The following is a 144,179-nucleotide window of genomic DNA, read 5'->3' as shown; positions in this document are numbered from 1 at the left end:
TCAGAGTATCAGTGATTACATACTTCTCTCTAGAATTAGTTTAACAATGCTTTCTGAAGCAATGTCAGAGGCTTTAGGTAACCTGTCAACCTTTAGCATTACAGCTGAAGAATGAGTAGTTAGGAAGACTACTTAGGAATCTTTAGGAAGCTGATGAACTCAAGCATTTATTTTTAAATACTGAAAACAAACACCACCATCACCACCACCAAGTTATTCTCTACCAATTTTTATTGCATGATTCTAAAGAGTAAGGAAAACAGCTGAGGCAAGTTATACTGAGGTACCAAGACTGCTGTAGTACCTAAGTGCAGCCATTCCATAGCCTGGAGCACCACTACAAACTCATGAAAAAATGAAGAATACATTTGCAAAGTCTAAAGGAGACCTCAGTCAGGCAGAATGTAATTACCTAACTAGAATTTAAGTATGGCCGCAGGACCACCTGGGAAGGAAGGTGTTGCTCGCTGTGAGTAGGGTGCTAGGAGGGAAATGTTCTTAGGTTATTTACTACACAGAGTAATCTACAGAGCAGTCATAATTTAAAATGATAGAATGCTAAAGAGAAAAATGTAAAGCATCAGTAATTTTCAACCTAGTAATGAAGCATAATGGAACAGAGCCATAATGCTATATTATGCAATCTGCATTTTAGAGAATGTGTGAATATAACCTCAGTTATTTGCTGTCTATTGGGTGAAATTACACCAACTTAATATTTAAAAAGAAAAAGTACTTTTCAGAAGAAAAGGGAAGGAAGTAGCAACTCCATCCTCTCTGAAATGGAAGTTTCATATAGGGGCTTGGGTTAGTAGGACACAATCCTTTTCTGTATCTATCCGTGGCATTAAATCTGGAGGGTACATTACAGTACATCTCAAAAGAGTTGGTGCACCACATATAAGAGGAAGGTGGAGGTAAATATTAGCCATGGGCTGTTGCACAAAACCCTTTTCATATGAGAAAAAAAACTTAATGCAAACAAGCCAACAAGATCAGACGTGATGTTCTTTGAAGGCTGTGTCTAATAGACATTTAATCTGTACGTCTTTAGGGTTATTGATGCTGTTTCAGTATTTGCAAGATGGGTGTTGCCAGAAAAGCCACAATCTAAAATGAGAAAGGTGAAAAAAGAGCAGAAATAAGGAAAAATCATAAACAGCCTAATACCACAAACAGCACTTCAACTTTTTTTCTCTGAGGATACTGGAGAAGCTGAGGTGAAGTCTGTTAAGAGAATGGAAAAGAGAAAGTATTTCTGTTATTTCTAAATGCCTTAGAGAAATAGGTATTATGTTTGAAAGTAGAGGAGAAAAAAGTAAAAGGCGTTCCGGAATTGGCACTCATTGACTTGCAAATATTTTTGGTACGTACTAGATCATGCTCTAGCCAAATGGATAATGCTTTATTCTTATAGTCTCTGTTCAATTATTCCATTGGTCTTCAAACTTTCTAGTTTTCTATATTAATTAAGGAGCTACGTCAATAAATACAGCCAGGCATTTGTCAGCCCACTACAGCTGTAAGGACATAGTTTGCAGAGATTATTTAAATTTATGTATGCTTAGTATGTATGCTTTGTGTTTCTCCTGGCCCTTGGTGAGAATTCTGCTGTGGTCAAGATTTTAAATTTGGAAGTATACCAAGTGCAGGAACAGGGGAAAGCTGAAAATTGTCTGGGAGAAGATAATGAGACAGGATTTGAAAAAGATAGAGCAAAAAATATCGATGGAAATTAATTGCTAATACCTTTAAAGTATGAAGCCAAAAAGATAAACATTACTGGCAAAGCATGTTTGAGAAGTTGAGAGGCATCATGTTGAGATTAAGTGCATTTTTCATACTTTTATTTTCATGTGATTGATTGACATAGATAATATAGATGGTAGTTTAATTTTCTTGTATGTATAATCACTTCCCATCTTAATTAATCTGTAATTAAAAGAGAGCATTTACTTCCCACATCCAGTTCTGAAAGAGAAAGGAACTGCTCTATGCTGGCAAGCAAATTCATATAACATTCAATATGGTATAATGCTGAGATCTTCAGTATGATGTGGTAAACCACAAAATAACATGAAGACAAATACCTTTTTGGCCTCCTTCCACTGTTTTATTTATTATATCCTTCTTCATTTTTGACTGGTGGAAAGGAAAAAAAATGCATGATTTAAAGTAGTCATGACCACTTTTTAGCAATTTTGTCTTTTGAGACAGTACTTACTACATGAAACATTACAGTAAACGCATAGAGTTGTCCATGCATGATTTTTGAGTTACTCAAAGAAAGCACATCTTTCTAAAGGGAGGTCAGAGTGGGCTGGGAGAGGGATGATTTTATTCATGCAGTGTTTCCTGTAAAGATAAAATGCAGGTTAACAGTGAAATTCAATATACTCTAGTCCAGGATTCCACAGCGGTCTAGCACATTTGCTGTGTGGTTTTTTTTTCGCTCTACCTCCTCTTTCACATCTCCAGGAGTTTACGCCAGGATCTAAAAATTCCTTTCATAACTGTTCTGTCTGCACACTTTGACTAAGTGAACCCATAAAGTTTGTGAGGTTCTGGTTCCTGTCGATACAAAAAATCCAAAATGTTTGGGCAAAAGTGTCCAGTGTGATTTTTCTGAATAAGCACTGAGTAAAAATAGCCATGACTTTGAGTTTTGGCCTCCTGAAGCATTGTTGCAATAGCACTCTCCTAAATCAAAGTCAGTGACAAAAGTTGCAGAACAACAGCCTGTCTTCAGTGTTCAGCTTCTGTTCCTAGTGTTTTGGAAGGAGATGGAGATCAGCTTTCTTTGGTCACTGTTTATTCTTTGAAACAGTGTGACTCCCACTTAGTGGATTAAGTAGAAGCTATGTTCTCTGTAAATTACTGTAACTGTCATAGATGAAATGCTGCTCTGTAGCTGTGCAAGGATACAGTGTCAAAGCAAGGGGTTCTAGTGGTGGGACCAAGGGAAGGTGAGTGGCTGAGAGCCATCAACGATGAGGCTCTGACATTTAGTGCTCAGCTTGTATGGACTGGGGAAGAAGAGAGAAGAACCAAGCACTAATCCAGGCAAGAGAGACCCCATTGTCAGAAACAGGGTGCCTGGCGATAGAACTTTCTGCAGAGAGCTTTTTAACTCTCACCTCTATCAAACTAGATCAAACTGATCTCAGTACAGCCCTGCAGCTGTCCATCCCTGTATGCTTCAAAGAATGGAAGTCCTTTCTGTGCTTAGACTAAAGCAATCCCACTTCAGTAAAATAAGACAATTGTGACAGATTGAGTTCTGGATTGTAACTTTAATCCTTTTGTTGAAATGCAATTTGCTGATAATTTACAGAGCAGCATTAACAGTAAGGTTTTTTCTCAAACTTTAGTAAAATCAGCCCTCCAAAAGGAAGACTATATGTCTTTTAATTCTTGACATAAATCCATTGCATTGCAGGGACACTTAACTAAGTAATTGACATTTTTTATTTTATTTTTTTAAAAAGACTCATGTGTTCTATGTTATGAAACACTGAGAAAGATTTTAAAAATTGCTCTCTAAAATATGCTTTACACACATTCTGCAAGAATCTGCACTCTCAAATCTATAAAGACACGCTGTTTTTAGGCATGCAAGCAAAATTCCTTTGTCAGTCTATAACATTTTAAGCAGAAACCCATTTTAACTACTACATTTATTTCAGAAAAAAACAAAACTTGGGCTGCATGAACCCACATGGAACAGCAAAAACATTAAATTGCCAGCTAGTGAGCTTGAAGCATCAAATTTTGCAGTTCTAGTTTAAAAAAGTAGAAAGAGAATCAGAATGTTTTTTAAAAAAAAAAGAACATCGTTTCTTTGCTCCATAATATCTAAAATGCTTTAACTAATGCCTAAGTTAAACGGAAGGCATTTTTTCTCCTGTCTAAGGGGAATATAAAATATTGAGCTAGACTGAGCTAGGCCTCTTTTTTTCTTAAACTGAAGCTAAAACTGCAGAGCTTCATTCTTTTCCTGGATGAACAGTCCTTTTGTAGCAGATAACTTTGCATGTGCCCGGGGCCACAAAGTAGCACTTTTAGGCACTTTCTACTTTTAACTTTGGAGCCACATCTTTGATTTTGGCTTATGAAATGGATTTACAAACAAGCAACAACAACAAAAGTTGTCCTTGAAAGTCTGCTTCCAGCAGGCAAGAAACTGCATTCTAGAAATACGTTGTCTATGTAGGGGTTTGTACAAGCATGAGGCCGCAGGGCTGGTAACATTCCAGTGCAGGAAGGGCTGAACAGGAGAGGTGCCTGCATGTGAGCATTGGTTCATGTGCTCTGTCTGACTTGGGTAAAAATTGAGATATTTTAAAGATATTGTTTTGATTTTAAACAAATGATTTAATACATTTATACATCCACAAACATCACTTTTTATCTGAATCAAAAAAGTATATGAAATATGATAAAAATTAACTATCATGAAGAATGAAAGGTTGTTTTCATTACTACAGGCTATTTGTTCTTCCTGGAAACTAAATATATGGCAGTAAAGTGATAGTCATCAAAAATTACAAGTTTGATTTTTGGGTCAAATTAAAGGTTACTAGTATCATCTATGGTGTCTTACTTCAGAGGTTGTTCAGGGAAACCAGTATATCCCGTATTAGTTACTTAAATATTAATCTGACCCATGTTAGTTGAAGAATGCCTGTTGCCGGCTACATGTAAAAGAAAAGCTGTCACTTCTTTTTAATTTTGAATCTGCACATAAACCAATTGAAAAGCCCCAAATGTATCCTAAAATCTCTTTTGATCTGGATTGTTTTGGTCTTAGACTCTTTACAAGTTAGGATAGTCACTTACTTAAAAGCTTGATGGCAAAATCAAGTGATTCAAAATACATAAACCTAACTAGGAAACATTTTTATTTACTTTAGGATCAGGATTAAGACTATAATATAATGCTTTTTACTGATGATATGTAGTGGGAAGAGAAGTCCAGAGAAGAATAACACTTTTTCTACAAAATGAAGTAGTAGTTTTAGGAGCTGTTGTACTGGAACAATATATTGGACACAGATAGATCAGCTAGAAAGCAACTTAAGGGATCTTATAACCTCACTTCTTCCTGCTACCGGATAAGTATATAAGTCTCCATATATAAAATCAGGGCGATTCTATACAGGCATAGCAATCCATTCAGAACTGATTGACAAATAGAAGAAACCCTGCCAACCCTGTGTTCTGAGCCAAAATACATTGCTTATTTCTGTATTTATCATGGACCAAACCTTGCACCAAAGCTGAAAAAAATTATTTTAATTTCATATGTTTGTACTAAAAATGTTATGCATAGATTATTTAGGAGAAAAATGATTTTGACTCGTTCTCTCCCTCAAAGATTTGGAGTAATATATGCTGTATCATATTATAAACTGAGCATCTGTTAATACCAGGAAAGAATCTTCCTTAATTGTCAGTTGAATGATGGAGTGGTGGTTGCTGAACTGTTCTTTTGAAAACTCATCGAGTTGCACAGTAATCACAGAGTCTCCAGTTTTATTATCCTTTATACCGCTGAGAAATGCCTACTGTTTTGTTGTTCTCTTTTCATTTTCATCATGTTCCAAACCATAAATGTATCACTGTCTAAAAATGTCTTGGTAGGTAACAGAGAAAGGCAAGTGAAAGGACAAATCTCTTATAAACTGGTAAAACCACATAACTTAAATTTAAATAGAAACCACATTATAAGACCAGAGATAAACAACTTATGGATTGCAGCAGCATTTATAAAATAAAGAACATTATCATTAAGGGCGCCTGGGACTGTAGCACTGATTCATTAGGCAAAATTCCCATTGACTTGCCTTTAGATGTGAGCTGGGTTCTTGTTTGATTGAGGTAAGGGCATTTGTTTGGATTTTCTCTCCTGCATCTAATACCTCTTCTGTTTTTTTCCACTCTTCACAAAAACCCTTGTACAAAACAAAAACTGCTCGGTGTGAGACATGCCTACATAATGATTTTATCTTGCTAATATTGCCATTATTCCCTCAAACAGATCTTTCAATTTTCCCACCTACCATTTGCTTTATATTTACTCAGAAAACAATTTAGTGTATTGTGTGCACTTATGCACACACAGGAAAGTTAGTAGAATGCTAAAGAAAATGCTGACACCATTCTCTGTTTTCTCAGACTTGTAACTTTATCTCCAAAGGACTCCTAAGAGGTTGCTGCAGGATCCCGTCAAAGTGTACCAGAGGTTGTGCAGGTGACCTTTGTCACATGGAAGACAGGAGCTCAGATCATATCCCCATCTATAAACACATGGCTTGAGGTTGTGCAGACTCAATATCTCTGAGAGTTGAATCTTCACCCCCTTTTTGGAGTATTCTCATAGTGTAAGTCAGTGAGGCCATGGAAGCTGCTGGCTGTACATGCTAACCCACACATATACCAGAAGAGATCTGCCTTGAGGCCCACTGTTCCTCTCACATGGAAAAAGCAGAGGCTTGAACACTTGGTTACACATTCAAATGACAGACTCTATTTGAGTATTACAGTACCAGTGCTGCTCAAGCTCCTTCTGTCCAACTCTCCTGTGAAAAGGGAAGCAGATCAGTGGGGTCCATCTGTAATATGCACACATTGCCGACTGAGCTTGGTGTACGTATTCTGATCTCTTACACAAATACTCATTTGCTTCCAAAGAAGTCCAGGCAGGCAGAAATCAAACATTGGAGATGAGTGCAACATTCTGAAAATCACAATGAACTTGTATTATATACCTTTTTTAAAGGTGTGCTACCTCCAATATAACCTTGGCTATTGCAAAGAACCGAATCAAATGCTGAAACAATATCCACTACCAATTCATGTAGGAAAAGATTTCTAAAGTTTTCTTGAGGCCTTTTTTAGAATGTTGTGGTGCTTCAGATGAGACATCAACTTCTTTCAAATGTTATTGTAATTATTTTAAGGAATTTTGAAAACCATTGGTCAAGAAGAATATCAAAAATGCAGTTGCAGAAATAATCTGGTCAGGGACTGAAGTGGTAAGATGTCTAGCCCCTGTTGCTGATGTATGTGCAGAAATAACATGATGACAAGTGATAGGCATCATCATACTTTTGTTTTAATTTGGAAAACCCATGTAAAGAATAAACTGTAGGAGACTGAAAGTAAAATCCTATTAATGTATGAGTCACTGCTGCTTGGATTTGATGACCTCTGGAATTCAATTTCCTATGAACAGAACAGTTGCAAGAAAATGGCAGCGAAGGGCCTCACTGAAGAGCTCTGCTGTCATAGCTCAGCCCTGCTGTAGTTGGTATTTTAGAATACGAGCTATACTTCACCATTGTTTTCTGGGCCACGATCATCTCTCTTCAGCAAACACAGAGACGCAAGACACTCAAGAGATGCTGCATGCTACAGCTTTCCTTGTTCTTTGTATGTGCTGCTTGGAGTTGAGTTCTTTTTGAGACGGTGGCAACTACTACAACCTAATGTGACAGCAGTGGCTTTATGATGGTTCTGTGACTTACTGAGAAATAGTCAGCTTTCAGCCTGTGAACCAAAGTAGAAAGTAACAGTACTTGTCCTCTTCAAGGTGGGACAGAATTCTTGCCTTTACCAAGGTGTATGACAGAAAGTAAAATGAAGTGTAAAGCTCCATTGAAATCAATAACGAAACTCAGTGAAACCAATGTTTCACTGCAGATAATTAACTAGACAGTTTTTCTTTGTCGTTGCCTGGGCACTGCACGTGAACTGTGTTGCCATTTGCCTGTATAGCAAGTGTTCTGGGAATCTTTTCTTAGCTATTTAGAACTGCTGTAAGAGTCTTGGTTCTCTTGCTACATAAATGCAACCTGGTATTAAAAATTCCAAAAAAGCTAATATATAACCTGTGCCTTTTTACCAAGGGTAAGAAAAGATTAATTGAATGAACAAGGAATTGGTAGCAATGGTATACTTCTTGTATTCTGAAAAAATATACAATATATAAAAAAATTGCATCTGAAAAGCCTATCCTTTATGAATATAAGGAGAAAAACTGTTTTAGCATAACTAAAATCCTCAGAGAGAAGAAATCATATGTTACCAACCTTGCGAAATATAAATTTTTGGTCATTTATGTGCTTCATTCCATTAATCCTGCCCTCATAAGGGACTGTAAGGAGGCTGGGATACTTACATTCAAGAATCTACTTCAGGTTTCTATTCAACTGAGGTAAGTACCCAGTGGAAGGAGACACCACCATGAAGAGCTCACCCAGACTGCTGTTGTGTGATAAAAAGAAGGCACGCAGATAAGGAATGAAATTCTGTATAGAAGTTTTCTATAACTTACAGATGCTATTGCTTCCATAGAGAGCTGACCACTTGTGCAAGGAAGAGAACATCTTCACAATGCAAACGTGCTTAACATAAGTGCAAAGCTCTGGAGTAGGGCAGCTTAAAAGATCAAACTGAAAACTGGTGGATATAAAATGCTTCTCAACAGAGACGTAATGACAGGAAAGAAAAATGCAGCTGTATCCAGGAAACACATTTATCAACAGGCTTTGCAAAAGTATTTGGTATTTCTAGTAAACCATCACAAACACTGCAGAAATCCCAGTTTTAGCTGTGTGTGTAGAACAGCTTCTTTGCAAAAACTCAAGTATTTTTAAAGCTATGGGGAGACAGGACTGTAACAGGACAGTGACGGTAGAACTGTGGATGTCTCCAGCTGTATGACTTGACAGCGTGCTGTAAAGCAGCTTGTATGACAGCTCTCTAGACAGAAAATCATCAGCTCTTAAGCAGAGGGTCGTTTCTGGCACAGGTTGGCAGTCCTCAGAGTTAAGAATGGGGTGAAGGCTACTGTCTTCTTTACTGAACTTCCAACCATCCTTTTGAAATTCTCCAACTAGGTAGGCATTTGTTTGGGAACCTCTGTTTTGTCTTCTCCAAAATGTATTCACTGATCCATTGGGCACTGTGCACTTTTCATTTAAACTAACATTAAAGTGTGCATCAGAGCTCTGTTTCCCATAATCTATGGGAAAAATGATGGGGTGGAAACTTTGCTTTTGCTGAGTTTATTCAACACTGCGTAGTGCCTTAGCCATGCACAGCTTTTGTGCATGGATGTAATTATACCCTGTACTCTAGCTATGGGTGTCTATTTGCATTACTGCAGAGTTAGCATATAGTAAAAGGGATGTATGACACTCATGAAAGACTAATGCCTTCATCCAGGTTGGTGGCAGACAGAGCTAGACAGCAGGAATGCACATCTGGCATAGCGGGGACAAGGCTGTGTTGCTGTTCTTTGCTACCATGAATTGGAGTTGGTGAGAATTTTTTTTGAGGTGTAATAAAATGTCTTTGATGACAAAAGCCAGTTCTTCAAGAAAAAACATTTGCTCACAGGAAAGCACTGGTCTAACTGAAACTTCCCATGGGAAACTGCATTTCAGCTCCACCATGGACACAATCATGCAACTACTTGATACTGCCAGGCTAGTTAAGGTGCTGGATCAAGCAGATTAATACTGTCTCTTGACTCTTTCATATTTCAGGTGAAGGTCCTGACCTACAGTCTAGTTGCTTTTGCGGGATGTGTGAGGGTCTTTTACTTAGTTCTTAAGAAAAACAAAACAAAACAAAAAGTTGTTTTAAAAAGTGTTTGTTCTCACAGTATGTGGAAGAAGGCATTCACATGTGTGGGAAGATCCAGCTTCTGACTACCTGTGCAGTCAGTGCACACACTGCCTTCTTAGTTTATCTCCAGCAGTTGCCTGGCTTCTTAGATCCTCCTCAGCAGCAAATAAGTCATATCAGCCTCTGACACCCTTTAGATGAAACAAGGAAAGGTTTTTATTTACACAAAGTAAGAATAACAGCAGAGACAATGGAGAAGGAAAAATCCTGAAAAGAAAACATTTAGATAACCAAACAACCCACAGTCAGCCCGTGCCCACTCTTCTGATTCGTTTTCTTAGCTCTACCCACAAACACATATTTTGTTCCCTGTTACTGCCCCAGAAAGGGTTATCCTCCTGTTCACAATGTCATTTTTTCTATTTCACATGGGAACAAGCATAGCCTCTTCTGCAATTTCCAAGCACATATTATAAACAGAAGTATATTGTAGGGGAAAGTAACCTTGCTAACCTATGCAAATACCAGAGAAGAGTGTGAGGATTATATTAGAATGAGTAAAAAAGGGTTAGTAATATGAAGTAGAAAAAGCAGAAAAAGGGTGTTCCCACTGCTTTTTAAATCTGTCTTTAAATTATTTACTTGTCACTTTGACTGCTCACAATTTAAATTTTTTCATTCATCTTAATATTTAATCACAGTTTTTAATTATATTAGTAACTTGAAGCTACTTCTTAACTCAGCAATAGCTTCATCTTCTATTAATAAATGGCACATATCCTTGGCTTTGACAGTTACTTGCTGCAAGTGTTTTGGCTTTGGTAGAACATGCAGTCCAGGACACCGTTATTGCCTCTTAAATCTCAAATCTTCTCAAGTTATCAGTACAGTGTTTCACCCTGATGATGATAACTTAGCATAAAAATGTTTAATTTTCACTGTGGTTCTTAGTGCTACTGTTGCTAAAAATACAGGAGATCAGAGAACAAATTCTTAAAAAAAATCTTATTCTAAAAGACATTCTTCCAGATTATTTTTCTTCTCCTTAGTCTGGAGAAGGGACGGCCTGGTACCTGACAGCTGTGGGTTGGAAGAATGTTACATCTCAGTGTGTGTGACTGAAAGGGTTTGGGATGAAGGTCTTGGGTTTTTGGAGCTGCACGCCAAATGAACTCCCATGCTGGGGTTACAGCGCTCATGCGGCAGTGGGCTGCATTGGTTTGGAGGCTGCTGGGGAACATGAGCCAACGGGCATGGCTTCGTCTGGGATGCAGAGGCCATCCAGCCCAAATCCACGAAGGAACAGTAAAAGATCTGGGACTTGCTGAGCTATCCACTCTCCCCACAGCTCTCTGAAGTCTATGTGGTTCTGTGAAGACTCGAGAATGTGGCTTATGGGGTCAGGAAAATTGACCATCTCTCCGCTGAGCCTCTGAGACCAATCTCCTGTTTTGGCAGGGAGCATGTCAGGCAAACCTTTTTTATAAATTGACCAGCATCTATTTTACAATGTTAGGTTTTTGTTCTCACCCTCCCTACTGAGAGTTCCAGAAGCTGGTTCTTCTCATTTTTCTTTGTGATTTCCAGCCAGAATTTATTCACAGAATGGTTTTGGTTTTGTGCCAGCATGGTCCGTTAGCTCAAAAAAGTCTTTTTGATTGATCTACACACAGCAATCAGATGTTTGCCAGAGCAAAAGTGAGCTGAGCTCTTCCAGTTTCCTCTGACATAATCCATCTAGAAGTCCTTTCCACTCCTCTTTGGGTTAATTTTTGCGGAGCACCAATGACTAGAGCCAAGAGCACTTTTCCCACTGATGCTTCACTGCGGCCCGTGAGTTGGCATGCAGCACTCTGATAGCACTTGCTGTCCAAACCCCACCTCCTATGTGTTGTTGATACTAGCAAAAACAATCAGTATAAACAAGATGGTGGATTTAACGGGACTTCTAGTAAAGTTAGTTAAAACAGACTAGAAGGACCCATCTTATTATGTGGCATTTCTTTGTATTCATACAGTGATAACACCAGGATCAGGAAACAGAATGCACTGGCCCACATGCGTAGTGCTGTTTGTATGTGGGTGTGAAAGAATCAGTACCCCAAATGTGTGATATTTGGTGGCTTTCTGCTCAGGGACTGCCCACTTTGGGTTCCTTTCGGAAAGTGCTAACTCTCCCCATTCACTTATAGGAGACCTACTGCTTGTAAGATTCTCCTTCCTATGGCCACAAAGCTTATTTTAGACTCAGGTTGAAGCAAGGGTATAAGGATAATTGGACCCTGCATAGTCTTTGGCAGAAGTGTAACATTCCCCGTGCAATGTATTGCTTTGAACTGGAACTGATCAACAGCAAGAGGAAGAAGAAGAGGAGCATCAGCTTCCCTCCCTCACAAGCTCCAGCATTACATATACCTGATATATATTTGCCAGGTTACCCATTACAATTAGAAAGATTCATCACAGTTACAAGATCCAACCTGGGCACTTGCATTAATTACCACCAAGAGCACTTTATGGTATCTGAAGAAGAGACAGAAAAAGAAACACGCAGTGTCAGAAAAGTAGAAGAAAATGTGACGGGAGAAGGACCTGGAACAGCAGCTAAGGACTATACACAACTATTGCATCTGGGGTTCTCAAGAAATGCATCAGGCAGAGGGGTTAAAGGAGAATTTTGTCTCTTCAAAAAGAAAAGTTTCTAAAGAGAAAGGTGGGCAAAAGCTACCTACTCTTTTTTCCAGTAACCTCAGGCCAGAGGCAGTGGATATTATTTAATAACCTAAAATTAAAGAACAGCAGTCTAATTACCAGTTTGCGCTAAAAAAAAAGTTGAGAGAGTCACACTCTTTGAAAGAATGAAATTCTGAGAGGATTAATTGCATGTGAAATACCCAAAAGAGAAATTTATTTAATATTTGTAAAAAACACCGTGCTTTTTTCCCGGTTTATGGGATCCTAATTTTGAGATCAGATTGCAGCAGAGAGACCAAAACTGGGAGAGAAACATCATATGAGATTCTGACTTACATTTAGAAGCAGCTGTGTTCATTTGCCAGGCTGTAGAACACTCTTGGATGAGAATGCAAGTTTTAGAAAGAAAAGAGGTGATGGCACAGTCGATTGGGCTGACGAACAAGTCCTATTAAAAAAAAAGATGGATTGACAAAGTAAAAAAAAAAAACTTCAACAGTTCAGTTCTCATGTGGAGTGAATTTGCAAGAAGTAATGTGACAGTTTACACTTGAAGGAAAAAAAATGGGGAACTAAACAATGCCTGGCCTTTGATAGAGCTACTCTTTTGGCAAGAAACAAAACTATCTGTGGGAAGCTGTACCTAGAAGGAAATGAAGTATAAGTATTCTGCACAGTGAAGAAGATTGTTCTGTGGAAATTGCTCAGATAGAGAGCTATTTCAGGTGACTGAAATGCCCCCTTGAACATGAATGGAATTATTGTTGCTTATAAATTGGATATTGATAGCCAGGTCAATATGAAATCATAAATCAATTTGAATACAAATGAAAAAGCCCAGGCTGTGCAGTGACAAACTCAGTTCCGTAATAGCTGTATATAAACTAAATGTAATTGCAAAGCAGTATCTTTAAAACATAGAATTTTACTTATTATTGAGGGAGACAGAAGCTGGAAATGCGTGTGGTCCTTCATCTCACAGGGAGAATGTATAAGCTAGAAGGCTAGAAGAACTTGGAGGTAGAAAGAAAAATGGATTAAAAAAACCCAAACTAAATTAAGATATAGACAGCAAAGAAGAAATTATAAGGTAAATTTCACAAAGAAAAGAAGAAAATTAAAATAGTCATTACAGTTGTAAGAGAACACTAAGGAAAATGTAGAACAAAGATCAGAAGCTGTTAAACATACCTGCATTATTAAAGAAAGTTTCTATCCATAATCATGATACCCATTATATGTTTTGGAGATTTTAGAAACAAATATCCTTTACAAAGGAGAAAAATGGCCCCATTCTCTCAGCACACATTTACAACTGAGCACATAAAGAGCTAAACCGAAACCTGTTAAAAATTCCTTGTCCACAGGGAACTCCCTGTGTAATGTTGTCAAGCCACTATTTTCTATGTCCCTTTGATAAAAATGGACATAACTCCTCAAAGAATTAATGAAATAAAGAGCACTTCACAATGTTTAACATACATGTATATGCTATTGTAATGAGGCAAATACATACATCTTACCTAGCTAGACTTAGCAGTCTGTACTAGAGAGAAAATTTATGGTAAGGACTGAAGGAATAAGCCACTTTGAATAATTGGCATGCCCTCCGTTCTAAATTAATGGGTGACCGTGTTTAGGCTTGGTTCATACGCTGATTTTGAATATGATGGGTCAGTAGGTTTCTATCATAGTTCCACTTTATCCAAAACCAACCCCTGCACACTTTTTTTCAAGCACACTTTTTTAGTGTTTGCCTTTTGTGCTTTCCTGCAATTAGTATTTTCTGGGAGCTGTGCTCTGCTGAACACCCATGGAAATTTCTTAAGCAGGTAGGCTACTTCTGTGTCATGGTATGTGGGTGTCCTTCCCATTTCCCTGGGCTCAGAAGCAGATGCAGGCTGAATGCCACTGCTGTACTGGGGCAAGACCCAGGCACGCACCATTCCCTTGTCCTCGCACCTCTCAGACCCAGTTCCCATGCCAAGGAAAGCCCAAGCCCAGAGCCTGAGCACGAGCCATGGCACGTTGTAGCTGGGCGTTGGTCTGAATGCTCTGTGGAGCAGGACCCTGAGGTGTGCCAAGGCATGCATGGGAACGTAAATACAGACACAGCCATAGATAATGTGAGAACTCAATGCCTGTAAGTTTTTAGGCTTCCTTTGAAGTCGATGGGAATCTACCTGAATATGCGTAAAAATGGAATAAAAGTGTTCAGTTTTGGCCTGTTAGGACATGGGTGCCAGTAATAAATGCTTTATTGCTGAAATCATAAGCAGCTAAATATTTGGGGATTAAGAATTCTCCACCCAATGGCTTGCTGGTTAAAGCATCCACAGGGAGCCCAGATCTCCTCTCCTGTCTCTTGGGTGGATGCTTCAGCTACTGAGCTGCACCGGGTGGTGCCTTTTAGCTCTTTGTTCTCTCCCTTTCCTTCCTCCCTTCCCCCTTTTTACTCCGTCTTTGTCAAGTACTTTAAAAAGACTACCAGAACAACATCTGGAATATAAACTGCAGACAGATTCTCCCTTGAGAAATTTAAATCCAAGAGCTCAACAGGGTTTAGTACACATCTTTTTCTGTAGCGTTGCCCAGTGGCTAGTTGATAGCAGTTCCTGGAAGTCCGTTGTGAGTTCCTCTTGTAGGTGACTAACTTCCCCCATATGTTATACAGGGAACTCAGGTTCTAACTTTGGTCTGCATCAGCTGTGCTTGAAAGGTGACTAAAGCTAGATGCATCAATGCAAAGCATGGTGACTTTTAAATCACTGTGTTGACTAAGCCCAAAGCTTATAAGAGCCGAGGTGAAATCACAAGAGATAATAACCAAAGCTTGGCTGACTTTATTTACAGTGATGTAATCTAAGGCAGTGGGATTGCTCCAATATACAGAAACTGAGGAGACGTGAATCTGGACTGGAGGAAAGACTAGGTCACTTACCATCGTCCTTCGTTATTGCAGGCAGCTAGACCATGTTATTTCTTTCACAAACTTCCAGCTTGACTTTATAAATTCTGTAGCATTAAATCAACATGAGTCTAAGGAACATAAAGGTACAGACTTTGCTGCTGCACCATGTCGTATATCAGTATGTTTGTAGTAAGGGGCCTTAGGGAACATTTATGGTAAGATAGGGAGCCCCATGCTGCAGGTCAGAAATGCACACATTTGAATGCCAGTAGTTCTATCTTTGTTGCATTATAGGAGTGTTATAAACAAGTTCATTAAGCTCCTAGTCTATATTTCGTTATTAGAAACTGCTTGCAATATACTAATATGATTTTTTAATATTAAAGTAATAATTAGAGCTTGTAGCTAGTGTATAAATGCCACACATGTAGATAATACAGTTGTATATGTATCTAAAATGTGCAAGTGGTATACTGAAGGATGTGTTGCTGTTCATCAGTAATTGTTACAGATGGCTTTAATGTTATTCACTTTAAGAGAAACGTGGCTAGGTGTGACACTTTAAATATAAGTTGTGTTTTTCCATATACAGCTTTCTGTTAAATATTCTACACAGCAGCTATTGTGCGTATGTTCTTCCCTAAGTGGTCATTTTGAATTGCTAGTAGTTCAGCAGTTATTGACAGGTTGCTTTCTTGTCTAAAAATAGAGGAATGTGTGGATCCTTGTACACAGCAGGTATTCAAGTAATAATGAAAGTGACTGATGATAAAAAGCTTTCTTTCTACTCTTCTGTCATCAACAACCTATTGGGATCAAGAGAACACTGGGACAGAAATTAATCTTCCTTGAGTTATTCTAAACAGGCAACTGATGGGAGATTTCTTTGATCTCATTTAGTTGAAATGGATTAATTCTGTTAATGACTCTGAACTGAGTTAGCAGGAATTTTCTGCGTGTTGCAGTATCCTTGATGGTTTGTCTTCTTGCATGCCAAACAAGTAAACTTGGTAATGAATTTGAAGGGAGGTGGTGTCAGTGTAGTGTTTGCTGACTAAGATTGATGATGACTATCAGTGATAAATATCTGTAGAAGTGATCAGATGTAATTTGTTGCTGTACTTGGATTTTCCATTGAAACTGTCATTGCTTAAAATGCATAAACAGTCCTTGGAGCAGGGACTCATGTCTTCCTCTGCCAAGTGAATACATAATCACTAAGCTAGGAATGTTTTCTCTCTTTTTCCCTCTGTCCTTTTCTCACCTCATGAATCCTGAATTGTACAGGAAGAACTGGGATTACATTAGAGTTCTTTAATGCCTGCTGGATTATGAGATTGTCATAAATCTAAGGAGGTCCCTTGAATCTCATACCATCTCTTTATTACCCTGATGCCTGCTGAGTATGTTCTGATTAACACTGATAGTGGGAGACTAATCTCCTACCTGGAGTCTGTTTTTTCCAGTAAGTAGACTGAATCTTACAAGCTAGAGGAGACACTTGGGGTGCTTGACACTGTAAGAACAGGCTGACATACACTGAAGAATTTGCCACATACTGAGGAGATGGCTGCTTAAGGTTTGTCAGCCATCCTGAAATCCGTTTTTTGCTCTAACTAGCTTTCAGTCAAAAATAAAATTAATTTATTATACTAAAATGTTACGATTAAAAAACAAACTAAATCAGTGACTATTTCTGGAGAGAGGTATGAGAAATAAAACAATAAAACATGTTGTAGCTACATCTCACTCTAGTTAGGCTTCAAGGTGATCTGTCTTTCCCATGTAGCTAGTAAGCACTTAAGCCAAAATAATAGCCAAAATAATTGCCACAGCCCTCTGGTGCTAGGATCCAGTTCTCTTGCATCTTGCCTGCCACGAGTTAGTCTTTGCTCTATAAAAATGCCTTTGGAGTCCCCTTCTGTGACAGTGGAGGCTCAGCTGGAAGTCAGCAGCTAACTGACTCTGAAGAAACCCTTTATGCCATAGGAAGGCAAAACATAATGACAAGCTCAGTACTTGCTCTGGGAGCAAACAGGTCATTTACCTATTTTCAGTAAAATTCTTTCTGCTGATGGCAAGGGAGGTTAAACTTTCTAAGCACCCATGTAAGTATATTACTATTTATAATACTTAAGTGTAAACCTTATTTTGCACAAATATCTAAGTGAGAAGAACAAATATGGCTCAGTAATATTTCCTAGAGATCAGACAAAATCACAGGACAGCACACTTGAGTTCAGTAACGCATTAAGATAGGTGATGTCTAAGTGTGGCTTGCTGGAACTAGGTGAGTCCCAGTGATAGGCTCTCTCCAGGAAGGTGAAAGATGTGGATTTAAATTCCTTTATGAAGAAGAAATAATTAGATTCCCTTTTTCCCCTTATCCTGAGAGAATCTTCTAATCATTGCACTATTGCATAAAATCTGGTGGAGGCCTTTCTTTTATTTATGTTTTAAAAGAATGGGGTATCCATCCCTACATTTTACATAATTTGTACCGCTAGCCTTCCAGAAAAGCTTACCAAATAATCTTCCTTACTAAAAGTAAGGAAGGCTTATTTTCTAGATCAATTGGGCATAAGAATGCCATTACTGTTGAGCAGCATGGTGGGAAGTGTATTTGTGTCCAGAAGCAGAAATCTTGCTAAAGAACACCAGTGGTGAAAACTGAGCCACACAGAAATTAAAAGAAATGGTTTTCTTTGGATCACAATTTTGCATATAGGCGCCTCTGTCCAAGTTGGATGCCATGTCTGTCCCCTGCACAATGACATAGAAAAACCCAAAGCAGCTAACCTAGAGGTAACTCCAGAACTGGAGGCAACACAGACATGCCATGGAAGTACTGTGTTTGAGCCAGTTTGCCATGCTGAGAGGTCAGGGTTAACTAGTTTGAGTGTGCTGCTGTGAAGACCATACTGGCCCTACCTTCAGGAGCTGGCAATATTTTTGTGTTATGTTGCACAACCTTATGCATGCAGCAGCTTGCTCCAAATTCCCACACAGCTCCTTGTGCAGGGTTCTGCTGTGATGTACAGGTATATCCCAAATCCTTCACATCTGGATTACACATATTTCTGTAGATCTACTAGCAGGATATAGGACCTACTCGCTATGACCCTGTAAGTTAGGAATAAGGGATATTTTTCCCACAAGTCTACTTTACTAGGTACAATACTGTGATCATAGCTGACTTTCCAAATTATTCTAGGCAATTTTTATGAGTAAGAAAAATCATCTGATCTTCTCTCTAAAATAAAGAAAGAAATTGCCAATGAGTCCCCAAGAATCTGGCACAAATGTTCAGCCTGAGGCTTCCTTACTCACTGCTTTTGTTGTATTTCTTCCATTGATATATTCTTACTGGGTAAAGCCTTAAGTAAATTTTTTGAGTAGTAATCCCCTTAATACCTGAAGTTGTTATGAGAGAGAACGTGAAAAGCTAGGAAAACAATAATTTCAGGAATTGGTTTCTTTATGGCTTTTCTATTAACTTCTCTTGGCAGTCATGCTTCTTAAATTGGTATACTCCTATTTTTAACAAAAAAAAATCACAGAAAGTTTACATAAATTGTTACAGAGGGTCACTTATGCTATATCTGTCTCCAATATAAATAATTTAGAAAAATAATAATTTTTATTGAAAAATACTTTTTACACTCGTGTAATGAATTTTTTACAAACTTACTTTGCCCATTTATGCGATAGGGCAAGTGATCTTTTTGGGCAAGTGATTATAAAAATATTAAGATGTTGAGGATTTTAGAAATAGAACAGCCTTCATGTCCAGGCTGCTAAAATGTCATGGAAATTTCATAATATTAATTTTAGCTGTTTTATGTGAAGGGGTCATATAAACTAACTTTCTCCCCGGTCATAGTCCTAAGGGCATCTGGTTCTATTTGGTGCCTTGGGTATTTACATCTGGTGTATATTTATATTTGCTATGCAAAGAGGAGAATGTGGGCTAATTTTCCCCTATATTTCGTACCTACATTTTCCTTGGAGCTGGAGACCAGCTTTTAATCTTCCCTCTAACAACTGAAAATAAAACAGAAAACTGTACAAAACAGTGGATCAGTTTCCTTGCATGCTTAACATCAGTGGCACAACACAACCGAAAGACCTTTTTCTAGCAAAAATGTAAAGATAGATTAGCAGATACTTTAAAGCTGAAAAGATGAGTATGAACCTGCAGCCTGTTCTCCTGCCAACACAGTCCATAGCTGCCAGCTCAAGATTAAACCACCAAGCCCAGAATTTCAAGGTTTACACTTTAAAGAAAATAGAGGGACGAGGCGTTCAAGGATGGAAGTGCTGAGGAATGCCAATGCACCGTGCATCTGAATGGCAGCAATTTATGCTTCTTGCTGCCCAGGTACCTTATGAAAACTGGGCTCTGTTCAGCCAGCTTTCTGCCTGCATGGTGCTAGTGGCTTCTTTATCTCAGCAGAAAGATTTGGTCACTGGAAAGGGCAGGTGATCCTTTGCAGATAAAGCTATGAAGTTGTGATGTCCTGATTTTCGAAGTCAGACATATGAAATTACCTCTTCACCTATGTTTAGGTGCTTAAGTGTGAATCTTGGAGATAGATACTTTTTTTGCTCAGAGTTTTAAAAGCTGAAACTCTACGCCTCTCTAAATTAGCTAACCATTACTTACAACTACCGTATTTTGATATTAGCATTAGCACACAGCTTAGTTTCACAGTGTGATTTGTGAGCTCTGTGCCTGACATGAAGAGAGGAGAAAATGACAAAATAATTGAGAAGAGATAAAATAAGAGGTCTATCCTTAGAACAAGCTATCGAATTAAAAAAAAATAAAGACTAGCAAATGCTGTCTTTCTATAAAAAATATGTAGCATCTTTTCCAGATGTATCTCCATGTAGCTGAACACACAGACACTGCTGGAAAATGGAGTCTATTGTGCACATTTGAAAATAATTGATAGCTTTCATTGCACTTTCTCTAATGGCTACTGCCATGTAGAGTAAATCTGGTGGTTTTAAGACATAGATGATACTTAATGTTCTCCTTTTTCATCTCCTCATTTGTATTCTCTATTTCTGCTAGCGAGTTCTTTCATTATTGCTGCATGATACTTATTTAGTACTGCCTGGGCTATTTTATCTTCTCTTGCCTTTGGTTTGTTGTCTTTCTTCCAAATTTTATTTGTGGATTACTCTACAAGAAAAGCACTAACGTTATTTTAGGTGATTTCCAGTGACCTCCATCTGTATTTTATTTTATTTACAGATTGTTGTGCCATAGGTCTCTGTCACTATTTCCAGAATCCCCTAAAATGTGGACATAGTACTTTACAAATATAAAAATAAAATCCTCAGCTCCTCAAGACATAGTTTAAAAGTAAGCACCTGCTTACTTACTCAAGGAAAACTCCCTTTAGAGTCTGCATGAACTTTGGCCATTCTCTTGTCAGGCCTGATGTATGCAGTCTTACGTGTATGTTCTTTTTCTTTCAAAATACTCCATGCTTTTTTCCAGTCTGCAAAGACAATAGAGAGATTAGGTTTCCATCTCATAAGTCATCCAGTAGTGACATGAAAATCTATGAAGACAGTTGCATGATTGGTGTTAATGGGTGTGGACAGCCAGATATAAAATCTAGATATTCCCATTGTCAGTCTCCTATTTTGAAGAGATCCCAACTAGCAAAAATTAAAAACAAATTACTAACCAGCAATTTTGTAGAACTTTTTGATGATTACAGAAAAACATTTTGTAATCGTCCCAAAGCACCACTAGCTTTCCCTCAAGGAATCAGTAATTCAAAGTAGTAGTGAGTTTTTCCTGTGCATAAATAATCCATAATAAAGGTGACATATGGCAATTCACATTTATCATTGATGAGAATGGCATTGAAAAGTTAGTTGTAATTGTTGCTTCTGAAGCTGTCCAAGCATAACAGATTTGTGAAAGCAAATATGAAAAAACAGTGACAGAACATGTGACAAATAAATCCCACTAGGTCTGGTAACACGACACAGGCAGGGAGGAAACCCACTGGGAGATTCGCAAGCCAGTAAAGAAAAATACACATTCACAATATTAATTACAACAGCAAATACTTTATGGGTTCTTAAACAACTTCCCACTTGCTGCACGTGGATAAATAGATAAGAATTACTAGTGATGGAAAGAATTAGAACCTAATTAAAACCGACAACTCAGCTGTGTGAAAATAGATGGGCACATGTAAACATTTTTTCTGGTAATTGATGAGGTGAGAAACAATGGCTTTTCTGCTGAACAAATAATTCGTCACACTGTAAGACAGACACTCAGGGTAGGTGTAATAGCTTGCTAGTGAGATAAAACTTATTAATACATATTCTGGTTGCACCACTTATGCTTAACTCATTTAAAAATGTGAATTAAAAGCGATCACATATTTTTAAATAGGACTGCTTTAAGGCTTTACCATTTTCAGAGGCAGATGTGGGCTGAGTATCACTTAGCTGCAAGTGTTTCCTGCCTTCTGACTTCTCTTTGGGCTCCTGTGGTGGGCTGGGAGGGTGCAATCTCAGCATGGTCACTGGGAGCAGCCCTGTGTCCTGACTGCCTGTGAAGCACATGGTCTGTCTTCTCGTTTGCTCAAGGAGGAGCAGGCTGTATGCCATTAGTTTGTCGTTTAGTGTAAATTCCCATCACAGGATATGACTAATGGTTTAATGGCAGAATACAGTAACATGGCATGGCCTTAATGTCATAATTATCCATAAGGAACTGACAGAGATCTTTTAATGTCTCCAAAGAAGTCAAGAGACAAGCCATTTGTTAGTCCCGATGAATAAGTAAAATGAGCCTTAAAATTAACTTACTAAATAAATCCAGTAGTATTTCTGCTGAGCCCCGTTGTAATAAAACTTAGCAGTGGCAAAGGTTTATCCTTGACTTTAACTGGGTGTATGGTTTGGCCCATTCTGAAGAGAGGCAGAGGTTTCCTGCTCTCACGTCATGAGGAAGTGTCGTTTCCTTTAGAGGGGAAGATGCTGTGTCCACAGCAAGGCTTGAAGCCTATAGCAACACATTGTTTGATCAAAGGCATGAGTCCCCTGTGGTGAACTAAATAGGTGTCCACATGAATAGTCTGTTGAAGTCAGTGAGGGAAATGCCCTCACTGGAAGCATTGCCATAACAGTCTCTTGGGAATGTAGAAACCCTTGGCAACTAAATAAGAGTGAAGAAGGCTGGAACCTGTGTCCCCTCCTGTTATGCAGCTGGTTAGAGAAGAAGCATTTACTGCACCCAGAGGTGGGGGCTTAGCAGGAGGCCCTTGATTCAGGCACAAAGCAAGTGCTCTTCATGGCCTTCTGTCGAGGGGATGGCTCCTGCGATTGGAAAGAGGAAAAGGAAGTGTTAGTGACAGATACGGGTACTTTTTATGAATGCTTTTTAAATTGGTCTTTCTAGGGTGATAGTTTTCTGGAATAACTATTTCCTTACAAGTGTGCTCCTGTCCTACCAAAGCTATGTTTAGATCATCTACAGCTGTTATTTGTATGAATATGTGATTGCTATGTTTATCATGTAACTTTGCCTTCCTCTGCATGCTGCATGCCTGTCTCTCTCGGCTGAGCCTACTTTTAACATTTCAAAGAGTTGAGCAGCTTCCAGCAGCCACCGTCTGTGAGTAATGTGGCCGTCCCAAACTCATGCCAATACATTTTTAGACAGCATTTGACAATCCTGTACTTCATGAGTCTTTCTCATGTTAGCATGAAATACACCAACCTGCATATACTTACTCTTACAAACATTTTTTGCTTTTTTTTTTAGTTTGTTCAGATAAATCTTTTTGGCTCAGTAGCAGGCCCATTTGCTTGCAAGGTCAGAGCTCCGTGTTGTAGCCCCTTCTACTACTTAATCTTGGCCATGTTGGTTGGTGGTATGTTTTGTCAGTGATACGCTGCATTTGAGTGTGTTTGTTTAGTAAAGCTCAGGCCTGATGCTTCAAACTGGTTGAATGTCAGTTCCAAATTTGAGGGCAAAACGGTCACACACAATGTTCAAACAATGTGTGGTGTACATTACAATAAAAATACTGGAGGGCACGACTCCACAGAATAAATACTGGTGCTATACAAGGCCTCCAGAAAACAGGAGTTGCTATATACAATGTTTTTTGTTGCACACCATGATAAGAATTACTGGTTTTCTTGCTGGATTTGAAGATGCCTGTTATTAAAGGTACCTACCCTGTGTGGAGCATTTGTATCTGTAGCAGAAGTGAGAAAGCACGGCTCAGGTCCACTTTAAGTAAGCGGTAAACTCCAGCTGAGGATTACGTCTGGGATCACAATAAGTGGAAAATATCAACCAACTGAAAGTAGATACTGGAGATATTTACGAGGTAATTAATGGAAATAATTACTTTCACGGAGACAACTCTTCAGCTATTAAAGTTAAGGCACCAAAGCAGTCATTCCTGAGTAGATCTCAAAATGGTTTCTGTCCGTTGGGTGGAATGCCTGAATTTAAGGCCTGATCCAAATCCTCCTGAAGATATTGGGAACCTTCCCACTGATTTCAAATCGTAGGCAATACGTCTGACCGTTCTCCAGCTTTTAATAAGAATTCCTGCACTCAAGGAAAAACAAAATCTTATTCCAAATATTTAGATTGCTAAAGAAAGGCATGTAGTACTATTTTCCACAATATTTTACAGAGACACAGGTCAGCATGGAGGAAAATTTTCATGCCTGTTTTCCCATAGGATCTTGGAAGAAATCCTATGAAATCATTGTTTTCCATGAGATAGGAACAGACAGTGTTCACATAGGCTGATGGCTAAGATATCTTTTTGGGAGAAGGGGAGAAAGATGATGAATTTTTTTTGGTATAAAAAAGATCCAAGTGTGAAAATCTTTCATCTTCCAGAATCCCTTGAGCAAGGGAGTATCAGTAGACGGGAGCGGGCATTTCACTTTTCTTCTGTTGTTCAAGGATTGGTACTATGTCAATAAAGTCGACCTATGACTGAAGGTCTGCTTGGAAAAGGGTTCATTGGATTGGGCCCAACGGCTCTTGTTACTCGACAGCTGCTGTGCTGGTTCACGGCGATGGGGAGCGATGAGCTACAGCTCACACTGAAATAGCAGACACAGCTCCCTGCCCTGTGCTGCATCTCGTGGAGACGTGTGAACGCGCTAGGGAAGATTGGCGTGATTGATGCTGCTGAAATTGGGAGTCCTAAGGAACTCAGCATTACACTCATTTGTATTATGTCACATTGGCACGGAGAAGCGTTAAAATAAGTGACTTCTAAAGTGTTTGCTGATGGTGCTGCTGATTTGAGCAGGATTATAGCCCATTAAACACCCGATGTATGACTGACTGTGGCCATTTTACAGATAACGGCCTCTGGCTTTAAATGCTTATGACCTATACCCGTTTGTTACAGTGAGTAATTTTTTAACATGTTTGCAGAGACTTTTTAGAGAGTGGTTGTGGGAGCAGTTTTTGGATTCTCTTGGTAAATCATCTGTCTTTTAGGCGAGTGTAGATGGTCATCACCTCAGTGTGAACAACTGACCCATGGCTAATGTCACAGGTGACAGATGACCGGGAAATAGGGGAGTTAGCCCGTGGCAAAGACAACAAGAATAATTTCAGGCTTTTTAGTGGCAGAAACCACAGTTGAAGCAGCATTTCTGATGTGTCTATCAGACTAAAATGGCAGGAGGCAGTACGCTGGCGGTGCGTGCGATAAGAGAGCGGCTACCATCCCTGACTCCTAGATCCCACCTAGTTAACTCCTTGCAGCGAAACACCGGGCTGCAAAGCACACGGGTTAAAAATCAGGCCAAGTCGGGAAGAACGGAGCCGCCTTGCTCCGCAGCCCCGCGCCGCTCCCCGGCGAGGGCCGAGGTCTCCCCGCTTGTCCCCCCGCTCCTGCTGCCGCGGTGACATTTTCCTCTAGTTCAAAAGTTCACGGGGAGGCTCTGGCGAGGCGGTCGCGTTTGGGGCTGGAGCGGGGACCGCCGGCAGGTCCTGCCTCGCCGGCGGGGGTGGCCGGTGCCTTCTCCTCCCTCCCGCCTCTCTCCTCGCTCGTTTCCCGGCGAGACCTCGGTCTCCGCAGGTACCGCTCTGCCTTCCCCCCCGCCGCCCCCCTTCATTTTTTTTCCCTGCGCCCCTGCAGCATCTTCCCGCCGCCCGGCCGGGCTGCCTGCGCGGAGAGGCGCGGAGAGGCGCGGAGGGGCGCGCACCCCCCGGCGGGCCGGGAGCGGCGTGGCCGCTGCCCCCCCCGCCGCCGGCGGGGGGCGCGGAGGGGCGGGGGGGCTGGGCGACCCTTGTCGCGGCTGCCCGCCGCCCCACAAAAGGCATCGCCGGGCTGGGACTGCTCCGCACGCCCCGCTCACCGGAGCAGGCACGGACACGCACGCACGCACACGGGCGCGCACGGGCACACACACTCACACACACGCGCGCCGCGATGTGCGATGCGCGATGCGCGACGTGAGGCACCTCGCACGCCCCGGGGCCGGGGGGAGCCGGCGGGATCCGCGCTGCCAGCCCGCCCGCCCCTGCCGCTCCCTCTCCTCCAGACCCATCCATCAGCCTCTCTTCCTCTCGGTCTGCGTCTTCCTTTTTTTTTTTTTTTTTTTTTTAATTTTTTTATTTTTTAATTTGCTCTAACTGTTATCTACCCAAGCCCTGAAAAAATGCCTGCCCGTGGAGCGAGGAGAGGGCACCGGGTCGGTAAATAAGAAGTGAGTACGAGCACAATGGCGTGCCTCCCCGCTTCCAGCCCTGCGGATGCTGCATGCGCCCCTGCTTCCCCCGCGCCCGGGAGCGGGGGGGACCCCGGGATTCTCCCCGGGATGCTCCCCGCGCCGCGGCGGCCCGGGCCCCTTTTGTACCTTGCGTGTCTGCCTACCCTCCTTCCCTTCCCGGCCCCGCGCCGCGCCCCGACCCCGCCGGCGGTCGCCTCGCCCTCGCGCCGCTCCCCGACGCGGAGCATCCCCGCTGGCGGCGGCTCTGGGCTCGCCCGTCGCTGTCCGCAGCACCGGGGCTGCGCCCCTCGGGGGCGGCGGGCATCACCCGGCGCATTGCACCGGCCGCGGGGAGGGGGCGGCGCGGCCGGCGGCGGAGCGGCGGTGCCCGGTGCCCGCTCCTTTGTTCGCCGCCGGCGGCCGCGGCGGGCCGGCGCTGCCCCGGGCGGGCGGGCGGCGAGCTCGGCGGGGCCGGCCGGGATGGGAGCGGCCCCGGCCGGGAGCGCCGCGGCCCCCGGCACCGTCTTTGGAGGCTCGGAGGGTCGTGAGGGCTGCGATGGGAGGGGGAAAGGCGGCGGGGAGGGGGCTCCCCCCGCCAAGGTGTGGAGCGCGGGGGGAGCGCGGCTGTCCCCCCGGTGCCCGCGGGGCAGGGGCCGAGGCGGCGGGAGTGGGAGTGGGAGGCGCGACCGCGCCGCGCGTGGGATGCGCGGCGCCCAGCCCGCGGGGTGTGCGGGGTGCCCCGGGTCCCCGCTCGGCCCGGGCTGGGGGCTGCCTCTCCCTCCTGGCCCCTTCCTCCGCCGCCGAGGTGTGTGCCTAAGCCCGGCGGGTGCCCGGGAGGTGACACTGCCAAGTGCCACCAACACCCCCTCTGGGGACGTGTCCCACCTCCGCCGTCCGGCCGGAGGGAGACTTTCCTCTAGGTTCAGATCTGGGCTTTTCCCACCAGCAGCTGGAAGCGGTGTCGTGGCCGTTCAAAATGTACTTGTAACTCAAAACAGTTTAAATATAGCTTGTGTGGCCAGCTGCTGTGGCTATCTTCCCACAGGAGACCTTCACCTGCACTTGATGTGGTGGATTTTTTTTTTAGTGCTCGTGTAGTTGCTGGTAGTCACATGAGTTATCGAGATACTTGATAACACACTCAGCTGCTCTTTTCCTAACCCGGTGGGTTTTTGTAGCTGTAAATAAAAATACACACCTTAACAAATGGGTGACTTTTCCAGTAAGTACACATATGTTTTACTGGTATTTTCTGAAAGGTGTAATCAATACGCAATTAACGCTTTAAGACCAGTAAGATGAGCAATGTATTGTTTTTATGGTTGTGTCTGGGGAGTTTGGAAGTGATCATGCAACTGTTCTCAGAGAGCATTTGACAGAGCACAGGACAAAATAGATGAGAGAAAGAAGGATTTGTATTTTTCTGCTACCTCTGTAATGCTGAGGTAAAACACAGCTGGAAAGCTGCTTAGCAGTGCTTAAAGAGAGCAGCGGATGTAAAGAATCTCTGCAGCAAAATACCACCTTATACTAATGTAAATACAAGAGCGTAGGGGAAATCTGCGCTTACGAAATGATCGAATATCAGAAGGGGACAGGCACATATAGAAAATGTTGCAAATGTGTGTAAAGTGGATAATACTACTCAGAGCAGCAGCTTCCTTGTAACGTGGCATGGGCTTTATGTGAAAGATTCAACAGTTGAAGAATTCCAGCTGGAAGCAACAGAATTTCCGTAATCTCTTCGCAAGAAGTTCAGTTAACGAAGTCTGAGCGGCACTGTAAAAATTAACTTCCTTTTTCTGTTTTGCCAGTGGCGGCACCTGACTTGCTGGATCCCAAATCGGCCACTCAGAACTCCAAACCAAGATTATCATTTTCCACCAAGCCTACCGTGCTTTCTTCACGGGAGGAAAGTGATTCGGCTATTAATGTTATGAAATGGAAGACGGTCTCAACAATTTTTCTGGTGGTAGTCGTGTATTTAATAATTGGAGCAACAGTGTTTAAAGCCCTGGAGCAGCCTCATGAGACCTCCCAGAGAACCACCATTGTGATTCAGAAGCAGACGTTTGTATCTCAGCATTCCTGTGTGAACGCAACAGAGCTTGACGAACTGATTCAGGTAATCCATACCAAACCCTTGTCACTGCCCCTTAGAAGAACAAATTATATATGGCAGCACTGCTGTGATAAAGGCGAAGAACATTCTTAGCAAAGCTGTGCATTGGCCGAGTGATGTAACAAGTGTTAAGACCAGAAGTTGAGCAATAACATTTTCATGCAAAGCCTCATGGTTGAAAAGCTATTGCTATTTCTAGATCCAATACGCTTGGTAGACAGCCTTTTCACCGAAGCCTCCCATTATGCTAATTAAATGATTATTCGTCAGCAATATATATAATTAATAGTTCACAAAGGAACTGATATATTGATTGTGCCTTACTAGGTCTGTCAATATTTGAAATGCCTAATTTGGAGGAAGAAAATACACCATCCATTGCCTTAAAGGACTTCTAATTTACCATGATTGTATCAAGCTTGCTTTCTTTTCAGCTGTATGTTTCTTTTTATTGATTTTGTTTTAAGTAGAGGAAAGTACCACGGACTTGCTATTTTGATCTTAAATCTCATTTTTCTCCGCTTCTTAAAGGCACATCCACAACTGATGTGCATTGGTGTGTTCCTACTAACATGACTTTACCCTTCCAGGTGACCTGCGTCAGAACCATAGGAAATATTTCTTTGCACTAGCACAGAACTAGATCCAGAGCCTTCTGAGGCCCTCTCCAACTTAAATCCCATGTTCCCATGTTCTTATGAATATCCAGTGGCACGGCAGGGAACAGCAAGGGGCTGCCAAATAACATCACTTCTGGGGTTGAGACCATGAAATGGGAGGCTGGAGTCAACAGCCAAGAGTGGGCAAGGATTGCCAGGGTGGCAGGCATCCAGACCCTGCCTAGCATGAGCTCTGGAGCGTGCCAGTTGCATGGGCAGCAAAGCTTTCTGGAGGTGGTTTTTGACAGCAGATCTGATTGGGAGTTTAGAAGTTGATTTTACATCTCAAGACCAATCTGCCTTGAGCATCAGCATGGACACTTTTTTTCAGTTTTAAGTGCAGAGCTCTGATGTACTGAGTTGTTTTTATGGCACACTACTTCTGAATTTTAAAGACAAACTGGGAAAATATCTTGTATTTTGTGATTTCTCCCCTGCCTTGTTGCTAAAATGTGTTCCAAAACTGCCACCCTTTAAATGACTGTCAGGCAGTTCCTATCTGCATGTGTCCTGACTAGGCATGCCTGAGGAGGGGTTGTCAATATGAATGTTGATGCTGTGTAAGAACTATGTTTCAGTGGTTTTGCCAGCAGAATGTGAGGTAATATTTCAAAGAAATATACACGCACATTTTGATTAAAACAACCTTTTGCAGGTAGTATAAATTTCCCCATATGAAATTTTTAGGTCAGATCCTGTACTTGTGAAGATAAAAATAGAAATTTTGAAGCAATATTGTCTTACGTCATCTATGAGATGGTCCTTAAGGCAAAAACTATTGAAACTTGCTCTGGAGTACTTAGATATTTTAGCATTTATAATTCCCTACCCAGAAGCACAGACTGGTAATAAAAAAACCACTTCATCAGCATTCAATGCCCATTTGATGTTCTGTGTAAAATAAATGACAGTTTCAATACAATTATCAGAGCACAGATACCCGTATCAGCATTAGCTCCCATCTTCACTAGCGATCTTGGCATGACCAGAAAGACACAGACTTGTGAAGCACGAGAGCGTGACACAGCTTCTCACAGCACATGGATGAGGGATGGTGGTGGGAAGAGTTTGCTCTGCTTGTTGTTGGGGTAAATGGAAAACTTAATTTCTCCTTGTTCCGTTCTGCTGCTCTGCAAAGAACACCATGATGTGGAGGTAGGAACGTGGTGTTCTGCTCCTTTTATAGAAGGAGAGCTGAGGCGTAGGGAGCCTGGTCTACAAGTGCATTTGGGTGCCTTTCTTTAAGCAGAATAAGTGATAACAAATTACATCAAGTTGTTTAAGGGTTAGGAATTAAGTGACTTGCCCAAAGTAAAATAGTAAATCAGTGGTAAAGCAGAGTCTCAAATGCATTTTTCCAAGTCTAGGCTGCTACCCTAACCACGGGGTCGTGTTTCTTCCCTACTTACCACTTTGTCACTGAAGCTAAATTACTGGAATACATTTTGTCTCTCTGGGTTTATATCTGACTGCTATTACAATATAATGCAGTGTTTCTTCAGTTTTCGTTGGATGTCTGTATGAATAAAAATAAATAGTGTGTGTGGAAAAGGTAAATGATATTTAAGAATTCACTGAAAGCTATAAAACTGAAAATTAATACATACTAGTGTAGTAGGAAGCTGGAATGATTAGTGTGTGTGAAGAAAATTACAGAGCTTACTGACGGTAATGTCTTCTTTAATCAAGAATTTACCTTGAGTCAAACTATAATGAAATTCATTATAAACTTTTCCTTTTGAACTTAGTGTTCTGGGATTCCAGAGACTGGTTTGGCTCTGGTTCATGCTAGTCATTGCTCAAGGTGGTTATCATGGCAGGCTTTTTCAATCTTCACGACTTCTGACCTGCCATTTAATCCTTACTCTGGAGCAGGCTTGACTATCCTAAGGTTGTGAACCAACAGTACCATGTGCGGGGGCTTAGTCAAGCAAATTAGGGAGACTAGTTTGAGAGCACAAATTCAGCTAAAAAAAATTGTACAAGTGGAATGAAAGTCCAGTTTGCTAGCACCCAGGGGCCATCTAGTTTCCATCACCTTTGCTAAGATCTTCCCTTTGCCACAGAGCTGATTAGAACACAGAGTTCTGTGCTTCTATAAATGCACACAGGATAGGGAATTTTCCTTTCCTGTCTTCTCCAAACTTATGTCACCAATCACCAAAAACCTTCCTGGCACAACAATATATACTGTTGCCATTTTTTCAGCAGACACAGCTTTATTCCCTGGGTTTCAAATTCCTGAAACTATGTATTTTCACATTGATTGTGTGGCTCCTCTAGGTATACTCAGTGAGAATTATACTTTTATAGACTTCATATATTTTATATACATGTGAAATATGGGGCAATGGAGAGCTGCTATGCAGCATAGAAAATGTGCAAAATGAAGTAGAGTGCTCTGATGATGACAACCAAGTAGCCTCAGCTGCCTCAGAAAAATGACCTGGGTTTTCCTCGTAACTTTTCAGCCCAGTCCAGCAGCATTGTTCGCGTGCTGACAGAGAGATGGTCTTCATGACCTTCTCCATCTCTAACTTCCATGGTCCAGTGTTGCAGATCTCAGTCTAAACCACTTCAGTTACTTTTTGCCTCACAATAATAAAATATGCCTGAAATGTAACAGCAGCAATGTATGACCCTGAGAGCTGCTTTCAGGTACATATTTTTTTTGATACTTTGTGAGCCCTTCTATTTAATACCATACTTAAAATGTGCAAAAGTTACACAGAGCATATCTGCACACCCAAGAGACCACTTTTCAAGGCAATTTCAACTCCTTTTGCTGTAGCCTGAAGGCAGTATTAACAACAACATTAAGTGGATCACTGCATGCTGTATGCAACAGTGCTGTGGTGGGCAGTGCACAGCAATCGGTGGTGTATTTAGATCTACAACTAAAGAAGTACCCCAGGAGGGAAGCTTATGGACATACAAGTGCTACCTTGGTGAGTCTAATCAGGATACAACAGACCAGAAAGCTGTACATGGTCTGATGTTAAACTTTGTTTTTTAAAGTTTCAGTTGGAAGATCTTGAAAGGATCTCAGTTATTAAGGGATGAGAAAGCATTGGTTTGGTGAAGGTTATATATAATATCTAATACATTATAAAGCTGTAGAAAGGGATGTGGTGTGGCCAGACACTTTGCTACTATTCCTTCTTTTGGAAGAAGAAGAACTCTTGACAGTTCATCATGGATGGTGTTTTGGTTTCTCTGTCCATGCCTGCTCTTAACTTGGCCCTGCCATGCAATGCAAACTGCCAGGTGACAGAATAAAAGAGTAAATGTAGTTCAGACTGTGTGGATTTTATGTCTATGTGACAAAATATATAAACCTGATCTTCACTTACACTAGGGATTTTTTACATCTTGCATGGAACAGGTTTTTCCCTACCACTGGACCTTTTGTGGGCAGAAGCTGATAGAAACCTGGGAGTAATCCAGCTATGCACATGGAAATAACAATAATCATTAAAGAATGAAAAAAGTCTCTAATTAGAGAACTTGCATCTCTAATTATTTCAATCTAGTTCTAGTTCTCTTTTAGTGTGTTGACTGTTCCCTGTAGTAAGCTTGCCGCTAAACATTTGAAAATGTTGGAGACAGTTTCCAAACTCAGATGCACAAACTGTATTGCCAAGCACCTAGAAAAATCTCCTGCTGTATTTATGCACTTGTGCATAGTGGCAAATGTGAAGAGACCTTAGGTTACATTGCTGATGTTCAGGTTGCATGCATGTCCCTCCTGCAGTGCTGCACAGCCATCAAATACATGCGTATACCTTCATGACATCCCTTGGGGTTGAGAGTTTTTCTCTGGGAAGAGGGGAGCCTGACTGTATATGATATCCAACAACTTTGCAAAATTGTCATTATTGTGGTTTCATACACCACATTCCTCTGTAGGGGAGGGGAATGAATTTGCTTTCTACCCCCTAGAACTCATGTTGTTCCTAGGAGGTGAGGATGTGACCAGTAGTGTGTATTGTGGGATGCCTTGGCAATGAGAGACAAGTATTTGTCTCCCTGCCAAAGAGAAAGCTGATTAAAAAAGAGAGAATAGCTTTTTATGTAAATATTGCCTAATTATATACTGCTCAGCAGTTATTTTAGTGTTGACCTTTATAAACCAAAATGGAAAAAAAATTCCTTTTAATCCCAAGTTGTTTAATGTATTATTTTTGCATACAAAAATGGGAAAGAAGAGAAATTTCAGTCATATTATTTTAAATATCTGGAGTGTCCCAGCAAGCTGGTGTGAATTATTTTAGTTATCTTAGTGAGTTAATTCTGAAACTTAATAAAGAATTTTCAAGTAAAGGTACACTGAAACTTAAGTTAATAACAGAACATACCTCATTTCTGGTACCTTTAGCAGAAACATCCTTCAAATATATTTATTCTGAAAACCCTAACAAGTGGAAAAAATAATATCACACTAAACTGTACAATCTTTTAATGTGTTCCAAGTGGTAATTTTTGCCTTATAAAGCCTTCATTTCAAAATCTGAACAAGTTTTCAGGGTGCTGCACCAAGCTGTCTCAGCAATAAAGGACTCTTGTAAGCCTAGCCTGTTTCAGGGTATGTGGATTCTTCTGAATGCCCACAAAAGTGTGCTTGCATTTAAAACAAAAAAAAACCAGAATTAATGAACCACCAGGATTAGCATCAACCTTGATGCCACAAGTTGATCTCCTTGGGTTCTGCATGTGCTTGTGGTTAATGTGAGGAGAAGAGCTCTCTGCACTGGGGTCCACAGTCATATCTCATGCCTGTTTTCATCTTACATTTGCGTCAGCTGCATTATCCCTTTTCTTTCCATTCATCTCTTAGACTGTGAATGAGACCAAAATGTGTTTTCTTTTTATCTCCCTTGAGGAAAAATGTGTTTTTTTCTTTATCTCTCTTGAGGAAAGCCTGACACAGTTATGAATGACATGGGAGCAGTGTTTCTTTCACCTAACTGGCATCACCAGAATGTCATCAAGGCTTCTTATGTGATTAATTTATTGTAAAAATATTTTACTTTAAAATACGTGTTTTCTGCGGCATCATTTTTATATTTCAAGGTAGCTAGCTACATTAAGTTGCACCTCCACCAGTAGCTGATTTTGTGTCTTTTTCGTAGGGTTTTTTACAACTTGCATTGTAGCCTCAAGTAACTAATTTTGCTGCATCCTCAGGAATATGTTGTTTTATTTCAGCCAGATAAGCTCCTTGAGCTGCAACCTCTCTGGTTACGTAGGAAACTGATAAAATAAAGAAGTGTAAATCCTTTCTCTCCCAGAGATTAGAAGGTATTTGAGCTTGCTGTATCATTTTTCAAGATAATAAATCACAGAGATGCAAAGATCTTGTTTTCAGACCAATCTGAAATTTGTTTAGACAAATTTAAAATTTATTAGCTTAGCCTATTAAGCTTGAATCAAATTTGACTCATTTTTTGAATCACAACATTTATAGACATTCTCAGTCCTGTGAGCTGTAGCTTATGGGTCCTCTAAGCTAGAACTTTTTGAGGGAGTTTGAATGTACCAGTTTAAACCCTAAATATTCTTAGTCTTTCCCTTATGCAATTCCTTCCAGCCTCTCCAGAAGAAAGCAGGAACCATCCCATGTCTGGATGCTAACCTGGAAGCAGCAGATGGTTATGCTTTGTAAACCTTAAAGCTTTGAAGAGATTGATAGACCAGTGTAAAATAAATTGATGATGCAGCATATTTTATTTATTTATCTGGGGATCCAAAATACCATTGCACTAGTTTTTGAATGTACTGTCTGCATGTCAGACATGAAGCTTGTGACAAATTGCAAATACTAGTATCAGAACTGCCTGTTGGTGTTTTCAAAGCAACATGAAGTGAATGACTTTTAAAGCAGTTAAAACACGAAGCTCAGGAACTGTAGTTTGTATTGTTACCTTCTGCATATGTCTATCCTTAGTAAGGTGTCTGCCCATCAAAGCGCTTGAGCTTATATATTCTTAACTGTAAGTATTCAGGTAGCCCTAACTGGTACAATAAGGTCCTGTTTCTCTTTTCCTCTTGCTGAGTCTGTAAGTCTAGTTTTCAGCCCAGTGTTTGCTTTCTGCTCACTCTATAAACGTTCAGATGCTATGGTCTCCTTCCACAGTAAAGCCCCCCAAATTCTAGCTGTACCCCACATCAGAGGAATATTTATTAAATAAAAGATCTCCCTGAAAGACCTTCGATCATAACCTTACCCAGACCTGTCCTCCACACAGATACCCACCTGCTGTGGTTGAGCCTGGGTGGGCTGCAGAAGCCCCTGGGTTGTGCGCACACCTTGCTTAGGGTTGTTCTGGTTCTTGCTGTCCTCTTACAGCCAGATCCCCTCTTCCAGCTCTGCATTTAGCTCCTGGAGGGAGGGAATTTTTTGCCAAACTTTCTGTGTCCTGGGAGTTCCCTTTGGTGACAGGACAACTCCCTTTTCTGTAGTTATTTTCTACATGGTTGTTAAACCAAACGGATTTTTTTTAAGCCCACAGTCTTTATCCTTCATGAGCATAAGAGCAATGCAGATTTTTGGGAGAATAATAAATAAATTCTAACTGCCCTTGTCACTTCTTTGTTCAAGCAGGTTCGTTTCTAATGTTTTTGCTGCTTCTGGTTTTGGGACTCTTAAGGGATACATTTACTTCAGATGAACAGTTTTATAGGACCTAGAACCTAGCTAGCTTGAATGCATCTGAATGACAGATTTTGTCTTAGAAAGGGTGGCAGATATGACTCATTAGTAAGTCAGTTTTGCTGAACGGCTGTCTGCATAATTATTCCAGTCTTTAATCTCAAGAAGCAAGGAAAGCCCTCTTCCCTGAACATGTATGTATACATACATATATATATGTATGCACACACACAAAATTTATATACATAGTCTGTTTGTAATGCAGATTTAGAAATAGAAGTGTATTTCAGTATGTTTCTACAAGTTTTTAGTTCAAGTAGATTGTGAACATAGGGTGAAAAGAGTTCTTCAATGTGTTGACTACTAGTCTCCAGTGCAGATTACAGTCATATGTTACACAAACGAAAAAGAAAAACATGGAGTCACAGTATTATAATACAAACATCATTGCAATCTCTTTCAACAGCAAGGCTAAGTGTTAAAAGCGTCCTAGTGTGCCTCTGAACAAAGAACTAGGATTTCTATTCTTTGTAAACCAAAGCTGAAATAAAAATGCAGGACTCATGCAGTAGCTGGGCCATATGAGATTTATCGTTATACTAGAGAGTGAGACAGTGCTCTTGTCAAATGGCAGCAGGACAGCGAAGGAAGAAATCCAGGCTGAGAAATGAGTTTCCAGAAACTTTGAGGCGTATCTGACTTTTTGACATCGCTTGTTAAATGATTGCCAGGAAGGACAAGCTAACTCCTGACAAGCTGGGTAAGAAAAGACTGCATGCTCTGTATTTTATCAGAAGCATAATTTAAGGTGCTTCTATTTTAATCTTTGGATAGAAAGCTGAGACTAATGAAGTGTTGTGTTACATCATTTCATAAAAATGAAGTGACTGGAAGATGGTAAAAAAGCATCTATTAAGAGCCTGGTGTGGAACAAGGAGATGACTATTAGGGCGACTGGCTTGACACATACTCATTTCTGTCCGATCCCTGTATGAGACAGTGGCAGACTACCAGAGGGTAGGCTTCTTGGTTTATAACCTCTCTGTATCACTCTTCGGGTTCTGTGGACCCATGCTCACTGAATGTAGCTCTACTGCCAGCAGGCTGGCTTTTGTCGGTCATCTCCATTGACTCCTTGCAAGGTCAGAGGACCAGAGGTTGAAATCCCTGACCTAGGAGAATTGTCTTCTGTTTTCACAAAATGACTGTGCTGTTTGAAAGGCTGTTTTATCTCATTTTGACGGAAAAAAAGTCATAAAATTCCATGTCTTAATCTGCAAGGGTAGCTCAGCGTGGCCTGTACGGACAGATATCTGTGTGAACACATGGATGTGATATTACAAAACTGCACAATGTATTTACCAGAAAGTGTTTCTAAATTATATAGGGAATGAAAAGCTGACATTCAATTAAAATGAGATTTTATATTGTCACTCTCCTTTTCCCAGTGTTCTGATTTCAAGCAAAAAGTACAGCCTGAATGCAATGCTTATGTGTCTATGGAGCTCAGGTCCTGTTTTTGAAAGTAAGGCAGGTCATGCCTGGCCTATCTGCTCTGGGCTCGAGCATCTCTGCCTCTGATGCTCTACTAAAGCTTATTCCTGAATATGGGTGTAAAGCCAGGTAGTTTGGATGTAGTACAAGTTAGGACTTGTACATAGACACAACTCATGTCTATCCTAAGATACAGTACAGAGCTAGATTAAGAATCCATGTAACTTAAAAGATGGGAATTAAGTTCCTAAAATTTTGAAAATTCTATCTCAGTTCTTTTTACTATCAAAAAAAAGCCCACATTTTCTCCATTATAAAGACAATTAAAGAAGAGCAAATGGTGAAAAACCTATTAATTACTTTTACTGTAACCATATAATATTATTATTAAAATCATTGCACGTAGAGGCCTTGATTGGGTGCCATGTGCTGGGTGACCCCTCCTCTGGTCAGTCCTCAGTCATCTCATATAAAACAACTAGAAGACAAATGCTCTGGAAGAAGATTAGTCAAGTGAAATAATCTACATAGTTTGAGAATTGAAACTGTCCACATCGCTGTTCTAATGCTGACTGGTTCTGTAGTGCTGAAGTGAAACTGTTTTTTAAGTCAGAATTTAGTTTGTATATGGAATAAAAATAAGAAAAACTAGAAAAATTGCCACTGAGGTGGTCAGTAAACTTTAATACTGTAAAGTAATTTTTTTAAAGTCAAGAAATTCCCATGTTAAGATCACACAAAGTGTTTACAAGCTGCAACATATGAAAAGTGTACACATTATTATATAGAGTTTTCATGATTGTAACTGTTTTGAGATTCGAAATGCACAGAGTTACTATTGCTATTGTGTAAGTTAGGATACGCTGAAGGGCTCAGGTGACAGAAAGAAGTTATGAAGGAAAGAAAGAATGACATGCCAAACTTGTGACAAATGAAGTGGTTGTGTTTGCAATAGTAGTAAGGCATCAGTCAAGAAAAAAGGCTGAAGACCAAGAATAAAGTGGCAGAGAAAATTGAATGTGACAGCACTGACAATGAATAGCACGCTATTTGAACACTGGGGGTGAGATCCTGGCCCTTAGTGAAGTTAGTGGAAACCAGCTGCATGAGCCTGGGTTTTTATTCCGGGCTAAGGAAATGTTAATATCCAAAATTCCAGGTACGTTTGTGAAGTGGACGTAGTCAGAAAGAAGATGCCGCCCTGAAATTAGGGCACTGAAATGTACATAAGTTAAGAGTTGTTTTATGTATTATTTTCTTTTAAAATTATGCTTGGGAATAGTCTTGAGATGAGGATCTGCTAGCAGGAGTGACCAAACTAAGAAAAAAAGATGTCCTCTGATCCAAAGAACTGAAAATGCAGTTACCCCTCCTGAAAAATCTGCAGGCAACATTCAAAGACTTTATGAGATAATAGTATTGATCTCAGTAAACCAGCAACCTTAGCTAACTGTCCTCCTTGTTAGTGAGGAAGGCTCTTACAGAAGACTCTAAGGAATGTAATGCAGTAGCTTTGTTAGTATTTAAGGCTGGCTCCTCCCAAACATGGGAACAGCGCAGGAGAAAGCATAATAGTGTGTGTTTGGAAACTTAATAACCTGGTGATGAAGAAGGCATCATCTGGTCCTTTATGACTAAAACTATGTTTAAAATAATCGATAAGGTAAATCAGTAAAGGTACAAAGAAAGTCAATGAGAAATATTGGCAACAAAAAATTACTTATATACAATATTCAACAGATTTATTTAAATAGGTAAATATATTATTTAATAAGAAAGCCTCTAATTCGGAAAAAAGAGGCAGCTGATGGGTCTATAAGATCATTAATTTCTTGAAGGAGACAAGTAAGAAATTGCTATTCAAATGTTTCTCATAACATAAGAACTTATAAAATTACTTTGAAGCACCTAAAAATCTCAAAAGGGAAATGCTTTTTAAATGATCCACAAGTAAATTGCAGAACTTACTGCCACAGACTTGGCACCCAAAATACAAGTGAGCTCCAAAAGTAGTTAGATAAATTCATGGTAAAATGATCCACCCAAACCAATCTGAACACCGTGATGCAGACGCAGCCTCCCACTCAGAAAGTCCCTAAAACTGTGCTTAGTCAGAAGCTAGGAGGGTGTATGAAGAGAAAGCATCACTTGCCTACTTGCCCTGATTCTTTTCCTAATTAGCAGCTGGCTAAAATCAGAGACATCATAATAGCAGCTAATTGTCTTTTGTAGCCATCTGTTGTGTTTTGATAAGTCTGACCAACAGAATAGTCTTGGGTTAAGCTGTATCTTTTTTCCTGGAAGTCTGTACGTACAGTATAGTGCAGTTAAGAAATCCATAGCTGTAATGGATCCTCGAGCAGTTTAGATTGGCACATCTTTCATATAAAAGACATTGAGGTAGTATGGCTTCAGAAATGCTCTGAAAACATTTTACATCTGTATCTACATAAAACTTGGTCTTGCTAGACTGCCTAAACAGGTGCATTGCTCTTGGTAGTGCATTCAGCCAGTACAATAAACTGTAATAAAACATGAACGGTCCCATAAAATTATATCAATCCAGTGCTTTACCATAGGATGTCCTCACTGGAGAGCATGTTCCCATTTGCAGGTACAAGGACTTGTGATGAAAGTTCTTAGTCCACTGAAATGAAAAAGTACTCAAAATGTATTCAGTGGGCTTTATAATGCAGCACACTGGGATTTTTAAGTCAAAGGAATACCTATATTGCGTAAATTATAAAATCAATACAAGGGATGGTTTTCACACGCTGCTTAGTTTGATGTGTCCCTTCCTACAGTAATGTAAACACCTGTCAGTGTCAGTGCTGCTGTATTTACTGTTGCCAAGTTGTATGTGATGTACAAATGTGGAAGAAGCTTTATTATTCCAACCCAAAGGAAAATCAAACTCTCTTCCTCTTCCCTTTCCTCAGCCTTTCTCCTTCCTCAGTAGGCTTGAAAATTCCACACCTTTGATGTCTGCCTTTCTGGTGTTCTAAAAAGTTAAAATGAAAACAGTTGAGGGTATAGAAGATGAAACAGTGGAAAGGCTATCTAAAGATAGCCCAGCTGGCTTTCTGTTGCCAGGCTTGGATGTTGCAAATGGCTTAGGTGTGGCAGGAACATCGCTGTGGCTGCGGAGATGCAGCTGTGGACTTCAAAATGGCTACTTTGTGCATCTGAGCTTTGAAAATGGCAAACTGGAAATGATGGATGTAAGCTGAGATCCCGTCATGAAAAATCGATGGCCTGGTTAATCCAGCGTTGCTATTTTGTCATTGCTGTCCAGATCAACTGACTTCCATGAGCACTGTTCAGAAACAAAAATGTTTTCATTTGCAAATAATCAGTGTATTTTGGGATTGCAAAAATTATTGCTGCTGCACAACACTGTTCCTCTGCAACAGACTGCCCACACGGAAAACCATTCTGGTCTGCACTATTGCTGAATATCTTTATGTGCATAATCATTGTTGGACAACTTGCCAAGCAGAAACTATTAGTTAGTTAAGATGTGAATTTTAGCTTTGCAGTATTGCTTCCTCTGTTGTTCTTTTGTTAAACACCAACTATTATTATAAGGATCATTATAATGAAATAAGTCCTATTTTAAAGTTTCAGAATGAAATGATAACTTACATTGCTTAAAATATTTATTGCAAGTTTAAAAATACTTTTTCTTGATGTGTACTGTTTAACTCAAATACTGATATATATGTGCAACAGAGATATAACTAAACAGAACTACTTTTTGTGATAAGAATTTACAACAGGTGACCTGCTGAAATAGGAAATGTTTCATATTTCTTGAGACTATGAAAATGTCACTACTGGCTTGTTCATTTTAGCTGCTAGAACTCTATTTTTCAAGAATGACATGTATGAAGTATACACTTGTATAAACTGAGAGATACATGTTTGACATTTGACTGATTTTTTTATTAATATAGTCAAAGTTTTATAACCATAAGTGTAATTGTTCATCTTTAGTTATTGATTTATATGTTCTACGAAAGTGTTTTAATTAATTGGAGTTCATTTGATCCAAACCAATGCATGGGCATTTTTTCTTGGAGTTTTAAAATGACTTGTGTTTTAAGAAGTACATTTCCTTGCCTAACTCAATAGAGAAGTATTTTGGGAAACTCTCATTGTATATCTCTGTCTAATGCATATTTTTCTTCACCAAATAGTTGCAACAGTAAAAATAATTGTGTTTGCCATCTACCTAAGGTGATGCCGTTACTGATATTTTAGATTTTGCATTCTCCTTAATGGTCTGGAGTTTACAGCTCTGCTGCATGCTGGGGTGTCTGCTGGAGATCGAACTGTAGCCTGATTGAATGATAAAGCTCGAGCAGAGAAACACTGATCCTTTTATAGTTTATTGCTTCGATTAAATAAGTGATTTAATCAATTTACTGTTTAATGTATATTAATATAATTGTTTCATGAATATTGACAAAAATCTTTTTAAACTTGCAGCAAGTAGTGGCAGCAATAAATGCAGGAATCATACCTTTAGGAAACACATCTACTCAGATCAGTCACTGGGACTTGGGAAGTTCCTTCTTCTTTGCTGGCACTGTTATTACCACCATAGGTAGGACACAGCTTATTATCTTTCCATAGTAAATGAGCTGAAACTCTTGATTTCCAGTGTGTACATATATTTGTTAATGGTAAATGTTCTGGTTTAAAGTAGAGAGTTACTTTTTAGCTGCAGGGGCAGAAATTATAGCTGTCTGTAAGGATTCTTAAGTGATTCTTCTGTAGAAGAAAAATGTTGCTGTATATTTCTGCAAGGTGACTAGAAGAGGTTGTGGAAACATTTTCTAGGGGGGAATTTGGTCAACTGTGTAATCACAAGTGTTAAATAGGGCATGATTTAAAGCATATGTGCATTAAACCTTGACTGAGATGTATGGAATTTCAAGTCTGTATAATCCCATTCTATATTGTTGTTTTCTCTAAAATCTGAAAAAAAATTACAACATGGTAAAGATTCAGTTCAGCTTAATTTAATCAGTTATGAGTGTTGTATTGATAGGCTGATTTACATTCAAAGACTTACTTTGAGGCTTCTGTTGCATTCAGAGAAGTCCAAAGCTGTAGGCTCATTTATCCTTGCTGACAAGCCCAGGGTGTTTTCTGGATGCTTTCTGCATTTGAGAGCCCCTGTCCCTCTCAGCAGGTGTGAATAGAGGCAACTTTTGATCTGTCAGTTTCTTCCCTTTGACTACAATATAGTGCACACGGTATGCAGTTCAAAGATGTAGTGTAGCTCACAGATCATAGAAGGGGCATCCACAAAGGTGGCTGGAAATTTGAAGAAGAAATTGAACGAGAAAAATTTAAGACCTACATTATGAGAGTAATGAAAAAGGAGTTGTAGCAGTATTGTAACTGTTACATTAATTATCTCTACGTAATATTATATGCATGTTGTGATGGAAGGGGATGTTCTTTTCAAGTGTTGTATGTACCTTTGTTCTTTCTTTATGTAGAAGTGCATGAGTACTATATTTTTTATGTGTTTGAGTATATATGTGTCTATATATATGTATAAATATTATGTCTATGTGTAATATTTTGTCACATCTAGAATAACTGAAATACAGGTTTAGTGAAAACATTGAAACTTTTACCTCCCTGAGGTTAGTAACAAACTTAATGATTTTATAGTAGTAGGTCCACAAGATAATAAAACCCCAAGTATTAAAAAATGTAATTTTAACAGATAATAATGAAAAAAAGCAATAACCTTGAAAGGATAGCTTTATGAACAGTCTTAAGTTATCCTCTTCTGACAGCACTAAACTTCGTGTCGTAAGTATCCATGGTCCTGTAGAAAGTGCTTAATATTTGTTTCAGTTCCGAATAAGGATAAAAGTTAACCTATGAAAAGTGTTCAAGGAATTAAGTTATTCAGAAATTATTTTAAAGCAGTGGAATATTTTGTTTCACTGTTTTGTTTCTAAGTAAAACTAAGGCTTTTTTAAATAAAAGTTTCCTGATTTAATTTATTGACCTGATTCAACCGAAACATGCGTGAGTCCTGCTTAGAGAAGACAGAGGGATCTGCAAAGGCATCCAGGCCACAGATCCGCTGTCCCCAAGAGGCACGATAACCCAATAGGAAATACATTGGAAAATGAATATTTCAGGTCGCTTCTGCAAACCAGAGTCACCAGAATCAGGTCAGACTGGGCAACTGTAAATATTTATTTCAGGTTTTGTGATAGAAAACAGAAAATCTAGGGGAAAAATCTTCTGTAAAATATTTTGGCTTTGGAGTAACTGTGTTTTTCATCAGAAACCCTTTCTGATGGGAAGCTCCCAGTCAGTTGCAGTTTTGAGCTTTGTTTCTTAGGACCTGAGGACAGCGTGCTTACATGAAAGCCATGGTGGTGTTGGTGTTGTCTTACTGCTATGAACCACCTTCCCAATGGTTCACAGGGCGTGCAGTGTGACAGCAGGTGGAGCTGTCATGAAAAGCCCTTGGAATTGTGACTTCCTCGGGAAAATGGTGACAAGTGTAAAAGCTGGGTGTGTTTTCCCTTTTTTTTTATATTATTATGTGCCATCAAGTGATTCTGTGTTCAGAGAAATATCTTTTCATATATGGGTAACCTTTTGGAAATGAAGGCATTCCTTCCAATTAGGGGGCATATGGTTATCATGTAACTCGATATTTTAATTTCTCAAGAGCCTAAAAATGCTGTTTATGAACATCTCCAGAGAGTTGCCGTGGGTTTCAGCCAACTACAGATATTCTCTATGGACAAAGACAGGACCTTATAAATCCATAAAACAACTGCACAGAAATAACTTGTAAAAGTGATTTTATAAATATGAATAAAACATAAATATTATGTCCTTTAGACTGTACACCTTAAGAAGTACTTGAATAGAAGAAAAAAGGATTACTACCATTTAGAGAAAATTATAGCTTTCCAGTGTTGCAGCAGATTCTCTAGCTTTCCAAACCTCTTATTACTATAATTTTACCTTACCATTTAGCTCACACTCCTCCTGGTGATATCTCAGAATCCAAGAAATTAAAATGGAAACAGGACTTTATTTATGGATAGTGTTTCCCAAACCTTTCTTTAATGACAGTAGCACTTGTATCCCACAAGTATTTGGTTCCTGGGGAGAGAGGATAATAAATAAAGCCTTTAGCATTTCCCTAAGTAATAAGTCATTATTTTACAGTTACTGTTATTATTGTATCACAGTAGTGATGAACAATATAATAAGTGAAAAATATTGACCGTGTATTTTGGTGGCTATTGGCAACAGTCCAGAACCATCTGTAGTTTCTTACTCTTCTGGGTCTCCTGTAGGCTGCTGAAAGGCTCTGTGATGGAGACATGTAAATCTATTGAGCTTCAAAGCCATCTAACAACAGCAGAGGTACTAGAGAAAGCATGGCTGATGTTTATTTAATACTTCTTTTTATTCTCTTATAATCCTTCATGTTATCCAATAAATGTTACAGTGTGTATTATGAAATTAATAAACTCAGTTTTAATAGAACATAATCTGTCATACTGCTACTAAGAAGTGGATTTAGTTGAGAGGTCAGAGTCAAACAATTTCACAAAACTTTATTTAGAAAAGATCCTTTGTAGCTTTTTTCCCCATGTCTGAGTGGGTTGGTTTTGGCTTTACATTTACTACTCTGCAGCAGCATAAAACATGTTTCAGGAACGGACCTCACTGGTTATAGGTTCGGCTTGCTTAGTTAGGGGGTCTTGCTTGTGGATATGTTTCTAGAACAAATACACCTCATCTCAACAAAGAAATCTGAAAGTACGTGATTACTCTTTACGTATGGAGCAGTTTTACACAGTCCCTAAGAGGGAACAAGGTAACAGGGGGAAATGGGAATGCAAAATTTGTCTATGAAAAATATTGTTGCATTGTTCCCTGGGATACTGTGCATGCTGCAAAGCACAAAATATGATACTCAGTTTTTCCTACCTGAAAATGTTGTTATCCAGTCAGTCCTGTTCTAAGATCACATGTCCAAAGAAAAGGAAGAAGAGAGTTGAGAAGAAAAGCAATAAAAAATAGTAACTCAATCATAAAACTGGAGATAGTGCTGAGGAAGAGGGGAAATAATCTTGATGTCAGCTTTTTTTATTCTAAGAGCTCGTTGCTGGCAGTGTGCATTTTTTTCAAACCTCTAGATCATTTCCTTCAATAGGTAGCTTAACTCAGAAATGGGCATACAGACACAACCTGTGCACACTCCGCTTCCCCCCAAAGAACTTATATGTTAGGGCCCGAGAAAGTTTTACGTTGGCAGCAGAGTAGGAAAGAAGACCTCTCTTACTGCAAGCTCGAGACTTGTACCTAGAAAAATGAAAAAGCAAAGCAGACATGTCAAGGCCTTGAACTTTGCAGTTTTTTTCCCAAATGACTGCTGTCTGAGCACATAGAAAATGTAGCATCAACCGTACTATCAGAAACTGTATCATGAAAACCTCTACTAGACTCCTGTGGATCTTCATCTAAAATAGCTGTATTATTTCTGCTGTTATTCTAGCCAGTCCGTAATGACTTTCTCAAGCTCTGCAAGTAGACATATAGTGGAAAGGGCACTTATTCAGACTCCTGGAAGATGGAGTATCTTGAATAGCAGTTGTGAGCACGTCGGGAGTGCCAGCAACCTTACTGGTAGCTGTTGGTTTGCCAGAGCGCATCCTTTCAAACAGAGCCGTGTCTACACGGGGGTGAGCTTGCAGAGCTCCATTAACACCTTAGTACTCGAGGATACTTTGCAGCTGTATTGATGTCCAAATCCAATAGTTGCTAATAACTGTGTCTACAAATCAAAAAAGGAAGAACATATAATTTCTTTTTGTCCTTTTCCACTTTTTTTCAACAGCCCTTGATTTTTGAACTCAAAGTTCTCATATGCACTGGAAATTGAACCTCTTGAGAAGTTCACTCATGACTGAAGTCTTTAACTGAACTTCATGCAGCTAGCTATGAAAATACGGTTATGTTTTCAGGGTCCAAAAGCTTAGCAACTGTTATTAAAGAGTGCAAAGGAATGTGAATCTTTTTTAAAAAAAGAAAAAGAAAAAAAATGTAAATATTTATGTTTTAGGGAACAGTTGTGAATAGCAAGCAGCTAGGATTAATATTTTTGAGTAAAATTGACTATTTTGAAAAAAGATTAATTTTTTTGACTAGAAAACTGAACTTCATTTGTCACTTTTAGAGTTGCAATTAGTTATGTAGCTTCAAATGCAATTTCACTGCAAGGAATTCTTCTTTCTGCCATTTTCCCACTGCCTGGACACAAGCTTTTCTTGTGAAGGCAGGGTATTTTAAAAAGTCTTATTACATTGCTTATTGATTTGAAACAATAATAAAATCCTGCTGCTAAATCTGTCCCTTCTGGCACCATTTCACTGCATTTTTGAAATACAAAGTAACAGAATAATGTGCCAATAACTAAAATATACAAGATACGTTTGATGTTGTAAAAAGGCAAATATTGTTGGTAATCAAATGTGTTACCTATTATGTCAGATAATCATAAAGATAAAAAATTGCAAATGACCTTGAAAAATTTGTTCCCTTAGTTCAGAAAAGTAAGAAGCATCACATACTTATGTTAGAACGGTTTTCTTTTTTTTTTTTTCATTTGTTTGTGCTACCTAAGAAGAAACAGAGCTATCAAGGTTGAGCATAAAAATGTCATTTGAAAAGATTACTCCAATTGGCTTATCAGAGTATAAATTCTGGGATTTCAGTTTGTGTATTTGAAAGGAAAGAGAGAAGAAACAAGCAAAAGAGGGTGAAGTGCAAGTGCTGAGGTGATAGGAGGGGGTTGGTGAAAAACTCCTAAAGGTAAAAAACATAAAAGACATTTACCTGAAAATTATCCTGATGTGTGATTTTCTCCATCATATCAGTATTCAAATCTGCATTTAGGACTATGACTTAAATTAACTTGACTAGATGGTGGACGTTGGAGTATATGTCTTCTGAGGACCTGTTTCTTTCAAGGCTCCTTGACTTGAAATAATCTGCTTTGGTTCCCTTTCCAAAGCAACAAGAAAAGTTTCATTAAGGCACCACTAGATGGTGGACATTGGAGTATATGTCTTCTGAGGACCTGTTTCTTTCAAGGCTCCTTGACTTGAAATAATCTGCTTTGGTTCCCTTTCCAAAGCAACAAGAAAAGTTTCATTAAGGCAAGTTCATGGATCTTACCCTCCACTAGCAGTCTGGATGCATGTGTCCAGATTTCATATAGCTTCTAGCAGGGGTATGTGTGTGGCAAAGCTGAGTATAACCAGTTGATAAGACCAGCTGCAGAGCAATGCAGAAAAAAAGTGGTTAAGATTTATGGTCTTTGAAAATGGGATAGTGAGGGATATGCTAAAGAGGTCGCTGGGGAATGAGGTGGAAATGCTCCTTCTGTCTCTTACTCTGCAGAGGACTCCACTAAAAAATCCTGCTGTCTGACCGTGATTTCATATCAACTCTCAAAGTGTGTTAAATATGTATATCTCATCTGATATAATGTCAACAGAAAGAACTATTTTGTTCTAAAAAAATCCCCCTGAGATCTCTTCAGAATTCAATCTTTCCTCTAGGTTAGCATTGTGCTTACCTTCCCATCCCATGCTGCTGTTCTTAATAGAAGATGCTAGAGCTAAAATAGCTTTTTAGTCTCTATTTGTTCTATTCTAATTTATCTATCTCCTTTGCTGCGTTTGTTGCTCTTGTGAAAAAGTGTCTGAATTTGACCCAGTTATTGGCTGTTGACAAATAGTGGTTCACTTGTGCTCTGGAGAGACCTGTTAGGATTTGGCAATGAAATTCTCCAAATAGTTCATCTGAACTGAGTGTACTCTCTCCCAGGACAGTAGCGACTAAACAAGATTTCCTCTGTAATTATTTCTCCCAGGAACAGTGAGTAGAGAGTCTATTACCACTATGCCCGCAATTTTCTCCAGCATTTGTTCAGGCAGCAAGAAAGAGGGCTTATCCAACTCGAATGCTGAGGAAGTAACATTTGGACTGTATGAGGTTCAGAAGGATAAGCCAGGTGAGAGCTAGGGAACCTGGAACAGTGGTGGAGGAAGGACCATGGTGAAGAGCTGAAAGGAAATGATATTAGATGAAGAGCTCAGTTAGAGACTTTGAGGGCTTGTATATCAGAAAAATTGAATTAAATTGAATGAGCAAATCAGAGAAAAGAAACTGAGCCTCACTGACCAAAACAACTAAGAGAAGGAGAGGACCACTTTTTTTCCTGCACATGCCAGAATATTCTACAATGCTAAGGGTGGCTCTGAAATTGAAGCAGTGCAAGTTTATGGGATGATACACAGCTTTAATTACACAGAGAAGTGCTATTTTTTCTACCAGCCCCATTTTGATGCACAGGTATCTAACATGCAGGTATATGGTAAATTGCAAGCATTTGCGTGTCCTGTGGTTCATATTCATAACAGAACGTATCTGATATTTCTGGTGATATTGTTACTTTAAATTATTAGCTATATTAGAAAAGCTTAGGGTGATGTATCCTTTTAGTAGTGTGAATGTACAAGGGAGCTTTTGTTGACCTGGTAAGTTCTGAATTCTGGACAAGAAACTTGGCAATAGCTGATATAAAGGGATGCTGTCTCTTCAGGGAAGGTGGTGGCATCAGTGACATTTCATATCACTTTTCATATCTTTTTTGCACTGATCTTTTTTACACGTTTTTGGTCTTTTAATCCTGATTCAGAGCACTGCCAGCTACTTACTTTCCTTGTAAAACTGAGTTTCCAACTATGTTTATATTCTGGAATATTTTTTCTGACCACCTGGAATTTTTTTCAACATTTATGTGATTTCATTAAAAATTGGTTTTGTCAAAAAAGCCTTTTTAATTTCATTGTTAAGCTTCCTGCTAGGCAGCACTGATGGTTTTATTTTGGTGTGGTGTCTATTTATTGCTGGATCTTACAAAGCAAGGAAGAAGACGTACTATTTTTGCAGTTTGATGTGCTTGCACATTCTGAACTTTTAATCTTCCTTTTCCTCAAAACCAGCAAAAGACTGTGTTAAAACAAATTGCCAGGTATGCAGCTTTCCATCACTCTCTTGTACCTTCTGTAATTTCCTAAACAACAGACTACACCTAACACAGTTCTGCTGAAGTCTTGCTGTGGAGTGGAAATGTCAATTTGTCAGTTGTGACACAGTCCCAAATTTACACTGCAAATGAGCACTGAAATTTTCACAGCTTACTCTGCTAATACTAGTGTGCTAATGGAACTGGATTTTCTTTTCTTTGTTCAGATTTCTTATCACCAGCTGATCAGTCTGGGGTTTCCGAGCCTCCCTATCATGTCCATTTTAATTTCCAGGTTACGAAATCTGGTTGTTATCAATAAAGGAAAGGCTGCCAGGAAGAATTGCTGAATATGGTTACACTGTTTGCAGAATGCTAGGATGAATGAAATTATTTCCTGCTTCCCTTTTTGTTTATTTTCATAATCGTATCAGGAGTGGTGCAACCAGCCATGAGAACCTCAAATCATATAAGCAAACAGAGGCACAGGATTTTGGAAAATACAGAAAAAAATGAATGTTTTGTGCTTTGTTTCTACTAAAGAAGAAGTAACAAAATTGGAATCACTGAGTGTGTAGGTTTTAGAGGTCAAAATAAAAGCACCTGTGTGTAATGTGTATACCCCATCTGGATGATCTGTTGGTAAGTTCCCCTTTGACCATGTTAAGCTGTTTACTGCCTGTTACGTGTGCTGCTTTATTCACAGCTGTTTGCACTTACTGTTTAGTTGAGCTGCTAAGCAGGACCAGCTTTCAAAAGGGGAATGGCAGCCATAATCAATGCCAGATTTTTTTTTTTTTTGAGACTAACAATATAAGACTAGTGTGTTGGGCTATAACCTCCTTTGAAAGTGAAGCTGACCATCTCAGCTAGAGTTCCTGCCTACTGATTGCTTTAGAAAGTAAGGCACCTATTTAGGTGTCTTTAGCACAAGTTCTGAGTTCTGAAGACTTGAAGATCTCTTGTTGAGCAGTTTGCAGTTCTGGCCAAATAGCATATTTTTTTGTACTAGATGAGAACCTGCCTAACGTAAGTTCCACTCTGTTTGCCTATCACAGGGACCTGAATGTAGGATGAGGTGGCTTTTCTTCCTGGAAATTAAGATCTGAAGAAGATTTTTTGTGTTGTATTGAGGCTTTGCTTGATGCACATCAAGTGTGCAACTGCTTGCAAATCCCAGGAACGCCCCTTGGCACTCTGGCTGGTTGGAGCAGGGCAGGGGCTGGATATTGCAGTGGTGTACCGAATTGGAGATGTAGGATCTGCTGAAGAAAAGGATCAGTTGGCCAGGATAGACTCTCAGCCCCCTATTCACTCAAATGGTTATGTGTAAACTGGGCTGTACCATCCCTGACAGCTGGAATTAAAAAACTGATGTATTCTATTTCAGTGACATTTGAAAGGTAACTACTTTTTTTTTTCTTTTTTTTTTTTCCCCAAAGAATATGGATATAGGCTACACTGATAGCCTAGAAGAGCTTAAAGATTTCCTGAAGGAGTGAGCTGCCAGCAGTATAAAATCTGATGCGTTGCGCCATCAACATTATGGAGTAAAAGAGCATTAAAGTATCACTACAGCACATGAGAATACCCATTAGCATTTTATAAAACCGTTTCTTTTTTATACACTGAGAGTGCTTCATATTTTATAGATTTCTCATTATTGCCAGCAGCTTGATTCCACTAGAAAACCACAAGGGGAGCTGGGTAGAAATACAGGTGAAGGGGAAATTAACGAAATCCATTAACTTTTTTCAACGAGTCTTTCTCTGTATTGAATTCTCTGGTGCTTTGAAAAATCTTACCCTCTGGTGTCATCCTTTTTGCAAGATCTGCATCAGTTGGTGTGACTGCAGGCAAGGTTCTAGCTCATATCTTGGTGTGGGTTAGAAATCCTTGCTTTTCAGGAGTGCAAGTTTATTTCTACAGTAATATGCACATAATCTGCATATGCAGTGCTTAAGATGAAGAGGATAAAACATGATAAAAACTGATTTGAACTGCTAATGTTAGTGTAATCGTTAAGTAAAAAAGTTATATTCTGATGACTTCAGTTTTTTGCTTGGGCAGAGCAGACATTTACAAAAGACTGTTACTTGCAAATTAATAGTAAGATAGGTGGTAAGAAGGACTCATGGGATACAAATTTTAGGTGGCAGTGCAGAAAAACCCTATATGTGCATTATCTACCCTTTCCTGATCATGCTGGGTTTCACCACTGAATAGTTAGATGCTCTTCCAGGTGTAAAAAAAAAATATGTGATGTAAGCTAAAGGAGGGACAACTGTCTGCTACATACTAGCTAGAAGCAAATAAGTATGTGGTAGTACAATTATTAGCCTGTAAAACATATGATGAGCTGCTCTCTTTCTCAAGGTGTTCTTATATTGAGCACTAATGAATAAAATTTTAGTTTGGACTTGCGCAGCAGGATCAGGAAGAATAACATCTTTTTCCTTCTAGTTAATTTACTTTCTGAAAGTCATCCTGTTCTAGCTAAGGCAGTCTCAGATTGATACTTATTTTTTTATTTTTTAAGAGAAGTGGTTAGAAATACTCTTTGATGTAAAGAAGAGACTAGTATCTAAGTTTTTGGCTCTTTGGTTCTGTGGGGATAAATCCGCAGATAGTTTTACTGTTGTGGCTTCACTAGAGATGTGCTTTTCTCCCTTTCCTGCATTGGTTTGGGATTTTGATGTGTTTTGCTGTATCAGTAACTAGGGCCTAGCAAAAACCAAGTATAATTAAAAGGACATTGCTTCATATGGACATCTTTACTGTGGATGTTTCATAACAATGATGACTGTAAATTCAAGCCTCACTTGGCAGACAGGAATTTGATGGTAATCGTGGTCCCAGTTAGTCTCCCTTACCTGCAGGGATCCTTACTCAAAACAAGTTGTCCATCTGAAACCAGTAATTCGGTATGCTCAGATACTGTGGGTATGGAAATATTAATTTAATATTTGGATGAATAGGTGGAAAGTATCAAGCAGTCTGAGTAGGAAAAAGAATTCCAGTCTTGAGAATTCAAATACTTTACAAAATCCATCAAGGCAAAGGTGTCTTCTTTTAATGCTGTGAGTGTAACTACATTTTTTTTCATTCCATATAACTTGTTATTCTTTTCTATAAAACATATGTTTAAGTTCTGGTATCCAGTGTTAAGACTCTATCAGGTCATCACTTGAAAATGTTGCTCGTGTTTCTTATCTGCCAGTATGTCATGAGGATACCTGAAATTGTAACTAAATGGAATAACTGGGTACATTGCTCTTGGGTTCTCTCTTGTTTCAGATAGCCAGACTCTGACTGTAACTTCTGAATAATTGTTTCCTTTCTGTCATCACCTCTTGCTGTACAGATTTTTCAATTCACTTGCTTTCTGCAGGCATAGAATCTGAATTAAATATTTCTCAAGAATGGATTGATGATGCTTGCTACTTGTGGGGCTAACAAACTCTTTTCTGTCACCGGGGTTAGCTGTACAACTAATTTTAGTTCAGGAAAGTTTTGGTTTTGGTAAAGGTAAATACTTGAAGGGTCAGTTTGCTTTTATTATGTATTAGCATTTTGTTAACTTGTAAAAACTTTCACCATCTGAAGAGACTGCAGAGGAAGGAAATTCCCTCCTCTTGTCTACAGTTACTGTTTCTTCTTGTCCAAATTCAGAATATTTTAGTTGTCTTTCCTACCTATTCAACCCCTAGGATTAGCCATAGTGAGGATTATTTGTTCACCTGTAATTTTTGCAGACTTTCGTTCTGAAATTACATCATTGGGTTATATATTAGTAATGACTTGCTCAGTTTACCTGAATTCTTTGGGTAGTGTGGCACAAAACAGTTATCAGGGAAAATGTGGATGCATGGACGACCTTGGTTCACAGGTCTTTGAGGCTTTTTGCTGTGTGATGCATCACAGCAAACAAATGATTGCGGAACCAGCATGGTGCTTGCCATCCACTGTTCTGATCTCTTTGCTGTTGTGCTGTTTTGTCTGTCTTGTTTATTTAGGTCACAAACACTTTGAAGCATGTATTTTGGATTGTAATGGTAACAACATGATCAAGTATCCCAAGTGTCTGTATTGCTCAGTTTAACTGATGCCATATTAGGGAGATATCTTACAATATACAGTTAAAATTGCTAATTTTTATTTCTTGCTCTGCAGTCAAAAAAAATTCCTGTGTCAGAGTTCTCTCAGATTAAGGATCTGTACTACTTCTAATTTACATAATCTAATTTTATGTGATATTTGAATACTACTTAAAAAAAACCCACAACAGACTAACTTAAAAAGACTGAAATGTTTTCTAATGGAGTGGTGGATCTTTTAATCTTATTCTATAATATTTTCATTAAATAAGATAGATAAAGTAATGTCAGAGACTATTAGAGCCTCTAACTTTGGCATTTAAGTAGGTAACATTCTCTATAGGAAATAACTGGTAATTTTAATGGCTTTAAAAAGCCTTTGATTATATATTGTTGACATCCACTCTAAAGTCATGTTGGCAGTCTGAATGTAGTCTTAGGTTTGGATATAAATAGGCTGAAACACATTTGACATCACCAAATGCTTTTAGAAATCTGCCAGCAGATTAAAGGTTAAACCTTTTTTCCCCTTCAGATGACCTGGAGGTACCCATTCATCTTTTATTGTACCACAGATTGATAAACTTTGGTCTGATCAGAAAAGCAAAAAAACAGCATTTGGGCTTGATAAACACCCATGATAGCTGCGTGGAGAAATGTGTGCAGGAAAATACATTTACTAGAATTCGGGAAGTGTTAGGGCACTGACAGCCATGGCAATGCTCCTGGTGAAGGCAAAGAAACTTTCGCTCTCTGGCTTGCTCTGTTCTTTCTGTGGTATAAGAAAAGATGGTGGGTGTGAAGGTGATATAGTAGGGGCTGTAAACCTTGCTCTGCATTTTGGACAGTGTAATTGGAAAGTGTAATTCAAAAGCCTGAGAAAGGAGAACTTCTCTGATCATATGTCTGTCTGCTGTCTGGTTAAGAACTGGCTGGAGAAAATGTGCTTACCAGAACAAGAATCCATTATCTGATTCACTGTGCCATTATAGATCATCAGGACTGAGAAATTTTTAATTTTTGTGTGTCTCATCATGGGATTTATTGAGCTTCAGCTGTGTCCTGAAGTGGTATTTTCTTAGGCTACATGAAAATGTAATTTAGGTTTGCATTTGCCTGAAATACCTTATTTTGCTGTGAGATGGTTTGTAGATCATCTGTGTGAAGAGACATCTATAAATTTGTAATGATTTACGACAGATTCTTATTAATACATTTTTCATCCTAGTAAATAGCTTCTGAATCTGTATTTGCAAGCATTGAATGCTTTTTTCTGAACTTTTGACTGCTTATTAATCATTGCTGTGAAATTGTTCAGAATTTTCATGTCTACAGACAAATATGAAATATGGATTTAATTGTTCAACTAAACTGATAGTCCCTTTTGTCCACTATAGGTTAGTGAAGACTTGGAGAAGTCATTAGTCTGTACTCTTTGCTCTGTGTTTCTATCTTGCAATCTTCAACCTATGCTTTTCTTCTGCTTGGGTAAAATGAGTGGTAACTAGCGTGGTTCCGCAGCAATAATTAAAGAAGAAATGAATCAGTGCTATCGGAAATGCACACACGTTATAACTGAGCAATTGCTATTAGTAGAATATTAATCTTAAAATAGTGTTAGATAAGAGTGAAGATACTGAAATGCAAGAATTAATGATTTCATTACTAGATGTGTTGTTAAATATATAGATTCATAGGTGCCTCTGAAGCTTCAGTTAATTACCAATAGAGTGATTTTGCTCGGTCTGGCATAAAAAGGGAAAAAACCCATTGTATCCTTCTACTAAACCAGTTGACTTTGGATTAGTGTACAGAGTAAGATACCAATGCTTCTTTCTTTTTATTTTCATTGACTTATTTGCAGGAGAGACAAATGTTTGTATGGAGTGCTTCACTGGTGGGGTGAGAAACCTGAATTGCGTGTCCAAGTGTATAGTATCAATTTGTCTGGGACTTTATGCAGTAGATTTTTTTTGTTATGTAGGAACATGAGTGTGTTGGAGAGACTGTCATAGTTTAAACATGACTGGCAGCCAAACACCACGCAGCCACTCACTTACCCTCCCCCCTGTCCTGGGGAATGGAGGAGCAAAATTGGAGAAGTAGAGAGACTCGTAGGTTGAGATAAAAACCATTTAATAAAACAAAAAAAATTAAAATAATAATGATAATAATAGAAATAGTAGAATATACAAATGTGTGATGCACAATGCAATTGCTCACCACCTGCTGACCGAGGCCCAGCCCGTTAGTGGCTAATGATCCCAGCGGAGAGAGATTCCAAAACCACAATCCTGGAAAAGAGAGGAACACTTCCTGGCCAACTCTCATCTGTATACTAAGCATGATGTTGCATGGTATGGAATATCCCATTGACCAGTTTGGATTTGTTGCTCTGGCTATGCTCCCTCCCAACTTCTTGTGTACCTGCACACTAGCAAAACATGGGGAGTTGAAAAGTCCTTGATTTCTTAGCAACAACAAAAACATCAGTGTATCATCAACATTCTTCGCACACCAAATCCCATACTACAGACAAAACATAGCGCTGCTCTAGCTACTAAGAAGAAAATTACTTCTGTCCCAGCTGAAACCAGGACAGAGACCAAGCATCATGCTCCATGTTAAAGGGTGGAGTTCCAGGAACTGTAGATGGCAGATACCTAGTCTTGGAGCTTCATGTGTTAGAGCTTATAACAGAAGTGGTCATTTGATTTCTTAAGCTCAGCTTTTTTGTTTCATTGAAGTAATGATGCATAGAGAAGGCAGCAGTATAGCTCCTTCAAGCACAATAGGAGAGGTTTGTTGTGTTATGCCGTATTCTGCCACTCTTTGAAGTAACCAGTCCTGGCAATTGCCCCCAGTGGTAGTGAGCTTGATGAACCTACATGATAATGTAGTATGGCAAATATTCGATCCTGTACACTAGGGAGTTTTACAGAGTTAAGACACCCTTGGTGATCAATAACAATAGTGAAGGAGAGATAGACAGGAAAAAAATTGGGAATTTAAAAAATTAATTTAAATTCCATTTAAAATTATCTTTAAAATCAGAAGAATTCTCAGATGAGTCTAATGAAGGCAGTCCATAAACCTGGGAATGGTTGTATGAAGGAGTAGATTGTAGTAGGGTATGATCACTATTTCTTGGTGATCTGTTAAGAGTTTGGAAGGATGTGTTTTCTAGGGATTTCTTCTTTTATGAGCAATACTACGTATTGACAAAACCACAGCGTTTTATGATGCAGAAAAATTACTATCACATGACTAGAATTCAATAATGGGTGATTACTTATTTGTAAGAAAAGGTATGATTTGTAGGGAACAGCACTATCTTTTACTAGAGCCACTCAAAGCAGCTGGGAGAACAGATAAGCTTTTTGGGCATAGCTGAGGAAGGCCTCATTTACCTGAAATACTGTTGTTTTTCTAATTTTATCAGATAGAAAAGCAAAATGTCTTTGAGTAGACTATCATTTTATCTCACTTATGTTATTCTACCATCTTGGTCATAAAAACTACTATTAGGCCTATCTATGAAATGTTTGAACCATCTTGCAGATATTGAGAGACTCATGTCTCTACTCCCATAGTAAAACATTTAAAAATGTTTATTGTTCTCACTTAATTTTTAAAATGAGATTTCCATAATGATATGCTGCTGGATCATCAATCAAATACAAAGTACAGCACTGACAGTGGAAGTGTAAAGACCCATCTCTGCTCCTCATTTATTTTTTTTGCCCACCATGTTTTATGTTTGATATTTAGAGCACCTCAACCTTAGTGGTTTTCTAATATTTCTCTGTGAGTGGTAACTTATAGAGACTGATTAGAAATAATATTTTTTTCCATAAAACGCTGAAAATAAGAGATCAGATTTAGAATACATTAATTTAGAGATATGATTCATAAAAGGTAATGGAACAGTCAAAATTATTTGTCAATCAAGAAAATAATGTGTAATACATTGGCTTCCCCATTAGAGACCTCCCTTCTCCAGGTTCTGGCTGACTGAACAAGTCCTGTTCTGTGCTCTGCAGCCGTGCTAGGGCAACAGAAGTAGGAATGAAAGAAAGAAACATGAGGACTTTCGCCTAGAACTAGCAATAAAACAGAGATTGACGATAGGATGGAATCCATATTCAGCTCTCATTAGGATCAAGAAATTTTATATTTGACTTTGAGAGAAACCAACCCATCATGTTTTAGTGGGTAACTTAACATTGTGGTGCTTTGTGAACCCTATGTTTGACAGATGTGTGAATGTGTGTGCATATATATGAATATATAATATTATCCATCATGAAAGTAGCCTCCCAGTCTTGGGCATGTGAGTTCCCTGCCAGCCAGGATGCATGCAATGGTGAGCAGTATGCCTTTGCTGAGGATACATGCTGTGATGTGTTTCAGAAGGGCAATAAATAAGTCATGGCAGCTTGCCACTAGCTGGCCATGCACTCCTGCAATTGTAAGATGGTTCATGTGCTGGATGTAAAAGATACAACTACTTCATTCTCATCCTCCCACAGAAAGTTCAGGAATTTTCAAAAGATAAATTTTTGTGATCTACTTAAAGCACCTATCTCTAATGATGGGATAGAGGAATAAAGTATCAAAAGCTGTTAAAGACGTTAAAGATTACCAGATGCTTGTTAGAACAGCATGTTGCTAAGTCGTCATGCAGAGACAGGATGGAAACTTCAACTGCAGTCCTCTGTGAAAATGCTCCCACAGAGATCTGCTTATTAACTAACACCAAAAAACCATAGCAGGAAAAGCTGAAAAAGCAGCTGGGATGGTGAAAGCTTTATTGATGAGGGACCACGGTACACAGAATTGTGTAAAGCGTGTTCTGACTCTGGGGATGTTATGCTTCTCCCTGGCATATGGCTTTTGGAGAAATTATAAAGAGGAGACACCATAAGCTTCAAAGCTGGGATGTTCCTCTGAGTTGTCTGGAAGCCCAAGTGGGCGTTCTTCATCCTGTGCTGGCTGCTTTCTCCAGTACTCTTTCCTTCTCTCCCCATCTTTTTTATAACATCCTTTTCATCTCAGGTTCATCTACACCCACCTTTCTTGTCTCCTTTTCTATCTGTCCTCCCTCTGAACTCACCTGGAAAAATAACCCCAGAACTAACTGAACACCTTGCTATGGAAGGCTGCAGCCTGTGTCTGAATGAGGAAGGGCCTTTGAGACAGCAAGTGGCACTATTTGGAGCTGCTTCTTTTTACCATGAAGCATTTTAAAAAGTTAGGTTTTGGGCTAGTCTAGTTGTGAGCCCCTGGTAATAAATCTGTCACATAATATATTGCATATGGCACTATCATTAACACTATAGCTACATGCTAAATCACGAAGAAATTTTTAGGGAAATTAAAATTGGAAGATTCCAGAGAGAAAATCAGATTTGACAGCATTTGACAGTATTGATGTATACAGCTAGTGAATCTATCCATGAGTCAGATGTAATCATACCCAACCATGAACATTTAAAAATAACGCATGTGTGAAATGTGGTGTGGTTAAAATGCTAGGTCCTGAGCCTACAAGCATCTGCGTGTACGCCTGACTTGAGGAGCGAGAGGATGTTCTCTGCAGGTCAGGACCTTGGAGAACACTTGTGGAAAAGGGATGATTTTGAGGCTAGGAGAAGTCAAGACGTGCCTGGTGGTGCAGCTGGATTCAGTATTTGTGAGTTCAGTGATGTCTAACCCCAGAATTTTCCACTCTTCTGTTTCCGAGCTGTGGTAGAGGCATATGCCTGAAGTCTTTCTGTAGTCATGACATTTTGTGCTTCCTGTGAGGCACTCTTTGGTAATATTAATACAAATTAATTTAAATACAATGGAAAACATAGTATGAAAAAAAATTTCCTTCAATCTGGGGAATACCACCAGGGTCCATTGTAAAGGTAGTTTTTCTGAAACTACATCTAGGTTACTTGGCTATATATTCTTAATATTTCTTCAATGCCATTCTCATTTTCGTTCTTACACATTAGATTCTGATTTTGATACTGCTAAAGTCTTCTCTGCCAATCCATGTCCTTTCATGTACATGTCAAAATTCTATTTTTCATAGAAATTGTATGTTTGTATCAACTCACTGTCTTTCAGTCTCTTTAAAGCATGTAAGTTCAGCAATCAGCTATTGTATACTTCACCGATGGCTCAGTTGGTTACCCATGCTTGCTGTATTTTGGACACTTTCCACTGAAGTCCCACTCAAAGCTGGTGAGTTGGAGCGCAGATGCTGAATTCAGACCTTTGTGCTGCTTTTGAGTGCTGCATATGCTGTCCCAGCTAACAATGCAGAAAGGTTCGAAGTCCAGCCTAGTAAGGTACTTCTGCACTGGGAGGTTTCAGGGATTTTTGTCTTGTTGAGAAAAATTGCTCTTGTAGAGCAATTTAGTTCCTGGTAGCTGTGTTGTAGGGCAGCCACAGGTGTTCCCATAACTTACCTCGGCTTGCTCAGAAGGATATGCCTTGTATGTAAGAATATGAAGATTTCCTGGTATTTGGCCACAATACTATGGCTCAGCCACATGCTAGGAAGAACTGTATAACACAACCTGTATACAGTAAACTTTTGTATTCCCTAACTGCACAAATAATGTATATTTAAAGGCATGAACACATATTTACACATATATTTAAAAGACCTTGATGCAAATACATGTATATTGGCATCTCTACAAGCAGTACATGGCTCTGCCTTTCAATAGTGACTCTTTGTTCCCACCTCCTGACAAGTAAGTGTATGTTAACAACTTGTTGTTCATGCAGAGATTTGTCTTCAAATTAATGCAAAGAGGAGAGAGGCTGACCAGCTGTGAGAAATCAGATCTCTTGTATATAAATTGTGTACCAAAGATCTCCTTCTGGATGTCGTTTTGAGTGTTACTTCCCATGTAGCTGATATACCTTAGTAAATAATGTCCATTGAATGTATTTGTCTCTGGGATGCAAAGATACAAACGATCCCTTCGAACAGTATATGAGCAGACAGTGACTTTAAACCTCTGGAGTCTGCAATTCCAGTCTGAACTGGGGTAATAGAAGGTTTCACAGCCAGATGGCTGCACCAAGGCTGTGTGACCCAGTAGCTTGTGGTGTGATGTGGTGACACTTTTGTTCCTCTCCTCTTTGTCCTGGTACTGCCTCACCTGGTGGGAACGGGTCTGCGGCACCTTGTGCTCTGCAGTTTTGTTCTTTGTGAAGCTCTTGACTGACAGGTAAGCTTAACTGTCTGGGGAGAATTTTGGTTTGAGCGATAGCAGGAGTGATCTTGGATGCATATTATCAGTCCCTTTGAGAATAGTGCCGTTTTATGCAACATCTCTTAAGGGATTTCTCAGTAATTTTTTGAGCCCTGAGCAGGGTTCTAGCTTATGCAGGTCTAATCTTGTAGAAAAGCTAAACATATTCAGCTTTTATAAGATACTGTCTTAGGAACTTTGCAGGGGATTAGTATTGCAGTCAAAGCCTCTGGCTGAGCTCTGGATCCTGGTCTCATTTCTGGTCAGAGAGGTTTTAATGGAGCTAAATTCTGTGGAGCTCAAGAGTTTGTCAATGTTCTCTGAAGGGGATGTTGTGAAAGGAGTGTGGGAGCAAATAAAAGAAAGCTAATTCAGTAACTGTGGGTGAAAAACTGCCTTTTTTTCTTTCTGCTGTTCATGTTCTCCCTTGTTTTGAGCCTCCTCAGCCGGGACATCTCATGTCACTTGGCTAAAAGATGCAGTTTCCTCCTTCATGTTAGAAGATAACAAGCCACACAAGGGGAGTGGTAGCTGAAGCCAGAAAAAGTTATGTGGATAGTAAAATCAGGGGAGGGTGAGTGACCAGGCCTATCCTTTGTGCCTGCTTAGAAATACAGTGGGGAAAAAAAGAACACACTCATGTGGCTTCCCTGAAGAGGAGGAATGGAGTTAGCAGTCCGTCTGGTTTTCTTTTTGTGCATGGAAAAACATGCAGGAATTTTAAATAGCTGATTTTGTTCATCAGGGAGCTCTTACACAAGAAGTTACGTTATAATTTATATTCTTAATTAATTTTATTACATGACTGTCCAAAGGCCAGGGTATATATCAGTGAGATATTAGACTGGCTCTTTGTATGCAAACTCATGATTCGGTCCGTTTTCATTATTGTCTGCATGTATTTCTAACCTGTATGTGTGGATTCTGAAGGCGGAAGTGTTCAAAGCTTAGTCTTAATATCTTTTTGGAAGGGCATTTCTTTTTTACTTAAATAAATACACCAATATGCATTCATAAAAATAACTGTTACTATATTTCTGGAGCACTTTGATTTAGTATGAGTTAATGTCTGGAGCAATTTTCTTGAATTGAGGAACAAGAAGGAAAGGCACATCTGTTGCACCTAATTTTTTTTGTATGTGTATGCTCCATGAATATAATTAAAGACATGGAAGGAATAGGGTACTATTATGTAGAATCTTTGTATATTCTCTGCGCTTCCTGAGTGTCGCTGCATATGAGTCCTATGTCTACTTATTTTCATAATGGCTATTCCAATTAGAGACAGCTTTGGATCATTCAGCTCTACTTCTGTAGCTTCCTCTAGAAGGCATATATAACCATTTTATTCTAGTAGAAAAATGCATTTGGGAACAGCATTTCTTTTGAGAATGTTTCATCTGTAAACATTTCATTAAGCATTTATTTATGTTCAAAACTTTTTATCTATTTTGACCCTTCTGAAATATAGACCTAAGTGTAAATTAAAGTTACATAGAATTGTTTTGAAGAAATATTTCTAGTCTGATTATTCATAATTTTAATGTATTTTAATGTGTGGAGTACTGTAGTATTTAGCTACCAAGTAACCTAAATTTGCCAACAGTCCCATCTGGAAGAACTGTTATTGCCATTCATTCACTTAAAATTCTTGCTGTATGGGATGTTCCCCTTTTTTTGCATAGTGGCAATACACTTTTGTTATGCTCTGAATACTAAAGTATTCTGAATATTTTAGATTGATTTCAGGAACTATAGTATGGAAAACCCTTAGGTCTCAGAGTTTTCATCCTTTTGATTGCAGCTAATGTATGTTGGACCACAGAAACACATACAGTTAATTTTGTGGCCTTATTTGGGGGGAAAAAAATATGTGGTGTAAAGTTCTTTTGACTTCAACTTTAACACCTGGGATGGAGTAAGGATTTCATTAGTGTCTTAGTCACCAGCTGAGAGCCTAAAGATACTATTTTTGGTGTGGAAAAATTTAAAATGCCAGATGTTAAATATTTTAACATTTGTACATGAACACTTAAAGAAGGGAATCAAAAGACTTATACCAATGAATCCCACCAAGTCTTTGGGAATATGAATAGACATATGATAATTTAGTTTTTGTCTATTCATGCTCTGTTTGTGTATAAACATAGAGAATACATTCAATGGCTCTTCTACCAAGAGTCAGAGCTACGCTGAAAGAACGAAATGTCAACAAACAATTTGTTTCCCATTTTTGTGTTGACAGATGAAGCTGTGAGATACCAAATCAACACAGATTGCTCTTATAAATATTTCTGGTCCCAGAAAAGAAGTCCTGGTTAAAGCAAGATAAAAATAGTTAGGCTTCAGTTTATGATAGCTTAATTACTTGCTGCAAAATTCATTGTTGTAATCAGAGGATTATGGTGTTCTCTTGAACGAATAGTGTGTACTAGAGTCAGGCAGTTTTAGTGTAAACCAATTCAGGCTTCGAGTGGGATTTTTTAAAACATTCACTGTTTCCCAGTTATCATCCCAGTTAGGTTCCATTCTGGTTGCGCGAAGAAAATGGGATCCTGTAAGCAAAAGCATCTGAAGTTACAAAATGTTTTGAGTAGTAATCTTTCTGTGATAATTCCATATAAATTAAATAGGAGACAATGTATTTTGTTTACATATTTGGACACAAACTAGCTACTCTAATTTCCTTGTTCAAGGTGAAAGTAAAGAAAGTAATATGGATTGGGGAAAGTATAATTTTTGTTTCATTTAGTTTTCTCTGTTTGTGATTCTTGTGCAGGCTTCTGCAAAATTAGCAGTTATTATTTGCCAAAAAATTTGAAGAAACTAATTTGCAGCATTTGGCTTCTTATAAACCCTTCAACGTAGACAGTCTTGGTTATGTTCATGTGATTTTCGGGATCATATATTCCTAAATAAAAACGGAAACCTTTTGGAAGGGGTAGAAAAAAGTATGATGAGTAATACTCTTGTATTAACCTAGACTCTTAATGTCTGGATTTTCACACTGTCCCATCAGGATGGTATGTGAAATAAGCACAAATACCTGTTCAGGATGGAAATGCTTACAAACAACAATTTAGTAAATATTTGTGTGAACAAAAGCTATATGTGCAAATGTCATAAGTATCTTAAAAGTCCAAAGGAATAGAAACATCCTTAAACTTTAACACCAGTTCAGATCTTCAAAGGCAGTTTATGAACACTGCTGCAGCATATTTGTAAAAAAACTTATAAATATTTTCTGGCAAGTTTCATTTTCTGTGTGAAAGGGCAAAATGCATTTTAAGAAAATGAGTGCAGATTTATTTCTCTATACAGGATTTTTTCCTGAAATGTAGCCTAGGGAATTTTAAATTCCATGCATATTTACTATGTCAAACTGGAGTGACTAATATGGAATTCACAGCAGCTAAAACATTAATGAAACTTTCCATAGAATTAAGGATGAGTATGAGCTACTATTTGCTTATTTCTGATAGTAATGGAGTAGTAGTGACCTTTAGTGAGGCTAATTAACACGTTCTCTTCTGCAATGCATTTCAAAATGCTGTAATAACAATAGAAAAATTAATATCAATATATGCTAACTGCTAAAATACTATTAAGAATATTACTCTTCTTACCTCAGTCTTACTCTTTTAGTTTTTAAGGTTGAATAAGGACATGGGGTATACTTTAATTAATGTAACTGTCCTCTTCTCGTACCAGGAATAGTCCTATTTAAAAGTAATTAAGATTTACTGTCCTTATCTTCCATAATGGCTGTGCTGTCCATATCTCTATATGCTTTCATGTTTTATGGGAAGAGAAACAATATTATTTTATTCAGGAAAGAGTTTTCCTTGTCTTCCAGTTCAAAGAGATATCGTGCTTTTGATGAAAAGGGAGCTGTTGCTTTTACAAGATGTGCTGACACTTAAGGAGAGACAGAGGAGAAAGTAAATTGATGCTTCTGTGTTTTAAAACTGGCATATGGGTGAAGATGTTTGTTCAAAGTAGGAACTAGATCAAACCTGCATCTGTTAAACCTAAAACTTTTATTTATATTGAAAGACACCAATATGCACTCCCCAAAGGTGATACTCTTTCCTTTTCCGACTCCATTTCACTGTTTTGCGGGGGTAATGCAACCCAGAACTTGGTTTGCTTCTGGTATTTTATGACTTTCCTGAGTCATATTATATGACTTTCCTGAGTCATTGTTTGCTTTCATGTGGGCTATCCGACACCAAAGGATGGAGAAACTGATGGGCTCAACCCTACAGAGTGTGAAACGCCCTCAAGTAGTTTAGATTTAAGTAGGACAGCAGGCTGATAGTCTCCACAAGGATCCAAGGTTGAGGAATACCTGGAGGCCTTTTGGGAAGGCCAGGGAAGAGAAAGATCATGCCTTGTGCCAAAGGGAGAGGAGCATTACATGTTGGAGTTGATGATCTGAGCTTTTTAGATGTCAAATTCTCAAGTTATTTTCCATTTGATTTTCCCTTTCCTTAAAAAACAAATGATTTTTTACTCTCAGCTGGTGTGCTTGGTCTAACTGAGACTGTATTTTACATTTGATTTCAGGAGACTATACTTATCCTATAGTTCAAGCAAGACTCAGAGCTGTGTTTATAGAGTCAGATGGTTTAGTCTACACTAACTTAGCTATTTGTATTCTAGCTCAGGGCTTTGGAGGGTAGGAGAAGAAGTGAAATAATGTTTGAGAAGTATCTTTACACGTGGTTAATTTTTATATATATTTATTTTAGTGTTTCTTTTCCCCCTGTGAACTGAAATGTAAGATTATATAAATTTAAGACCTTTAGCTGAAAACCTTATTCTCTGTCTCATGAAGTGTTCTGTCCCATTTTGAATTACTTTTCTGTGTGCAGGGGATGTAATAGGAGATTTCTAAAAGATTCCTCTTACTTTGTAAAAGAAAAATCATAGCCTATGTATTTAAAAGTAAGGAGTGAAGGAAATGATTGCTCGTGATTTTGCTACTTGCTGAAATTTCTGTCCACTGTAAATCATATTGGCTTCTTTCAAAAGCAAGATGGGGATGTAAATCCAAAATATTTCAGTGTACTAAAAGCACAAACTTTGGAATTTATTTTGCACTGCCTGACAATAATCTTTTTTATCTTTACAGCATACACAGAGGCAATTTTTATATTCAGTCATGGCTCTGTTAGGAACTTCTGGTTAGCATCACGAACTTTTATGAGAAACTTATCTTTATTCTTTTCTATGGATTGCCACCTTTAGACTGCTCTCTTTGCCAAAGAATCAAATGAGAATCTCCAGAGTGATAGCTCACCAGGTGGCTTTGTTGAAGACATGGAGTTGTACTGAGGGTTGGCAGGATGCTGGTGAGCCACAAAGTGCTCCTCTTCTACTGTCTTCTGCTGAAGCATTCTGGATATGTGGGCTGTGTACATGTGGCTTATAAGCAAGAACAGATACAGGACATACAGGAAAAAAAAAACCTGATGAGGCAAAATATTTGCATTTTTGAACACTGACCTGGTGAAACTTCTCTTAAGGTGAAACAGGGTGTCTGAAGAAAAGTTTAAAGCCACAAAGAATATTGTAGCTTACCTAATAGATCAAGGTACCTGCATTCGTTTTGGCCAGTTGTATCAGCTTAACAGGATCTGAAACCTGAGTCTGCTGATTGTAGGATAATGGGATTTTTAGTTCTTGTTTTAAGTCTATGACTTCACTGAAACCAGGGTGCGTTTACAGAATACCTGTGCTGGCACAGAACATGTTTCACGAGAGAAACTGGATGTCCTCACCTCTGTGAATAGCAGTGCTCCTAGAGAGAAAGGGCAAGTGCTGGAGACTTGACATGTTTTAGCTGTTCACATCTCATTTGTTGCTGTAAGTCTGCCATAGTCCTTAATTTTATAACGCCTTTGCTACCTTTTATTATTTGTAGGGAAGGCAAATGTACAGGTGGGATATGGTTTAACTCCGCTGAAAGCATGGGGATTGCTTTGTACTTGGGACGGAGAGGCCAGCAAGAGCTTGCTTTACCCAGCGCCAAGAATTGCTTTATTTGTAAACAAAAAAGCGAATGTGTTTCTTCAATTACTTACAGGGAACAAAAAAAAGAAAGGTGTTAAAAGAAATTATTTCAGATCTCTATTAAAGTCACAGTGTCAGAAAAATTGTTCACAGATTATTTTTGGCAGTACGTCTAAAATTCACAATTCTTGTTTTTCTGTGGATCACCTGTATCAATGTATTTTATCTACACATTGATATTGTTCATGACTTTGGTGCAGAACGAGTGTCACTTTGTCACATTTAATATGTGTTTACGCTTGATAAGAACATGTGGGTAGTAAAAGCTTCATGATATTGTGAACTATTAACTTTTTACTTTAAAATACATTAAGTTTTTGCTAGCTGTGTTAGCCAGGCATCTTGCTCCCATGGAGCAATCTCCTGTAAAGGAAAAAGGCAAGTGGGAGTTTTTGGGTTTTGGAGCTGATTCAGTCTTGCTAGAATAAGAATTAGGGTAAAATGAATGCAAGTAATAACAAAAAAAATAAATAATTGAAAAAGGGACAGAAGTCCTACTACTGATGAGAAGTAGATACTCTTCACTGGGCAAAGTGACAGCTGAATGAAATAAAGAACCTGTACTGGGAGGCAGAGCCATCTGAATTGATGTTTGAGCTTTTAAAAGCCTTTTAACAATTATTACCCAGTTCCTTGAGAAATTGCCTTAGCAACTGAATGTGAGTTACTGAATACTGCAACAGCTTCTGTATCCATACAGTGCTCCTTCACCTCTCCAACACAGCACTTTGACTTGAAGAAAACTTACTTTCTATGAATATTTATAGCCTGTTCTTTTAAAAGAAGTTTTATTGATTTGATTACTCCTCCCAGAGAACACAGATGAAAAGAAATCGCTGAAAGGAGATCAGCCTCTGTCTTGTCAATTCTTGATTTACACATTTTATTAATGTCAGTCTAGGTTTTCCTGTTATTATTCATAGTTGAAAGAGAGAGGTATTGGTAATTGAGAGGGTTTTTTTTAAATAAAATGTCTTTTTTCAGGCTTGAGCCAGAACAGAATCACATAGTATCACAGAATGGTTAAGGGTTGGAAGGGACCTCTGGAGACTGTCTAGTCCAACCCCCTCCCAAAGCAGGTTCTCCTAGAGCACATTGCACAGGGTCGCATCCAGGTGGGTTTTGAATATCTCCAGAGAAGGAGACTCCACAACCTCCCTGGGCAGCCTGTTCCAGTGCTCTGTCACCGTCAAAGTAAAGAAGTTTTTCCTCATATTTAGATGGAACTTCCCATGTTTCAGTTTGTGCTTGTTGCCTCTTGTCCTGTTGCTGGGCACCACTGAGAAGAGTCTGGCCCCATCCTCTTGACACCCTTCCCAAGGTATTTGTAAGTATTGATAAGATCCCCCCTCAGTCTTCTCTTCTCCAGACTAAACAGACCCAGCTCCCTCAGCCTTTCCTCGTAAGAGAGATGCTCCAGTTCTCTGATGATCTTTGTAGCCCTCTGCTGGACTCTCTCCAGTAGAGGGCTACAAAAATGATAACCTTTTAAATAATATATTGACATTTCTGTGACACAGGATTATGTATTAGTGCTAAAAATCAGAATTTAGTGGGTTGGAATCCAGATAATACCAAAGGGACTGCTGTGCTGATCAGTGATATTAAGTAAACAGCAGTACTTTGTGACAACATGGTTCCCATATCACTGACTAAAACTAGTAAGAGATTTGGCTTCTAGAAGCTATAGTGAGTGGTAAAGAAATTAAGCCTAATTTTTCTAAAGCAAGAGATTTTCAATTTCATAGCAGAGTGCAGTTTAAAACAGAGGTACCTTCACCTCTGTGTTACTGGACAGGGCACTTCCTTCAGCAAGATTCATGCAGCAATTTCATCAATTGCATGTACAGAGATGTATTTAACTTTTAAATTGAAGAATTAACTTGGAGGAGGAGCATTAGCTGCACACTCATAACAGGATCCACAGGCAACAGCTTGTGAGCAATGGCTATAAGATACAGTTATAGTATGTTCATGTGTGAAAGAATTCATGTATACATGTAATACAGAAATATTGTGTTTTCACTGCAAAGATATTAATATTCAATCCATCCAAGTATTCAGATTTGCAAATAGTCTCTGTCCTTATTCAGCCTTCAAATTCTCTTGCACTGTGTTCAGGAATTCTCTTGCACTGTGGAAGGAGGGGCTGGCCACTTGGGAGGACTATAAGTCTGTTGTCAGAGGATGTAGGGAGGCAACTAGGAAAGCTAAGGCCTCCTTGGAATTAAACCTTGCAAGAGAGGTCAAGGACAACAGAAAGGGCTTCTTCAAATACATTGCAGGTAAAGCCAACACTCGAGGCAATGTAGGCCCATTGATGAATGAAGTGGGGGCCCTGGAAACAGAGGATAAAAAGAAGGCGGAGTTACTGAATGCCTTCTTTGCCTCTGTCTATACTGCTGGAGGCTGTCCTGAGGAGCCCTGGACCCCTGAGGCCCCAGAAGAAGTCAGGATAGAGGAGGAATCTATCTTGGTTGATGAGGGCTGGGTCAGGGACCAATTAAGCAACCTGGACGTCCATAAATCCATGGGCCCTGATGGGATGCACCCGCGGGTGCTGAGGGAGCTGGTGGAGGTCATTGCTAGGCCACTCTCCATCATCTTTGCTAAGTCGTGGGCAATGGGACAGGTGCCTGAGGACTGGAGGAAAGCGAATGTCACTCCAGTCTTCAAAAAGGGCAAGAAGGAGGACCCGGGTAACTATAGACCGGTCAGCCTCACCTCCATCCCCGGAAAGGTGATGGAACAACTTGTCCTTGGTGCTGTCTCTAGGCACATCAAGGATAGGGGGATCATTAGGGGCACTCAACATGGCTTCACCAAGGGGAAGTCATGCTTAACCAACTTGATGGCCTTTTATGAGGACATAACCCGGTGGATAGATGGTGGTAAAGCTGTGGATGTGGTCTATCTCGATTTCAGTAAAGCGTTTGACACGGTCTCCCACAGCATCCTCGCAGCTAAACTGAGGAAGTGTGGTCTGGATGATCGGGTAGTGAGGTGGATTGTGAACTGGCTGAAGGAAAGAAGCCAGAGAGTGGTGGTCAATGGGACAGAGTCCAGTTGGAGGCCTGTGTCTGTGTCTAGCGGAGTCCCTCAAGGGTCGGTACTGGGACCAGTTCTAGTCAATATATTCATTAATGACTTGGATGAGGGAATAGAGTGCACTGTCAGCAAGTTCGCTGATGACACAAAACTGGGAGGAGTGGCTGACGCGCCGGAAGGCTGCGCAGCCATTCAGAGAGACCTGGACAGGCTGGAGAGTTGGGCGGGGAGAAATTTAATGAAATATAACAAGGGCAAGTGTAGAGTCCTGCATCTGGGCAAGAACAACCCCATGTACCAGTACAAGTTGGGGACAGACCTGTTGGAGACCAGCGTAGGGGAAAGGGACCTGGGGGTCCTAGTGGACAGCAGGATGACCATGAGCCATCAGTGTGCCCTTGTGGCCAAGAAGGCCAATGGCATCCTGGGGTGTATTAGAAGGGGTGTGGTTAGCAGGTCAAGAGAGGTTCTCCTCCCCCTCTACTCTGCCCTGGTGAGGCCACATCTGGAATATTGTGTCCAGTTCTGGGCCCCTCAGTTCAAGAAGGACAGGAAACTGCTAGAGAGAGTCCAGCGCAGAGCCACGAAGATGATTAAGGGAGTGGAACATCTCCCTTATGAGGAGAGGCTGAGGGAGCTGGGTCTCTTTAGCTTAGAGGAGAGGAGACTGAGGGGTGACCTCATTAATGTTTATAAATATGTAAAGGGCAAGTGTCATGAGGATGGAGCCAGGCTCTTCTCAGTGACATCCCTTGACAGGACAAGGGGCAATGGGTGCAAGCTGGAACACAGGAGGTTCCACATAAATATGAGGAAAACCTTCTTTACCGTGAGGGTGACCGAACACGGGAACAGGCTGCCCAGAGAGGTTGTGGAGTCTCCTTCTCTGGAGACATTCAAAACCCGCCTGGATGCGTTCCTGTGTGATATGGTCTAGGCAATCCTGCTCCGGCAGGGGGATTGGACTAGATGATCTTTTGAGGTCCCTTCCAATCCCTAACATTCTGTGATTCTGTGATTCTGTGATTCTGTGAATATATGTGCATGCACATGTGCATGTGTGTTGGCCCTGACAAAAGAGGAGTCCACAGATTTTGGAAGTACTCACAGCAGATTTCTGTGTGGCCTCAAACAAGCTTAGCTGAGGTTCTTTGAGGAATTTAGATGCCAAACTTTCCTAGTTAAGGGTCAATGTAATGTGATTGCATAGTCCTCAGCCACAGATTTGGTGTGACTTATGGACCTAAATGATACGGAGAATTTTAGACTTTCCTTCCCTCTGTGCTTCAGTTACCTATTTGTAAAAAGGGGAACAGGAATTTTCTAGCTACTTCACCATGTTGGGAGGAGAGTGGCATGGAAGGCTGAAAATGCCCTTATACTATTACTAACCAAAGTCATAAAACCCCATGAAGTATTTATTTGTAAATATATGTGTATATGACATGGGTATACACAAGCATGTCAAACTTTGGAGTGTAGGATAGAGTTAAGAAGAGGAAAGGAAAGGAAAGGGGATCAGTGTAAAAATGCAGATGTTTCCACACAGTGAACACAAACATGTGAGTTTCAGTATTTCTGCAATGTATGCAGGGATTTCTGCACAGCCAGTACAGGTACATATACTGCCTTTTTGTTTAACGATTATGTCCAAACCATTATTTATGCTAAAAGGTATATCTTATTTATCTATGAATAAGTGCATATCTTTGCCTTGGCTCTGATGGGCAGGCATGTATTTAAATGCTAATCTCCTGAGCCCAAGTGGCAATCCAAAGTGAAAGAGCATCTTAGCTACTAGAAGAGAGGTACCTTTCATAAAGATTTCATCAGATAGCTCCTCAGGGCCTGGAAAAAGCATCTTTTGATCTCTTAAAATCAATTTGACATTCAGTATCAAAACACACGTATGCCCTTTGAAAAGGGTAATCACTGTAACTGAGCTGCACAGTCAGGGTGGATGTGAACCTATGGCAATACTGCTGCTGGTGGCTGAAGGTGAGGGCACGGCAGCCGGTTCACCTGGCTCCGGCCTTGTGGGATTCAGCAGCCAGGAGCTCAGCCTTTCCTCCGAGTATGTGCAACCTTCTCAGTATCAACTTTGTCATCCATTTTTGTGTAACTAAGGGTGTGCGTGTTCACCAAATTATTTCTCTTCCAGCATTGAAGTGTTTCATCAATTGCCCACATATCCCAACCTACAGATGAGAGTAGTTTCTCGTAGCTCAAAATATATGACATTATTTCGGTATAATTTTCACTTTGTTTGCCACCTAATAAATGATGTCTTGTGTAATCTGAGGTATGTCAAAAACAGTGAGAAAACATTTACCGGTATTTGAATTTACATTTTCTTGTTTGGAAAGAAAATGTTTCAAACCTTCCCCAGACCTTTCAAACCCACTTGAGCTATTTGATATAAATGAATCATAAGTGGTGACACTCTTTTCCAGTCAATTGTGCAAGTAAAATCTAGTCCTGGAACTCTCAGAAGCACCTATAATCTCTCACATGAGAAATACTTAATTGCAGCCATCTAGTTCAGTGAATGCCCTGCTTTGTCTAGGCATTTTCTGTGAAAATATATTCATTTGGAGTCTCTGTTCTTCTAACTCTGCTTTGAAAATGTGGATCTAAAAGCTTTCTGAAAGACTGAGATACCAGTTAACTAGAAAGCAAAGGGATCTTTTTCTCTACTTAAAACAGAAATTAAATTTTTTTAAAATTAGTTGGCAGTCTTTCTTTTTAAGAAGGCTTGAATGCAAAGACAGCTTTTTTTCTCATTTGGAAAAAAGCACGTCTTGTCAATTGTATGAGAATCTCTAGCACTTAAAACTTTTCCGTATTTGCAGTATAACCTGTTGTTTGTCATGGGGGGCAGGGGAACCAACTAGAAATTGAAACTTCAAACATTGGCTTGCTCAGAAGAGGTAATATATTTGTAATTATCAAAATTTCTAATTCCTGCTTAATAGCAAATCTCTGCCAGATAGAAAAGTTACAGATGCTTTCATCTTCAAAGAAATATGTCGAAGAAGGGGACATGAAAATAAGAAATAATTCCTACAAAGTCTATTGGGTTTTTTTCTTTTCATTTAAGCATACCTTTGCCTCCGTCTATAGATGACCAAAGGGACTGAGGTTCCCTTTGAATCTGATTTGAATCATGGAGGCTGTAAGGGTTTTGGAGCTGAAACCATGGAATATGTTACTTTGTTGAATGGAGTAATTAGTTACAATCTATTTACAATGGCCTTTTATTCTTAATTCACTCAGGGGTTACTGGAAGCTCATTCTAAAATGCATTTCTTGTCCACAGCTGCTTCTTAGAGACAACGTATTCTAAATGCACGAAGTCCTTTGGGCATTAAAGGCATGCTGAGCATTTAACAGGACATAAAAGGGATATGGTGAAACTGGGAGGCAAGTTGTGCTCCTGGTTATGAAAGTGAAGTGAGGGGGGTGTGTTGGGGAAGGACAGTCTGAAAATGGTACTGACGTTATCTTGGGTGAAACTGATCCCATTCTGCAAGTTAAATTTTGTACTCTGTACTGTTCATTGCAGACAGCGTTGGTTAAAAGCTCTTTGAGGGAAACTTTCCAATAAATTTAGCAAGTTTAAATCAAGTGCTTAGTTTATTTCCACATTGAAAAGGAAGTGTAATGGTTTTAATGGGGAACCAACTGGTTCTAGGAACTACCTACTTAGTAAAACCAGAGGAAGAAAAAAGCTGCATGGGGCTGAAGGCGTGAAGAGTAACCGAGGTACTGAGGCTGCTTATATGATTACAGTGTGCACCGTCCCCATGCCCTCTAGGGAAACAGCTGGGAGGGAAGAGGGGAAAGAGAGCATGGTGTGATGTGGCCGATTCCCCCAGGTTTCTCAGTGAGCAAGACAGTTGTAGATAGACTCTGTGCCAGCCTCTGAAGCAGAAGTGGGAACTCTGAAGCGACAGCACTGTGCCAGGGAGCTGCTGCAGTGGTGCCGGGCGTTCCTGCCCTGCATGTGGAGAAGAGCTGTGTGGTACACAGGGATATGTGGTGGCATTTCTGTGGCGATGTGCTTCTCTCCAAGCACAGTGCCCAAAATGAAGTTTCCTTTTGGTTTTACCTAGCAGCAGGACTTTTCTGATTTTATTTTTCTTTAACTAAAGGAATAATACTTTTCTGAAACAAAACCCTCGGGAATTACATCAACCATAGAAAATGTAAATACGTTTTCTCTCCCACTGCATAAATGATGGATTAGATTTTCATTGGAGAAACCGAGAGTAGGATGTAAGGACAATTTGTGTAACTCACGAAGTAGGCTGTGGTGTACAGCAGCAGACTGTTATGAAACATGAAACTGTAGGAAATATGGTTAATGTGTGATGGACACCCCTTGGGGGATCAGTTCACTAAAGTACATGTCCGATCATGACAGCGCCATGGTTTGTTATGTGCAGTGAGCATCTGGACAGAGATAAACTACATGTTGGAGTATTATTTTATCTAGTGATGTGTGAGATTTTGTTAAAGTATAATTAATAATACAAGACCTTCTTTATCGTTTATGGGAAAAAAAGCAGTTGTCACTTTTCAGGATGAAAAGCAAGAATTTGTGAGTGTAGAAGTGAGGTACCATCCTTTTCTTGAGCATGACGTGACTGATTTGGGGAGGAGAATACATAGAGCTGAACGTGAACTTCTTGTCCTCATACCGATTAGCAGCAGATGAGAAGTATGCCACAGCAGCAATTGTCTCTGTAATAGCTGTGGGATGCACAGAAAATGGCAGTTTGCTTTATGAAGCTGAGTAAAACTGCCTGCTTGGCATCTTCTTCACTGGGCTGGTATTTTGTCACCATTATGAGACACCACTTTTGCAGAGTAAGTGAATACAGTTCTTAAACAAAAAAAAAAAAGGGAGAATGATTTCCAAATCCCTTAGTATGAGTTTTATATATCTGGTAGATCCAGACCCCTGGTTCTGAATTGCATTAAGACCCCGCAGGAATTACACCCTGGCAACTACTCAAGCTCCTGTTGATGCATAAACAAGCACACTTAGGAAAACAGAGTAGCTGGGATCTGTTTGTCCCTTTTTGGTTGCTGATGAGCTAATTTTTATTTTAAAACTCAAGGGTCTTTTCTGTTTGGTGCATGAAGGGACATAGTGAACTCAGTGGAGCTGAAATTTCCTGAATTATAATAATCAGTAATTTTAGCCCTGTCTCTGGGTTAGGGAAGGGTACTAGGTTGGACTAAAGGCACTGCGACTTTATTCCACTTGCCTGAGTCAGACTTTTTTTATTATATTAGTGCAGGGAAAACTTATGAAGTTGGAGGACTCCGTGACCTGTAATTGATGATGTTTCCTGTAGTTTTGCCCTTCCTTTATGTTTAGTTTGAGAGGATTTATTAGTCATGGTTAGGGGGAAATAAGAACTTTAAACTTTTTTGTCTAAGTGAACTCTATAAACATTGCATTTATTGTTTGCACAATTACTATCTGGTAACAGATATTAGGGCAAACTATCTAGGAGTAAAATATATTCCCAATGTGTTTTACATTTTCTTTTAATGAAGTTGAGTTAGGGAAAACTTTGTCTCCTCTGTACTGAGAGGAAAAAGTAGTTTTGACATAGCTTTGGTGTAGCTTACCTACATGAGAGCAGAACCAAAAATTAAGATAGTAAGTTTCACAAGGAAAACCTGTATTTATGTTAAAACAACATGCTCAAAATGGTTAAATAAAAATTCTGATAAATAGGTAAGCTATTCATTAAATGTGCTTTGCATTGTGGGAGCTTACAGTCATTGTGCATAAAGACTAAGCTATTTTAAAAAGAAAACTGACATTGGAAGTTCTCAGTAGAGCTGATAAAACTTGTCAGGTTTTTCACATGAAAGTTGGATTTTCATTGGATGATTTTTGTGTATATGAAAAGTGTATCTTTTAATATTTAAACCACTGAGAAACAAGTTTCTCAATTACTTGCTAAAATAAGTCTTTTTCTGACAAAAGGCCTTTTTTTTTTTTTTTCACCCAGACAAAATAAATCTCTTTCCTTCAAAGTGCATATTGTGCTGAAAAGTGAAACAATGTCAAAAGTGCTGGGGTGTTACTGCAACTGCCCCACTGCTCCCCCAAAACACTGAGTGATCCTTTGGAGGAGAAAAACTTTTGAATTAAAACTGAGGAGTGATGCTCATGAAACTTGTCTGTAGAGCTCTGCCTAGGTGACCTTGGGCAAATCATTAAAATACCAGTCCTGGGAGATGCAGCTGAGGGCGTTTTGCAGATGCTGAGGCCTGTGCCCTTTGTATTCCAATTTCTGTTTTCATTGGACCAGCAGCAATAGAGCTATCACGGGCATATAATGGTGCTCTTTTACACAAGCCAGTGAAGACAAAATGATTCTCAGTTTCAAATGGACAGAGCCATGAACTGTAAACTATTTCTCTAAGCTTTGTTTGCAACACTGAAAGAACCAAAGCCTTTAATAATGAAGACTCTAAGCAGTCCCATTTATTCTAGAAACCCCAGTTTTGCTCATCCAAATGACGTTTTTTCAGGCTACTTCACTTTGAAACACAGCACATCTGAAGGAAAATTGTCTCTTGTTTACAAGTACTGCAGCCTGCCAATTACAAGTCCAGTAATAGCCTCTGCTACCTGGAAATGTCTAAGGCATATCTTAACCAATTGGTATTAACTACGTGTAGTAGATGAGAAAAGCTGTCATTTATTTAAATAATTAAAAAATTATTTCTCTAATGGGTTTTTCTTCTCCACAGTATATATACAATATAAAAAAAAATGGTGAATTGTGCAGCAATTTAATTTTAGCTCAAAAAGGATTTTATGACCTACACTTTCATTTGATTTTTCACAATGTTTGCTGTGTCATATGGTTAAACCAGTAGGACCTGTTTGCAAACTGTCCTTTTAAAATGTGTAATGTAATATATGTAACTCCTTTAACATCTCAAGTCTGTAATTTAGGCTTTGGAAACATCTCCCCACGCACACAAGGTGGAAAGATATTCTGTATCATCTATGCCTTATTGGGAATTCCTCTGTTTGGTTTTCTGTTGGCTGGTGTTGGAGATCAACTAGGGACAATCTTTGGAAAAGGAATTGCCAAAGTAGAAGATACCTTTGTTGTGAGTATGCTGACTGCCTTGTTTGTTCTTCATGCTGCTCATTGTTCTGAAGTTAACAAATGAAATGAAAAGTCTGAAAAACAGGTTATATCTCATCATTGTAACCAGTTGTCTAGCAAAATGTAGGAAGAACTTTGCAAAGTCTGAACATGTTACTGAACATTTGTTAATTGAGAATTGGATGAAACCCAACATTTTCTACAATAATTATGTTTGGGAAGAGGAACAAGATCCAAAACACTTTATTTTTGCTTTGCCCTTGTACTGCTGAGCTTGCTGTGATGCTTACCTTTAAAGGTTGTCATATAGATTGTGGTAGGAAATCACTGACTCAGAGAGATGGAAGTGTGGAGCTGAAGGGGTAACGTGGAAATTATTGCTGCTGTGGTGAGTTGATTCACAGAAGCCCTTTGGTGCCTGAGCCTAAAATCAAAAGTGTTAAAATCTCTACTGAGATGCCATCATACCAGAGGAAGTGCTTACAGCCTTTAGGCATCTGAATTTCCAGATTTATGGGTCTGCAGGTGACTAAAGATTTGGGCATTCACAGAAGGAGGACAGCCTAAAATGGTTCAGGGCCTGTTGGTGCATCCCTGACACTGGACTCCTCTTTGTGGTCTCCTCACTAGGCTGTAGGATGTTCTACCATTGAAGGTATTTTCAGCTGCTTCTGCTGAACTGCTTAGCACAGCCTAGAGGTTCATGCTCTTTATTTTCTTTGGCTACCGATCTTTAATTATTCATGCAAAGTGGCACAGCTTTGGTAGAGGAAACCTGTCAAACAGACTAGAAGCTTGTGCAGATATTGATGAAGTTCAGCCGTAGCCAGTCCTTAACAACCAAATGCTTTGAAGTCTGGCAGAGAAACTTAATTTACTTAACTTAGTCTCTGTTTCACACACAGAAATGTTTATTAAGGTTGTATTTTACTAATGTAGTTATTAAAAATGTATTTACTGAGATTTTTGAAGCATAGAATAAATGGCATAATGAAGCTTAATAAAATTAATTATTTAGGTGTTTTACTAAACTTTAATAAAATGTAGGTTTAACTATTACCTAATGTTCAAAACACGCATTAATTACTATTTGTATTTTGATATGTAGAACATGTCATATCCAGTGAATACTTAGTAAGCAGCCTGACTTTGTAGCTGTTTGCATCAACACTGCAAGTATTAGAAGGATTGGTTTTCTGCAGCAAGCCCTAATTTTGCATGCAGGACACTTTTTCTACATAGGAAGGGTCTGCCATGGCTTTATTTTTGAAGCAAAGCAAACGGGCTGTGCTGAGTAGTCTTACGCAATAGATAAACACAAGCTTGAAAGCGTTTTAAGAAAAGGCACGTATTTTTGACTTTGAAACATCAGTTCAAGTCCAGACAAGTTACTGGTGAATGACATCGATTTCCATTGAGATTTGCCTAAAAAAGTCAAGAACATTCCATAAAAATAATGTTCTTATCTTTTCTGGGTTTTATCACAAAATTTTATTTTTTGCTTGAAAGTACAAAAGATTTGAGACCAATTTGTGTGTCTCTCAGCCTGTTGCTCGTAGGAATAATGGTTTTCTTTTTTCGTAATGGATGTATCCCTACAACAAGAATGCCCCAACATAAAATGCAGTACCTTGACCCCTTTTGTCAATCTCTGAATGAAAACACTGATCTATGTGTTGTGGTCTGGAACACTCCCTTATTCTGTTTACTAGTTCTCCAAAACATGAACTGGGAAATGCTGATGGGTCAGAGCAGGGAATGTCATGTTGCTGTAACCCAAACTACTACTGTGATTTGGGTTACAAAAGCTGGACCTTGGCCATGCTGACTGTAAAACATAGTTTCCATTGGCACCAAACTTAAATACAAGAAAATATGTATCATGAACAGTCTGATTTCATTTTTGGTCTCCTTTTGTGAAAATTTTGTTTTGTGCAATCCATTGCTTACTTTAAGTTGAACCAACATGCTTTGGATGAATGGAAAACTGTACTGAGAGGAAAACTGTCAAACTGGCAGAACGTGTCAATGGGACTTTGCAGTGGTCTGTTCTAACTTTAGTACGATTAAATTTCGTTAATAGTTTACACAACAGAGAAGGGTCTTTACTTATTAAATCTACAGATTATCTCAAGATGGGGAGAACTAAAAGTTGGAGGACAGAATTAGAATTCAAACTGATCTTGAAAATTTTGAGAAGCAGTCTGAATATATAGGATTCAATTCAAGAAGCACAAATTCAAAGTACTCTTCAAAGGAATAATAAAATATGCACTTACATGTCAGGAAACAGTTGTCTAAGTGCAGTTTTGTAGAAATGTTCTGAAGACTCCAGGGGCTCATAAGATAACCTGGGTTTATGCCATACTGCTGTGAAAAAGCATACATCATAGTTAGAAGTATAAATAGGAGTGTAAATAAATAGATAAAGCATAAGAAAGGATCCTTCTATTCTATTTGGTGATATCTTTTTATATCTAGTTTTGAGTATAACACCTAACAAAACGTGATTTAGTTGGTTGGAACCAAGGGATAGCAATGAGAATGGATGGGTGAAGAAAGACTGAAAGAAATTAATTTATTTGGTCTAACGAATATATGACTGAAAGAAAGCACCTGTAAAAGTTTGCTGGAAAGAGCAAAGTAGCAATTTCTTTGCCTTGTATAAGACCATAAATAGTAGACTTAAACTGAAGGAGATGAGATGCAAGTTAAGCATTAGGAGAACTTCCTGATGACAAGAACAGTTAAGCATGATCACATATTGCCTGGCCAATGATGCATCTGCAGTGGCTTAGTTGTTTGGTGTTTTTTTGGTGTTGTGTATTTTATTTTTTTCTTTTGGCTTGGGGCAGGTTTGGAAGAAGTGATCTTTCCCTTCCAGCTCTATTTTCTGTGTTTCTGTTTAGCCAGTTACTTGATTAAAGATAACTGTATAGTTAAAATTTACCTTTTTTATTCAGGTAGTTGTGGATGCACAAAAGTAGAGACATTGCAGGTGCAAGCACTACTTGAAGCTCACTCAAATATCTAGCCCCCACTCAAAACTTTAGCTTGATCAGCTCTTAGTATTAACGAATACTACACATGCCACATACTCAGATCACAAACATGGCCACAATGAAGAGTCCAGCCCTGCTCTGCATTTCCTGCTAGCAAATGTTTCCTAGGGTAGTCATGTTTGCTTTGAAAACCCTTTCAAAATACACCCCTGCTTTGATTTTCCTGTTTGTTTGAGGATGATAATTCACTGTCATCTTGAGCAACATAGTGCTCACTGGGGGCGATGGGTGCTTATATATGGTGGCGCAGTTTTATTAACGATGGATTTCCTCTCTTTCCCCTTTCCTTTCCAGAAATGGAATGTGAGTCAGACAAAGATTCGCATAATTTCAACAATAATATTCATACTGTTTGGCTGCGTGCTGTTTGTTGCTCTTCCTGCAGTTATATTCAAGCACATAGAAGGCTGGAGCACACTAGATGCAATTTACTTTGTGGTTATCACGTTAACTACCATTGGATTTGGTGACTATGTTGCAGGTAAGATTTTCTCATAACTCTTTATCTTATAACATTTTGCATAGTGATATATGTTCTGCATTTTTGTGTTATTTTGGGACAGACACATCTCTGTTGTGGTGCCTCTCTCCAATTTTTACCCTTTATCATTCTTATGTCAGTGCACGTGAGGGGGCCTGCTGTCATCTTGGATCATGTGGCAGGCTAGAAAGAGGAGGTGGGACAGTGAAATGCATGGTGCCTGTCTCTGCATACTCCATTTTTTTCTACTCCTGTACTGTTAAAAGATACTTTACTTAATTTTTAGGTAGATTTTTTGTTCTTAAAGGTTGAGTGAAGTGCAAGAATTAATACAGTATTTTAGTCTGCTGAATATATTTTTTTCAGCTGGAGTCACTTAAAATGTCTCACTCTGTGCAGTTATATGACATATGTTATGTGTGAATCTCTTACTTTCAAAGTGTTCCAGAGCTCTGTTTCTGCCATTGAGATGTCTCTGCTGCTGTTGGATCCTGCTTCTGTGTTTTCTTTCTTTTGTTTGCTATGTATGCATTTGTCCATGTGTGTTTTGTAATGTAAGGAGAAGGTTTAGCAAAACCCATAAATAAATGTGTCCAACTTCTATGGTTCTATTAACCCAGACTGGATTCATTGCAAATAACTTTGAAAAACTGAGCTAAAAAAGCTTGGGCCAGTTCTCTATGTCAACTTCTTTCTTGAACAGGTGTTAGAAGTGTTAGACCACTTAGAATAGGATTAAGTATATATTGTCTGGGTTGAGGAAGTGTGTTGGCCCGAGTCAGTGATGTGTTGAGTTGAGGATGAGAAATTTGGAGCTTTGTGCTCTGAGTCCACGACTTGTTTTCTTCAGTCTGATCTCATGCTTCTCCTGATGTAGCACCATCATCTGTCTTTCATGAAATGACTCTCTCCCACCCCTGAACTCTGTGCAAGGCAGAGGTAGCTGAGAAAGGTAGCTGAAAAGGACAGCAGTGCTGGGCTGCTGCCAGTGAGCTACTCTGCTGGAGGGAAGCTTTTCTAGCAGACATCCACGTAGTGTGGACTCCTCTCATGTCCCATCTGTAGCCACGGGTGTTGAATGACTCCAGGTGCGCCAAGGTGAGGGTCTCAGATTGAGTAGCTCCTCCTAGTGACTTGCAGGCCTGCCTGAAGCTTACCTTGATGGCAGGAATGTGTCTGGTCTTGTTGCTGGCAAAAGTTTTTCAGGTGGGTGAAGTCCCAGAGACCTCTGAAGTGTCTGAACTGTTTGGCTTATTCGTAAATTATGTGGGTAAAATGGAGGGAAATTTAGTTAGTGTTGAAGATAATAAGTTATGCAAGCTGTTTAAAAAATGAAGGCCATGTGAGAAGTTGCCAAAGATTCTTATAAATTATAGAACTGGGCTGTAAAATGGCAAATGAAATTTATCTGGACTTTTACATAGTTTTTTGTGACGGTTCCATATTTCTTTCGAATGTGTCTCACTGATTTCACCCTTTTCCTTTCCCATATTGGTTTTCTTATTTCCATTTTGTCTTCAGGAATTTGTGATTCTAGTCAGATTTTAACTAGTACCAAATAAAAAATTTGTGCTGTTTCCAAGCCAAGAGTCAGAGTGTTTTAGACTTTTATTCCATGTATGTCAGGGAATAAAAATAATAGTGTATAAAGGCCTGGTTGTATTTACTGTAAAGCATTATGTGAAATGGCCCACTTGGCTCTAACTAGAACACTGAGTACATTCATCATTACTCTCATTATAAATTTCCAAGGATTTTTCTATTTGTAGACCACTTGATATCATAATTTGTTCCTACATCACATCTGTTTTTTAATTTTACCGGGAAACACTTTCTACAGAATGTCCTTGAATTACATTGTTCTGTAGCTTATGGCCTTTTATGGTTCACTTCATATATTTTTTTTTTTATTTTAAAGTTCCACTGTAAATGCATGATGTCAAAATGTCATGAATGTTCTCTATTTTCTTTTAGAGTAACATGCACAAGACTTGTATTTTTACTGTAATATGTGATTGACTTAAAGATTCAGTTTGTGGGAATTGGATTTGTACTTGCAGAGATGATGCTCAAGAGAACAGGGTTAGATGACTATCATCTGTCCCCATCATAACTGGGAGGTTAACATTGCCACTGAACTGTATTTTGTCAGAGATGAAGTTGACAATATTATCATCTTTGTGTGGACTAACATACTCAGTTTATGGCAGATGCCTTGAAGGATTTTTCAAAAAGGTCCATTTGTTTTCTTGTCATTCCAGTACATAATTGTCTAGTTAAATAAAAATTCTGAAAAACAGGTGAGGTATTAATTGACTGTGCTTTGCATTGTGGAAGCTTACAGTCATCAGTGTGCATAACTACCAAGCTATTTGAAGAAATCTGACATTACAAGTTCTCAATAGAGCTGACAAAATTTGCCTTAAGGGCTAGGCTTCCTTATTAATTTTGAGGAAGTATGCAGGCTCTTTTGCATGCTAACAAATTAAGTTGTCTTTATGATTTTTTGGTTTGTTTGTTTTCCTTTTAGGTAAGTTGTAACTACCATGCAGACACTAAGGGCCATTGATATTTTTGTGGTAGGCTTCATCTAAAACAGTGTCTCCTTGAAATTTAGGAAAGCTGAGTGCCATAAACAGAGGCAAAGCAAGCATGTAATGCTGTATAAGGCTGTAGGGGAGGTTGTCATGATAGAATGTGGGTATTGCATCTGAAACTGTGGCTCTAGAGCATGGCATTCTTGGTTCTAGTTTGTCATGGTGAGGCACGCAGCAGGCAAAATGATGCTTCAGTCCACTTGGTGCCTAGATGGCAATGCATTTGGAAAAAAAACTTACACTGGCATTAATTTATTCCTTTTTCTGATTTTTTTTTTTTTTTTTTTTTTTCCCCCTGTCTGGAAAGGCATGTTTCTTAAATAATACTTACAGTGAAAATTACCTTCTTCCACTCAGAATTATAGTCAAACCTAAAGCAGAGTGGTGGGCAGTGATACTCCAATTTGCAACTGTAGTGGAGTGAACTCTTTCAGCAATAAAAATACAATTGACAATTCTTGTAGCATATTGGAGGTCCATGGGATATTTCATGATTATGTGTCAGTTTTGGCTCTTAAAGTTCCCTCAAAAATCCAAAATTCCTAAATATTTGAAGACTTCAAAATATTCTGGTAATTTTTTTCTGGGAACTGTCATCTCAGAGGAAAAAACATAGGTTTGCAAGCCCTACATACAAATGTCATGGTTGTGATAACATCTGTATTGGGGTTAAAAGCAACATTTCTCAAAATAGCTGTCATTTTTCACTAACATGGATCTTGTGCTTTCTGGCAGAACTGCAGGTAACAGCCAAAGAGAAGCCCTGAAGAGCTTTTAGGAGGTAAAGGAGGGCGTGTTTCTGAATAGCTACACCAAAAGGGAGCCAACAGAAGTACTTGGGATTCAGGAACGTAATGGTGTTAAAGGCTATAGTGCAGGTTGTCATGTTAGAAATGCTTGTCGAGTTCTGCAGAATTTGTCTACAAGTTTCTTATTTGTACTAGAGACCAAGTACTCTGTTCCCAGAAACTAGAATGCCAAAACATCCTCTTTTGTACTCAGAATCTAGGTTGCTATTTGGAGCCTATGGAAATTTCAGCTGCAGTTTCCACCAGCAAACATAAAAGACTGATCACTCAAGGTGCAGGCAAGGAGGGAAAAGATGAAGAGCCCTTGTAGTGTATGTTCAAGAAAATTTATGAACAGTATTCCAGAAAACAAACTTAATGTTTCTCTGTCTTATGAAATGGTTTGATTTTTCTAATTTTTGGAGGGGTTGAAATTTTTTAATACTTGTAGGGAAAGTAATTTTTTGTACTTGAAGAAAGATTGTTGTAGTTTTTCACAAAAAAAAAAAGGAAGTTAGAAACTGTACTACAGCCTGCACTGTCTTATGAAAATCAGGACATAGTCAAGCATCCCTTTTCTTGTTTTTAAGAGAAACTATTGCCTTTAATATGACAGAAGAAAATCCAGCCAATATTATGAATATTTTGTGACAGAGAAAAGAAAGAGATCTTTTCATGTCAACTGTGCCATCTTTTATTATAACAAGATATTATCGAGTACTGGAGTTAGCACTGAGGTACGTGTATATATGTGTATAACATGACAATATATTGTTCATACGTGCAGCAGTGCAGATTGGAAGGTATAGTCAAATATTTCTAAGTAAGTGAGTTAATCTAACAGGCTTCAAATCTAAATTAGATGAGATGTCCAAAACTTGACTGAATAAAGTAGAGGTCAGAAATACAAATAGCACATCAGTAGTCTGTTTCACAGCGGGACATAATGATGATACAAGGTTACGCTACAATCAGTCCAATTCAACAGATCACAGAATTTTGCAAGTCTCACTTTAAAAATGTATTCTAACTCTTTTGTTTTGCTTTTTTGTTGTTTTCCCTTGTTTGAGCTCTGATTTTTAGGTTTGTGCTTCTTTACTGTTTTGGTCTGCAATTGAATGTGGTATATTGCCACTGTAATAACAGATATCTGGGTCTGTACTCTACTGCTTGGCCTGAGACCCAGTTTGTAGAGTACTGAGATATTTTAGTCTCATTTAATGTCACCGAACTGGAATGCTTCACCTGGTGGTCATAGCAGCCCAGCTGATCTGCTCGCAGTGTGTGATATTACTTACACGACAGGAAGACCTCTAGAGAAAGAAATCGCTGTCATGCTGAGCAAGAGGTGTGTGTCGAGCATCCTGTAAGAGAGCTGTGCGCTCTCCTGAAGCCTTTGTGGGTTTTTTTTTTTTTGCATTTGGAAGTGCTCTTCGCCACTTCGGGGCTTCGCATCCATAATAGGGGCTATCTGGTGTGAACCATGTAGCCTGCTTTAAACCTTGGTCAGTGTGCTGTGTCTTGCTCAATTTCTGTATAGGACAGCGTGTAAGGAGTGTTTTGTAGCTGTGCTTCGTATTCTGAAGAAGCTCTCCATTTTCCACTGAGTGGCATCAAGTAACTCGTATGGCTTACTCACATTCTCTCTCGCAGACAGTGCAATGCTCTCTTGTCCCAAGCATGCTGCTTTTCCACATCTCCGCATAAGCTAGCCTTTTTCCATCCCTTTTTGCAGTCCTTGGAGGTAATTTCTTTCAATCTGCAGGGCTGAACCTCTGTATTTCTTTGGAGTGGGACAAATGACGTTTCTGGATTGAGCCTGTTGGCCAGGTTTGTCACAGCGGGGATGATGAACAGCTACTCGTTATTTTTCAATTAAAACTGTGTTTGGATTTCATCACATTTCCATATGCAACATAATTTGTACCACTGATAAAAAATAATAAAGACATTTCCTGATTTGAAGGGCCAACTTTTGAATAACCCAGATATTAGTGCCGGTATGGAATTTAGATACTCAAGGCCAATAGCACTTTCTGTTCTCTGCTTCTACCTTGAAGCAAAAATGGAAACAAAACCAGACAACTTTACAGAAATAATTGCATGTTTCTATTTTGAGTCAGTTAGCTGTAGAAAGAATGGGGAAAAGTGGCAATGATAAAGAAAATTTACATAATGTACTTGTTTTATGTAAATAAATAAATAATACATATATTTGAAAGCCTGATCCCTTATCTGAGAACCAGAATCTGTCCTAATGCACCCCTGAAATCTTCTCTAATACCATGCTTCACTAAAACACAGCTTTTCACCTCAGTAAGGAATATGTGTTTGGGCCATAAAACCACCTCTGCCTTTCAAAGTGCTGAAAATCCCAAGTAATTTAAAACTTGTTTGGCAGAGGTAAGAATGGTGGCAGCAGCAAGACAATAGCCTGTGATGAAGGTGGATGGAAAAACTCTTTGATTTCTCATAGATTTCAGGGGACTTCGGATTAAATCCTTACCACAAAACATCTTGGCAATAAACTGTGGCTGCTCTTGGTAAAAGATTACGGCAGTGAGATTTCTAGCTAAAGAGGGAGCGCACTCCAGTTGGGAGATACATTTCTTCTTTATTGCGGTTGTAACCTATTTCAGGTAGAGGCCAAACAAAGTTGTAAAAGTTTTTTGTCCCTTGCCCCACAAAATTGGTTTTGTGAAACAAACCACAAAATTCAGCTTCTGCCTTCACAGCATTTTGCTTCCTAAAGGGCTATATAAAATAATCTGCTTTGCAAAAGAAAGATGATAGCATTACTAAATAAAAATTATGCTATGAAAAATCCATGCAAATATATCATGTTGATATGCTTTTTACAATGTTACCAGTAAAATCATTAGATGAATTATCTCGTATACTTCAATACAAATACATTTATCTAATCATACCCAAATACATTCATCCCCGTTTATGTGAACTGTAAATCACAGAATCACAGAATGTTAGGGATTGGAAGGGACCTCGAAAGATCATCTAGTCCAATCCCCCTGCCGGAGCAGGATTGCCTAGACCATATCACACAGGAACGCGTCCAGGCGGGTTTTGAATGTCTCCAGAGAAGGAGACTTCACAACCTCTCTGGGCAGCCTGTTCCCGTGTTCGGTCACCCTCACCGTAAAGAAGTTTTTCCTCATATTTATGTGGAACCTCCTGTGTTCCAGCTTGTACCCATTGCCCCTTGTCCTGTCAAGGGATGTTACTGAGAAGAGCCTGGCTCCATCCTCATGACACTTGCCCTTTACATATTTATAAACATTAATGAGGTCACCCCTCAGTCTCCTCTCCTCTAAGCTAAAGAGACCCAGCTCCCTCAGCCTCTCCTCATAAGGGACATGTTCCACTCCCTTAATCATCTTTGTGGCTCTGCGCTGGACTCTCTAGCAGTTCCCTGTCCTTCTTGAACTGAGGGGCCCAGAACTGGACACAATATTCCAGATGTGGCCTCACCAGGGCAGAGTAGAGGGGGAGGAGAACCTCTCTTGACCTGCTAACCACACCCCTTCTAATACACCCCAGGATGCCATTGGCCTTCTTGGCCACAAGGGCACACTGCTGGCTCATGGTCATCCTGTTGTCCACTAGGACCCCCAGGTCCCTTTCCCCTACGCTGGTCTCCAACAGGTCTGTCCCCAACTTGTACTGGTACACGGGGTTGTTCTTGCCCAGATGCAGGACTCTACACTTGCCCTTGTTATATTTCATTAAATTTCTCCCCGCCCAACTCTCCAGCCTGTCTAGGTCTCTCTGAATGGTTGCGCAGCCTTCCGGTGTGTCAGCCACTCCTCCCAGTTTTGTGTCATCAGCGAACTTGCTGACAGCGCACTCTATTCCCTCATCCAAGTTATTAATGAATATATTGAATAGTACTGGTCCCAGTACCGACCCTTGAGGGACTCCGCTAGACACAGGCCTCCAACTGGACTCTGTCCCATTGACCACCACTCTCTGGCTTCTTTCCTTCAGCCAGTTCACAATCCACCTCACTACCCGATCATCCAGACCACACTTCCTCAGTTTAGCTGCGAGGATGCTGTGGGAGACTGTGTCAAACGCTTTACTGAAATCGAGATAGACCACATCCACAGCTTTACCACCATCTATCCACCGGGTTATGTCCTCATAAAAGACCATCAAGTTGGTTAAGCATGACTTCCCCTTGGTGAAGCCATGTTGAGTGCCCCTAATGATCCCCCTATCCTTGATGTGCCTAGAGACAGCACCAAGAACAAGTTGTTCCATCACCTTTCCGGGGATGGAGGTGAGGCTGACCGGTCTATAGTTACCCGGGTCCTCCTTCTTGCCCTTTTTGAAGACTGGAGTGACATTCGCTTTCCTCCAGTCCTCAGGCACCTCTCCCGTTGCCCACGACTTAGCAAAGATGATGGAGAGTGGCCTAGCAATGACTTCCGCCAGCTCCCTCAGCACCCGCGGGTGCATCCCATCAGGGCCCATGGATTTATGGACATCCAGATTGTTTAATTGGTCCCTGACCCAGCCCTCGTCTACCAAGACAGATTCCTCCTCTATCCTGACTTCTTCTGGGGCCTCAGGGGTCCGGGGCTCCTCAGGACAGCCTCCAACAGTATAGACAGAGGCAAAGAAGGCATTCAGTAACTCCGCCTTCTTTTTATCCTCTGTCTCCAGGACCCCCACTTCATTCATCAGTGGGCCTACATTGCCTCTAGTGTTGGCTTTACCTGCAATGTATTTGAAGAAGCCCTTTCTGTTGTCCTTGACCTCTCTTGCAAGGTTTAATTCCAAGGAGGCCTTAGCTTTCCTAGTTGCCTCCCTACATCCTCTGACAACAGACTTATAGTCCTCCCAAGTGGCCAGCCCCTCCTTCCACGATCTGTACACCCTCTTCTTCCACTTGAGTTTGCCCAGCAGTTCCCTGTTCAACCATGCAGGTCTTCTGGTACCCTTCCTTGACTTCCTACCTGTTGGGATGCTCTGATCTTGAGCTCGGAAGAAGCAGTCCTTGAATGCTAACCAACTATCTTGGGCCCCCTTACCTTCTAGTACCCTGTCCCATGGGAATTCCCCTAGCAATTGCTTGAAAAGGCCAAATCAGTAGTTAATGAATTCCATTTACTTCAAATTCAATACAGTTGACTTTTGATCATGGGGTGGTTAGTCTGGAGAAAAGGAGGCTCAGGGGAGACCTTATCACTTTCTACAACTACCTGAAAGGAGGTTGTAGCGAGGAGGGCGTTGGTCTCTTCTCCTGGGTAACAAGTGATAGGATGAGAGCAAACGGCCTCAAGTTGTGCCAGTGAAGGTTTAGATTGGATATTGGGAAAAATTTCTTCACTGAAAGGGTTATCAAACATTGGAACAGGCTGCCCAGGGAAGTGGTGGAGTCATCATCCCTGGAGGTATTTAAAAGACGAGTGGATGTGGTGCTTAGGGACATGGTTTAGTGGTGGACTTGGCAGTGTTAGGTTAATGGTTGGCCTTGATCATCGTAAAGGTCCTTTCCAACCAAAACGATTCTATGATTGTATGTTTTCCTACCAGTGAAATCCTATTTCATGACATTCCAGGTAACCGCATTTTGGCACTCGATGTTTAAGCATCACGGGAGACAGTGGTTATCTCAGGACAAACGTCCTTGGGTATGTCTCTCCTTGGTATTCCATTAAATCGAGACCTCACCTGAGGAGTCCTTGAAATTCAGAAACTCAACAGCTAATAAAGATTTTAGCTGTTAAGCCTTTTCCTAGAGGGTTGTTGACTGTCCCTTACTGACTTTAGGAAAGCTGAACTTCTCTGGGCATGGCTAGGTGGAGCCATCTCCTGGCCAGACAGTAAAGAAAACTCTTGCTTGAGAATGAATGTGTCCTAACTCCTGCCCTGGTCATTAACCTTGCTGTAAACAAATTACTTATAAACTGTGAAGGAAATGCTCCCTGCAGACTGGCAGAGTTAGGCTTCACTTTATAAACTTAACACACCAAAACTAAGAAACCAGCTGAGTGGATGCTTTATATGGTACTTTCTTGTGCATTGTATGAACAGCTGGAGAAGAGGGTGAACCACTGAGCATGGCTCATTATTAGCTCTGGATAGAGCAAAGGCATGGTGATAATCAACCATTTTTTTGAATTACAACAAATTTTGGGCAAATCATCCCTAAAATACTGTTTCACTAGATTGACATGAGCTGGATGATGTTAACAAATCGCTTCATTTCTGATATTTTGTTTGTCTTGGGCTGTGACAAACTCAACCCTTTGGTGGTTGGCTGTCTTTTTCCAAACAGACCCCTGTCTTCTACCTTACTTGTGACTGTGCAGGTGTCAGTATATCCATTTTTGCAATGTGGATTCATCTCTTGGATAGCTGAGTAAACCACTACAGCTCAACGGATTTTATTGATGAAAAGACATATTGACATGAGAATATCAAAATTTCTGTCTATGAGGGCTTCCATGCAAAGATAACCATCAGTAAAATTCTTTATTTGCATGTAATCTCTGTGATGATTAGATAATAACAGCTAGGAAAAAACATTACTCTTCGTGAGAGTTAATCTTGTTAGTGTAACAAAGTGCTTGATATTTTGGGGCCAATTTTCCTTTGCCTTTTTCAGTTGAGGATGCAGATACATAAAGCAACATATTATGTACCCGTACAGACTACTTTAATGTGCCTGAAAAGGTTTTACTGGAGAGTCTCTTCAATTGTGGGCAGATATGCACATCAAACTTCTACTTGCAGGAACCCAAACTAGGAGCCTGATTTTATTTGTCATAACACAGCTGAATTGCAAGTTTAAGGCTTCTGTTTTATTGTACTGCAAGATGTGAAATGTGAGTTATTTTGTGTTGTGAAGAGCTCTGGGTGAACATAACTTTTTTTTTTTTGTGTGTGTGGAAATAAGGCATCTGTTCTCTATAGCTGCATTGTACCTGAAAGCTCCATTACAGACATCTCTGAAATTTATCCTTTTTTACTTTAACACTGGAAGGAAGGAAGTGACTGGCGCTTATGGCAGTGGTATTCAAAAAAGCTGCCTTCAGCTGATACTTATTTTATGTACCTTTTTTTGAGTATGATCAGTTCAGCTCAAGTCCCTGCACCCTGGTTTCCTCCTCTGCAAGATGGAGATGACAATGTTTGCCTGCCCAACAGGGACACTTGTTAATGCAGGTTGTATTCTCTACTAGGGCTAAAGGGATTCATTTAAGTATTCAGATGTCTTTCAAAGCCCTTGCAAAATCAGATTTCTCCGGGTATGAACACATGTATCTCAGAGTAATACTTAAAATTTGGTACAGCGTTGGTAAGCATTGTTATTTGGAGCAGGTGGGAAGTCCTTTCATTCAAGGACCTCTACCTTAAATAATGATATATCAGAAGTTGGATCAGTTTGTTTGTGCTCATTTTGTAATTATTATGAATGATTAGCAATCATTGTCTAAATGTTGCATACTCCAAACTGTGTTTTCAAGAGTGGATGAATTTAGATCATTGTTTATTCAAATTCGACAAAATGTTTTGCTATGAATTTTTGCATGGGTAAGAAAATAAAAGAAGTAAGAAATATAAGTGGTTATTTTTAGAAAAAGAATTAATTTTAAAAGTTTTGCACCTATAACTATTAAGTCTGCTTTAATTTTAACTGTATTGTTTTTCAGGGGGATCAGATATTGAGTACCTAGATTTTTATAAGCCAGTGGTGTGGTTCTGGATCCTTGTTGGGCTTGCTTACTTTGCAGCTGTCCTCAGCATGATCGGAGACTGGCTAAGAGTCATATCAAAAAAGACAAAGGAAGAGGTAAGAACAGTTTGAAAGGGGAAGAAATACTACTTTTTAAAAACTTTGATTAAAAGGCAGGTGAGCTTATAGCTGCTTTTGCTCTTAGGGCATAGGTCAAAGCTGCTTATGTTATGTAGCAGTCTAGTCAAACAGTGATTTTTACATAACTGTGTATAAAATTAGATTAAATGCATTATTAAATCAATTGGATATGCACAATTGCACCTGACTTACAGGAAAAAATTCTCTAAAAGGATTATTCTACACGGTAGAACATAGTCCTTAATTTTTGAGGCAAAAATCATTCTGCTTTGATTGTTTCTATGTGGGATGCAGGTATGTAAAGAAAAATACTAAATCACTAAATAGTTATATTTAAGATACCTTGATCATTTTATAGTGGTAAGAGAAGAAATGTTTCATATCATGCAAGGTATTGGAATGAATTATTTAAATATGCTTGGGTGTATTTTACCATAATATCTCCGTGGCATGCCTAGTTATTTGTAGTCAGGTGCATTGCTTTCAGTTCAAATATATTTTTACTTGTAAATGTGTATTTATCATTCCAATGAAGCTACAATATTTTACTTTAAATTTTGTCATTTAGGAAAATGTCCTGGTTTTGAAAATGTTAGAGGATAAATAAAATTTCATTTGATTGCAGCTAGCACAGTTCAGGTTTTACTAGAAGTTTGAGAAATAAATTTTGTTTTAAGCAGCGTATTATTTCCTTTTAATTTAACTTCAGTTCCCCTGCACGCATCAGTTCATTTGTGTTACTCAAACATAAAAGCTCTAATTTCTTTTTGATGGAATGCATATGTTGGTTACTGTGCAGTGGCCTACTACTTATATTGTTTCAGATTGTTTTCCTAGCTGTAGGGCACAGCATCAATGCCTAGATGTAATCCTGGCAATCCCTGAGTTCTCAAAGACCTTGCTGTGAAGGGTGGCTTACCCCTATGTACCTTCACTCATTACAGACCCTCAGGGTCCCTGCTGCTTTCTGACCAGAGGGCAGCAGTGATGGTGACAGCAGGCAGGAGGATGTGAGCTAGGTGCTTGGGCAGGATTAAACCCACTTTGTGAGGCATGTGGGTTGGGCAGCCCTTTTTTATTGCCCTTGCTGTGCTCATAGCTCTTTATAGTTAGAGACAGCATTGTGGCAGATCTGTTGTAAGTACACTTTTACCAGGCATTTCATAAACACTTAGCTTTGAAGCAGGGGACAATATTTATTTGATCAGTTTCATTTAAAGAGCATCATCTTTTGCCCCTGTGCTGTAAATTTGAAAGGATATTTATAACTTTCCTTACACAACAAGCTTTACTAGTGTCCTTCACAGATATGGAGCAGCAGATATCACACAAGTGTTCCCATTTGCAAGTTCAACAATTTGCAGGATCACCACTTTGTTTTCTGGAAAAGCACTGAGGGCATCTTTAACATCCAACCTGCATGATTTACACTGGCTGCAGGAAAACCAATAGATCACTTCAAATGCCATTAACCTGCATGGCTTTTCTTCATAATTTTGAACTTCAGAATTAGGTCGGTCTAGCTCATTTTTCCCTCTGCACTAGGAAGAAGTAAGAGCTGGGCAAGCACATGTGGTGTTTCCCCTGTGCACTCTCCTAGTGTCTAACTGTTCTCAGCTTGGGGCGTTTCCTAAACTGCATTTAGTTTCCCTGTGTTACTTGTTTCTGGATTCTTGAAAAAATGTGATATGACTTGGGACTATGCAAAAATACCTTTTTCAGGCTTGGTTTTGCTGCATTTCCTTAGACACTGGTGACAGTTCAGTTCTTCACACTACTTCCTAGAATTAACCTGGTCTTTAATCTCACTTTTCTCATACTCTTCTCTCTAATCCAGACAGTCAGGTCTCTGGACAAGATGCTATCTTTACTATATAATTGTACGTAGCACACTGAGGGTTTAACCTTGTTTAGTGTGTCTCATTATCCAGATGATGATAATATATTAAGAATGTTTGAATTTTATAATATCTTGTTTTTATTTTATACTGAAGCTATTTCAATATAGACTAACTTTGGAAAAGCTTTAAAGAAACATGAATTGAACAAACTCATGGATTCCTTTAACACATTAAATACATTCTTATTTTTATCAAGTAAAACTCCATTTGCCAGGTTATGCAGCACAGTGCTGTCAAACTTTCTTTTCTCCTGCACCAGGAATGTATGCCCTATTTCATCTTTCCATTCTTTCTCACCTTTGTAGTCTAAACAAGCATATTTATTTTGTCTGCAGAAAGGAAGACCTCATTCTTCAGATATATCCAAGTTCTTGGCTGATGCAGGTATTCAGGATTTTGCTGTACACAAGTGTCTCATATGTTAGGTTAGATTAAAGACAGACATAACATAATTGGCACCATTTAGTCAATTAATCATACCTCTGATGTTCAGAAATCTTCCCCCCACTTCTTAGCACATTGCTCAGGCATGTCTGAGAATTCATAACAGAAAGAAAATGTTTTAGCAGTTTAAAAATGCTACAGTTTTAAAAATGACAGAGACCAGTTTGAGAACTAAATTATGGCATAGCACAAGTTGTGTGCTAGTTAGAAAATACGAAAAATGATTTTTGTATTCTATCCTACTGATAACTTTGTAGGAAGAAAGTTATATAAATATATTGCATTTTGTTATAATATTGGCTATGGTTGAACAGAAATGTTGTACAAATATTCACTTTACAGGTAGCATTTTATGATAAAAACTTCTTCTCTTAGCTCATCCTTACTATCTGCCTAGGAAAATTTGAGTGAAGAAGTTGAGGGAGTTTAGTGGAAATGTAGTCAAGTCTCCTATATGCCAGCAGAAGCCAGAGGAGACTGAATTTCTTGTATTGTCTATTTTTTCAGTTAAACCTAAATTTACGATGGTCTGTTGCAGCCTCTATGGATGCAGATTATAGTGGAGGAACCTATCTGGAGTTCAAATAGTAGAAATGAATGCAATGGAAAATCCTAGTTCTAAGTATGTTTTTTAACTATCTTTTAAGGAAACATTCTGTCAGTCCTTGGGGAGATAGCTCATTATACCTAAAGGTAGCCTTTGAAATTAGAAACTGTGTTATATACTGAAATCTACTGAGAGACAGAGGCTATGGTAAAATCTATAGGATCATAATTAATGCAGTCTGAAAACTAAAACAGTTTAATATATTTCCTAGGACAAATAAGACACTGAAAATCTTCTTTCATTAAACTTACTTACTATGGGTATCAACATCTACAAGTAAGCAAGATTTTGTGTAGGATTTGTATCATACCTTTCATGAAAAAAACAGTAGTAGCCTACCATGTTTTAGACACAGGAGAGAGCAGATCATTCATTCAATAGTGATCAGTTGTGTTGGTTTCAGTGGTCTAAGTCCGAGGGCTGATAGCAACCAAGCCTAGTGAATTGTACCAGAGTCCAGGATGAAGACAGAGGGGTTGCAAGTGTTAAAAAGCCTCTCTCTTTACTTCCCCTCAACAACCAAAACTATATAACAGCCGAGGTATTTGATATCTCTTGATAGGCAGCTGTAATAATATCCTTTTTGCATTTTCCTGCAGTCTAAACTAAAAAATAGTTTATCATAGCATATTTAAGGTGTATATTGTGAAAGGAAACCTCCATATTCCAGAGAGTGGGCATGCTGATGATGAAATCACCTAATATCTATAGTCCTCTTCACATTTGTCTTAATACAGTTGCATTGTTCTTAAAAGCAGTTTACATAAGACTTTGCGGTAATAACGCATTTCACAGTTTCAACAAAATAAAACATCTGGGTTTTTTTCAGGATACTACCAGGAAAGTTTGCCATATGCAAGTGGAACTGAGACAGAAAAATCTGATCAGATATGCACTGATCCACAATAATGCTGTATTTTGATAGTGAAATCCAGATAACCAGAATGTCTGTCAGTTGCTCAGGTGTCTTTTGTCTCCCGAAATACTCTTGGGAGTTTTGAATGCATCAAACGGAGAGGGAAGTGAAAGACAAGTAGAGACAGAAGTGGGAGTTTTAGAAGGATAGATCTGCTGCTGGAAGCAGTTCATACAGTAAGATAGATGAAGTGTCAGAAAGTCACTGGAACATGCTGTGTGCTGTAATCTTAAGTAGGCGATCTGTCTCTGAAGTTCAGCTTCAGCTGTACTAGCTTGCCTTAAACTCCCTCCTCTTCATTACTCTCTATACTCTGATTACTCAGAGCACTTTAAAAGTCTCAGAGCACTTTTAAAGTCTTCTGATTTTAGTCTCTTTGAAAGGTAAAATTTCAGCAGGATTTTTTTCCTTGTCACATTTTTCTTTTACTTTAGTATGCAGCAGTTTCTGAATTTCAGCGGTTCCAGCAAAAATGCCTACCCAATCAAGAATCTCAGTCATTTGGGCCATAAATTTCAAATTCCTGTTTTTAAAATTAAGTACTTATGTCCCTTGGCCTCACAATATTCTCTTTGTTAAGCTCTAGTCCAGACTCCATTCAAGTCAATGAAGATGGGATCGATCTCCAGTGTAGATATCAACATCTGATGTAGCCATCTACGTTCCCTTTATAGTCAGTGGAAGGAAATGAGTGTTTCTAGCATGATCAATTTGAATTTTTTAAGGCATCTACCATATGAAATGAATTGTATCCTGGAAGATCCCATTCTATTCACTGTATATCAAGAGTCCAGGTGACTGACTCATGTTAGACATCAGCTCAGTTTGGACAAGTGATTTTTCATACTGGGTGTCTTTCTTTTGAATTGAACAATATGGATACAGCTTTAAAGACCAAGCCTAAAATTTCATGGGAAATAGCACATTCACTTCTTGTGGAATTTCAGGAGGCAATTGTTATCTTTTATATTTATAAACAAATTAAACAAATTTGACTCATCTGAATCATCATTCAGTCTAATCTTCTTGGCACCAGTGGCAGAGCTGTCACTCATATCTGTCAAAACAGAATTAGGCTTGTCATGATGATGCCATGGAGATTGTTGCACTCCCTATAATATTTGTTGTCTTTTCATTTTACTAGCTTCAGGCTAAAGGTGCTCAAGCCTAAAGAGAACTTGAACTCTTCTCTCATATCCCCCAATGAGAGACCCTAAATGTAGGCTTTATGCGTGAAAAGATGAAAAAATGAGTGAACTCAAGTGAGAAACAGTTTTGCAAGGTTTTAGTGAGTTGAACTGGCATACCAGGCAAGCAGACAGGCCTCAGAGGTTGTTCAGTGAGGGTGTGTGACCAAGGAGGAGGAAGGAGAAGTTCTATCAGTGGTGGTGAGCTCTTAACCTGGCTCTCGCCATTTTAAGAAACAAAATCCGTTCAGTTAGAAATTAAGGTGATAAGAATAACTCTTCAGCCTTGTGATCAGGGGCTTTTTACAAAGGTGTGAGCCTATTGCTGATTCATTGTGCATTGTTTTAAGTGAGATGGATCAGCTTCTGTTGAAGAAAACCACTGTTTGGGCTTTTCCTTTTCTTACAAAAAAATAATAATTAAAAAAACCCAACTTCAGTAGTTTTAAGAATTGTATATCCACAAGTTCAATGGGTAGGTCAGACTGACTTGATGGAAGTCTGTTCCTAGAAAGCACTGAATCAGAAATATTTGTGGGAGACAGTCTTGGTGTGAAAGAAATTGCATGTGAAGTCCTTTTGCAGGGCAGTGATTAATAGGGGTGACACAATTCTAGGATGCGCAAGCAGGGGATCATTGAATTTCTGTAGGAAAGTGGTGTTACTACTGCAGATGTTATTAAAAGGTATATTACCAGAAAACATCTGTGGTCTAAACTTTGGAAAGAGTGTGGAGAGCTTAAAAAATGGCGAAAGAGCTGTCTGAAGAGAAGTCTGGCTCACATTAGCAGTTTTTTCTGGTCCATCTAAGACATACAGAAAAGTGTATTTGGGAAAGAATAGCCACATTCAAAAAAGTGATTGTTTCTAATAATTTCTATGAGATGGGGAAAAATAGAAAATCTTTCTACAGTAAATACAGCCACAGGTCTCCTGTCAAATTTGACTAGTGACAAGACAAAAAAAAAAAAAAACAACAACCAAAAATCAAAGATAGGTGTACAGTCCCTCCATAACATCTCTGAGCCTTGGAGATGTATAAAGAGTGGTATTGGTGTAAGAAGGTAGAAATGGCTGACCTCCTTCTGAATGCAATTTGATCTCTTCTCAAGAGATTATAAGTCATCCTGGTGGTGTTCTTGGTCCTGCCCTAGCAGCAGTCTGTAATACTGAGTTTCTGTCTCGATCACTCTTTCACATGTACACTAGTACTATGTGCAATAATGAATATGAAATAACATGTTGTTCTGAGAGTCTCAGGAAAACTACTCTGCTGACAGCTTTTGACACTTTTTTGAGATGACTTTCCTCATAGCTTTGTGTACTTTGGACATGTGATGCCTGCTTAACTTCAGATTCAACACACACGCAAAGGTAACATCTACACTGTTATCATTTTGGTGTGGTTTATATCTGTCTCATTTATATTTATACCATGCCTCTTGCCTGGGCATATTAAAGCCCTTTAGAGATGGCTGTTTTGTTACTGCATATTAAGTACCACGTCCCAAAGTGATGCTGGTGTGGCGCTAATTACAAGAAACGTGCTGCCTAAATACACTTCCATGAGCAGCACGGCGTGCTGTGCCTGCCGAGGGCAGGGGGGCACTGTCGGCGCCTCGCCTGCCAGCCCCCATGCCTGGCCCTGCTCCCCCCTTGCCTCACTGTGCTGACTGGACGGTTCAGGGGAGATGGAAATGCCTCCAGTGCGGGCTGCATGCAACCACGTAGTGATGGCGAGAGCTACTGAATTTGGGAAAATAAGTGACTCATATTTCATAATAGAAATTAATTAATGAGAGGTCAGTTATAGCAGTGGCATTTCTTGGAGTTAATTACCCGTGAAGATTACCCGAATGTACATTATCATGGTTTACATTAGGAAATCTTGATTTTTGGAGACAAGATGTAATTGATCCTTTAGGTTTCTGTGACAAATATATGTGTGATTTAACTCTATTGACAGAGTGATATTTAATCTGGAATCTGTTCAGCCCACATCTTCATGATTAACATTCCTGAAAACTTTACTTTCTTTTAAGCTAATCTCAGTGCTTGAATATTGTTAGGAAAAGACACCAAAACATGTTAGTAATACTGCATGCGTATGCATTTGATAGCTGTCTTGTGGACGAGTCCCCAGACAAAGACAGTTCAGCAGAATACCCTTGCCTCTTCAAGAAGTTGTGTTGGCAGTGAGGAAACTGCTCTGCAGTCATGGGTGAAAGGGACTGAAGAAACTATGGCATACTTTCTTTTACAAGGGATGAGTGCAGTTGTAATACTTGTGTTGAACAACTGAAGTGGAGCTTTAATATTTCACACAAATATCACTCCAGATACTGACATTAGAAAGTTAAGAACTAAACAGTTTTTACTGGGACTTGACCATGTACTTACAATAGCCATTCCTTACTCAGTACCAAGTCAAAATTAAAAGTCTTTTTTTTATTCTTTAGCATATCCTTATAAGCTAAAAAAGTCCAATGAGTTTATGAAACAATCACTGTCTCTCTCCTGTGGGAGAAAGTTGAGACAGTCTTTCAACTGCCTGTGGCTTGGGTTTCATTATGCTTCTAGTATAATTCTTAAAATGTTTGCTATTTCTGGCCACAGCGAAGTCATCGGCTGTATAGTGCAGACAGAGAATACATATTGTTCTCCTGAATCACCTTAGGGTCAGCTGGTAGAGCTTTATGTAAACCTAAATAGTTTCTTGTGGTTAATACAGGTGGATGTCATTCACTCTCATCAGGTTGAAAGAGGGGTTGGATGGCTTTGAGGTAGATGAAACAATTAAATAGAACAGCTGATTTTGATAGAAAAATGTCAGCATCATTTTTTATCTTTGGAAGTTATTAATAAAGCAGAACATCAGGGACTGAGATAATCAGGCCAATAACTTGTGTACAGTATTGAGACACACACACACACACATGCAGCTCTATGCAAAGAGGTGTCTGATGGGCAATATTCAGTTACAGTTCTGAGGAGGGACCTAACATAGGAGTGTTCATATTTCTGGGGGGACAAAAAAAGGTAAAACAAGTTAAATGTGGTGACTGTTAGTATATCTGGTTCTGGTTTTGTAGACATGATTTTTCTTTTTATTTTGTAGGCTACCTGTTTTTATTTTGTTGAATCAGACCATGATAGAGCAAAAGGACCATTACTGCATCTGCCATCTGTCACATCTCCACAAGACATATTCCCACAGCTGCCACCATAGATGTTCCTCCACAAAAAAAAATAATCAAAATTCATGGGCTCTCTGCATTCCCATTAGAGAATGTGGTTTATTTCATCCAAGGCATGGTGTGCTCATGGAAGTTATGTGGGTGAAACCAAACAATCATTGCTCACCAGCATGAACTCACAAACATTACTTATTACAGGACTGAATAATCCAATTTCCAGTGGGAGAGCATTGTTCCCAAAACATTTCTGACCACCATGGCTACAAAAATACAACTGTCTGTGTAATTTAAATGTTACTCCAGAAGATGACAATTTCACAAAATAGAATCTTTTTCCCTCTAATATTTGCCTGAAAAACAGAGCACCATGTATACCAGTCAGGGGAACAAAAAAAGAGTTCACTTACTGCTTCATTTGTGCCACTCACTTTGAAATTAAAATCTGATAGCTTAAGGACCTGGTGTAGAAGAGTTCTCTGCTACAGAGCTGAGGTCCTGACAGAATGAAGGAATAGAAGATAGTGGTTAAACATCTGGGAAAGCTCAGTACAGGTCTCTCATTAGTGCCTGGGTTATTTCTATGTTGCATTTTGTTACTGTTTTCCTTTACCTTTAAAGACGAGTAGAGCACAGTCTTCTCTAAGTATCTGTCCACAGATTACAGCACAATGGGGTTTGAGTACTTACTAATAATGCTATAATTACAGAAATACTAAAAGCCAGATAATTGGGATGGGAATTTATTTAGTTGGACTATAAATGAGATTCCCTTAACATACAGAAAATGCACAGGCTTCAATAAAAAATGTCTGTGAAACTTGTCTTATTCTCTTCTGCACTCCAGTCTTTTCTAGCCTATAGCTAACTGATGTAGTGAACATAAATTTGCGGCCAGCAGTAGCAAAGGTGATGTATGGTTGCCCAGAACTGCAGGAAAGTGATATGGCAGATAGACCAACCCTTCTACCCATGCAGGGAATAAACTCACCCAGCAGCTGCATTGTTAAACCCATCAACCCTCTCCATTCCTACATTTTTTTATATTTTGTTTTTTTAAGTGAAACTTTGAGAACAATTTCTGCAAAGTCTGGATGAGTTTCTTGAAAAAAAGACAAAATGTTATGTACTCTGCTCTGCTGCCTGGATAATGTAACATGTACGTGCTCTTTTTGTTTTGCCTCTGAGTAGCGTATCATGGAGAGGTTAATTAGATGTGTTATTTTTAAGTAAGAGAAAGTACATTGGAGAGGAAGAATGAAGCTGTGAAATGTTGGAGAATGCATTAAGGATAAATGTTAGAAATTATATACCAAGGAATATCTGTAAGGAAGGCCACTTTCCCCCCCCCCCCCCCTAAAATGCAGTCAGATGGGTATCTCCAGCTCATCTACTTGGTCTTTAATTAATCTTTTTAGCTTGCACTAACATGGCCATTGTAAAATGTATGAGCTCTGTATGCCAGAGGAAACAACATAAAGTACAGCTATGCAAGAAAAAGCTACACACATTATTTAGAAATATATATATTCATTTTCTTGCATAGCATATATAATGTTAATTTTTTTCTTATTTGGTAGTTAGTGGTTTAGCTCCTCCCAAGTATATCGTAACTCTCCTGCCATATATCTGAGTTCTATCCAAGCAGGATATCTTTCTTCCCACTCTGTAAGTAGAAGTAGATTAACTGGCTATGTTATGTTGGGATTTTTCAAGAATATCCCTGAAAGAGAGGAGCAAAACTAAGGCAAAGTTAAGTTAGACAAATGTGCATTCATTTTGGTCTATAAGGACATCCTTAATTAGGCTTGTGTTTTTTTTCTGTTAGACCATAGATGTGGCTTAATTCAAAGTACAGATTATTCATGTAAAATTTATGTCTACATGGCTTGTGCTGTCCAGACCACACTTAATAGGATGAGTGGTCTTCCTGCATGGTGGGCAGTTTTGTTTGTATAATTATTTGGTTATCTGTTGTGAGCGGAGTGTCCAGAAAGATCCCCAAACTCCTGACAAGTATAAGGAATTAGAGTAAATGTACTGAATGAAGCAGGTGCTGCAGTATCTTCAAATGTTTTGTTGTTTTTTTTTTTACCCTTTTAGCAGTAGCATCCCCTTGGACATACTGACATTCTGGGTTATGCTGTTGGCCTCTATCCAAGTGCAGAGCTCAGCTAGACAGTGAGAAAGCTAAAACATGGTGGCCATGAAAATGAATAGAGAGTTTTGGTTTCACCAATTGTATTAGCTGAGTGCCAGTTTTAGGTTATTGTTAATCTAGATGGGTTTTGGCGGAATAGGTGAAGGAATGGTTGCTTAATGTCCACGTTTTTTCCTAGTTCTGTCAATTTCAGTATGTCTGTCTTTAAATTATATTGGTGATAACGTATGTGCACAGCCTGGGAACTATTTGGTCTTTCAGGAAGTTCATGCAGTATTCTTTTGATGTAGAGTTAAAAACAAACAGACAAACCCCCCAAAAAATAAAAAGTGACTTTAACAGGAATGAGTAGACACACTTCAAAAGTGTTCAGAGGCTATTCCTCATTATAGCCTAATAGAGTAAATGTGAGACATTTTCACCACAGATAGACAAGAGACACCTTAATATAGACAATTAGAGATGCTACTAGAGATGACCCGTGGTATTTGAGACATCCTCATGGGGCTGTCAAATATGATGCAGAATGTATGGGATGTCCAGGCCCATCTGCAATGGTAGCTGGAGGCCAGGCAGCCTGTGCTGGGTAAGGAATTGGCTATTTGATAGAAAAGTATCTAGTTTTTCATGGTGAAGTGTGCTGCATGGAATATTTAGTTGTGTTACCATTACCATATTTCTTGAGAATTTTTCATTGAGACCTGTCTTCCCTGTACTCATAGGGCAGCAGGGTATTGCTTCATAAATAACTGATAAAGTTACTAGCTATTGATGTTCAAAGTACAATGTTAATAAGTTAGAGTTGATACTCTTTGTGAAATATGTCCAACATTTTACAGTCTAATCTGGATTTTGATGTGGAGGAAGTCAGTCCTGGAGCTTGGCTAGGGACTGTGTCCCCTTACTGGTGGCATCTCTATTACCTGAGGTTAGGAGTGAGCAGCATCACCAGATTAGTGCTGCTTACTGTATGGCTGAGGCAAGTGCTATTATTGTGATGTGTTTTTCCTATTATTTTTGAAATATTTTGTGCCGTTTAGCCTTATGTAAAGTACTTAGTTGTCAATAATTTCTGTGACTAAGAGGCCTCGTCCTTGTGTCACATTGTCCCCAACTATGACAGCTGCAGAGTCTACAGAGCTGTGTGCTGTAATGAGGCAAGAGAATTGGAGAAAAGTACACAATTGTTACAGTAGGTAGGTATGTGAAGATTTTTTTTTTGAACAGCATAGGCAACTGGCATTTCAGTCACCTTGCATAAGACATTTTGTGGCTATCAGCCCCCAGATGAAGAGGAGCTATAATGCAGAATGATAAAATATCATACCCTAAGGACAGAAAGAACCTGAACATATACAGAAATGTCCCTATGGATAAAGGAGGGATCAAATTATAAGAGCAAGTTGCTTATGTACACTGGCAGTTAAAAACTGCACATATCTTCTCCTATAACCTTTTGTGCTTGAGTCCATAAGTGCTGTGGAATTAGGAGTTTTATTCTGAGGAGGTAACATTTTTGAGTGCATTTCAGTTCACACAAAAGCTAAGGGCTGAAAGCAGTAATTTGGGGCCTGCATAGTTCACACAGCACTGAACAGTTTCTCATGCTGTGCCAATTACCTCTGTTTTACTACTAATGCATTTTAATTTTGCTTAGCAATAGCACTGCATTTTTCAATATTTTTCTATGATTTTAATATAAAACTGAAAGTGTGCAAAGGAGCATCATAGCTCTGGTCTATGAGAAAATAGCACTGAGTCCACCATGTTCATGTTCCACATCATCTTAATTGGAACATGAGCCCATCTCCAAAGGCATATTTAATGACGTTCAGCTGGCTGCATAAAATTCCTTCCCAAAAGAAATCTAATTAGAATGTAGTAATCAGATATCCTAACAACTACAATTTTAAAATTCTCCTGAATAACTTGCATGCACAAGAGTTAAAATATAGCAGCTTGCCCTGTGCAAGACAGGTCCATCACCAGCATGCGGTAAGGTGGGCTAGCGAGGGAATTCTGAGCCTATCCTGGGGGTTGCATAGACTTGTTTTCATCAGAAGTATGGCCAGCTGTTTTTAGTTTGCTGGGAAAACATGAGGGAAGTGATAACTGAAACTACTAGTAAAAGGAAGGTTAAAAACCATATGAGGAGACAGTTTAAGATGCTTGTATCTTCCAGGAGGTTGCCATGACACAATTTTAAAGCTACCAGTCTGATAATGTCCCTTGAATGTGACCATATGCACTGCCAGAGATGTGTGCCTGAGCAAAATAGGTGAACACTTATGTGGCTGGTGAGGGGTACAAATGTGTAGGGGAAAATAGGAACCCGTATACTGTCTCTTTGCTCCCCTGGACATGCTCCAGAATCTGAGCAGTCTGCCTTTAGTAAAGCTTCGGAGAAGGACAAAGCTGCCCCAGGGTGTGCACTGATACTGCTTATCATATTTTTATTACTTGTTTACTACAAATAAAAATATTGTAGAAGCCGAAATGTTTCAGCATTACAGATTTCATTATTTTCAGATCTGAAGTGCAGTGTGTCTGATCCTAATTGCACAATTTAAATACTAATAATCATTCAGCTGGGTGAGTCCTCTGTGCATTACAGATAATAATCCTTGTTTTAGAAAATATAAATAATGGGTCCATATTAGTCAGCTGTGTAATTCACTGAATCTGAGACAAATGTAATAAAATGACCCCTGGGTAAAGAGATCTTTTTGTTTTGTTTCTGGAGGAGGGAAAGTTTTCCTGAAACCCTGTCACTCCTGGGTGAGCTGATTATTTTTTAACCTTCATTATATTCTTGTTTTTCACTGCACTGCAAGGCATGAATAAGCCTGTGGCCACTTTTCTCTGATGGTTTACCCCCAATATTTCTCTGTGTTTAATTTTTTTTAATTGTTTCTGTGCTCACCAAGTCCAAGCTTGCTTGCCAATGATTGACATTCTGGACTGAGCAGTACCAATTAGACTAATTTATTTAAGTGGGTTAATTCTTCTGAAATGCTTTGCTTTGGAGTTATATTTATCAGCAGTCTATCTTCCCTGTGCTATACCTTCCAACTATTAAACTGCCTACAAAGCAGAGATTTAAAGAGAAACAATCTCTTTCCTTTCCAGTTATAACGAGATAATCTCCTCAAAAGGTGACTCCTTTAATTACCTACATAACTTATTTAATATTGTAACAGTGGTTTGGTTGAAATACAAGAGCAAAAATATAAATACTATATAAATTACAAGGCCATAATTCACCTCAGACTATCATCTGGGTGAGCTGCTCAGTCTACCTCATGCCATATCTGAGGAAAAATAAGGATAATTTGAGATTCTGTGCCAGCAGCTGCCTTCCTTCCCCTCCTCAGCCCTACCCTCAGAGCTTGGGCTCATGGGATGCTCCAGCTTTCCTAGTACTGCAACACTGAAATGGTGGAAAGAAATCTTAAGGGGTAAAAATTATGGTAGTTTTTAGTGAAGGTGGATCAGCCTTGGCCATCAAGGCTGTCAATATAAGAACATATAGAGCTAGAGAACAGGAGCTGAGAGGGCAGCAGGTGATATACATACATTTGTGAAGTGGTGGTGATGGTACAAACTAGCACCTTGCAGCCAACCTGACTGGAGATCTGGGCCATAGCAGGGGAAATACCCGCTCTGGCTGTATGGTAATTGCACGGCAGCTGTGTGCGGCGACTGGCAGGCTGCGTTTCTTTTGGGCGCGATGGGTAACAGCTCTTGGAGTCCCACTCTGCAGTTGTCTTCATGCTGCTTTTTAGTATGTCATCTCGGTGGAGTCAGGGTGGTAAGCAGACGTTGCTGACATGACTGAAACTGCTGCTGTATTAGTTCTACGTTTGAGCAAGCATAAAAAAGAGAGAATACAAGCAGCTGACGTTTTCCTTTAAAAAAGCTTTTCTGTCTAAATTTAGAAAATTCTTTGCCAAGTCTCCCAGGGATCTTTCCAGAGACAGTAAAAGTACTCATAAATGACCCTGCACCCTGGTAACAATACATGACACAGCCTGGATTGCTGGGATTTCAGCATCCCCTGACCAGCTGGGTACTGTGCAGCTGTCAGGGCTCTGCAGGTTCCCTGTGTTGTTTACTGCCTCTAATTAAAGAAAATTGAGCAGAAAAGATTTTTATTGTGGTTTTAGAATCATTGTTAACTCTTACTAGTGCAACGTTGTTTATTTGCTATCAATAAGAGTGAGCCTGCAGCATGAGAAATCTGTGCCAGCAGCAGTGGCAGCTCCTTGCCAGCCCAAAGCCTCATTGCTCTCTCACTGGGCTCTTGAGCCTTAACAGTGTCTAAGGTCCTCGGCCCCATAATCCTTCCTTTTTTTCTCATTTTTGTCACAGGTAGGAGAATTCAGAGCCCATGCTGCGGAGTGGACAGCCAACGTCACTGCAGAGTTCAAAGAAACTCGAAGGCGCCTGAGCGTGGAGATCTATGACAAGTTCCAGCGGGCTACCTCTATCAAAAGGAAGCTCTCCGCAGAACTTGCCGTCAACCACAATCAAGACCTGACTCCCTGCAAGAGAACCCTGTCAGTCAACCATCTCACCAGTGAGAAGGACATCTTGCCAGCTCTAACAAAGACAGACAGTATTTACATGAATGGTTTGACACCACACTGTGCAGCAGAAGAGATAGCTGTTATTGAAAACATTAAGTAGCTGTGACTTTGGATCCCAGTCCTTGAGAAGCTCTTGGCTTAGACTAGCCATTTACCTTTTTTTCTCCACCCTGTCGATGATCAATGCTAATAGCATTTTATATGTGTGCATGAGTTCCACAGAAACCACAGTCCAGAGTTACCATCACATCTCTTCAAGGACACAAAGATGAATGGCACTTCTGTTATCGAAAGATGCTGGAACAAGCAACGTCTTCTGCCTTTATCTGCCCAGACTGTTTTTCACTTCTCCTAATGTGCCATATGGCCTCAAGAATGAATCACACTTGTTTATGGTAACAATGTAGCTTTGAGGGATCAGTCCTTAAAATTTCAGGGTCTACCTTACTGAGCCTAGGAATGGACCATTTCTGGACTACAACACATTTGTAAATGGCAAGAAATTCTTATGCAGCCTTTTACCTAAGAAATTTTTGTCAGTGCCTTATCTTTTGAAGAACCAGAACCTCTACAGTTCCTGTATGTTTTTTTGTTTGTTTGTTTTTTTCACATGAGAAGTGTATTTCATTTGAGCTTTCATTCTTCTTGAAACGATGGTGTTTTAAAGGTGTCTGTTGTGAAGATACCAACCAGCATGAATGAATGCCAAAACTCAACAATCATCCAATGATGTTCTTAGCTCTAAATTTAAAGGCACTGCAGTTTCAAAAGTTGCAAACATGTCCCCCAGATGCATTTTGTTTTACTCGGGTCCAGCTGATACTTGTTCACACTGACTTGTAGAATTTGCAGACCCTCTTAGGTCTTATTTTTTTCAAGCAGTGTTCAGCAGTTCTTTTTTTTCTCTGCGTCAGATGTACCAAAAAAACCTGCAGCTTATCTATCACTAAATTATTTGGTAGATGGCAAGAGCAAATAACAATTACTATTTTGAGGAGAGGCAGGAGAGGCTGTTAATTGCTGTATTTTAATAACCACATCCAGAAAACAATGCAGAAAAATACAGTGATTTTTAATAAGCATAAACCTTCTGCTAGATATTTGCTCTATGAAAAGGGTTCTTAACTTCCTCTTTAAGTCAAGTCACACCAGATGCCATATGATATTTTACCCAGGAATCCTGCTGGAGTGCTTTCCTGAATGTCACACTGTACAGTGGCTGCCTGCGCCAGAGCTGTGACTAACGTGGGAATGCAATTGAAACTGGTATCACTGTGACTTTCTACATTTCAAATAGAGATCGCTTTGAATAGAAGTGCAGGCATGAAGAAGAGCTGATAAATAGCACAATCTGAATATCGGTTATTGTTCAGGATCATCAGGATAGGCTGACGAGAAGCAGATATAAAGCAAACTATGGGTTTTCTTTATTGGTTTTAAGAAAACACGTTAGTTTTGTATCTTCTGTTTTGCTTATAGGTGTACATGAGATTCAGAAGAAATGCAGGATGGAATGGATAATTTTGCATTTTTTTTCTTATGTTAGTCTAACCTGGCTGTACATAAAATGAATAGAATAGGCCTTAAAGAATAATTTAGGCTCTATGTAAATTAAAGAATGGGACTTTGCTGATTGGGCATGATTCAAGTGGCAAATCTTACAGCATCTCTGACCATTAGATAACATGCAAGATATAAATGTTAATGTTTTTTGGATGCTTAGCTTGTTTTCTAATAAATATAAGTTAATATGTAAATTCAGTCAATTCAGTGTAAATATCAGTCAATTAACATTTACAGAGAGTACGCTTTTAAAGCTAAGGAAGTTCCATGACATAGCACCGAGCAATGCTCTTGTAACAAAGACCCTTGTCTCCCCAGCACAGTATTCTGAATGTCCACATGGCGAGAGTTCGTCTTGTCATGTATAAACTGTGAATTGTAATGAAAAAATAAAGTTTTTAATTAAAATAAGCTTTTCTGAATCTCCTGCTTGCTACAACTGGAATGCTAAGGAATAATTTGTGAAACTGATTTTTGTGCTTTCATTGGTTGCAGAGTATAGCAGTTTGCCACCTGCTTTAATTTAAGCTGGTTTAGCAATAAAGGCTTGACTCACCCAGCACAGAAATAATTTTTTTCCTTGATATTAAAAATAATGCTCTTTGGTTGCTGTACTTTAAGTTGTGTTTCTTGCTATTTTGTTTCAAAAACATGGCAGGCTGGAGCTTCTCCTGTCGTGTGCTACAGAGCTGATGACAATTGTTCTGTCTTTGCACTGAGGGAGGTGCAGGGAGCTCTGACCTGCTGCCCTGCCAGGTCTCCTGTGGCTCCTGGTAACCTTCTGCAGAAGTGTGTGAACAAGCAGCTCTAAGGGCAGTAGCCTTTCACACCAGAGCGGTCATTTCTGCAGTGAGTATTTTACAGTGGCCTCTTTAATTAGGTGTTGTCCAAGGGAATGATAGCCCGCAACTGTGTGGTGGTAAGTGAAGAGAGCTGTTTTATTACATCCTTCCAATCTGATTTGCGTGGGAAGTATCTCAATGCCTTTTGGATCTGATTTTCAGAAAGGGACTGGTGATGTTTGATGTTTATTGTCTTTGACACTCAGAGATGTGATACCTTAGGTTAAACCCTTGGATCATTCTAAATAGTGTGTTTCCATTTACCAACTTATGGAAGTGAGTGTCTATGTAGTTTTTTTCATTTTAAAGAAACTTGTGGTCATCTCAGGACCTGCTGAAAAATTGTTTTGAGATCTTGTGACAATTCTTGAGTTATTAGTATGGATATTTGTTAAATCCATTCAGCATTTATTTACCTTGATTTTGTACATGATCTCTGGGAAAAGAAGCCCTGTTAATTGATACATAAAAAAGATACTGGGTTTTTTCACTTTTGTAACTGATCTAAATTATCCTACCTTATCAAAATAAATCAGACTAATTTGTCTGTTTGGAACAAAGCATTAACAAATAAAATCCTTTATTTTTAAGTTTAATAACTTAAGAAGAAGAAAAGATGCAACAGTCCAGATGGTATAAGTAGGTAGTTATCGTGATCCAAATGTGTCTAGTACCATTAATGTTATTGGAAAATCTTTTTCTCCCATACAGTGATAGATCACAAATGCTGAGGATGGCTAAGTGAATTTATGTAACTTGATGAACTCTATAGTGTTTTTTTTCCTTCCTGTAAGAGAAGATTTTTGTGTTAAAAACCTGTGTCTGTCTTGCCTCTGGAAATCTTGCATAGCTCACTTTTCCCTTCCAAATATGGAGCTACATAAGTAGGAATTAGGACTTAATGAAAATCCATTTGTAACCTCCTTCCTGTCACACATACCTGGGGACATTTCCAGTGCGTTAGGATACTTGCTACTTAAGAGAGTTTGTGAAAATGGTATTTCAGTTTGGTAGAGGGTTGTTTTCTCTTGTACTACCAATCAAATACCGTAAAAAAGACACTGGCAAAACATTTTGGATGAGAGACAAGTTCTAGCACAGAAGAATCTGTAAAGGCGCATGTGCTACCTAACAAAATAATTTCTCAGTGCTAGAGGAAACATTACATTAATAAAAAGCATCTGAAATCTGTCAGAGAAGTAGCTAGAAGGAATCTGTATTGCTGTTGCCTATGATAATCCTGCCTTTTCTGGCATTCTCTGGTGTCCTGCATCTGGTAAAGTGTCCAAAGTGTCTACGTTGGTCAAAGTCTCAATTTTTTTGATAACCCTGTATGAGAGGAAGGGAGACTGAGTCACAGAGAATTTGTTCCATACCCCATTCTTGCTTGAGTACCAGGGGAAGAGCTTACTTAGGCATCCCCTCCATGTTTTGTAGCTCCAGGCTGTCTGTCCTCCTTTTCCCAATATTTAGGCAGCCTTGAGGTGCTACCATCTGAGCTGCGAACAGCCTGGAAGGGTCAAACCCAGAAGCTTGCTGAATCCCATGAACATCCTAGCCATGCCTTCCTCGCTTCAACTCTTCCTGAATATTTTTTTGATACAACAGGATGAAAGCTGGAGGGTAACAGAAACCCACAGAAGCGCTAAACCTCTAAAGGGACCATCGAACTGGAATGAACCTTCTTTAGGTCGCTAAGCAAACCCATGAGACCAGGATGGCAGATGAGAGAAAATCTGGTCTGTATGTTTGAGTTCTTGCTCCTTCAGCATTATTTTTCTACACCAATGGTCTCTAAATAGGAATACAACATGCCCCATAGAAGAAGAAATGGAAGGCTGCTCTTACTTAGTCAATTCTACAAGCTCATCACAAGTCTATATATGTATATAACTGTATTTCCTGGGAAGGAAATTTTCCTGTCAGGGAAACTACATATAGTGTCGAAATACAGCAGTAATATGTCTAATAAATGGCTGTCATAAAGTTATGTGGTAATTACCTTTTCTTTCCTACCTTGCAGTACCATTTGAAAGGAAAGGATTTTATATAGTGAGAAAAAAATATATTTTACATTAATTTGTCAGAGTTAAAGTAATTATTTTGTCATAGAAACATGAATAAGATTTTTTATTTGCATTGCCCTGCGGATTTAAATGAACAACGTAACCTTACTGCAAATAAAGTGTTCCATTTGGGAAAAATAGAGAAGATGCTGATTTACTGTTATTAGAAATAAAAAGCTGTTGAGCTACATAGAGATATTAAAAACGCTAGCACTTTCATTTGAGCAAGCATCCTCTGCTTTGCCAAATTATTTTTACAATTGTAAAGAGCCTGTGCGAGAATCGATTGGAATAGGTTTATTATACTTAGAAAATGTGAACATTTCAATTTTAGGCCATTGCTTATCATGCTTTCAGAAACTTTCAGAGAAATATGTTGAATAAGTTTAAAAACAGGTACATTACTTACTGTGGAACAACGTCATTTTACCCTTTATACATAACAGCTGATAGAGTAGCTTATACAGCTTTTTATTCTGGACCCAGATATATCTGTGCCTTCAATATGTATCGATATTGTTGTATGATCTTAAATTGACTAAAAAACTCACTTTGGTACATTGGCTGTTGTTTCATGTCAATTTAGTGGTTTGACAATATAGCTCAATTTAAAATCGGTGTCTTAGAAAACCAATGGACTTCATAACTTTTTATGAATTATAGCAGTCTATCCACACTGGTGATATAATAAATAATGTATTATTTTTTGCCTGCTTTAGTTTTTTCTGAATTTTTAGCTGGTTTTCTAGTCTAGTTGCTGTAGACGGATAATTATAGAGAAAACAACTCATCTCTCTACGGTTTGTAATTAAGGCACTATGACCAGGCTATTGGTATTAGAATTCCTTGTGACTAAAACTGGGACAATACATTGTGTTCTGTCTCCATTGTTAATAATTATTAATAGTAGTATTCATTAAATGCTCTGGGTGCCCTGTTTTTTCTGGGAATGTCACAAGAGTGTATTTTATATAGACATCTTTAGTATGACTTTGGCAAAAGAATATCCTCAGTGAGAAACTCCTTAAGAAGGATTTACTTTATTAACTCAATTGTTAATTCTGGCTAATTCTGAAGACTAATTATATGCAGTCAGATCTTCATCCTTAAGAGAAAGGCATATAATATGCATATAATAGAGATCCTGATGGGAGTGTACTATTTGTCATTAGTAATAAATAACAATATTCTCCAGAAGATGAACAGCAGCCTGAAATGACTTCTTAAATAGTAGTTTAGTGATAGCTCCTTTTTTCTTTTTTTTTTTTCCTTCCACTATTGTTTTGATCCTTCAAATTAAACAGGGATGTCTGAGAAGTTTTGCTGAAGAGATGCATCTTTCACAGTAAGTGTGTTTTAGTCTTTGGCTCAGGGGAGACAGAGACTCACTTTGCTGGACAACTAGAAATATGAATCTATTTGTTAAAAATTCTCTCATGTTCCCGTGAGAGAATACATTGCTGTATCGTTCATTCTGACTTTTATACGAGTCACAAATCCTTTCCAGTTTTGTATGGATTTTGCATTTTGTCCAAAGATTATGGTATTCAGTGTTCATGCACTCAAGCATGCTAAACTAGAGTGATGGAAAGCTGTTCCTAAAGTTTTTTCCAAGATAGTGGTTTTGTCCAAAGTTTCCGTATATTTTCTACTATGCACAGATTTCCTCACAGTTGAGTGCCAAACTGAACAGGGATACATGAGTGTTAAAGTTATTAGTCTGAAAGGGGCAAATATAGGATGTGCCCACACAAGGCAGAGTGCACCCCTGCAGCGGACAATCCCTGATTCAAGTCCACTAGATCTGGTGGTAAATGTAATAAAGGAAGGTTCTGCTTTAACTGGCACAGGTGTATTTAGCATACCCTTCCCTACAATGTATAGGGCATTTAGAATAATTTGTCACCTTTGCTCGTTCCATAGCAGAAACGAGGGAATTTTGCAGATTGAAAGGCACTGTACTGCACACTTGGACAGAATAATAGCACAAGAGTTGCAGTCTAGGCCCTTCTGAACTACAGAATGAAAAGTCATAAAGTCTGAATGCTTTTTTAATAGAGAATACCTTACTGGTTTGTAGCAAAAGGAGGAGAAAAAATTAGGCTCCACTGTGAAAAGTGAAAGTGGGAGTAACATGTCAAGTACTATTGCTCACTTTATAAAGTGGAGGTGGTACAGGCACAAAGACCTCTTAATTTCTTGGTGTCCTTAGAGACTGTCAGAAGAGAGTCAGAGTGTAACCTGCATTATATCAGTGTACTCTTGCCCCTTCACGTGCTTTTGCAAGCTCTGAAGGTGCCCCAGCTGTAAATGTATTACACCTTTCTGGGTGCCAGTTGACTAGTGATGATGGGATAGCTTGAAAGGGAAGAAACTTCTTTTGCTCGTACTGCACAGGTGGAGTAAGAAGAGATAGGTTTGGCATTTGTAGGACAGGAGCAGCCTTTGGGAACAGGCACTCCACAGCTGGATGCTTGATGAAATTCACTTTTTCCAAAACGAAGCCCTTAAAACACTGTTTTACGTAGAGAAAGGGTTTTGAAAAAATTGATTGCTATTTGCTCTATCAAGACCACAGCAGAGGCTGCAGGGTTTTTTTAATCACTGCAGCTGCATGCTGCTTTTGAGCTTGGCCTGTCTTTTAATGTGCAAGACTTAAGTACAAAAGTAGCACTAGAAGTGGTTTCTACTTGTGTGGACCGAAAATGTAAGAAAAAAGTTCCTAGAAAATTAGTACAAAGAAAATTCCCCCAAATTCTTGCTGCTGGTTGGTGATCATGGCAACCAGGTTTAGAACTGAAATTAATATTTATTGTCAGCACAGAAGGGCTGCATTTGCACATCAGTTTAACTCTGCTAACCGCAATAAAGTCGTTCCATACTTACTGTCCTTTAACAGAGCCTACTGCTCCAAGAGTAAAGGATCGCAATGGAGAATATGTAAATCCCTTAACTACAGAGCATACCATAAACCCTTTGTCCTTTTCATTACAAGTCCAAGACCAGTTACTCCATACAGAAAAACAGAATGCAGAAATGCATAACTAGGTACAAAGATACGTCCGGATATCTTCCTTTCATTCTTTTTTTTTTTTGTTGTTGTTTCTGTTTATGTCTGTAGGCTATAGTTAAATGACTTCATACATTTCAATGCTTTTTTAGTGGCATCTTGCATTACAAATGTAACTTATTGAAGCAAATTTCTGTGCCATATGCCTCTAGTTTGCACATTTCTTGTCCTTTTATGAATGTCCTACTAGAGATTAATAAACCAATCTCTAGTGCAGGTGGAAAGGGTTATTTATGGAAAAAAAAAAAAAACACCATACATGAGAAATGGTAAAGATGGACTAAGCATCTAATTAGTGTTTTCCCAATTAACATGCCAGAAAGTTTGAAAACAATATGTTGCTGTGGAGGTTGTGGCATGACATGATGTATGAAGAGGACAACATGGTCATGTGCAGACCTCCATGGGTTGCCATTTCATGCAGTGCCTAAGACAGCTGTTGGAATTACATGCAACCAAAATAAGGCTGTTTTCCTATCTCTTCCAGCTTGTCTGCCTGTCAGTTTGGTAATTTTGCAGGAAAAAGATCCTTGAAGCCAGTTGGAAGAACTGAAAGACAGGGGATACTGGCCTGGAAGGATCTGGGGGCAGCTGCAGTGATTACATTAAGTTCTCAAGCGTGGTTTTTTTTTTCTCCACCTGTGCTATTTGGGAGCTGTATGAGAGACACAGCTTGACAATTGTAGTGCTATCTCATCACTGCAGATACATAGCTTGGATTTGAAACTGCCTGTGAGGCTCCACCAAATCTTATCCTGAGATAAGCAAATGAAAATTTAATTCAAAGAACCAATGGCAATTCTTGGGACAGTAATCATCTCAGGAGCTTTTGATGGTCAGTCTGTATTTGAGCTGTATCTGAAGCAAGTGATCCTTAATGCAAGTCCAGAGCATTACAAATCAGGGTACCCCGAAGTCAGGTCCTTTACAGCTGACTTTGTATTCTTCCAACATCCTACAGATGATGATAAAAGCCAGAACTAAAAATCATTAGCCTGAAAAATCATTACAAATAAAATCATTCCAACAGTTCAGCAGCATTCCTTCTTTCCTCAGTATTCTCCAGCAATATCCCACCACTATGATGTTGCCATTTTTTTCCTTTTTTCTTTTTTTCTTTTTTTTTTTAAATTTTATTTTACATTTGTTATGTTGTACAGCAGTTAGAGGAGTTTGAGAGTTAGGTTTATGTACTATGTTACAGTTTGTGGCTGATTCAGAGCAACAAGAACCTCTTCAGTATAGTTAACAATTGCATTAGGATGTGCCTGCAAAAAGAAAAAAATATTTTGAACACCTAATACAGAATTCTGGAATTGCATTTTGTTTTCTTTTTACTGCTGCAGATTAGTGCCAACATATGCTTCCCCTCATGCTTGAGAAGCTCTCTACTAGTATTTTATCTCCTTTTCTTCAATCACTCTAAGAAATTCTCTTTTGCTGTGATAAAAAGATGGAGTACTCTTTGGCTACTGTTGTGCTCAGAGCAAATTTGTTGCAGTCACTCATTTTGTTTCCATTTTGCTGAAATACTCCACAGCTGTCTGTATCCCTGTACTCTCTCTTGTCCCGAGATTGTAACCTTTGGAGACAAGGATCATCTCTTTGCTCTCTGCTGTGTGCAATGGCATTCTCTGTTGGTATTATAGTAATGCAGATTCACAATGTGATCAAACAATTGCATCTTTTCAGTGTCTTGGGTACCAAAATGCTTAATTGCTTTCTTATGGCAAGGAAAATGAGTCTTCTTGAATACCTCGATCATGTAGACTACCAGGAACTTCTCATACTCCATGGTTATCTTGGCCACTGGTGGTTAGTTTATCACTTCGGATATCTAGTAAAGTGGTGGGTGATTCTGACAAAAGGAAAAAATGTTGTGCACAGAAGAAATCTTTTTGAATTAGGATGTTAAAAAAATTGCTGTGTGTTTGTGGAATTAAGATGATACTTTAATTCTTAACCAATGCAGTTTACTGGGAATGATTTGTGGCTATATAATAAATAAATAGAATCACCGTAGTGAAAAGTATGGGAACCACAGATAATATGTTAATTTTGTTTGCCATGTTTATTTGAGAGCACTCTAAACATCTGTCAAGTCACTATAATGACAGGCATGTAAAATCAAAGCCAGCACTTGGGGTCTGGCCTTCTCCCCACAACAGAACTGCTGGCTCACTGAAACTTCATAGTCTTAGGCTGTAAAGCAATACTTATTAAATGTCACAATTTTTCTAAAAACCAGGCAGCCCTTATAGTACAGACTCTTGGAAAGCATATAAAGGGCAATAGACTTTGGACCTACACTTTAAGCTGGAACAATGGTTACCTCCATATTCCCTTTCATAGGAGATGACAGCAATTATTAATTTACTAAAAGCTATGCTGCCAAATTACAGTGAAACACCAGACATGAAGCTGCTTTGATAAATGAGGTAGCCAGATTGCTGGAGTGCTTCCGAGGTGCTACTCATGAAAAAATCTGAGTCCAGTGGCAGGTAACTGAAATGAAATGCAAAAGGTGAAATGAAAAATATACAAAAGAAGATATAAAAGGAGAGCTTTGCTTTGAGTACTGCTACCAAGAATCAAAAGCCCAGGAGGCAGAGTCCTGTTTTTTACGTGAAATAAACTGTCGCTAAAGGCAACATAAATATCTCTGCTTCCTATGAGAAGGCTATTAAAGGGATGTCCTTCCATCTGGGCAGAATATCAGGCCATAATCTCATCTCTGTATCTCTTTGACTAACTCTGTCCCCCAGTCTCCTCCTGGAGTAGGGTAAAAGAGGATAGTTTCTACTGAAAGGAAATGGAGGATTGGGCAAGAAAATAGGAATACAATGTTTGCAGAGATAATTTCAATGCTGTGTGCCTCTCTAGGCTTCTAAAGTTTGGATGAAGTGTGTTGTTGAAGTGCCTTTCCAAACATTTTTTGACCCTGTTCTTAAAATTATGCTTCTGTCTAGTTTCTGAATAGGGGCAACAACAACAACAACAAGAAGTCTTTTCTTGTAGTTTCTTCTCATTCGCTTGTACAGTTGAACCTCACATATAAATATCACAACTCCGATAACCCACAGGGTAACATTGTCTGTAGAACAAAGTGGGAGAGCGAGGACATTGCAGGAAAGGGTTTGCTTTAAATCAACCAGAAGTCTTAGCATTTGCAAAAGCACAATTTATGCAGTGAGTGGGAGCTTAATACAAGTGCAATTAACTGTGATGATGTTGCTGATATGCCAGAATGTTCGTTCATCTTAGCACTTAAAGCTATAAAATCAAGTCACTTTCAGGTCTGTTGGGCTCTGCAGCCACCTCAGCTTACTGTCAGTGTAGCTGAGTGGCAAAAGGGGAAAAAGCTGCTGTAGGCATCTTACAGCTGATCCTAGGGTGATGAGGTGCACTGAACTAGAGCTGCTTATGGCTGGCCTAAGCTGTGCAACCTGTGCTCCCTTCAGACTTCTTCTTCTGACCCTTCATTGGAAAGGTGCATCCTATGTATTGGAGCGACCAACACTGACTCAATCTGGAAGCAGAGTAGTTGCATCACTGTGGCACTTCAAGTCACCTATGCTTTTGGGAGATTTTTCTTGGTGTTCAGTAACTTGCCAGCTCAGCAATTTTGCTTTCTGAACAAGTGCTAGTGTGTGTGCTTGACACCGCGTGTGCTGATCTGCATGGAGGTGAGGGAAGAGCTACCTCAATGGTCCCTTTGATGTTCCCCATTCTGCTGAGCAGCCAAACCTTCTGAAGATGCTTTTTCCACCCAAGAGAGTGCCTGCCCCATCTTTGTCAGCCTCAGTTTATTCTATATGTAGGAGGGATAGATAGGCTGAATAGCCTGATAGATAGGCAGCTGAATTCTTACTCTGTGTAAAAGCGCCTATCAACTGCTGATATTTTTTTTGTAGAATAAAATACAGAGTTAATTAACATGCATTAGAATAACTTCTAGCCCTCACTTTTATTATATTACAGAACATTTTGCTTCTAATTCATAAGCCCTCAAGTTTAAAAGATCAGGCCTGACATACAAATATCTGAAATGACAGAAAATGAGAAGAGACAGAGACCTCTGATCAAATGAGGAAATGCTAAGCTTTTCAGCTAACATGAAAGACTAATTACTGAGGTGATACTTAATAATTGATGCCTTCATTCAGTATAGCTCTGAGATTTAGGTCCAATAAAGAATTTATGTACCTAAAAATAGTCAATACAGAATCTAATTTTCCAGTATTTAGTCCCCAGATAGGTACCCAGAACCCCATGCATATTATTGAGGCCCTAGAGCATCAAAGCAGCCAAGGAAATTTCTCAGATCATCAGAGAGGGGCTAAGGTTAGTGTCCTCAGCCTGCCCACAATCAGCTAGGCTGGATGTAATGCTGCCAATGATGCAGAGGATGTGGCAGGGGGGGCTGAGGAGCAACTGAGCTCTCTTCTGCCATCCAATAGAAAACACCAGGGTCTGCTAATACATAAGTTGCAGTTTCCTTCAGGTCCCCATTGAATCCTCATGTCTAGATCCAGTTTAAAAAAAATGGAAATGAAAATAGAGGCAAGTGTTATGTTCAAGATTTATCTGAGGATGCTGAGATATACTTTTAGTGTGAAGTAGAGAAGGCTGAAGTGGGTTTTGCAACTGCCCCTTTTTACACAATAGCTCTTACCCAGCAGACCTGTGGGAGACTGAATTTTTTTAGCTGGAGAGGATGAGTTCATGAATCCCTGAAGACCAGCTGAACCATGGGGCAACAGGTCAGGCTGTCAAGGTAGGACTTTTACTTCTCCTGCTTGAAACTGAAGTGGTGTATGCCAAATCATGGAGCTGAGGAGACTAATGCCTTGCAGCTCAGGTGCAAGCTAGCTTGTCCTACACAGCTGAGCCCTATTGCTGACCTACTGCCCAGGTAAACCAAGATGATGGAGTGGTAACCAACTCTAGGGGCAGAGATTGGCAGCCAGGTCTCCAGTCTGGGAGAGGTCCCTGGGTACTAGCCTAAGGAGTAAGGCTGCTACTGAAAAATAGCCTAATTCCAAAAATCCAGTGCGCTGGGACTGAAAGGATTGATCCAATTCTTCTGGTAAAACATGGTGGTTTTGTGACCTGCAGCATGGTGTCGTTGGAGCCTCATCAGCCTCTGCCCCTGGCAGCTGTGGTGGTGGAGATGATATTAGATGGTGGAGGTGATTGTGGTGGTGGAGATGATATCAGGTGGTGAGGGTGGTTGGGGTGGTAAGGCCTTTTGGGTCAATGGGCTGTATGGAGAGCCTGTGTAGGGGCAGTGAGCTGTGCTGGTGGGCTGAGGACTTCTGACTCTATTGGAAAGTGACCAGTGCATCCAGACAAAGCCTGGTGAGTGGGTTAAAACAAGGGAGGAGGGCAGTGTGTTCACTTGTCCTCACTTTGAGGGGGGTATTGAGTTCAGACCATGTTGTAAAAGGGGACTGAAGGGCTGTCTTGACTATTGGTGTTTTACTTTGATTTCCATCCTCCCTCTTTTTTTTTCTTTTCTTTAACAACGATCCAGATGGGGTGTCAAGTGGGGGCTATACTGTTCCACAGTTAAAGAAAATATTTTCTAATGTACCATGTTGCTTATTTTCTCTCATCCTAGAAGTGAGGATTTTGTTAGGTCTGAGGTTGTCTTGTGCTTGAGCCAAGATAGTGATACCTGCTGTAGAAAATATGATGATTGGTGATGGCAAGTTTAATATTTATCCTACAGCTGGATGAACTGGAGACCTGTAGGTAATGTCCCAATGTTGTTAAGTAAGCAGGATGATAAAGAATCCAGCAGCAACCATGCTGCAGAGAGAGAAATCGAGCAGGAGCAGCACATTAATTAAAAGCACAGGAGGAAAGAAAATGTGCTGTGCAAAATCAGATGAGTTGCCTGTTACGCTGCTTCACGTTTTTATGTTGATAGTTCACTGAAAAAATGTGTTGTCAAGTTTATTGCTGAAGGTTACTTAATGAATGTGAGGTTTTGCCAGATATAACTAAAAGGACAAAGCAATTATCAGTGTGTGCAACTGGCTTTCAGAAGAGGAGTTAAGCAAGTCCACATTTTAGTGCAGAAGGAAAAAAAGTTGCATGCGAGTTAGCTTTTGTTTAAGTTCCCTTTTTTGGCCCTTAATTTTCTATTCTCTTTTGTCTTTGATCCAAATTCATCTGTACTGATGCATCATGAAGAATGATACCTAAAAATACACCATTATTCCCAGTCTTATTTGTGTGTTTCTGTTTGTGTGTTTTGTTTTGGGGTGGTTTTCTTTTTTGCTGGGTGGGTTGTTTTTGTTTTTCTTTTTTTTTTCTGTGTGGTGAGGTTTTTTTTGCTGTTTTTTTTTTCTGAGGATTTTTTTTTATGTGGTTGGTTGATTGGTTGTTTTTTAAACAAAGCAAAACTTAGGACTGTCAGGTGAACTTTGTCTAATTGGGAATTGCTAAATATAGTTTTGAAAAAAGTGGCACTAGGTTTGGGTATGTAGGAACAATACTGAAACAATCCATGGAAGATCAATAAAAAAAAAAATCAAGTGGCTTTGTGACTCTGGCTTTTAAAAAAAATCCTGCAAGCCTGTCTTTTTGGTAAATAAATATGTAGGTTTAGTGTTTAATACCTGCCCTCAAACAACTGTTGTTTATTGCTTTGTCCTTCTGTGTTGATGTGGTCACTTGGTTCTGTCTTGCATCCCTCTGGAAAAGGCTGTTCTCTCTCCTCTTCTCACCTTGAGCATTCAGGTTCTCACCATTCATGTTTGCATGAAGGCTCCTGTCCTGCCTTTGAACCAACTGCCAACAGGCCACAGAAAGCCATGTGCAGGAGACCACAGTGTCTGGAATCAAGGGCTTTTGGATAGCCACCCAGAGATGTCAGCTGAGGTACTGTGGGCAAATAGAGTTAGAAATGTTTTATTTACTCTTCCTGCAGAGAAATGGATTAAAAAGCAAGCATTGCTAGGTTCTGATTTGCATCTGCCAGATGCTTGTGTGCTTGATTATAATATCTTCCTTTTTGTGTTCAAGAGGAATAGACGCTCCTTCCTCTCTTTATTTTAGCCTGCTCTCTTTGTACTGACTACATGGTAGTTTGCTGTTGCTTTGGGAGCTGCAAATGCCCCTCTCTAGCCCAAGGCAGATCTCTCCACCAGAGTCTTACTCTGTGCAAAGTCTGCTTGGGCACATGGGTGACTAAGCTTATCCACCTTCATCCCTGGCATGAGCTAGGTAGCCGCAAGTTGTAGGACTGCGCTTGGAGAGACTGTGAATTGCTTGTGCGTGTTATCAACTGATTCGTTTCAAATTTAGGTCAACGTGCAAAATGTTCCTGGGGTCGCTCTTTGCTGATTGTCTGATCATGTTCTTATCTCTAGCTGTAGAGATTTGTAAGAAATATTAAATTTGGCATGAATGAAGTATGAATTGAAATGTCTGTGAAAGCACTGGAGGAAGCATCAGACCAAGGGTTAAAAGAATGGCCTATGCCTAAAACGAAGGATGCTGCTGCCAGGTTGCTCTTCCCAGAAGTAAAACTGAGAAATGTGTTTTTTATGGCAAGATTACACTGACAAGACCACAGCACAGATGACTCCTCGGTGGAAGACCCTGCATCTTAACAACAGGAGGCATATGGCATTCATTTTCATGTTAGTCCAACAGTAAAACAAGACTTTTTTTCCTTCCCTTCTATATTTTTATTTTCCTTCCCTTCTATATTTTTATTTTCTTCCCCCTTCTTCCCCCTCCTTTCCTTCTTTCTTTCTTACCAGGAAAACCAATGGACAGCAATTTTTGCTGTTTTTTGTGGCACGGTGCTGTGCTCTCATTCTGGAGAGGACCATTCCAGGGCAGATGTAAGATGCTTGGCTGCACCACTGAGCCATTGTCACATACCAAATCTCTTCTGCATGTCATCAAAGGCTGCTTAAACTAGACTTTTATCAGCAATATACTACTCTTTTAAAAATAGTTAGAAATTTAACAGTTGTGTAGGTCCTTCTCCTGTTGATTTTAGAAGATATGAGTTTGTTTTTTTGCTATTGTAGACTTTGGATAGCTGGTCTTGTTCTACAATCCTCCTTCATGCAAATTTCTTATTACATGTATATTAGCCTTAATATATAGTCAAACTACTGGCAAACTGGACTTTAAAATCTAATTATGATTCTTTTAGAAAAGGAGATGCAGAGTTGCACTCTGTAAAGAAATTAAACTGTATGTTAATTCTGTCCTGCAGCGAAGACCCGAAGAAATCCCCACCTTCAGCTCTCTGATATCCACAAGGCTGCTTCCCCTGCCCCCATATCAGATAGTTAAATTTTTTGGACTATGTGGTCATAGAGATCTTAGTTGTGGAATTCAGATAATTTAATTCCTGCATGTTACTTGCACACCCTTATTGGCAGATTCTTCAACAGGATCATGTTCAACAACAACTGAATTTTGGAAACTGGTGACTCTGACAAATAATGGCTTTTGTAGTGATTCCAAGCAACGAGCAATGCTATAGCGCTAAAAAGTGGATGTGTAACAGCAGACAATCATGTACGACATACAACGTGCTTGCATTGTTTGTTTTCAAACTATGCTCTAGTCTTGATATTAATGAAGAAAAAAGAAGGGTGGGTGGAGGACTTTGTTAAGGTTTTACCTTTGTAACACCCATGCTCTTTTCCCTTGACTTTTGTTTATTTGTGAGGTTGTTAGCATCTCGGGGGATAAAAATAAACCAGTGTTCAGGCCAGCTCTGAAGAGTATTAGCACATTAAAGATAAATTATTTTGTGAAGAGGAGAGGACAAAAGAGGAAACACCAACAGCATAATAGCCATGTGGTCTTGATAATAGTACAGCTCCAAAAGGGACTACAGCTGTTTTAAGTGTATCTGCTGTAGACAAACAGTAATGTTAACTAGAAATTAATGTTACTGAACCACAGAAAGAGGGTAATTGTAGTTTAATATGAAAAATGCAATAGTGTGATAACAGGCCAGGATTTCAAGGAACCATTAGATTTTCAGCAAACAGCCAGTCTCCATCAATGTATCTTTATGTAGTTCTGTTTCTATTAATAGTGAAGAGGGTATTAAAGAACGAAATTATTGAAGCTTCCAGTAAACAACATCCTCTTTGGTGTGCTCACTTTCTAAACTATAACCAAGTTATCCTTTATTTGTATAACCTAAAGCTTGGCAAAAATTCATCCAAACCTCAGTGACTCTCTTAAACCCTGGAGTACTTCTTCTATTAAACTCACTACAAGGGAAAATAAAAACTGCAAACCTACTCAGCTTGCTGCTGTCCTGGTATGCCGAGTCTGGTTTCCAATGTTTGTTTTTATTAGCTTAGGCAGACAAGTTGGTAGGAATTAAATGTGAGATCAGTTACATACCGCATTTCTGGGTATTCAAAAGTGCTGATAAAATCCATTATGGATTGTGTGGATCAAATGTCATTAGGTGCCAGACATCTTTCACATCTGTCAGCTTTACATCAGGCTTTTGGCAATGCCTTTGAGAAACCTATACCTTCCTTTGGAGCTACCTTTAGGTTAACCAGTGCCAGAAGGGGACTCTCTTGAAAAGAGGCAGTTCATTTGTATGAGAGTCATACCTTTATTCACCCACTTTCCTCAAAATGAAATGGCATGTGAACGCTTGAGTGGCACACTAGCTGGAGAAGTATCTGATCATTTCATCCTACTGCTACAGATCAGATAAAATGAAGCCTAAACTAAAGTTAAAAATGGTCAATTCTTTCTTCACCTAATCTTGATTCTGTTGTTCCTGAAAATATATAGATACCCTGGTCATTATTTATGGGGCACAATCCAGGCTCCACTAAATTTGATTGGCCTCCAGATCTCATTTATAGCTGCTTTACTTAGTCAGAGCTAGAAACTTTTGGAGCTACAAAAGAGAACAACTCTGTTCACATGATATCCACAGCTGAATCAAGTGATTAAAGAGCCAGTTAAACCTTACTGTGCATCTTAGTTTTCTTGCAGTCATTTTCTAGAAATAATGAAATATTTCTGAATACAGAAATATTCTGAGTGGCGTTCCTCAAGGGTCGGTATTGGGACCAGTCCTGTTTAACATCTTTGTTGGCGATGTGGACAGTGGGGTTGAGTGCGCCCTCAGCAAGTTTGCTGATGACACCATGCTTTGTGGTGCGGTCGACGTGCTGGAGGGAAGGGATGCCATCCAGAGGGACCTTGACAGGCGTGAGAGCTGGGCCCATGCGAACCACATGAAGTTCAACAAGGCCAAGTGCAAGGTCCTGCATGTGGATCCGGACAATCCCAAGCACAAATACAGGCTGGGCGAAGAATGGATTGAGAGCAGCCCTGAGAAGAAGGACTTGGGGGCGATGGTTGACGAGAAGCTCAACATGAGCTGGCAACGTGCGCTTGAAGCCCAGAAGGCCAACTGTATCCTGGGCTGCATCAAAAGCAGTGTGACCAGCAAGTCGAGGGAGGTGATTCTCCCCCTCTACTCCGCTCTTGTAAGACCCCACCTAGAGTACTGTGTCCAGCTCTGGGGGTCCCAACATAAGAAGGACATGGACCTGTTGGAGTCCAGAGGAGGGCCACAAAGGTGATCAGAGGGATGGAGCACTTCTCCTACGAAGACAGGCTGAGAGAGTTGGGGCTGTTCAGCCTGGAGAAGAGAAGGATCCAGGGAGACCTTCCAGCAGCCTTCCAGTACCTGAAGGGGGCCTACAGGAAAGCTGGAGAGGGTCTTTTCTCAGGGGCATGTAGTGATAGGATGAGGGGGAATGGTTTTAGACTGAAAGAGGGTAGATTTAGATTAGATATTAGGAAGAAATTCTTTCCCGTGAGGGTGGTGAGAGACTGGAACATGTTGCCCAGAGGAGTTGTGGCTGCCCCGTCCCTGACAGTGTTCAAGGCCAGGTTGGATGGGGCTTTGAGCAACCTGGTCTAGTGGAAGGTGTCCCTGCCTGTGGCAGGGGTGTTGGAACTAGATGATCTTTAGGGTCCCTTCCAACCCAAACCATTCTATGATTCTATGAAATACTGAAATACTACACACTGATTACAGAAATTTAACTGTTGTGCTATTTTTATGAAAGCCTTTCTTGCGTGCGTTTAAAAACCAAGGGTTGTACAGGAAAAGGAAAAGATTACAGTACAGCGGTTTTGAAGATGCCAGACATTTCAGGCAAAGATTTTACACCTCTGAAACCGTCATCAAAATTTCTCCTAATGGTATGATTGACAGTAAGTCCTTGCTCAGCCACTTTTAACTAAGAGGATATCCTCAAGACAGAAAAGACAAACATTGGTGTTCAGGAACAATACTGTTCCATGATTTACTACTGTCTATGGTACTTTGGAAATGACACTTTATTATTGTTATTATTCAAGCTGTTATATTGGGTGCTCAAGATCTGTTGGTGAGGGGGGAGTATGGAGTTGGAATCCATTGGAATTAATAAGCAATGCAGATTTGTTCAAAATTGTTTGTTGTTTTTGTATTTTTTGAGGGGTTGGAAAAACATGGAAAGCTTTCAGCACTGCTGACTGTGCTGTTCTTGCCCTCTGGATAAAATGAGCCTTTCCATCTCTGTGACTGCCAATCTGACTGTCAGGGTACCAAAACTATGGATGTTATTCAAACCTGGTTCTTCCTTTTTTAAATCTTCAACTCACTGTACCAGGGGTTGATAATGTTAATGTGTAACTACCAGTTTGATCTGGAAGGAAGCCTGGATGTCTGGTAGTAGTGGATTAGTGTTTCCAGTGCTTCTGGATATAGCCAGGCTGGGTATGCTTAACTCCCTTCTCTCTATGTTGTTTCATATAAACTTGAATTTTGCATAGATGATCTTATAATAGAAAATAAATTTGGTTTTCAAACAACACAAAATTAGAAATATTTTTGTTTCTGTTTTAACAATTGCTACTCCTTATCATGCTTTCACAGTCCTATCTTCAAACTGGCAGTGTCCCAGTCATTCATAGCAGGATGTAGTTTACTGTTGTAGCAGTGAAAAATCTCTGAGTCGTTGACCCTCATCTTGGGTTGCAAAAAGAGGTGTCTTTGTTGTTTGGTCTCAGCCAGCCAAACTTCTTGTAGCTGAAAATCATGCTGAAGTGACAGTGTTTTTTTTGCTGTTGTTGACTCTGTTTGCTTTTCTATTTCAGTGATTAATATCAAGATATTATCCTTTGAACCAAAGAGTTAGTTCAGCTGTGTGTATGTACTTTTCTCTGGAGCATGTATGGCATGTCTGTTTTAATTGAGCATAAAACCAAGAACATACATGGTTCTTATGAAAGCTTAAGAGAGGTTTCACGCCTGGACTTTTTTTTCTTTTTGTTGATTTGGGGCTTTTTCCCTGCAATTAAAAAAAAAGTTTGAAAAACATGTTTCTGTTGAGATGGGAATTAATTTGCTGTCTCCTAGCCATCATCTCTGACTAAACTCAGGGACTTTATGTTGATGTCATTGGATTTACTAATTCAATGTCTGATTCTGCTTTTAATTTAGCTGCAGGGACAAGCAGTACAATTTAACTTATGTTTTTTATTTTTATAGTTGATAATCTTAAGAGCTGGGCTTTCCAAGGATGTGCAGAGTTTTTCTTCAAGCTTTGAAGTTTAAATTTAATTACTGTGCACATAACTCCTGACTGGGTATTGACAATTTGATAAGATAACTTGTTTTTTCTGTTGGCTTCATAAGTAGCTAGTAGAATTATTTATATGTTTGTTAAAAAATTATTTTGGGTTCTAGCAGTGTGCCCTGGAGATACATTTCAACCAAAATAGGTATCCTCTCTCTCTCTCTCTTTTTTTTTTTTTTTTTTTTTTTCCCCAAGCAGGGAAATGTTCTATTCACCTTGCAAAGAAATCAAATTATTGCACTCATTTTCAGAATGGTAGATGATCAAAACCTTCAAAATCAGTGCTATGTAGCCTAAATACAGGATTTGTTCTTGCTAGAAATCATTTTAAGCAAGTATAATTTTAGCTGCTTATTTCTGAAAATTTAAGTTTACTTAGTGGAAGCTATATGTCTTGGAAATTGTACTCTGGATCACTGTTTTGTCCCACTATGTTAGAAATCAGAGTTATTTTGACATCCGAGTAACAACCAGACTTCAAAAATCGTTGTCACAGTTGCAATATTTCACTTATCCTGCCCTAAAAGTCAGCGTACATTACAAAAGCATAAGCCATGACTTGTGTTTCTGCAGATGTGCTCACCAGTTGCACTCTGCAATGATGTGGGGGAAGTCATGTAAATCAACTACTGTTTCATGGGTTTCCCTAAGGATGTCTGCAGGTTGCACTGTAAATGAAGAGCAAGTTTCTGGTAGCAATAAGCTGTGTACGTTAAGATGGCTAATGCGATATATGTGCTGTGGACCCCATCTAAGGATCTGTGGCCTAACATGGGGCTTTCCTTTCAGGCGTGTGTCTGGAGACAGCAGTTTTCCAGCAATTTATTAAAATTAGATCAAGGCTTATCTAACAGTAAATGAGGCTACAATAATAATCTTAAATGAAAGTCCTACTAAAAAGTGAAGTATTTGAAGCTTTATTGTATATTTTGGACTAAGGAGTAAAGAATAAGTCTTACGCCCCTCTTCACAGACGGAAGAGTCTGAAAGAAAGTGGGGAAAAATGTTCTCAGAAAGACACTGCTGGTTGTTGGGCCTGTACTACTTATATCAGGTAGAGTTCACCTCTTAGCTGCACTCATCTAGAAGTTAGTTATTTAGATTTTCTTTTTATCTGCTGGAGGGGACAGGCTTATTTTGAACTGCCCATTAAATTGACTTTGGTGCAAACTTTAGCTAAAACCTTCTATGTTACAATAGATATTTTACAGTGCAACATACAATGCATTATATGATTATAATATAGAATGAAATGCTAATGTAATGTACATATAAATAAAATACAATACAATCTACTTTGCTCAAAAAGGTCGTGTTTTATTACAATAGTTAAACTACCTGACTGTGTCTGGTTTCAAATTTGAATTCTCCCAAACTTTGAAAGCGTACAAATATCAATTTTTGTTTCAGAACTAGCTCTAGAGCTTTCTTTGAAATCTGGAACAATTTCCAAAGACTACATGACTGCTTCTAATTAAAGCAGTTCTGATGACGGTGCCTGGGTTGTTGCTGATAGCTTTTTGCTAAAGTAATATTTCTTAAGATTCTTCAGTGAAGACCATTTAATCAAGTTAGTTATTTCCCTTGTGGAATTGCCAAAAAACCCCCAAACAATTTGCTAGCTTAGTTCCTGACAACTCATTTGCAAACTAGCATGCCTAGCTCTTTTGCTAGTCAGCCTTTTGCAGAATCAACCATAACTTCTGCTACCTAATTAATGTGATCTGAAAAACTAAACATACAATGACCTGTTTAGATACAAAAGGTATAAATAATGCTGCAGATCCAAGCACAGCATCCCTCTCCCTTATATATATTATCTTCAATAATTAAGGACAGACTTAATCAAAGGCATTCTGAGCTTGCCTTTTATTTCATATGAGCTGAGAATGTGCAGCTCTCCAGGGTTTCATGGGACTTCTGCCTTCTGTATTTTTCAGTCCTTTTAATTTTTTTTTTTGAGCTTTGCTGATATCAGTCAAGACCAAAACATGAGAATACCACAAGCATAACCCCACACCTTTGCTTGAGGGTAATGAAAGCATTTTATTATTTTTCTCTTCTAACCCAGAAAAGAAAAAATGATGGAGGAGGGTTAATTATTTCTGAAAGCTGATTTATTTAGAAAACTTATTTACAGAGTTTTCCACCTGCATAGCTGAAGAGATTTTACAGATGGTAGTGATATTATTCTTAGGGATAAAAAGTTAAGGCACAATTTCAAGCAACCTTCTTAAACATTTTTCCTAGAAAAGAATCTCTAATTGTTGTCCTTTTTTTTCTGCCATATGCAGTGGTGAAAAGGAAGGTTCCTTGTAGCAGAAGTGCTCCAGTTATTCTATCTGAAATTAAATTTGAAATTAAATGTTCCCTCCTCAAAGAGCAGCTATCCATAAGAGAAGATTTCTTACCATTCAGTTTCCATTTCTTTTTATAAGCTAAAGAGCATTGTCAGTAGTCACTATACCTGTTTAGCTATTGTCCCTCCCAAAGAGCAGAATCAGAGCGGTGGTGGCCGTATAGTTTGAAATGGCTGATTGGAAACACTCAATGTTTTGATGCACAAGAATAAGAAGGGTTATGTATTTGGGGAAGTATATGTTTTTTTTTAAATTAAAATAAGCAACACTTCAGAAGTGATCATTCCCAAAATAAATGGCCTTAAGAACCGTAGCTTGAAGCATCCTGGTTTTCTCTGTGCAGCTTCATTGCCACAATGTTCAGAGGATCTGCAAATCTGTAATGCTAGAAGTCTATGGTGGTTACCTGTGAGCTATGTCTTTGTTGGTGAAAATGTCAATAATAACTTGTAAATTTGTTCTACTGGTACAAAATAAGGGCCTGAGTTTTGTGGGCAAAAGACCTCTTCTTCGAAGTCTCAGCATCTGAAAACGCTGAGTTTTCAGCTATTCTAGCTATAAAATGTGAAGTTTCTGACTCTGAACTATTCTTATATGACCTTATGGGGTGGCGTAGGGGAGAGTATGAAGATTAATAAATGTACTTGGGAAGCTACGAACTAGGTAGATCTTTCCACAGAACCAGTTTTCCTATCTTTCTTTTTCATGGTATATGAAAAAAGTCTGCAAATTGCATAGAAATTTCACTACTCTGGGAATCACATTAAGTGCTTGTAAAGGGGTAGAGCATGCTCAGCTTGGTTTTTAGTCTAATGCATGTACAAACTATTCAACAAGAACAACTATGCATGATTTTCATACATTCAGTAAGATTTTTAGACATCTTAGCTGTCAAGGTCCAGCAAGTGTCTACTAATTATCTACAAACAAATGATTCTCAAAGGTACCTCTAATAGGATCTAGGGAGCCTGAGTCCTTGGCACAAAATCCGTAAAGTGATTAGGGTTTTGCAAAGTCATAACTAACCGAAAGTGGGGTCTTGGGAAAGTTCCCTGACACCTTCCATTATAACAGCTAGAGCTATGCAATTTTGTGAGCAGCTTGGGCCAGAAGCCTTGTAGAAAAGTGTGTAAGATGATTAAAGGCTCTGAAAACAAATTGTTTGAAGAAGTTGCAGCATATAATGCTCTGAGAAGGTGTTTGGTTTTTGGTTTGGTGTGTGAGTTTTTGTGGGGTTTTTTTGTTGTTGTTGTTTTTGTTTTTTGTTGTTGTTCTTTTCTTAGTTAAGCCTTACTTGGGGAAATGGCTGGTATTTTATGTCTTGCGGGTAAATTCTCCTTTAAAATGAGGACAGCCATGAAGGATCCTGAATATTTTGATAAACAGTGCTATAAAGTGAAGAATAACTCACAGTTCTCAAGTCAACAAAATGTACAAAAAGGAGAAAAAATAAAGCACAGAACCAAGTTGAGTGGGATTAAGGATTAATGGTGAGAATGGTCACTTTGCTTAGGTAGAGGAGGTGACAAGTCAATGGGATGTCACTGAGTGACCTTAGGGTGACCATTTTTGCTGCCCCACTTCCTTCTCTGCTCACCAAAGACAGCAGCAGTGGCTGGTGCTGGGAGCAGGGCACACAGGGGCAAGGCCTTGCTGCTGGGCTGTGCTGGAGCTGTTGCCTTCCAAAAGAGACCTGACTCACTCAGGGCATCTCACCTTTGAACAACATGTAAGGTGTTGATGAAGAGCTGAGCAATTTCCCACCTTGTATTAAATTGCACTTCACCCTACAATGATGTGTGAAACACTGGCTGTGAGCTGCTATTTGAAAGCATCATTGTATCCTGTGTATTTTACATTATATTTAAAGTAATGGTAGTATATCATAGTAACTGCTACATTATTTAAATTACAAGTAACTTAAAGCAAAGTTGCTTCCAAACAAATGCACTGTTTCTTCCCGGCTACTAATGCTTGCTGCTAGAAAAATACTTCTTTTTGCACATGTAGAAGGGAAACATAACTGAATCTAATACTCTCTGGTTGAATGTAGGAAAGGTAATATCTTTTAGCTGAAAGAGATGTGATTACTTGGGGCTACAGTAATGATCATTAAAAAAAAAAATCATATGTTCACATTCTTCGTCCTTTTCTGGATCCCATTGTATAGTGGAGGGATGTTTGCAAGGTATTGGCTGTACATGACAAAATTTAGATATTTCATATGGAGCATCAGTATGCAGCCATTGCATCAACCTTGCTGTTGCTCCGATCCTATGGATATGGAGCCTGACCATCCGGAGACCCAGGCTGACATGATTGTCATTCATTGTATTGACTTGGGAGTTAAGGCTGCCTGTTCCTCATGACATTCATGCAGGCTGGCAGCAGTATCAAAATCTGGTCTAACTGAATAAGGACCCTGTAATTTTCCTTTCCACTTCTATGGCTCTTCTGTTTGTGTTTGGGTTCTTTTTAAATCCAAATCTCTTTCTGCTCTTCAAACAACAAACTGACTTAAGTGGAAAAGCATAAAAGTAAAGGCACAGGTGCTTTATTGTCTTAAATATCTGCACACACAACAAGCCATGTTAAGCAGAATGTGGACTGAAACTGATATTTAAGCTCTGTCATGTGTCTCCTCTCCTAAATTAATATTATCCTTCTAATGTAAGCTTAGAGACCTCTCCTCTGATATTGGAGCAATGCCACCAGTCAGGATAGCAGTGACTTCAGAAGTAGCTGGTTTGGTTCCCTGGTGTAATTTGTAAATAGAGGAGGAGAGGAAAAAATATATCCAGCACCTTCTTTCCTAACTGATTTTTCTGACGTGCTAAAAAGATGAGAGGAAAACATCAAAAACTTCTTTAACTAAGAAAAGGGAGAGATCTAGCTTCAACTCTGAAGGAGTCAGTCAGCAGAGGAAAAAGGTGCAAAATATGTTTGTGAGTTACCTTGACTTTTATAATATTTAGATGTGTGTGATTGCTCTATTGACGTCAGCTAGCAGGGTGAGATTGGCATTCTTCCAGAGCACTTGTTTTTTTTCTCATTAGCAAGGAAGAGCTATCAACCTTTTTTTGATATTATGTCTAATTGAAGCTGCAGCTTTTGCACCATGTTTTCATTTCCAGCTACTTGAAAGGATCAAGGACAAACTAAAGGGCCTCCTGTGTCTTGCAGAACATTAAAGCTCATAACCTCTGGGACTGATTTTAGAACTTGATAGGGTTTGGTGGTTTTCTTTTTCCTTTCCAAATATCTTAATGCTTTACAGAAAAGTGTTTCAGGACCCAAGTTGATGAGACGTCTCTCCTTTCTTTTATTTTTTTCTTTTGACTTTTTTTCTGATCAAAGCATCTCAGCAGAATCTCTTTGATGTATCCCTGCCTCTAGCTGAATCATAAGCAGTTTGACACACTAAAAAGGAAAAAAGCATTTGTGGAAAAAATAATTTCCAAATAAGATGATTTTTCACTCAAGCGACTAAGAAGTGCATGGGCAAAGGCTTATACAATCGGTGTTGTTTTGATTCCATGGTCAGACTTCAAGGAAGGGAGAACTTAACCAAGATTTTTTTTTTTTTAATTCCTGCTGCCTTTTCTTTTGGAGGTTATTGTATGTCACCTCTCAGAGCCTTCCCTTGCACTGACCACAGAAAGCCTGCTTATTCCTTCCCAATCGAGACTTAAACAAGTGTGAAGCCTATTGTGAGCAAGAGGAAAATCAGGCCAAGTGTGTTTATGTTGCAAGTTGTTAATAACAACAACAGCTCTTGGCTTTTGTAAAGCACGTATCAGGCAAGGAATGCAAAGTGCTTTTAAAACAGGCATTAATTAAAGTTGACAACCTCCACCCTCTTCCTTTGCCATGAAGTTAGTAATGAGCCAGGAACGTTGATTGGCTTTTCATCTCCCTTCCCAAACAGTGACCTGCCCTCTGAATGGTGCAGTGGGTGCACCAGGGCAGGGCAAGGGAGGAGATGGGACTTTTCCATCCACGCGAGGATGGTGCGGTCCCCCCGGGAGGGGCTTCTCGCACCAAAATTCTTACATGACCTGAGGAGCAAATTGGCTTTCGGGGAAGGATTTCTGAGGCGTGATTTGACCTGTCTGTAGAAATGGCTGCTGTTTCTTAAATGTCAGAGTTGGGGCTTGCTCAGTTACCCCACAGTGGGAAAAGACAGATTGCTCACAAGGTAATTGAGGCATGGTGATATGAGCTGTTTGGTTGGGCAGCTACTCTTCTCCACTGGATTTTACCATCCTGTCATTTCATAGAATCATAGAATGGTTTGGGTTGGAAGGGACCCTAAAGATCATCTAGTTCCAACACCCCTGCCACAGGCAGGGACACCTTCCACTAGACCAGGTTGCTCAAAGCCCCATCCAGCCTGGCCTTGAACACTGCCGGGGAGGGGACATCCACAGCTCCTCTGGGCAACCTGTTCCAGTGTCTCACCACCCTCATGGTAAAGGATTTCTTCCTAATCTCTAATCTAAATCTACCCTCTTTCAGTTTAAAACCATTCCCTCTCATCCTATCACTACATGCCCTTGTGAAAAGTCCCTCTCCAGCTTTCCTGTAGGCCCCCTTCAGGTACTGGAAGGCTGCTGGAAGGTCTCCCCGGAGCCTTCTCTTCTTCTCCAGGCTGAAGAGCCCCAACTCTCTCAGCCTGTCTTCATAGGCGAGGTGCTCCAGCCCTCTGACCCTCTTCGTGACCATCCTCTGGACTCATTCCAACAGGTCCATGTCCTTCTTATGTTGGGGACCCCAGAGCTGGATGCAGCATTCCAGGTGGGGTCTCATGAAGGTGGAGTAGAGGGGGAGAATCACCTTCCTCGACCTGCTGGCCACGCTTCTTTTGATGCAGTCCAGGATACAACTGGCTTTCACGCTGTTCACACTATTCACACTATTTATTGTACCTGCTTTCTGTGACTGCAGAGGTAACTTTGGTCATGTACACCTAGAGAAATGCATAGTGGCTACTTTGCCCAAGTTACGTGTTGATACAGGCACTGTGGATATGATGCTCTAGTCTTTGATACAAAACTAGGATGAAGTTATCTGTAGAGTTTCATCGACTTCAGCAGGCTTTGAATTGGACTGAGATTTCACAAACTGACCTAAGAACACTTCTTCTCCCCAAGCACAGATCCAGGTGCTTTTATGTGGACCTGAGCCTTCCCTTGAGCTAGCTGAACCAGCTGACAAATACAGCAGAAAGCTGCTGCTTTTGCCTGACAATTTTTCTGCTGAAATTGTGAGCTGAACTGACTTATGAGTAGGGCCTAGAGAAACTATATTTTGATGCATGAACAATAAAGAGAGGAACTACTCATTTGTTTACTAAAAAGAGGGCCCTTTGAGGTGTGGTGGCATTTACCAAAGTGTTTTCTGTTTTGTACACTTCCAGTTTTTCCACGTTTTCACATTGCTTCTGTTGGACTCCTTCTCTTCTTTACTCACCAGCTGTTCCTTCATATAAATCAGCTTGTTGAAGAATATGTAATTTAAAACCTGTTTTGGAAGCTTGCCCAGTGAAACATCAGCACATGGAGGGTGTTAAGAGTGTCTCAACCAGTAGATAATCTTCTGAAAGACCATTTTTCATAGGGGTTAAGTTTTAAACACAAAACTAGAAGTTACTTTTTAAGAAGTAGCTAAAAATATTTGCCTAGACAGAAATACAAATCCCTGGATTAATTTTCTTAAATCCTTCAGTAGGAAGTTTCACTGAATTGAGAAAATTTGTGAAGTGTGGTATGGGAATGTAATATATACTAAATTAGATTTCACCTTAGTCAAGAAGCTCTTTGCTAAATAGCCTTGTAAATATTTTGACTGGAGCAGTCAGCCACAGCAGAAATGCCTCCTTTTTTTTTTTTTTCTTTTTTTTTCTGTGCCATGAGCATAAGCAATAATATGCTACAATTCCTAGCTCAAACTCCAGAATCTGATTTTATATATCTACTCGCCTCATCTAACTCTGAGGGAGTCTGACTGAATAATGTCAAGGTTATAATTGATAGACTTACTGTCTCTCTACTGCTAAACGAGACAAAAGTATCTTTAAATATCGTTTTAGCATCTTTAGATCTAAAAGGTCATTTAAAGTATCTTTTAACAACCTAATGTAAAATTATTGCTATATAAGCTTCCAGATTAATTCAGATCTTCTCATATGGCAATTATTTTAACATATTTATAAATAATGTACAGGGGGGTAGTTACTTTGCTACTTTTTTCTTGTTAATCTTCCAAACATCTGAAAATCCAAACCATGGCTTATAAATTAACAATTTCCTTGGGAAAGGAAAATGTAGTGTTCAATGGCATGAACATTAGTTCAGTGTTTTATCAAAGTTTATTTTAAAAGGACAAGGAATTAACGAGAACTATATTTGACAAAACTAGACTGAGATAAAGACATGAGCAGTATATTTTTAACATAGCTGAGCATATTCTGGCCATCTCTTAGTGTCCATGTTGCATTTTTTTGCATGCATATAATCATATAGGGAGCAGACTCATAGTCCATTTTGTCCTGCATCCTGCCCCTATGATGGGCCATTGCTTCTTACTTCAAAGGAGAGTATTCCAATATAGAAGAGATTTTTCTTCTGTATTAGTCTTCTCCCTGATCTTTAACAACACTGTTATAATCTGTAGCCATCCTGAGGCTTGGGGTTCCAAACTTTTGTAGCTATGATTGGTATAATGTTAGGTAGAAACAGCTGATTCCTTCTACTACAACTGAATTATGGATGTATTTGTGTAAACATTTTTTTGTTAATAATTATCTGAATTATTATTAACCACAATGCCTGTATAAACCAGTTATGGACCAGCTCTTTACTAGGAGCTTTGTAAACATAGAATAAAGAGATTTTCTGTTCCCTAGAGAGTTTAATATCTATATAAAAGTCTTAAGGCAGTGGATGCTGATTGACAGGTGAAAGTTGCTAAATAGAAGTAGCAACGAAATGGATTTTATTTGCACAATATGGAGTCATACCAACATATCTGAGGCTTAACCTCTACCAAGTGTATCACAGTTTGTAGTTTGAGTTCTACAGAGCAGCAAGGGAACTGAAGGAAGATCACTGAGGTAACTTCGTGGGTGTTGATGAGAAATTCCTTTCCAGCACAACAGGCAGCATGGGAGAAAGCAAGGAACTGTATTGCAACAGAAGGAGAAGGAGGGAATAGGGGAGATAACTATTCTGTACTGATGGACTGAAAGTTACGGGAAAAAGATGTGAGAGAATATGATGTGAGAGGCCTGTTGATGTGGAATAGCATTAAGAGGTGCTTGGAGAGAGGGACCACTTCAATATGATTTCCACTTACAGTTTAATAATAGTTAGAAGCACAAATGCAGAGCCAAACACTCCAAACAGAAATTACGTTGGCAAAATGAGGTTACCTTCTGTGTTCGCTTTTGTACCTCAGAGTATGTTGTCACACAAACTGATAGCTAATTTGCAACCCACTGGTTTGGCAAAGTCAATGTCCCAGTTGGGCAGCTCAGCCCATGAAATGCATGTTAGATATGCCTTAAAGCCACAATTGCAGAAATATTTATTATGGTCCCCTATAATGAATATATAGTTGGTCTATACAGACAAATAGTTTTGAGTAGTATGACTCAGAACAACCCAACAGTATCTGCAAGGGCATATTTTGACTTTTCCACTTAACATGGAGCAGTATTTATGGTTTTTTTCTCAAGCAGGATAAGTATCTAACCTGTTTTCACCTCTTTGAGGGGAGGGACAAAGCCAGGATTAGGAAAAGAGCAATTAAAATATGCAAAGGAGTTGCATATGAACAGTGTGGGAATATAATGACTTGATTAAGGAAGGCATGATGTTTAGAGCAGACTTTCACTGACTTGATTTATTTCCATGCAGTTCTTCCCTCCAATGTAACTTAAGAGTCCAGCTGGCTACTCTGAAGCTACTCCATTAAGCATTCTCCCCATTTCATATTTCCTATGTGTGGCACCTGAGAAATCCGAATTTATATTGAATTGTCAAGAACAGCAATCACACTAACAGAGAAGGATGAAGTCCCTGTGGTTTATTTTCTGCCATTTACTGAGTAGTGAATTACAATTCATAAAACCATTTCTCTGCTTTCAGTGTACAGTGCCCCATATTACTAAAATCATTTGGTTTCACAAATCTGATTATGTTCATACTATTTCTGAAACAAGACATTTCCCCTTCTGTTATCTTGGATAATACAATTTCCAGTGTGCATTTAGAAGATCAGAGAACATCAATGACTACAGCTGCTCCTATTTTTATGGTGCATATCGTTTATGGTTCTCCACAGCTAGAGATGACTTAGTTATGTGCTCCTGATTATTAAACCCTATAATAACATAAGGCATGTTATACAATCAATTACAATAAATGACTTTATTGCCAATATCTAGCAATTTCCTGTTATTCTTATCTCAATTATTTTCAACAGAACAAATTGCCTAAGGGTGATTATGGGTGTTTTATGAGCAGATCAGTGTGACCTTAAGGCTGGAGGGGCAGTACATGAAAAAGGGTACAGAGTGCCTGGAAGATCCTCAATCGTATTTGCTCATTATTGCATCTCACTAGGGAAATCGTGAAGGGTCCCCACCTTGGTTGTGCACATCATAGTCCTGAGCCTCTCTGTATATGTGCTAGCTCACTAGCAGCCTATGGTGGCCAAGGAGGATGAGGATGGTGGTTATGGTAATGTCTAACTGCTAAACATCTATGGGTTGATTATGAATTATTACATGAGAAAACAATATTCCATATTTCAACCATTTTATAAGCCCTCTGAGCCTTTGACTATTCCTCTGTAGCAACACGAACTAGAACAGTCTTTGAGAGAGGACTGAGATTCTCCTGCAACCTCTCTGTGAAACAGCAAGTACAAAAGATCGCAGGGAAGACACTGAAATGATGCTAGCATTTGGCAACATGTCCTGCATTGCTGGCTCTGAGGAAGCAGGCTGAAATCACAGGAACGTGCTGTGAAAGGCCAGCTTGTAAATACAGGGAGAGACACTTGCTGAACCCCAACATATGTAAGCTGAACTATGAGACTGACAAACTTTGAAGTTTATTTTCTAAAAGAAATAAAAGTGCAAAGCAATAGAAAAGAATTGGTCCAAATCCTGTATGTAACAGGAATTACAGTGGAGTCCAGAGGTCCCTATTTCAAGTTCAGAGAATTAACTAGAAGATCCCCTTTCATTTCAGCATGTGCATAGCGGTATTCAAGAACGCTGAGAAAGTAGAACAGCTAGGGATCCCCCTGGTACTCACAAATCCATCCTGACTTAAGACTTTTCACAGGGTCTGGTACCCAAGCAAAGCTTTGCTGTGCTCTCCCTGCCTGCGTTCCCCCCTTTCTAAGTGACCCCTGTGTTCATGTGTTGCTGTTGTGACCTTCACTTCAGCAGAGACTGTGCAGTCTCCAGCAAACAACTAAAGGTGTTTTCTCCCTCCTGCGCATTATTCGCTTCTGTTAATATGGGATGTAGCCACCAAGTTTAGATCCTGAACTCCGGGCTCTCAAACATTCTTCCCATAAGACATCAGGCCAGTCTGAGGTCTAGAAATAATTGCATTCAGAGCAGATTCTTAGATGCATATCCAAAGTAGATAACACTGGTGGCTATTATCCCGTACTTGCTCCTTGCCATAAGGAACTCAAATGTCATCAGTAGGTTATTCACAGCACTTGGGAAACAATTTATTGGGCTGGGATGAACATACCATTCACTAAGGGTAAGAATATACAAATGCCCAGAGAATGGCTTTGAAGTAGCTCAGCCTTCAACTTGAAGGCTGAAACAGGACACCTAAATCAATGAACTGTTCTTGTAAGAAAGAGAAATTCAAGCTTTCTTGTTCATTATTAGAATACTTCAATTGTATTTTATGCTATAGAAAATTAATTTTAATGTGACAGGTCTAATTATGGGAACTTCTTAAATTTTTATATAGTGATAACTGAGGCTTGAAAATACATTATAAAAAGATGTTTGGTCAGGTTTGAACAGGCCTGGAAAATATGTTACAAGAAAATAGAACAAGCTAACTAGAAAGTGAAAGGAAAATGATTTGCTATTCTTTTAAAGATGAAGAATTTATCTGTTTCCCTTGGTGCAAAGTAGAGGAAAAATATTATAAAACGAAGCAGGAGAAAATAATGCAGTTTTAAAGAAATCAGTTTCTATGACAAAAGGTAGGTTATTGTTTGCTTTCAGTTTTTTGATTTATTTCTCAAAACGGAATTGAAAGTCCATTCATTGGGAGCTTTTATTCAATAAGGGACTAGTTAATTAAGTGAAGAATTTAAGTTCAAGGAGTTTTTGTTGTTGGTGGTTGTGGTTTTTCTTAAGCTTATTTTAAAATGTTATTTCCTTGCGTGAATGAAGTTTCTGTCATATAACAGCCTTCAGTGTTGTGGAAATCAAGGCAGAGAGAGGGCAGGTTTGTTCAAATATGTTTTGCTAAATAAACCATAATGAAAATTTATTAAAATATTATTTGCCTGTTAGAAGGCTGCAGAAGTAGAGAATCATGTCCAGGCTTGTGTATTTGGTCCAAAATTCAGTCTTCTGACCTGAGGGCCTAATTTAAGAGCCCAAGTTCTTTGGGCTACGGTTGGCAGAGAGATGCTGGGTGGGATGTTCTGTCCCCGGCAGGCTCTCTCCATTGACTCTGGAAGGACTCTGGACAGATGGGTTTTAGGAATCAGGGGTCAGAGCCCTGAGGTTCAGAGACTGAGGATCAGATCTGAGAAGACCCAACACCTGGTTTTTCTTATTAGAAACAGGTTATCTTTAGATGGGAAGCTTCAGTGGTTTCAAATTTGACAATAACTTTAAAAAATACTGTATCCACATTTAAAGGTGTCTGACTTGCTTCAAATTGGAATTAGCTTCTGATGCCTTCGCTTTCTGGAAGTGTTAGACTAGTTCTGATATTCACAGGTGGCAAGTTAATAAAGTGCTTGTAATAAGTGCTTTTCAGGCTTTCTCCTTCTCCTTTAGAGGTTGCTATATCCTGTCTGAGACTGATCCTGGTGAGTGGAAGTTCTTGCAAATAGCACTACTTTTTGGTCTAAATGAGCTCATGTTCTGCAGCTCTGCATTGTGATGGGGTCTACAATTTTTCCGAGAAGCAATTCTTTTTATACAACTCTTAACCTTTCTGTCTTTTAGGCAATGATCAAAAAAACCCCAACTTGTCAGCAGCTCTCTCTGAGATCAAAGAGGAAGGGAAAGTGGATTGCTAACAATAGACTACCGTCCTCTATCTGAACAGGCTGAAATTATGATGAGGTATAAGGTGGGGATGAATTTTTGATACATGATTCTGTGCCAGAGCTTGGGCATTTTGAAGGTTTAACATGAGCCCTTTAAGGTATTTCTGTGTATGAATAGGAAGGAAGTTTTGCTTTAGTGAAAATCATGTTATTTAGTCCTATATTAATCCTGATAAAATTCTGAAACAGCAAAACCATAAATATATTGTTTCCTCAAAACATACTGATATATCAAAGGATTTAACCACTTGCTTAATACTTAATGTTTATTAGGGCTTATTTCTTTGCTTAAAATTAAATGCTTTTAAATGTTTTGTTCATTTTGGACCTAAAATTTTTTATTATGCTTGAGTATAGGGAAAGCTTGATTAAGGGAATACTGATTTTAGTCTCCTGATATAGCCTGTCTTTGGAGATCCTGTGCCTTTGAAATAGGTTCTCTGTGCATTATTTTTGGAGGGTATTGCCTAGCTGAGAATTCAGGACAACTATTTCATTAGTTATTTTCCTCAACTATGCTGGATAATGACAATATATTACATGTTTACAAAGTAGATGTATCAGCCGCTAGTCTGTGAAAGCCCTTAGGACTCAGTCTTCCGTGTTTGTATGTGAAAATCTCCAAGAGGACTCCAGGAAGACTTTTTTAATGCACCCCATTGGGTTCATTGAACAGCCTCTTTGACTTGTAATACCTTCATGTTCTAAAACTGCTGTTACTGCTTTTGAGAGAATGCAGTGGGAAATGTGTTTTATCAACACTTGCTTCACTGGGAGGAAATTTAATCTGTGGCTCTCTGGTCTTTAACTTGATGGGTCCAGGATATGAATGTTTTATCAGAAATTTTCCAAACAGGAAGGGACTTGTCTACCATTATCAAGCTCCTCAGTAACAAAGCAGAAGAACGTGGGAGTATTTCATTTTGAGCCTTGCACCTGGACTTTGAGAGCTCATAAACAGATGGGCTTTTTTTCCATTTTGGAATCAGTAGTCCTTATGAATCCAGCTTAGACATCCTGAACACCTGGCATGGAAACAACAGAAGTGCCAGGTTAGTGGACTTGGACACATCAGGACACTCACATTTCTTCTTGGCAAGTCAGTCTTTTTATTTTTGGCTATCCAGTGTTTTTTAATGTCTCACACTCCTCTGTTTAAAAAGTCATAAGAAAAACTCATAGGTGTTAGAGTAATTTTGCATTTCTAGGAAAGCGGTACTCCCAATATTAATATAATTGGACATCTGCAGTTCAGAATTAGACCTGCATGAGACATATGAGCAGTGAAAGTATAGTCGTATGAGTTCAGAGGCTTTTTCGTCACTTTCCTTCTAACTCGATGATCTCATGTGCATCTTATGAGAGAGACCTTACTCAGGTTTTGCTGAGTAAAATCCTTTGTGGCATTGTTGTGTTTTCATATTCATATAATCTTAGTTCTTTATAGTCATGACATGGTGGACACCTTTTCAAAACACCTAAGAAAACTGGGGTCTGTGTTTGGAAATAGCAAATACAACTGTGAAAAAGTATGGTTCTTCTAGTCTTTGTGGGAACAAATAGTGAATCTTAAATTAAAGGATGCTCAACACCTCTCTAAGAGTACTTAGCTGACAACACTGTAGCTGATAAAATTATGGTATAGATATATCTGTGCCAAAAAAAAAGAGGAATCAATTACTTCTCAAACTCTAATTTGTCATGTAGGTTCTAGCACAAATCTCATTTTCTTAACTGCTCTCAGTGCACCAAAATATACATCACTTAATTCTTGGCCATGGTTGTGTTGATAATTCTTTACAATTAATGAAATGTAAATCATAGCAATTGTTGGATGTGTCCCGTGGACCAGGATGGCACACAATACACTTATTAAATACTAAAATATGACCTACGTCATTATGCATCATAATCATCTATCGATGGATTAATAGCATCCATCCTTCTGAGACAAGGTGGCCATTATTAACTTCTACAGTAAATGTCCCAGAATAGGGACAGTGTCCCTAGATAACATCCGGCAATCCAATATGTTCTAGATACTGAGAATGTATTGTTACCAGGAACAACAACACAATTTTAGTTTCTGTTTTAGCAAATCCTGAGTGCTGCCTGTGTTTAGCTGTTTAACTGGTTAAGTGTTTTCATGTTTAGACCATTGTGCTAAAGGTCTCCTAAGAACAGAATCAGTGCTAATCATCAGATATAAAGGGGGTTGTCAACACAGAAAAAGCCTCCATCTCTACATAAGACCTTTTCCATACAGAAATATTTTAAATGATGAAGTATGTGCTTTGTGTTGGCAGGAGAGTTTCTATTTTCATGTGCATAAAACCAGTGAAATCACATGGGTTTTTTATATCTCTCTCTCAAATTCTTACCCAAAAAGTTAATGTTTTTGACCAGTTTCTATAAGTTTAAGGAAGGACAAACAGTCAGCGGCAGCGGCGGCAGCAACTGAGGTGAGTGCGGGGCGAGGGGCGAGATCGGGCTGTACCGGGCGGTTTTCGTACTCTGGGCCTCCCCAAGCAGCAGCCCCGAGCTGCTTCCCCCCCACCCCGGACCCAGAAGTTCCCGGCAACGAATCAGGAGAGGAGGGGGCGTAGCACCACCCCCTTTCAATCGGGTGATAAAGAGCCTCTGGGTGGGCAGGGTCTAGTCCCTGGCCCGAGGGTAGAGGGAGAGTCAGCAGTGACTGGGTGTGTCCCAGGGCGGGGGAGGCCACAGCTGTTTGCAGCTCGTTGGGGAGGGCACTGACTCTCTCCCAGTGCACAAGGTGAGGAAGGCGCCAAGGAGCTGTGAACCAGGGGTGTCACCAACAGGTATTTCCCAGCTCAGTGAAAGAACAATGGTCTCCACCCGGCGGAAGAAGATCAAAATGGATGTGGGAACCCAGACAGAGCTCCCAGGGAAGGAGGCAATGGTGCAGGTCACAGGCTGCAGGGAATGCTAGAGCGTCCCTGTGGTGACAGGGGGCTGTGTGCGCTGTGAGCAGGTAGATGATCTGCTCGGCCGAGCGGCACAGCTGCAAAGCCAGGTTGAAAGTCTTCAAACTGAAGTAGAAAGGCTTAGGAGCATTCGGGAGGCTGAAATGGAGATAGACTGGTGGAGCCAGGCTCTGCCTTCCTTGCAACAAAAATGGGAGCACCTGCCAGAGAGCTCCCAGGATCGAGGGACCACTGTACTCTGCCCCTCTCAGGTGGAAAACAATAACCTAGAGGAAAGGAGTGAGTGGAGGCAAGTTTATGGCCGTGGCAAAAGGCGAGTGCCCTCCTTGCCTACCTTGCCTCCACAGGTGTCTCTGAGAAATAGATATGAAGCCCTAGTGGAATACAGCCGGTCCAATGGGGATGTGGTGGAGAGGCAACCTATATCAGAGGTCCCACCACAGTCAGAAAAACCTGACAGGCATATAGCTACCTCCTCCACAAGGAAGAAGAGAAGAGTTTTAGTGGTTGGAGACTCCTTCCTAAACAGAACTGAGGGCCCAATATGCAGAGCTGACCCCCATCACAGGGAGGTCTGCAGCCTGCCTGGAGCCCGAATCAGGGATATCACCAGGAAACTCCCCAACCTGGTGAAGGCCACAGACTACTACCCCCTGCTGATCTTCCAGACAGGTGGGGAAGAAGCTGCATCCCGTAGTCTGAGGGGAATGAAGAAAGATTACAAGGCCCTAGGACGGTTGGTGAAAGAGTCTGGGGCACAAGTTGTTTTCTCCTCCCTCCTTCCATTTTCTGGTGATGATGTGGGATGGAATAGTAGGATTCTCTCTATAAATGCTTGGCTACGAGACTGGTGCTACAGGCAGGGCTTTGGGTTCTTTGAATGGCTGGTTTTATAAGACACCAGGCGTGAC

The 144,179-nt window shown here is 39.4% G+C and overlaps 1 protein-coding gene across 1 annotated transcript; it reads left to right on the top strand.

The window, feature by feature from the left end:
• Positions 1-25,996: 25,996 nt before the first annotated feature.
• On the top strand, positions 25,997-106,523 carry KCNK2 (potassium two pore domain channel subfamily K member 2). The gene is made up of 7 exons (XM_068425128.1): positions 25,997-26,584; positions 27,792-28,109; positions 41,403-41,520; positions 76,491-76,651; positions 80,007-80,193; positions 91,261-91,400; positions 106,206-106,523. The coding sequence occupies exons 1-7, from the start codon at positions 25,997-25,999 to the stop codon at positions 106,521-106,523; spliced, it is 1,830 nt and encodes a 609-aa protein (XP_068281229.1).
• Positions 106,524-144,179: the final 37,656 nt, after the last annotated feature.

The sequence above is a fragment of the Nyctibius grandis genome, chromosome 1 (genome assembly GCF_013368605.1).
Source record: "Nyctibius grandis isolate bNycGra1 chromosome 1, bNycGra1.pri, whole genome shotgun sequence".
NCBI lineage: Eukaryota > Metazoa > Chordata > Aves > Nyctibiiformes > Nyctibiidae > Nyctibius > Nyctibius grandis.
This window is presented reverse-complemented; position numbering and strand designations above follow the sequence as displayed.

Excerpts from the sequence above, each read along its gene's own strand:
- KCNK2 (XM_068425128.1), top strand. The coding sequence starts at position 25,997 with ATGGCGTGCCTCCCCGCTTCCAGCCCTGCGGATGCTGCATGCGCCCCT. Across the intron at positions 26,585-27,791 it reads AGGGGGCTCCCCCCGCCAAG|TTGCCAGTGGCGGCACCTGA; the intron begins GTGTGGAGCGCG and ends CCTTTTTCTGTT. Across the intron at positions 91,401-106,205 it reads CAAAAAAGACAAAGGAAGAG|GTAGGAGAATTCAGAGCCCA; the intron begins GTAAGAACAGTT and ends TTTTTGTCACAG.